General features: G+C 36.9%; 2 protein-coding genes across 3 annotated transcripts; one reads left to right on the plus strand and one right to left on the minus strand.

The window, feature by feature from the left end:
• Positions 1 to 1635: 1635 nt before the first annotated feature.
• On the minus strand, positions 1636 to 66643 carry ZNF592 (zinc finger protein 592). 2 transcript variants are annotated; one of them, XM_031955693.1, is made up of 9 exons: positions 66270 to 66643; positions 23450 to 25782; positions 19637 to 19815; positions 5207 to 5383; positions 4693 to 4852; positions 4293 to 4595; positions 3682 to 3794; positions 2733 to 2868; positions 1729 to 2223 (listed from the first exon to the last, which is right to left on the minus strand). In XM_031955693.1, the coding sequence occupies exons 2-9, from the start codon at positions 25760 to 25762 to the stop codon at positions 1729 to 1731; spliced, it is 3876 nt and encodes a 1291-aa protein (XP_031811553.1). In that variant the 5' UTR covers positions 25763 to 25782; positions 66270 to 66643. The 2 variants fall into 2 exon arrangements, with proteins under 2 accessions (XP_031811554.1, XP_031811553.1); XM_031955694.1 differs by lacking the exon at positions 66270 to 66643 and having other exon boundaries at positions 1636 to 2223; positions 23450 to 25762.
• An 8268-nt stretch (positions 66644 to 74911) lies between these two features.
• Positions 74912 to 111994, plus strand: SEC11A (SEC11 homolog A, signal peptidase complex subunit). The gene is made up of 6 exons (XM_012541642.3): positions 74912 to 75043; positions 86443 to 86552; positions 97514 to 97663; positions 106115 to 106234; positions 111128 to 111185; positions 111448 to 111994. Exons 1-6 carry the CDS (start codon positions 74993 to 74995, stop codon positions 111496 to 111498), a joined length of 540 nt encoding a protein of 179 aa, XP_012397096.2. The 5' UTR covers positions 74912 to 74992; the 3' UTR covers positions 111499 to 111994.
• The last annotated feature ends 12423 nt before the right edge of the window (positions 111995 to 124417 follow it).

Consider the following 124417-nt stretch of genomic DNA (forward strand, 5'->3'; position numbering starts at 1 on the left):
AGAGGGTTTTTAACCTGGGGTGTGTGAACTTAAAAAATTAAAAGAAAATATTTGTACTTTGACATCAGTGATTCCATTGCAATCCTTGCAATGCAAGGATTATTGCAATCGCAATAATTGTATTATTTAAATCCATTATTCTGAGAATGATACAAACAAAAAGGTTAAGAACCCTGAGGCCAAAGGATTTGATAAAATGTTAATCTCTGGAGCTTCTGCAGGAGCAATGAGATGGACTTCCTTTGTTTCTGAATAAGTACCTGGTTAACAAGTGCCCTACTGGGAGAAAGGGACTTGGTTGTACCTCCCACCAAGCCTTCTGAGTGGCAGAGTACCAAAAGTCTATTCCAAAGGTTACCAAAAAAACTTTCCCTGGTGAGGAGGGGCAGGAGAAACAGCCCACAAACACAGTGGTCAGAGCCCACATTAGGCCGCCTCCTGACCGGCTTTGGCTAAAGATGAGAGAGGCATGATGGGTGGGGAAGAGTTCTCCCCTGTTTACTAGGTGGCATGGAACTCCTCATTTGATTTCATGGCTCTTTCTATTTTCCTTACTGGACCCTAATTTGTCTTATATTTATCTGGGTACAGCTTTTATCCTCTCTACCACACTGTAACCTCTTGGATAGCAGGGACCCTGACTTTTTATATCTACTCATATCCTAGCAGGACAAATAAGTCAATCCCTCCAATATAGCAGGTGTTATATTGTAAGTTGTTGGTATATTGATAACAACAACTATACTGATAGTTGTTGAATGGATGAATAGAGTCTCAATGTGTTAGCTGACTTCTCCAGAGAATTTGTAGGGAAGCAGAGGAATGAGGGAAAAAATGAGAGGCAACAATATAATAAGAGTGACTGGGCAGAACTCTCAGGAAGTAAATCTCAGAGTTCCAATTTAACCCCACCACCCCTTTATCATTATAGCTCTGATTCATACTCTCTGGGTGGAAAAAGGAACTTCTTGCCTGAAGATTTGTTGCTTTTCTCCCCTCAGATGAGGTCTTAGACCTGGAAAGTCCTGCTGAAGTCCCATATTCAGAGATAAAGCAAACAGCAATCTGAAAGCTATCAGGCTGTAGGTTTCAAACATGCAATTTAGAAATGTTGGGAAGTCATATTATAATGCACATTTGTTTGAGAGTCTGCAAAAGGCACTTTTCTTACAACTCTGTAAGGAAAGTTCCACAAGTACATCATTTCTGATTTACAGCTGACGCCCCTGGGGTCATAAATTGGCTTGTTCAGTCACACAATAGTTAAGAGGCAGGCACTCACTGCTGCTGGAATTGAAACCCAAATTTTCCTAATTCCAGCCAGTATTCTCACCACACACCACTTCTCCAAACCACATGAACCGAGGGCAGGAGAAGATGAGGCAGAAAAGGCATCAGGACTAAGAGCATGACATCCTAGGTCTCAGAAGAACTCTCAGAGAGAGGAAGTGCAGCAGGGGAATTAACTGGGGGCCCGGCCCACGTGCAGCTCAGAGGAGTTACCTCTTAACTGCCATGGGGGTCTAAGGGACCCGTTCTCCAGATCAGAACAGAGCCTGCTTTGAAGGCCGGCATGTGCACACACGCACACACATACGTGTACACACACGTACTCACACACACACAAAAAAATGGGGCACAGCTTTTTTTTTTATTCCCTCTTCTCCACAAGGCAGATATTAGGGCAGCATGGCCCTCCTTTCCCCTCCCACATTTCAAAACCACTTGTTACAGCCAAGGAGATGTCATGTGGCTATTCTGGTCCTGAGTGGCCTGTAGATGGCCCGCTGTGTCCTGCTCACAGTCCTCCTTGGAGGTCTGGCCCGTCTTCCATTGGCTTTCCTCCAATCCAGCCAAGGCAGGCTCCCCATGATAGTCCTCACACCCATTCTCATTTGTCTCCAGAGGAGCTCCTTCCCCAAGACCTTCTCGATCCACCTCTTCTGCCTCCTCCGGGTCTCTCACTTTGTGAACAATGAAGAGGTGTCGGTTGAGGGAGCTCACTGAGGTGTAACACAAGCCACAGAGCAGACACTGGACCGTGGAGCTGTCTGCCTGGTGCTGAGGTATGTGGCTCTGAAACTCTGGCCCCGAGTCTGTGGCAAAGCTGCACTTCGCACACTGGAATAGGGCCTTGAGTCTTTTGGTGGTGGGGACAGCTGCTCCGTTGGTGGAGCCTGGGGCACCTTCAACTTCAGCAGCCAGTCTCTTCAGATCTTTCATCTAAAAAAGAGAGGAAGTCACTGTGACATAACCTGCTACCACTGATAGTCCTTCTGAGGACACAGAATGAATTCTTGCCTAAGCCAGGCCCACGTGATGACCTCCAGAATTAGAGAACGCTATACAACTCTCAAGGCCTTGCAGACTGTCCCTCCTACCTGTGCAGCCTCCTTCAGTAAACAAGGCCCCATATGTTTTGTGTGTGTGGTGGGGATAGCAGGAGAGGAGAAGAAGCAGTTGTGGTAGTCAATACAGACTAGGGGGCTATTGTGCCTAAAGAGAACCGAGGCACAAAACAAAATCTGGCTTCTCTTTATTCCTTGACTCTCTACGCCTCCCACCTCCACTTCCACAAGGTGGTAACACCGCGTGTGAAGCTCCTGTTCTGCCTCTGTGGCTTTAAAGGCTACTTACAACCCACAGCTCCCAACACTCTTCATTTGCCTCTACAGAAAAGGTCTGGGCACACACATTCCATCCAGGAAGCTGTCATCATAAGGGAAACTCACCTGGGGGGACTCTCCAGCAGGAGGTCTGGCTTTGGACGTCTGGCTCAAGTCTATATTTTTGATGCCATGCATAAGGCTGACATGGTTCTCCAGCAGGGAGAGCTGAGGGAAGCTGGGCCTGTCCTCTGTGCAATACCTTCAAAAACAAGGCCAGGAGAGAAGGAGAATCAGAGTCTCTAGAACCCAAAGGGAGCTGAAAAGGAGAGCCAATGGTATTCGTGTGTCATTTTAAATGGGCAAGGGATTTCATAAGAACTAGCATCCAATGGACGTGGCTCTCTTCAAAATGAGATGATCCAAATCAGTTCCAATTGTTCAGCAATGAAGAGAACCAGCTACAGCCAGCAAAAGAACTATAAAAAATGAGTGTGGACCACAACATAGCATTTCCACTTCTTTTGTTATTGTCTGCTTGCATTTTTATTTTCCTTCCCAGGTTATTTTTACCTTCTAAATTCGATTTTTCTTGCGCAGCAAGATAACTATGAATATATATACATATATTGTATTTAACATATACTTTAACATATTTAACATATATTGGACTGTCTGCCATCCAGGGGAGGGGTGGGGGGAAGGAGGGGAAAAGTTGAAGCAGAAGGCTTCTCAAGGGTCAGTGATGGAAAAATTACCCATGTATATGTTTTGAAAATTAAAAGCTATTAAAAAAAAAAAAAAAAAAAAAAAAGAACCAGCATCCAAGTCCCAGAAGCAGGTTTTAATGAAAATGCTTTATTTCTAAAGCTTAGGAGCTGTGGAGCAGACTGGGGAAAAGAACAGCAATGAACTACTATCTTCCACGGGTTGGTCAGTGGGTTTCTTCTTTTCCCTTTCTAAGGTGCCCTGAACCACTGAGATCTCTCCCATATGCCGCCAACATAATTGCTTTCAACTCCTAGAATCCTCTAACTGTGGCCTCTAGCCAGGAGCTACCTAAAAGGGAACTCACCAACAAGTATAAACCTTCTTGGTTGTATCATGGTTGTTTCGGCTATGTCGTCGAAGGTTAATGGCAGTATGGAAGGAGCACTCACACTGCCGACACGGAAAGCGCTTCACTATCTGAAGAGAGTCAACAGGACACAAAGTATCAGACCCCAGAGAGCTGAGAAAGATTGTTTTCAAAAGGAAGAGGGGAAGAGGAAGAGTATGTTTTTTTCTAGACCCAGTGGCCCCACTATTCTAAGACCTTGATATATCTGAGGATCTAACCCAACCCAGAAGAAGAGGATTCACTGATGGGACATGAAGTTGACACTCTGAAAAACTGGAAAAAGCTTTTACTAAACAAAAATGAAATGCTAAAATTCCAGACTGGGTGACCTGGTAATCAGGGCTTGAATCTGGGCATCAGTATCCCTTTGACTCTCCTGGGGACCTCATAGTACCAAAGGAGCTCAAGAACCAATAGGACAGAATGTTTGGCTCCCTTTAAAGGGGAGTTCTTTAAAGGAACTCAGGCCTGTCTGCTGCTATGCAGCTCAGTAGAGATGGGACCTGATCACATACCTCCCTCCCCGTACTTCCCAAGGTCCCCAAACCTCACTACACAACACTTACCCGGCCATGGCTCTTCTTCATATGAGACACATAGCTTTCACGATCAGGAAGCCACTCACGGCATTCTGGGCAGGTCCAGCCAGTGCTCCTCAATTTGGGCTTCGTCTCAGCCTTGTTCTGGGTTTCAGCACGGCGTTCCCCAGACCTATCCCAGCAGACTGAGGTCTGAACACTGCTTTGCCCAGCAGTACTAGTGGCTGATGGCTCAGCAGGGGTCCCAGGGCCTGGATGGCCAGAGCGGGTATCAGTTGTAGACCGCAGGCTGGGCAGTTCTTCCACATTTCGTGGGACACCATGGACACTCTAGGGATGGGAAGGGTGATTACTGACTGAGCAAGAAGATGGATGTGGGCTGGCACTGGTTCTCTAAAAACCTCCCCACCCAGGTCTCCCGACCCACCTTGACATGTTGCATCAGCAGCTGCTTCTGTATGAACACAAGCTGACACTCTGGGCACTTGAAAACTCCTACCATCAATTTGTTGGTGTTCTGATAAAAGTGCTGCTGCATCAGCTTCTTTTTGTTGAAGACAGTTTCACAAGAACACTTATAGATCAGTCTAGGGAAATGAGAACAGAACCAGGAGGATTATATATCTCCACATAAAGGATTGCAGCATCCTGAGAGGCCCTAGAGGCACAAAGCACAAACTACTTATTGCAAAGAAAGGATTGCACAACAGCTGCTAGGAGAATTTAGTATGAGGTATCTCAAGGCCAGATGAGAAGAATCTCTAGCACAATTGGGGATTAAAAAAGCCCTTCCCTCTTAAATTCTTTTTCATACCTGCAAATGCTCCTGGACCCTAAGTCAGTTCTCCCATGATCTCCCAAGGTTCTAGATATTTCCCACTAGACTGATCCCCTGGCCATCCTCTTTCTCCCCACTCCACCCACCAAGGAAAGGCACTTACTGAGAGGCTTTGTGTGGCTGGGTAGGGTGCTGGGCAGCACTGTGAGCAGCAGTGCCACTAGCGGATTTGAAGGCCATAGGGCAAAATGCACACTTGTGGAAAACCTGGCAGTGCCGCTCTTGGATGTGCCTCTTTAGCAAGGCTAAGGTCACAAAGACAACTCCACAGTGAATGCACCTAGACAGCAAAGACAATAGCAGTTGAAGTAGAGAAAAGAAGAGGTGCAGAACTTCACTGAATCCCTCTTCTTTTCCATCCCCCAAATAAAGCACCAAGTTTCCAGTTTCCAATCACTAGCCATATTTACAATAAAATTAGAATATCAAACATGGTCATCAGTAGGCCACAGTTTTTATTTCTTAGCTCTCTACACGTAATCCTGTGTTTTTTGCAGAAGCAACTTAGGAAGTGTCTCCACATGGGGAGTTGGGGAACAGGCATCTGGAAAATACTATAAGACAATGAGCTTGTGGTCTGCTCTGGTCTTGATTATTCTAGCTAGAAACTGTCTCTCTGGCTTTGTCTCCACTATGTTTTGTGTGCCTTCTGCACAAGTCATGCTTATAACATGACACCTCATACACAGTGATTTGTGTGAATAGCTTATCTCCTTTGCCAAACAAAAGAGCTGGGTCTCCAAAGCATATCATAATAATCACAAGCTTTGTAATAGTAGCTATTGTTGTAATTGTGTTATTGGTTGTAGTAATAGTGGCAGTCTTCGTATAGTAGTAGTAATTTTATGAATTATATATATATATATAAATGAATATATATGTGCATATCACTTTAAGGTTTGCAAATAGCTTAGCATTTTGTTTCCCAAAAACCCTGAGAGGTAAGTGTTATTATGATTCCCATTTTATTAGCAAGAGCCTAGAGCGGGATTTGATCACAGATCTTCCTAACTCATAGTTCAGCACTTTATCAAATGAAATGAATTGGAGTAGGCACTCTATAAGTATTTGTTGAGGAATATAGAGTCGAGAGTGATTAATTCCTTGATTATAGCAACACATAAGACCAAAAAATATATATTACCAGTTGTCTTGTGCATTATTGCAACACCAATAACAGAACAGTGGAAGAGCAGGAATACAGAATATTAAGAATCACATATTTTATATTATTGATGATAATTCTAAATGTGATGATTTTAAAGGTGTTGGTGAGTTGGTTTTATTACACGTTCAAAAGCCACAACAAAAATTTCATGAGACACTTGATAATTACAGTATCGTTTTAGAATTTATAAAAAAGACTTTCCTTCCTTCTGTTGCAGAAGTATAGATGTTCTTCAAAATACTTCATAAAGGCTCCAATTAAGTCAGCAATACACAAAAAAGCACTCTTTCCCCCCAAAAGTCAGATGATATGGTTCAGTATTAAGAAATAGATAAATTTGTTAAAAAGCACTGTAAGGTACCCAGTTAAGCCAGATCACTGAAAAGCAATTAATGACTCTATGAAAACAATAAATGAAACAGAAAATATTTTTTCAAGTTCTATATACTCAAACAACAAACATTTATTAAACACTTATTATATTGCCAGCATTGTGATCAGCATTAGATATTCAAAACCAAAAATTCAGCAGTTTTTTCAAATCATTTTCTCTAACCAAGACATATTTCAGATGGGTGGTACAATAGTGGATAGAATGCTAAACCTCGAGTCAGAAAGACTTGAATTCAACTCTGGCCTTAGATACTTCCTAGTTGTATGACCCTAAGCAAGTCACTTAACCCTGTAAAATAAGCTGGAGAAGGAATAGCAAACCACTCAAGTATCTTTGCCAAGAAAATCCCAAATTGTGTTATAAAGAGTCAGATACGGCCAAAAAACAACAACAATACTTTAGTCCTTGACTGGCTAACATGATTTGTAGACAAAGATTTGAAAGTGTCACGATTTTGAGAGTGTAAAGGATAAACTATAAATTATTTCAAAGAAGGAATAACAACCTGCTTTTTTTGGTGACAATTTAACATCAATAACTACTGAACTATGTACCTATTCTACTTTCCAATTTCTATATGACTTTTACAGAATAATCTTTATCCCATTTTTAAGGTATGAAGTAATTAGAAAAAAACCGGTAAGATTTTAAACACAACATGCTACAAAAGACATCTTTACACAGATCTCTTGTGTGTCTGACACAAGTGAATGAAATATGAAGAAAATACAAGATTTCACTGGGCTTACTGTTTGTTAACTATAAAAAACATTTGATTTGGTAGAGCAAAATGCTACCCTAAAGATTCTCCTTTAATAAAGTGTAAATGCATAAAGCAAAAGCAAACAAGATTTCATGAAGATGAACAAGCAACATTTGTGTGATGAATGATTACAAATAGCAAAGCTTAAAAAAGGAAGATGAAGGTAATTATTACAAGCAAAGGGTATCTGAAAAAAACAAACAAACAAACAGAAGAGTGATTCTCTATCAATACTGAAAACCTTCAGATGTTCCAGTTTGCAGATGGCACTGTACAACACTGCAAAATTTCCAAATGAGATTTGTAATAACTCAAAAAAAGGTCATTCTATCTAGCTTCATAAGAAAAATCAAGGAGGCAAATTAATGTTTATTGTCCAAACTATGACATACAATTGGGTGGGTGGTCGCCACCATAGAACTAAACCATTTGTATGTATAATTTAGGGATATATTGTATATGGGCAATGGATTCAAAATGGAAGAAGGGGAAAAATAGCCTGGGCTAGGGTAGGGAGGAGAGCATCTAGTTCCTCCTAGAATTTGTGATAAATGAGATTTCACTGAGACATCCAGATTCCTTCAGTACCTTCAAGAGAGAAATTCAGGAATAGGGTGGAATGACCTGAGATATGGGGAGAACAACTTTTTAGTATTCAGAGAAAGCAGAAGCAGTATCCTTTGAACTAAAATTCTACAGAGAAATAAGCCCAGGAGGAAAAAGAAGATCTCAAAAATGAAATTCTGAAGATGTAAAGAGAAATAATTCTAGAGGAAAGGAAAAAGGATAGTTGTTTATGTGGCCCAGAGCAATCACCAACCAATATTGTTGTATTACAGGAGCCATCCGTTGGTGGCTGCTGGGGATTTAATTCTGTTCATCAGAATAGATCCCTTCATGTGAGAGGATAATAATGATACAAGGAGACTGAGAGGCAGTTGTGTTCTCTGACTTCCCTCTTCCTTCCAATTTATTTCATTCCCAATTCACAAGCAACATCTTCATCAGTAAAGGCTGATTTGCAATTCCTTTAGGGGTGTTATGATTCACACCTGTGGGGGCTTTCTGGCAAACTGATCTGCCCCTTCACATTTAGGCATAGTCCTTAACACAATACGAGTTTTTAAAAGTCACATATAGAAGATGAAGGCAGGGATAGGTAATAGTAGATAAATAAAAATAACATATCATGTTCCTTTAAGAATCATGTCACAAATTCTGAAGCTTAGACTGAGCTAGCTAAACTAAAAAAAAAAAAAAAAAAAAAAAAAATGGAATTTAAAAACAAATTTCTTCTGAGAAGTGGAGGATCAACAAAGGAGTAAGGCAGGGGTCCTCAAACTTTTAAAATATGGGGCCAGTTCACTTTCCCTCAGGCTGCTGGAGGGTCGGACTATAGTAAAAACAAAAACTTTGTTTTGTGGACCTTTAAATAAAGAAACTTCATAGTCCTGGGTGAGGGGAATAATAGTCCTCAGCTGCCACATCTGGCCTGCGGGCCGTAGTTTGAGGACCCCTGGAGTAAGGCATCTGTACAGGGCAGATGGGATGATGATAAATGTTGATGGAGAAAAGGCAGAGCTGCTTATGTTGCTTCTGTTTTCTCAGGCAAAGATTATATTCTTCAGATTGGAAAGAACAGAAAAAAGGGTAGAAATAGTTGTAATTAAGAGCTAGTTAGTGGGAATGGTATAAAAAGCAAAATAAGGCTGGAAGAGGAGATTAGCTATTTACTGAGAGTGATGGATACATACAGACAACCTCAGTGTACCCATATGTACCCACATCTAATGTTGAGATCTAGAAGAAGGCTACCAGCATTATCAAAAGGCTACCATGGAGAAAATTTGGTAGGACCACAAAGAAGAGTTGCACAAAGAGTATAGTTAGATTGTAATTTGTATCTCTGGAGAAGATGCATAAATGGATGTGATCTATTTTGAAGTCTCAAAGTATGCAAGGGCAGTTTAGGACAATGGGCCTAAACCAGGTCTCAGAATTTGTGCCTCACATGCTGACATAATGAGCCCCTCCTGAGGCACATATCTTCCTTCAAAAGCTGTAAAAGGACTAAAGGTGTGAGAATTGGCATTCTGGATAGCCATTTCAGCAAAAAAAAAAAAAAAAGTAACCTACTCTTTTCTATGCAGAGCAGAAAATGATACATATTAAGCACACAGAACAATTAATACAATAACACAGTAACTGTAAAGGCAAAGGCAAGTTTGAAAGATCAACACAATGGAACCAATAGTTTTAAAGGACTCCTGAAGAAACAGGCTTCAGACAGAGAGGTAATGAACTCAAGAGTGCATACAGAAGGATACTGGGAATTTGGGGAGCAGTCACATTCCTAATCTAGGGTATTTGTTTTATTTGATTATACATACTTTTAATGGGGTTTAATTTTCTTTTCTAAGAGATGAAAGAGGAGTAAAGGAGAGAAAATAGAATTGAAAATAAATTGATTTTTTGAAAAAAAATCACTATGGATATCTATTTAGTTATCCAATTCCCTCAGTTAGAAAATGGGCTCTCTTAGAACTCTTTAAAGCATTTTAAACTTCTAAGTATATATCATGTTCTAACTTATTTTGTAGTTCTGTAGACATAATCTTTACTAATAAGTTGTTTGTTCCTTATAGGAACTATCTCATTTCTCTTTTTATCTCTCCTTGTGTCTATCATAATGTTTTACACATAGTAGATCTTCTGGTAAGTGTTTACTGAACTGAATTACCTATGTCATTCATTTGAAGCCAATTACATTGCTATCTTTTTATGTCTACCATATCTAGTTTTCCCAAATGACTCATAAGTTTCTTGAGATCAAGAGCTATTTATTCAAATTTTTTTTTCAGAATCTCCCAGAGAAGGTCAGCACTGAGGGCATGCAGAACCTAGGACCGTCCTAAGGCGACAGCCCCACCCCTATCCCCAACAAGGTCAGCCTTGAGCTGTGACTGTTGACAGAGGTATGGTAGAGTTTTTCTATTCCTGTTTTTGCTGGGGGAGAATACTGTGGGTTGTAAGTATAAGAACTACTTCCAAACTTTTATTTGACAGATAGAAATATTATTTTCTCTTAAAAAACTGTTCCTCCTAAGTCACTACTCGGACACTATTACAGAATGGGGATAGCTATATCAGCAGGTCACATGGTAATCTTGCCAATTTCCCACATACTAGACAAAAACATAGTTCTTATCACCAAAATAAAACATAGGGCTATAGAAAAAGTGGGTGCCCAATAAATATCTCTTGATTATTGTTTGTTGACTGATAACGTATGTACTGATGTCTTATTTATGAGCAAAGGAATGCATATAGAGATAATTATGCCCATACCATAACGTGATCTGGTTCCTACTTAGAACAGAAACACAAAGCTGAAGTTTAATAAAATGCTTATTGATTCAATTCACTCAATAAACCAACTGACATTCCATATAAATAAATGACACTGTGAAATTCCCTTTAACAGAAGGTATACTCAATAGCTGCTTATTGATAGCTAGCCCATGGGAATTTGAGATCTCTGAAGACATATGCCTTCAGACGCAGTATGTTATAGGAGCAAAGAGTATTAACTGAACCATATATTAGAATATCTGGGTTTAAGGCCTTTTTGGGCCACTAACTAGCTACATGACTTCTGCCAGATTATTTAATGACTTCCGGTCATGGTTTATTGTGAAATACAAATGAGATAATGGATGTGGAAATACTTTGTGAACTATAGAACTCTCCATCTTGACTGGGGACTGCCTACCTGGCTTGCAATTGGTCTTTCAGGAAAAGTCCCAGCCTAGCTCCACTTTACTCCCAACTAACTTTCTGGATTTCGTTTACTCCTCTTCGGTTGGCTGCCTTGACTCCTAGTGATAACCCTCTCCCAGTTCTTTCCCAACTCTCCTTTTAAGTACTGTTTTTTCATTTAGAATGTAAGCTTCTCTGGGGCAAGAACTTGCTTACTTGCTTGTGTTTTTATTTCTCGGTGCCAAGAGCACAAGAAAATGTTCTAGCTGGCTAATTATACAAATGTTTTCAAATTCCTAATTCCCTGGAGGGCTGAACAGGGAACTTGCTTCAATTATTTCAATTCAGGGGATTCTAGTCATAGTTTTGGTGGCCTAGGATAGGCTTTACCTAAAGAGTAGGTAAGCTATCACTCTTTGGATCATGGGCACTAACTCTCACGTGACTGTTGGGGTAGTCAACAATGGGACAATAATTAACTATTGTTTGTGTATATATGTGTGTATACACATCTTTATATTAGAATACAATATCAGATCAATTAAATTCCCATGCTTTTTGTCCTCAGCCTACAAACATAACTCAAATAATAATAATGATAGCTGAAATAGTAACTTTAAGATTTGTGAAATGCTTTATACATATTATCCTCATGAAAACCCTTGAAAGATAATTTTTTTCTTGGCAAGGAGGTTTGGGTGTGTAATTTTATCAGAGTGGGAAACTCCATGGTGTGCAAACTTCCTTCATCAAAGCAGATGGGTATGTTCTGTCTGGTAAGTCACAGTCATACCACTAGTACATGTCCAATGCTAAACATGCTTGTTGACTGATGAATTCCTTACTTCAAGGTGAATTCTCTTTCCAGTGTCACACTGCTTTCTCTGAGTAAACACATACCACAGGCATCATTATCACCTCCGTTTTACAGATAAAGAAATTAAAGCTCAAAGAGTAAAGGATACATCCATAATAAGTACTGGAAGTGGGGTTCCAACCCAGGCTTTTCTTATATCTAAATCTAGAGTTCTACTATATCATATTATCTGTCAACAAAACGTAATTTTACCTCCAGAGGAATGGACATTTTAAAGAGAGGGAATAGGTATTCAGCAAATTTTTCTTTCATTGTTTCCTCTGGTAATCTTTTGATCTAAGGACTAGGGAATGTTTCTGTCCTCCTGATTAGGCCAAAAAGGGTATAGTACACACTTTGGTGTTATTCAATCATGTCTGACTCTTAATGATCCTATGGACCACAGCCCACTAATACTGAATATGGGATTTTCTTGGCATACACACTGGAATAGTTTACCATTTCTTTCTCCAGGGGATTAGGGCCAACAGCAGTTAACTGTCTTGCCCAGGATCACAGAACTAGTAAGTATCTGAAGTCACATTTGAATTAAAATCTTTCTGACTTCAGGCCCAGAGCGCTCTCCATGATCATGCTAGTACAACTCAGGGCTGATAAATACATAAACGCAGATCACAATGTTCTCCATTTTTCAGGCTTATATTACTAAATGCCCTCTAAGGGGATCCATCCCAGGCTACTGGAAGTCTTGTCCACCATAACTAGCCTACTTCCGTTTCTCATTAAATAGATCTATGAAGGCTCATAAAACCCACAGAATATTAGCTGTGGCAGGGTACTTCCAGATGTGAAAGCTAAAGCCCTCAATGATATCTTTTAAACTACTTATCTAGGCAATATATATTCTTCTTAGCTCTTTGGGATACTTTTCAGTTTGATTCTTCCAAGATCCTATGTTTCGTGATTCAGCAATATGCTAAGAGAATAAATGGTATTAAAAAGAGGATTTTGCATCAATGAGCTATTTAAAAAGCAGTATAAAATTTCCCAAATGCCTGCTTTTCTCTTGATTTCCTACTAATTTTCAGGTCCAGTTCACTGTTCATCCATAATACTTGTCCAAAATTTTACATACAAATGAAAATGCATACTCTCTACTCTCTTTCTTCTCTTTAACAGGTTGCTCATCTAACTATATCATAGTCTGGGCAAAAGGCTTTTTTTTTAATCCATTTTTTTGGCAGCGCAGATGGCTAAAACAATCTTTTTTACATTATGACATGAAGGTATTATAGAGCTCCAGGGCAATGTATTGGCTGGCCCAATGTAAGAATACTGTCATTAACAGGAAATTTTACTTTGCTTGGATTTTGTGCAGTATCTACAGACACAAAAATACTTAGAGGAATCCAAGTTTTCCTTCCCTGCTTTACACTGGTTTTGATTTTAATATATGACAAATCAGTGAACAAAATTATTAAAAAGATACATCTGTCATAGTCTTGTATAAACTAAAGAAACATGAAAACTACCATATAAAGACTCCATTCTGTGTAAACTTTAAAAAGGCAAAACTTAAAAAAAAATCATAGACATTTCTCAGAAAATTATGTGAAACTAATAAGTAATCCCTCACATTTATGTGAAATTCTAAAGTTTGTAAAGGGCTGTCCTCACAAATGCCCATGTTACAGATAAACAACCTGAACCTTTCCAGGTTAAGCAACTTGATCAGAGAGTTGATTGATGCCTGAGATAAGATTTGAATACAACTCTGGGGATCACAGGATCAGAGATTAAGAGCTCTTAGTTAACTGAGAGGCCAACAAGTCTAATGTCTTCTTATTAAAATTAGGAAACAGAGGCTAAGAGAGGAACTCTGTTGGACAACATGTCCAGAAACATATTCTATGTTAACACTGAAACACTAATGATACCACTTGGGTTTTCTATTAACCAATTCAAAATTCAACTAACTGTACTACTGCATAGTTTACATCTCTACATCTTCTCCATAAGAAAAGCTTAAGGGAGCCTGACAAATGCTTTGCTAAAATCTAGATAAACTAAATTTAATGCATTTCTCTCATCTACTGATCTCTTCTATCCTGTCAAAAACAAAAATGAAATTAAAGATAACTTCCAAATGGATAAATACCAAACATAAAGGGAGGTATCATAAAGAAATTACTGTAGTGAAATGCAATTGCTTTTGAGATACATGAATAAAGGAAGAATTCATGACTAAACAAGTCAGAGAATCACAGAAAATAAAACAAAATTTTGATGCCAAAATTTAAATTTTTGCCCAAACAAAATCAATGTAGTTAAATTAAAATTAGAATAGAAACAGTTAACTGGGGGAATAGAGGGGAGGAGGGGAGGGAGAAGGGAGGGAGAAATGTATCACATTTCTCTGATAAAGGGCTCATTTACAAAAGAGATAACAAATTGATTTAAATTTATAAGAAGAAGAGGCATTCCCAATGAATAAATGATTAAAAGATGTGAACAGGCAGTTTTCTAAGAAAGATATCTAAGCTATCCACAGTCATGAAAAAGTGCTTCAAATCACCAATAATCTGACAAATGAAAATTAAAGCACCTTTGAGGGTCAACGTCAGACCCATCAAATTAGTAAAGTTGACAGAAGGAAGAAAATGACAAATGTTGGAGGAACTGAGGGGAAACAGGCACATTAATGCACTGTTGGTAGAGATATGTATTGGTCTAGTCTTTCTGGAAAGCAATTTGGAACTCTGTCCTCAAAATTGGTTGCTAATCAATCTATGATTCTTTTTAACTCAGCAATACTATAACTAGGTCTACACCCACCCACCCATTCCCCCCAAAAAAATCAAAGGAAAAAGAAACTGACAAGTGTGAACAAGAATACTTACAGTAGAGGATAATTCTAGGAAGATGGCAGAGTAGGTTGGTAAATTTCAAGCTCTCTAGATTTCCCCCACAAATAGAGCAAACTTGTGCCTCAGGATAAACACAGACTGGTGAAAAATCAAAATTTGGGGCAGAACAGAGGTATCCTCCTGATACAACCCAACAAGATCTGAAGAAAGACCTCAGATCAGGATTATCCCATATGAGGTTCCAACACTTCCAGGCTAACTTCACAGAAACATCAAGTGGGGACTCCTTGGGCTAGCTAGGTGTGGCTGGAGCCTCAGCAGAAACTACAGAGACTTTCACTTCCCAAACTGTTAGTGGATTTGGAATTTGAGTGCCAGAAGATTGAATGAAATTTGGCTGATTTGGAACCCAGCACCAGGTGAGTACAGAAGTAACAAGGCAGGGACACTACTGGTTACAGGTATGAGCAGGAGGGTGGAGGGCTTGGTTTGGGGTTTCTGCTCAGAAGGGAAAGCTGAAGGGAAGCTTGAGGCACCATCTCTCTCACTCCATGATTAGGTGCTTATACTAATACCTCTTATTAAAAAACAAATAAACAATGAACCAGAAAAGAAGAAAGAATCCCACCATAGAAACATATTCTGTGGACAGGGAAGACCAGGGTTAATCTTCAGAAGACAATGAAGTAAAAAAAAACTTCTACCTCAAAGAATAATGTGAAATAGCACCCTGCACAGAGAATTTATAGAACTCAAAAAAGAATTTAAAAACCAAATGAGGATATTAAGGAAAAACTTAAAAAAAAAAAAAAAAACAAGAGAAACAAGAAAATTATGGGGAAAAAGTTAACTAACTAGAAAAGAAGATAGAGAGTCTCAAAGATGAAAACAATTCTTTGAATATTAGAATCAGGCAAGGGGAAGCCAGTTAAGCTATGAGAAACCATGAAATAACAAAACATAATAAAGAATGAAAAAAATAAGACAAAATGTGAAATATCTTTAAAAGAAAAATGACAGATCTAGAGAACAGATCAAGAAGAGAAACTATAAGAATAATTGGATTGCCTAAAAGTTGTGACCAAAAAGAGAACCTTGATATAGTAATACAGGAAATAAAAAAATAAATAAATAAAAACTGTACTGGAGTGATAGAACATGAGTAGAAAGTAGAAAGGGAAAAAATCCACCCATTACCTCCTCAATGAGATTCTTTGTGGAAAACACACAGGAGTATTATTGCCAAGTTTTCAAAACCCCCAGATCAAAGAGAAAGTTTTGCAAGAAATAAGGAAAAAACAATTAAAATATGCTGGAGCTACAATTAGAATTGTACAGGATTTATCAGCAGCTACAGTAAAAGACCACAAGTCCTGGAATCAGATATGATGTCAGTAGATATACTGACAATCAAACTAGGTCTGCAGCCAAAAATATCATATCTAGCAAAATTATCTATAATATTGAATGAGAAAAAAATGGAGCTTCAACGAACTTGCAGATTTTTCAGGACCTTCTATCAACCAAATATGTAGTTAACAGAAAATTTAACATATAAGAGCCAATATCAAAGATCAATTTCAAAGACAATGTGTTTATGTTTTTTTACATGGGAAATGTATATTATATGTTTAAGATTCACAACAATAGGGTGGCTCAAAAGAAAGATTGGTAGAGTTATGGTAAAAACAGAAATTATGTTATACAAATGAAGTGCAGAGGAAGAATATACATACAGGCATTAGAGGAGGGAGGAGGGCTTGTAGTTGTGAAACTTACTCACACCAGAAATGAATTTAACAGGCAACACTGCATATATACCATGAAGGGTATAGAACCCTCCAAAATCTATAAAGAAATAAGGGGAGAGGGATGGTGGATGGGGAAGCAAAGGAAAGAAGAAAAAGATCTTTGGGTAGGGGGGAGGTTAGATAATAGCAAATTATAGTATTTTTTTCTTTAAAAAAAAAGGGGGGGGTATGAAAGGGGGAAAGAAGAATAAAATAAATAACATGCGTAACAGAAAACAAAAGAACAATTTACAAGGAAGTAAAGAAGAAATGGACATTTATGAACATAATTTCTTCTACTAATATATACTTTCTTGATTGATAATTTGTTGTTATGTATTTTGAATCCTCCCTGATGTTAAGGCTGGGAACCTGACAGTGTTCTCTTTTGTTTTCTTTTTCTGTTTTTTTCTTATTTTGTTTTTTCAAATAAAATAAGATTTTAAAAATACTTACTGTAATGGCAAAGAACTGAAAACCATGAGAATGTCTGTTAACTGGGAAATTGCTGAACAAATTATGGTATATGAATATAATGAAATACTACTGGATTCTAAAAAAAGGTGAAAGCCTTCAGGAAATTCTAAAAAGAATTATATGAACTGATGCAGACTGAAATTAGTAGAATCAGAAAAAATTATATAATAACAAAAATACTGTAGAGGCAATCAAATTTGAAAGACTTTAAGAACTCTATTCAATGTAATGACCAACCATGATTCCAAAAGACCAATGATGAAGCATGTTACCTACCTCCTGACAGAGAGATGATGCATTCAGGTAAGAATGACATTTTTTAAAGACATGGTCAAAGGAAGGAATGTGTTTTACAAAGCTAAGCATGTTTATTACAAGGGTTGTTTTTCTTTGTTTTCAGTGGAGTAGGAGGGAGATAGCAGGGGAGAAAGAAAAGAAAATGTTTTTGTTAATTGAAAAAATATTTTTTAAAAATAAAATTAGTCTGACAGGACCTCTTTTGTGATCATTGCTTCCTTTTCTAGATGTTCACTAGCCATCCCTTCAAATACTTTCTAAAACTATAAGAATAAAAGTCATATTCATAGGCATGTACTGTATTACAGACTCCATTTATTTCCTTTTTCTTTTTTGGAAAATCAAGGCAAGGGAAAGTAAAGGGAGAGACTAATAGGAGAACAAAAGTAGAAGGAGAGAGGGATAAGAAAGGAGTAAAGGACTGACAAAAGAGAAAACAGATTGAGGGAGGTGGTGGTCAGAAGCAAAATATTGGTGAGGAGGGACAAGGGAAAGAAGAGGACAAAAACACTTCTTTTTCTGATCCTGAGACAATTTTCCTATTCTCCATACAGAACTCTATATTTATTTTGAATACACTTACTCTCAGAAACTTTTAAAGGACAGAGACAATATCATGTTTGCCTTTGCATCTTCACCACATGGCACAGCACCTCACAGATACCTGTTGTTGATACTTCACAATCTTTCAAAGACTACTATGGTCTTTGGTTCAAAATGGTTCAAATCATTTCAATGGTTCAAAATCAAAACCAAAGGTTCTTTAATTACCTATTGTGAAGGTGACTTGGCCCTGTTGATCTGAACTCATTAAGAATATTAAAAGTATCAACAATGATGCAGCACTGCTATTGCACTTGACTGGAATACAAAATAAGCAGCCCATTTAAGATATGATATGGAATAGTACCTTCTAAATGTTGGTAGAGGAAAAATTAAAATCAGGCATTTGGTCTGGAATTCTACCAAGGACATTCCTTCTACTTAGAAGAGAAGTAGCAAAGTCTTTATACAACATTCTATGAAATTTCAATAATCTCAGATCACTCTATCTTCTGTATAAAGTAAAAAGAATTTGGCAATACATCAATGAAAAAATAAACATAAATCTTAATTCAGATCTGGCCTATGGATTCTAGCTTTATGGAATCCATAAGGATTATAAAAATATAGTATAAAAACACAGAAGAAATGCAAATAATTGATAGAGATGGAGAGTGATAAAACATAAGTTCTATATAATTACAGCTGTACTTAATATTTAGGTTTTTCCTACATTGGATTCTTGTCTGAAAACAATTTTTTGCATCTGCTTTATCTTATGGAAGACCAGTAACACTAACAGCACTTTAGAAAGCAATTAAAAAACAAGATAAGATATTTTGCTTTTATTAGAGAATGTGGATTTTCTTCTATTCAACATTCTGCTTACTTCTGATAAAGTAGCAAAAATTGACATAAGGCTCCTGCTTAAGAATTTTTTGTAATATTTAAAAGCAGGTTACATTAAAAGATTTATAATTACTGTCAAAATCATCATCACCATACAATGAATTATTACTATAAAATCATATCTAGAAATGCAAAACAATATACTGGAAGGAACAGTGGGTTTACAGTCAGAACACTTAGCAGAGCTGATAGATACTTAAAACCATTACATATCAAACATAATTTTATAAGCAAACTAAGTTGTACACAATGTATCAATGTAAAGTAACAATGACATTAGTTACATAAGAACAATTTTTAATGGACTACATGCATTTTTCAACAAATGTCCTTTTAACAAAAGACTAAACTATTTCCATACATAACCATCTCTCTTCTCTTTGTTTTTCCTCCTCCTCCTGATTAAACAAAAATGCCCAATCCAGAGAGAGATCCTTAAAAGCAGAGTCTTAGATAATTAAGTCAGTCATATGTAGAAACCTCATTCTCCAGTGTAAGTGGCTATGAAAGTGGCAGAACAAGTCCCTCACAATTACCCTCTCTTCCAAGAAACAGGTCTATCCCTGGCTCTACCCATCAGATGCCACTCATAAGCCAAATGTGAGAGCAGCCATAATTCAATGTCTCTAGAGTCAGATCCTAAAACATCTCTCAAATCCAGATTCCAGAAAGCAGCAAAGGGTGGCCCAGGCTTAGACAGAAGTTACAGCTGCAAAGAAAAGGAGATGTACAAGTCCAGCAACACTTACCGGAAACCCACTTTGCGGGCGTAGTGCAGACAGTTCTCCTTCACATGGGTCTGGAAATAGGCCAAGCGGCAGAGTGCTCCACATTCTGGGCAGCAGTAAGGAGACTTGTGTGCATGGATGCGCTGGTGGGCACAAAAGCTACACTGATTGGGTAGCATCATTTGACACACCTGGCAAGTCTGGGGGGGTAAAAAGAGAAAGAATCACAGCAGTGTGTCATCAGTAAAGAGTCTGTCTTCCACTCTGAACAAATGGGCTGTCTGAGGCAAAATAATAAATATTAAGTTGATCTGCTTGGATTTGCCCAGTTCAAAATTTCTTCTCTTATCTTTTAATTGTGCCTCTGACTTATTGATCAGGAATTTTTATTCCAGGTTGCACTTTCCTTAAGAATAAAGATAATGTAAAAACAAAAAATACCAATATAATTAATTTTTTCTACTTTAAAGAGTAGCTTAGCCTTTTGTAGAACAAGATTCTCTTCCCTCTTAGCCCAGGGAATATTATTCATTCCTAAATCTCTTCTTTTTCTGTTGGATTTCATAAAGATCTGTGCTGAACTTTAAGCCTATCTGGGTCACTTCAGATACACAATAAACTAGCATTTGATAAAACATCTTATGCTATTCTTGTGAGAAAGATGAAGATATGTGTTAAATGATGACAGTACAATTAGACATATTCTGAATTGCTTGAATGCCTGGATTCAGTCCAGTCATTAATGGCTCAATGTCAGTTTAAGAATAGATTAACAGGGGCAGCTAGGTGGCATAGTAGATAGTAGATAGAGCATCAGCCCTGAAATCAGGAGGATCTGATACTTAACACTTTCTAGCTGTGTGACCCTGGGCAAGTCACTTAACCCCAATTGCTTCAGCAAAAAAAAAAAAAAAAAAAAAAAAAGACTAGATTAACAATGTAGTGTCCCAGAAATCTGTGCATAGCCCTGTACTTTTTAGAAGCATTTTTTTAGCAGTGTTTTCAATGAAGGTGTGGACAGTAAATTTACCAAATACCTAACACACTGGATACAGAGTATCCAACTCTGACAGAGTAAGGATCCAAAAAGATTGGTTAGGACACTGGATTGAATCCAGGAGAAGAACTCCAATAGGATCAAATATAAGATTTCAAATTGATTTCAAAAGCATATCATGAGGAAGCCATTGATCAGAGAACAGTTCGTCAGAAAAAAGTTTTAAGAGTTTTAGTAGATAGTAAACTAGGCAGCTAGATACTATAGTGGAAATAACAATGAGCCTAGAGACAAGGAGACCTGAGTTCAATCACAGACTCTACCTCTGTGACCTGAGCAAGTCACTTAATCTGTCTGTCTCAGTTTCTTCTTCATCAAAGGGGAATAAGAATGATACTTTCTTCCTAGAATTGTAAAGATCAAACAAGAAAATATTTGTGAAGCCCTTAGCACAATGTCTCGCACATAGTAAGCACTATGCTAAAAGTTAATTATTATTATTATTATTATTATTCAGTAAGATAGCAGTAGACTGTGCTAAATCAAAAAGCTATTGTAAGATTTCAATGAAAGTCATGTCATCTAAGAAATAGAAAATGAAAGTCCCAGAGTATTCTGTCCAGGTCACATAGTATCTACAACAGATGGATCAAAATACAGGTCCACAACACTCCAAGTGGCCCTAACTAGGTTAAAATGTAATTGTAAAAAGTTTAACAAAATTAAAATACAATAGGCCACAGATAATGCTAATTTGTGGTTTTCTAAGTCAATATGTAGTCCTTGTTTCTATTCAAATTTGATACCATTTGAAGAACAGCACTGTTCAGTTCTGGACACTACCTTGAAAAGATAAAAGTATATATGGAAGAAAAAAGAAACTCAAGTCCCTATCACATAAAGAATAGATGAGAAAAAGGGGGAGATTTCATCTACAGGGAAAAAAAGATTCAGATCTAGAAAGAGGAAGAGGATGTACAAGAGAAAAGCAACTCCCCAGAACCAGGAGCAAAGAGGCAAATTTAGATCTGATGTCAGGAAAAAGCTTTCTAACAATTAGAACACTTCAAAATTGAACAGGCTATGGTTTGGAAGCTTTCAACAGAGACTCAGGACGATTTATTCAGTATGCTGTACTGGATGTTTTTGTTGTTGTTGTTTTTCCAGATCTGGGTTTGAATGAGATAGCTACTGTTCCTCCCGACTATGAAATTCTTTATCTCCCTACTTAAAGAGAAAAAAGTTCTTTAGACCTTAGTGCCTTCATGTTTCATCCCCCAAGCTCCTGGTTTGACCTTGAGACCAAATTCTGGACCACCATACTTTACACAGAGTAGATAATATATTTACTGTTTGCTTTTTGCCCTCACTTTAGATTTCTTTATTAGTCCCTTCTAAATCCAAGAGCCTTTCTAGTTTCCATTATTTGAGTAATATTCCTTCCCCTGAAGTTTCCCTGAATCTGATTTCCTCACACAAGCTGGAAGAAATAAAAGATCTAGAAGCTACCCAATTTCTAGACTAATCAACCACAAAAACCTATAGACAACTCACTGCTGGAGCCAGCATGATCATCCTGCTCTCTGTCCTTCTAAGTAGAAGAACTGTCATAGGTATGGCCTAACCAAAGAGCCACTGAAGAGAAATAGTAGTCAAAGCAGCCAAGAATCAACTATTACTACGTACAAGACAATTAGGGAAACTAATTTACAAGTGTTTTGAGTTTTAGGGAAAACATAAAAAACGGCAGAGATTATTTATGGATTTATAAGACTCCAGAATGGAAGAAAGAAGTACCAACCTATTCCTGCCTCTAATGCTGAGCCTGAATCCCTACCTAAGTACTCTGAGCCAACCCTAATTTGGAAATGAAACACTTTCTCATAAAATCCAAGGCTAATACATTCTCTCAGTTCCAGAGACAAATTCTTCTCTTCTTTTGAACAAAGAAAAGTCAATGATGGACAAAGGAGGGAGAGTGTGAACAATAAGTGCCAGGCTGGAGAAAGCCTCTAACAGAAATTTCCTGAGGGCATTCATTTAAACAATTCTCCACTGCTGGAATAAATACCTCAATGTCCATCTCTCCCTTCAGATTCAATTCAGGTGTCGCTTTTATAAGACCTTCCCAGATCTTCACAGTTTCTACTCTCATCCCTGTGTACACTATGTGTACACTATGCTGATCATATTTAGGCTATAACAATATCCAGCATATTGTAAACTCCTTATGTGCAGGAATTGTTTCATTTGTGATTCTGTAAACAATGTGCCTGGGACTAAAGAAATAGTAAATAAATAGTTGTTATAGTGAAAAACAAGAAACCAAGAAAAGAAATATTCTAAATATCTGGAAGAAGAAAAAAGTAGAAGAAATGAAATTTTTAGATATCAAATAGAGCTATCCACAACGAAGTGGAAAGACAAAAGAATGAGATTCTCACTATTGTAATGAAAGGTTGTTGCAATTATGAGTAGAGAGAGAAAAATGCAGTTGAGGTAAGGGAGGTGAGAACAAAAAAGCTCTAAGCTGGGTCATGGCCAGTGAGGCAGTGCCCAAGATACTGTCCCTGGAATATCAAAAACTATTCTGAAGTGGAATAGAACTACTAATCTTAACTAAGAGAGAAACAATCAACAACCTATACTTGTAAGTTACTTCAGATTTGCATTCACACAGAGGTGACTTTTCTCAATAAAAGCCAACTACATTAGGAGCCATCATTCTCCCCAAGGGTTCATAAACCAAGATTACATGCCCATTTGCTTGTCACTACAGCATTTATTCACACTTATTGCAGATGAACCAGGAAGTCTAATTTGCAGAGCTCACTTACCAACCCCTCAGTCTCCTCGGCTGTCCTCTGGTAATGAGAAGCCAGGGCTATATAATCCTGTACTTGCTTATTACATTCAAGACACTTGACCCCATAGCGAACAAGTCTTAGCGGGTCTGGGTAGAGCGGCATCGCAGGGGCAGCAGGGTTGATGCTCCCAGGAGCTGGATTGGCTTTAGGAGAGGAAGGGAGAGGCTGGGGTGCTGGTGCTGGGGAGTTTGCAGGGGGCTGTAAGAACATTTGGTCTGCAGAGATGGGTTTCATGAGCAGCTGGGAGCACTGCATAACAAGTCCCTTGCTCTTATGGTCACGGGCATGTTTTAACAGGCTGCACCTGTTGTAGAAGAGCAGGGTCTTAGAACACTGGGTACAGAGAACCTCAATGTGGACACTCCGCCGGCCATAGTGCTGGCTCAGGCTCTTCTCTAAGGCAAATGCATCCCCACATTCCAGGCAGGAATAACCACTGGATGGCAATCTAATCTTGCTGTCAACAGGGGGACTGAGGTTTGGGGAATATATGGGTACAGGATTGGCACCATGGAGAACTTTATTAAAGACCTCCACAACCAAAGGAGCAGCCTTTTTCACTTGGTGGACAAGAGACACTGACATCTGTGTTAGTTGGGACTGGCTCCGCCTCTGCACAGAAGATTTGGCGGTGACGGATGCAGCAACACTATGGGGGACCAGGTTCAGATTTGCCAAATGCACAGCTTTGGGGAGGAGATTGGCAGGAGCCAGAGGAGATGCCGGTACTGTCAGATTTTGCTGCTGCTGCTTTTTGCTGTGTGGAGGGACCACAGGTGTCACTTTTGAAATTCTGTTACTGGAGTTGAGACAAGATGATGAAGTTTCATTGGGCTTGTTCATGTTTTCATCTCCTTTCCCATCACCCAGAGGGCTCTTTGCATCCACAACAGACCCTGAAAAAAGGTCATCTGCAGTTTGGGTAGAGATATTACAGGTCTCACATTCTGGCAAGTCCCTCGGTGCCATCAGTGGAGAGAATCTAACACTGTTCTCCTCTGCAGTGGCACTGCCCGTGGGGGACCCAACTGGAGACTTACTAAGGTCATCTGGGTCTGGCAAGATGCTTGTGACAGTTCTCTTAATTTCCCCTGATGATGTCTTAATGGTTTTGATTCTCACTTTGGGAATTGCTGGTGGGGAGCTGGCTGCCACAGATGGGGATCCTTTGCTACTACTGTCACTGCAGATGCTCCGAGGGCTGTCTGGAGGCTTGATGCTCTTTTTTGTGGTCTCTGTTGGGCTTCGGGGACTCTTTGGTGATTTGGGCATTTTGGGACTACCCTTAGAGCCTTCTCTAATGGGTCCTAAATGCTCTTTTGTAATACTAGCCTTATCGTCCTTTGAAATACCAGCCACTTTTTTGGCCTGAAGGGCCACCAAAGCTGCAACACAAGAAGACAACTTAGAATGAGCTGGTTTAAGGCGCTGTCGTGGAGGAACTGATGAACACACATTCAGCTCAGAGACAAGACCTTTGGAGTCCCCAGTTTTACTGCCAGGGATATTATTGAATGTCAGAGCTTCCTCAAAGAACTCATCTTCTTCATCTACCAGTTCCTTCTTACATTCTATCACTTTCTCAATGGTTTGATCATGTTCCTTCTCACTAGCAACCAGATCACTTTCCTGGTGGTCCTGCAGTTCCATCTTTTCTTCTTTTTTGCAATAATGATCAAACATACTCAGTTCTGGAACAGGAAACTTCCCAAGCACCTCCAGGGCTGAAGTTCCTGTGGAGATGTATACAGATGGTGGGGGGAAGTAAGGGCTTTCAGAATGCTTCTGTTTCTCTCCATACCCATTGTCTTTGAGAGTATCATCCGGCTCTGGACTGGAGATTGGGCTGAACTGGCTAAATGTTGGTAAAGGCTCTGACTTCGGTGGATCCAACTTGTCAGAGTAACTCCTACTATTATCTCCATTCATAAAACTAGAATCAAATTTCCCATAATTGTGTCCCAAGCCATGGGGATCTGGGGGAAGTTCAGGTCCCCGGAAACCATTATGTAAAAGACTGGGGCTAACATGGCCCTTCTCTGCTTCAAATGATTCTTGGCGACTGGTGTTCTTAACAATGACACTCACAGCTGGGACATCAGGAGCTGACCCTGAATGAGTCAAGGACACACCTTCATCTATACACATTCCTGCTGGTTTCAGAGGACTTTCATTCTCCTCACTGGTGGCCTGGATTGCCTCTTTGGCATCAAGGCTAGTTGGGTCTGGGATGTCAAAAGCAGCCAAAAGGTCATCAAAATCTGGGGTTTTCATGTCCCCCATGACTGGAAACTGGATGCCAGCTATAACACAAACAAAGAATGAAATTAGTGTTTGCTTCAGTGATTAGGATCACTCTAGACACTGACACTAGACCATCTATCTAGAACAAACTAGCAAACAATCACTCATCAAGGTTTCATAATAAAAAGACAACAATTCCATTTTATGAGCTTCCTAGGGAAAGAGGAGATGGAGAAAAATATATTTATTTTTAAAACAGATCCTGAATCCAAAAGGGAGGTTGTTAAGCCTGAGACTGGACTAAAGGACATCCACACTACATTTTCTTGTTCTCTCATGAAGACTCAAATTCCAGTATGAAATAAATCATTCATTCCAAAAATGTACATGAATTTACCCTTAAGAAAATCTATTCAGTACCTTCTTTTCTTAGGAAAAAGTTTAATTCCTCTTTTAAGACCAACTATTATCATATGCTAATCTATTCTTATTAATTACATCACTAAAAGTGACATGACAGTGGATGAGAACTTGGCTTCAAGTTTGAATATTCTGGATTAAATACTGTTTCAAATAGACACAAACTGGAAGACTCAGACAAATAGACACAAACTGGAAGACTCAGACAAATTACTTCACTTTTACAGAACTACTAAGACTCTGTAACTGGAGTTGCAGATCTGCATTGGGAGAGACTAAATGATACCTTTCAATTCCAAATCTATGACTCTAGACTTGGACTTTAAAAAAATTGTTCAAGATCAATATTTAAGATCTCAAGATCAGTATTTAATAAACCCAAAGATTCCAGCTACAGTGACTAAGAATTCACTATTCAATAAAAATTCTTGAGAAAATTGTTAAGTGGTGTGGCAGAGACCAGGCATAGACTAACATCTCATATCTTATATCAAGATATATTATAAATGAATACATAACTTAAGATATAAAGGGTGACATCATAAACAAATTATGGGAACAAGGCAGAAATTTTATTTCAGAGATATAGATGAGGAAGAGTTTATGACTAAGCATATATAGAGAATGTCATAGAAAATAAAAGGGGAAATTATGATGGCATAAAAGTTAAGAGTTTTTGCGCAAATAAAATCAATATAGATAAGCTAAAACTAGAAGGGAAATAGTTAATTGGGGGGAGGGGGAACTCTGAAGCTAATTGTTCTGATAAAGTGCTCATTTCTAAGATATATAAAGAACTAATTCAAATATGTAATTCCTCAATGAATAAATATCAAAAGATATGAACAGGTATATTTCTTTTCTTTTCTTTTTTTAATTTTAGCTTTTTATTTATAAGACATATGCATGGGTAATTTTTCAGCACTGATCTTTTCAAAACCTTCTGTTCCAACTTTTCCCCTCTTTCCCCCCACTCCCCTACACGGCAGGTAGACCAATACATCTTAAATATGTTAAAGTATATGTTAAATACAATATATGTATACCTATTTATACAGTTATCTTGCTGCACAAGAAAAATCGGATTTAGAAATAAGATAAAAATAACCTGAGAAGGAAAACAAAAATGTAAGCAGACAATAACAGAAGGAGCGGAAATGCTATGTTGTCATCCACACTCTTTTCCCACAGTTCTTTCGCTTGGGTATAACTGGTTCTCTTCATTACTGAACAATTGGAACTGATCTGATTCATCTCATTTTTGAAGAGAGCCATGTATATCAGAATTGATCATCATATAGTATTGTTGTTGAAGTGTATAATGATCTCCTGGTTCAAACAGGTAGACTTCTAAGAAAGAAACCCAAGCTATTCATAATTATGCAAAAGAAAAAGTACTTCAAATCACCAATAATTAGAAAAATGAAAATTGAAGCAATTTTGAAAGTCCTTCTCACATCGTATTAGTAAAGTAGACAGGAGGAAAATGCCAAATGATGGAGGGGCTGAGGGAAAACAGACACATTAAAACATTGTTGGTAGAGTTGTGTGTTGGTCCAATGTTTCTGGAAAGCAATTTGGAACTCTGATCTAAAAGTTATTTTGCAATACATCATACCTAGCAGTACTTAGCAGTACTCAGCACTGGATCTATTCTCTAAAGAGAACAAAGGAAACAGAAACTCACATATGTGGTCAAAAACATTTATAGCGGTTCTTTTTGTAGTGGCAAAGAACTGAAAATCAAATGAGTGTCCATTACCTGAATATTAGCTGAGCAAATTATGGTATATAAATATAATAGAATACCATTGCACTCTTTAAAAAAATGGCAAAATAGTACAGAAATGGGAAGACTTATGTAACCTACTTTCTTTCTTTCTTTTTTTTTGCTGAGGCAATTGGGGTTAAGTAATTTGCCCAGGGTCACACAGCTAGGAGGAAGTGTCTGAGACCAGATTTGAACTCAAGTCCTTCTGACTTCAGGGCTGGTGGTAACCTACTTTCTAATATAGTAACAGTTAACATTCATATAATACCTACTATAAACCAGGCAGTGTGCTAAAAGCACATAATAAATACCTTATTTGAGCTTTATAACAGCCTTGGAGAGGTGTGTGCTGTTATTGTTCCCACTTTATAGATAAAGAAACTGAGATTAAGTGACTTGCTCAAGGTCATACTGCTAAGTTAGTTTCTAAAGTTAAACTTGAATTCAAGATTTTCTAAATCTTTCTAAACAGGCTCAGTCCTGTATTCACCAGGGCAAAATGTGCAGAACCAAAATAATTTTTAAGTGATAACACTGTAAAGACAAATAATTTTGAAACATTTAAGAACTCTCATCAAATCACTGACTAAGCATGATTTCTGAGGACAGATGATGAAGCATGCTACCCACCTGATAGAAATAATGGATTCAAGGTGCAGAATGACAAATCTTTGGACCTGTGTCAATGAGGGAATTTGTTTTGCTTGACTCTACATATGTTATAAGGGTTTAATTTTTCTCTTTTTTTAGTCAAGTTGAGAGTTAAAAGAGAAAGAAATAAAAAAATAATTTTTATTAAATGAAAAGAAATAGAATTAAGTTTAAAAAACCCTCCCATGTGAGAAACTGTGTGTTTTACATTAATTTAAAAAGAAAAGCTCTGAAAGAAGTGGAAACAAAGTGAATGTCTGACAAATTAGGCCGTGTGAATGGAACATTGTATTTTTGCACTATAAGAAAGTACAAAACTTGCCAAGACCTGTATGAACTGATATAGAACTAAAAGAACAATTTACACAATGACCACAACAAAGACAAAACAACACTGACAGACTTTAGAATAGATCAACACGGTAAGCAACAAATTCTTTAGTGCAACTCTTGACTCTTGACACCAAAATAGAAGAGGATACAGGAAGAGATTTTTCAGATATGACCCATGTGTTTGTTTTGCTTCATTAAACTTAATTTACTGCAGGGGAATGTCCTATTGGGCAAAGAGAGAGAAGTCAGTAAGAAGTAACAATGATATAAACAAAAAGAAAAGCATTAATAATAACATTAAAAATGAAAAAGGGAAGCTGTGGAACTGTTCATCTGGAAGGAACCTTTGTCCCAAGAGGACAAATGACTATAATCCACTTTCATACCAACCATGAGAGCCCAGGTGGCTCAAAACTGCAACAGTTTAAAAAAATATCTCATTACCTGTTTTATCCTTTTATTTCTGCATTCATTTCAGTTTCTTATGGGTTCATTTATTTTAAGACTAAATTTAAGATGAAAAATCTACTTAAATGAAGGAGAATGAAATGGGACAGGTGCTATGAAGAAAGTAAGGCTCAGAGAAGATTTACATGGTGCCAATCCCAGGGTACTGACAGTTTTTTTTTCCCTTCAAGTTTTAAAGAATATATAATTAAATTGTTCAGGAGATCTTATAAAATGTAGGAAAATTATCTTCCAATTGGAAAGTTCCATAAGTACAATATATAAAAATGTTGGGAAAAGATCATTTTGCCATATGCAAGTAAAGCATATACCTCCTATTGTTTCTCCCAATTTTCTCTAAGACACAAGAAAATGGAGGAATAGAAGAACAGAGCTGTATAGAAAAAGGTAGCATTCTTGCTGCAAAAATGATAAGAGACTTGAAGTTCTTAGGATAAACAGAGAACAATTAGAGATAATGATCGGTTGGTTGCTAAGGAAATTAAAGGGAAGAACAGGACAATCTTGGCTATTGAACAGTAAGCATTGTAAGGATTAATTGAAGAGCTGCTACCCATTTGCAGGGTATGAGCTTAAGCTGGACACAAATCCTGGATATGCTTCAAATTCTAAGAAATGGGTAAGAATGAGTGAAAATTTTATACTTAAGACACAGTAAGAAAAACCAGTTAAATTAAGTAGTGATTAATAACAGTTGGATTTAAGCAAGCTTAATGATAACTACATGTTTAAATTTTCTCTAAATTATGTATCATGTTGCTTAAAGGTAAAAACTAGAAATCAATATCTATGCTATTTTAAATAAAGTTGTATTTTTATTTTTATGAAAAATATATTTAAGTAGATCTGGGCTACATGCCTTTTTTCTTCCAGTTATGCATATCTATCTAAGATTAGCCTGCCTAACTATGCAAATATACTTCAAGTCACCCAAACTAATGGCAAATATTCAATCTGTATAAGACTGAATTTATAAATTTAAGCTTTAAAGACAAACAGTAGAGGAAAACAATTAAATTCTATATTTTGCCAGGACAAAAGAAAAAAAAAAAACCTCACCATATAAGCTGCTAAAGAAAGGGAGGAAAATTGAAGGGAAATACAAAACAACCAAAACAAAGAAAGCAAATAATATGCTTTGCACAAATTATTTGTATTTTAAAAGTAGCATAACAAGATGGAGTCCTTTATTTTTCTCAAGTATTTGTGAGCAGGCAATGTTGATCACAGAATGGCTTTTGACTCTGTGAGTTGAATAGACTAGTATGAGTGTTCCACAATCAACTTTTGTATCTTGTGTATTATTAGTCTCCTTTACAAATGCAGAAAGAGATGACCAGAAATCTTTTGTTACTTGCCTAAGATCACCTAGCTAGAAAGTGGTAAAGTCTTCATTTGAACCCAGGTCTTTTCACTATATTACAGATACCCTTAAATAAGTAAAATTAAACCTGGATTCTTAATCCCCATTTTTACCACTTAACTCTGTGATGTTGGGAAAATGGCATCTTCTCTGGCTCTTAGACTCATAATTCTATAACCTTTTAAATATATCAAATTTTAAAGAAGTCCAAAGAAAGGAAAGTAGAGAGAGGAACAAGAAGTCAGAGACTTCATTAAAAAAAAAAAACAAAAAAAAAAAACAAACAAACTTCAAGACAAAAAACGAAAAAATACCCTCTATATTCAAGAAGGGCCAAAAAGGAAAGAGTGGAGATTTAAAAATCATAAAATATATGAAACTTGTTCAGCAAATCCCAAACCATTAGAAAAGGAAGACATCCTTAGAAAATAAGTGGGTTTTTTAAAAATAAATAAAAGTGCAATTTCATGATCTTGGCAGCAAATATATGGAACTTACTGCCTCAAGAAGTGGTAAAGGGTAAAAATATAAATGTACAAAGGACCCACTAACTTGAAATTAGAAGTAAAATGGAAGTGAGGTAAATGAAAAAGAATTCTATAAAGAATAAAGGGGGGGGGGGGGAATCACAAAATCCAATTTTTTTCTTTAAATTTTAACTTGAGCTAAAGTCTATTAATTCTGAATTTTAGGTGAATCTTAGTTTACTGATTTAATAAGCTTGGATGATTATCTGGTCTGGGAACATTTAGCTGTTCCTAGTTAGAGCAAGAGTGAACTTGAAAGGACTCTGGGGTAAAGGGAAAACCAACACAATAATAGTGATAAATGGCAGTAAGAGGGAAAAAATTAAAATTTTGAATTTTTGAATTAGAAGAGCACAAGCTAAGCCCTTCAATACTTCCAATAGTCTAGAATTCCACCAGAACCAATAATTTATGTTCATTAATAATGATCTACATCAATATTTCATGCTTATTAAGGCAGGGAAATAAGTAATTAATTTAAAAATTCAAGCACTATACAGCATGGTATTGAGTAAAAAAAAACATTCACTGGACTAGTATTTGGGAGATGTGGACTCTAGCCTTGGCTCTGACACCAACTTGCTATGTGACTTTGGGCACACCATTTAACCACTGCAGACTGGTTTCTTCATCTGTAAAATCAGAATGTTATTTAGATTTTGATTACAGTCTCATCTAGTTCTAATGTCATATGCCTTCATGTTTTTTTCTAGCTCTAAACTGTAAGATTCTCAAGAAAAATAAATAATTAGAAATTGCTAGAAGGGTTGGACCAATATGCACAACTCCATCCAAAGTGCATTTGTGTGACTATTTTCCTATAATTCTGCCTATGTTCATAATAGTCAATTTTTATTACATTTTCTAACTTGCTAGATGTGAGGTAAAATTTCAGAATTGTTTTTTGCAATCTTCTTATTAATAACTACTAGTATTCCTTCACATTCTGTTAAAAAATTCTTAAATTATTTGTTAAAAGAGATACTTGATCCAAAGATTTTTTCCAGTTGAATTTTCCCCTTCCTATCTGAGTTGTATCAAGAGACAAAAGGCAAGATATGTTGGAAACACCAAGAAAAAGGCCTCGTCTTGGAAATGACCAGACACAGTAGATGGACAGATATATCCAGATAAAGATATAAAGTTTGTTTCCCAAACCAGACAAAGCTGAATTAGTTTCTATACCTATAATATCAGTAGTTAATTCCCTCCCTATATGGTCAGATCCCCAGTTAAAGATTTCCTTTGATTCATACACACACAGACATTTTGTATCACAACTTGTTTCATGAAACAGTTTACAAGATACAATTTGACATTTCATTTATTATAAGCCTCTGAAATCTACACCAAGTCTCCATTTTTCATGGGATACAGAAGCAGTACACATAGAAGCCAGTTTCACAACAGGCTATAAGCAAAATGCTAAGTCCAAAATGTTTGGCTACTTCCCATCAAACTGAACTTCTCTCTCCTCACCCAGGGTTTTTTCTCTAGTATCCAAAGTCCTTCTTTCTTCCTTTCATTACACAAAAGCCTCTGAAGTGCTTCACACTCCAAAATTACCTCTTTATACTATTTTTTCCTTCCTCCCAAATATTACTAATAAAAACTCCCATTCCAGAAGTTTTTAATTTTTGGACTTAATCACCTCCATGAATATATATGTAATTTTCAAACGTTTTCTGGTTTTTATTGATGCCTTTTAACATCACATTCATTTTCAAATATATGTCCTCTTCCTATCTCCTTTGTAATATACATTTTAAATGAAGTTTGCAAGCCCAATAAGTATCTAAAATAAGGAGAATATGTATAGGAAATATCAGGGTCTTTGAAAATTAATGCCCTGACATTCTATAAGTATTAACATTTTGGGGGGCCATAGAGATCTCCTCTTTCAGGCCTCATTTTCCAAAGGGAAGAATCATTTCAAAGAAATACCTTTTATAATTAATCAAAACAAAGCAAAAGTTGGATTGTGTTTAAATAACCTAAATATTGCATTATTATAGTAATCTAGGTGATATAAACTTAATTATGACTAGAACAGGAATTTTTACTATCCCTAGAAGGAAAAAGCACTACAGCAGGGATCACTAGAACACAGTGTCATCCAAATTCTACCAGTTCATCATCAGACAAGTGGATTCCCCAGGACTACTCTCTACGATAAATTGAAGGAACTGGACATTTCTTTACACATTAGGATTTTTGACTCTTCCAGCTTAAACATTCTACGACCAGAATCCTTCTCAGTAGGGAAATGGCACAGAGATTACAAGGTATCCTTCCATCTTTTGATACCTTTTCCTATCCTCATCCTTTCTCCTAAAACCCAGCAGAGATGCCCATGAATCACTGCCTGAGACCACACAGAACCAAATAAGTCCATAGACTCAGTGACTTGTTACACATTTTCAAGTGGCATCACAGTTTACAAGCATATCTTCCTGTAACTAATGAGTTTACAGCTTTTAATAGTTTTATATCATGCTACCTGGGATAAAGCAACCTTCAATAATATGTAGTCTGAGAAGATACTGCTATGTATTGTAGATGTGTGCTACTGAAGAGGAGAAGGAAATAAGCAAAAGGGGCACATTTCTAAGGCCAGAACTCCCAAGAGTTCTAGTACTTGCAACAAACAGAATCTAGACATCACATGCTCCTAAGCCTATACCACCATTTTACCAAGCAACCTTCCCAATTACCATAATCAAGAGAAAGAATACTAATTTGAATAGCTCACTGGTTTAACAAAATTTGGTATGATGTTATAATATTCTACCTATAATTTCTTCCTTATTCTTATTTCCCCCATCCTAATAGGACTTCACTTTCTTTCCATTACTTTAGTCAAGGCATAATCCTCCCAATTAGCGATTCTCTGTACCAGCTAGGACACAAAACACTTTTTTTCTCAGGTTGACCACCACCAAAGATAGCCCATAAGATATCATGGAAATTTTAGACATCTAGAAATATTACAGAATAAAGAGTTGGGAAATACTAGAGCAAAGGCCAGATGCAGGCAAAACAACAGAAGAATTCAACTGACAGGCTAGAAACAACCCTCTATACTCCCTGGGGATCTATAGTAACAAGAAAACTGGTAAGGCCCTGCCAGTACCACTTTAACTTATTTGCAACACTTGTCTATGCCAAGGTAAAGTTAGCGGAACAAGGATATGTAACCACTTTCTTAGTTAATCCTGAAAGTCAGAACCTAGGAATGTTTGGAGATATTAACAGATTGTCAAAGGGTGAGAAGAGATATCTTCCATTACAGTTTTGTATGATTTATTATATCATGGAGGTGCTCTTGAGTTGTTGAAATATATGCCAAGGGGGGCATAAGCTTTAGTAGGTACTAACAAGTTGTAATAGTTTCCTATAAGATAAATCTTCATTTATATCATCAGTTCTCTTTACTTCCAAAACCAAGGGAAACTAACCAAATTAATCAAAACCAGATTAATTAAGTCTAAAGAAGTTTATCAATAAAAGGATAATCAAAAAATTACTAATTTTTGGCCACAGCAACTTACAAAGATGTCTACAAAGCCATAAAACAGTAATGCTCTGCAATAGCAGGAAAAAAAACCTCATCTAAGAAATCATGAATTCCAAACCATTCTCCAACTGATAAATGATCAAAGGATATGAACAGACAATTTTCAGATGAAAAAATTGAAACTATTTGTAGTCATATGAAAAGGTGCTCTAAATCACTCTTAATCAGAGAAATGCAAATTCAGACAACTCTGAGATACCACTACACACACCTCTCAAATTGGCTAAGATGACAGAAAAAGATAATGAGGAATGTTGGAGGGGATGTGGGAAAACTGGGATACTGACATTGCTGGTGGAGTTGTGAATAGATCCAATCATTCGGGAGAGCAATTTGGAACTATACTCAAAAAATTATCAAATTGTGAAAACCTTTTGACCCAGTAATGTTTCTACTGGGATTATATCCTAAAGAGATCTTAAAGGAGGGAAAGGGAAGAAAAGGCAAGAAATTGGAAACTGAATGGATGACTATCAGTTGGAGAATGGCTGAATAAGTTATGGTATATGAATGTTATGTTATATTATTGTTCTGAAAGAAACGATCAGCAGGATGATTTCAGAGAGGTCTGGACTTACATGAACTGAACTAAATGAAGTGAACAGAACCAGGAGATCATTATATATGGCAACAACAAGACTATATGACGATCAATTCTGATGGACATAGCTCTCATCAACAATGAGATGATTCAAACCAAATCAAACTGAATAATTCCAATTGTTCAGTAATGAAGAGAGCCATCTACACCCAAAGAGAGGACCATGGGAACTGAGTGTGGACCACAACATAGCATTTTCATTCTTTCTGTTGCTGTTTGCTTGAATTTTATTTTCTTTCCCAGTTTTTTTCCCTTCTTGATCCGATTTTTCTTGTGCAGCAAGATAACTATATAAATATACATACATATATTGGATTTAACATATTTAACATGTATTATACTATCTGCCATCTAGGGGAGGTAAATAAAAAGCTTTAATTTAAAAAAAAAATCATGAATTCTAAAATTATCCATCAAGTCATAGTTATATAGCTTCCATCTTTTTGGAGATGGCATGTCTCTTCCAATTGGTTTTGGGAGAAAAGAGAAGGAAAAGAGGGAATAAGAATGACAGATATTTAATTCTCTCCCATGTAAACATGTATTAAATTAACAATCTTACCAATGTAAAAAACAAGGATATATAGTTAGTAGCTATACTCCCTGCAGAAAAATAATTGTATTTGCTTAAATCTATGAAAATTTTGTTAACACAAGTGATTCAAGAGAAGTTAGCTTAGACACCAAGGAGAAAGAAGAAGGGTGTGGGAGGGTATCCAGCCAGACAGAGTAGGAAGGAAGGAGGTCAGAATTATGACTGAAACTGGCATTAATGCTAGGCTAAAAAGGGATCAAGTCAGTATGGACCAGAAACTTACTTAGATATCCCAACACAGATCACACAGGATATGGAACTTAGATATGCACCAGCAGTTTTTAAATTACTTCCCTTCACTTCTCACCAATTATAAATAAGTTTGAGCACTAATTTCATTTAGCATGACATTAAGAGGTACAGTTAAGAAAGAGAAGATGTCTTCGTATACTTAGAGATCCACTATAAAAGGAGCATACAAGTTTTCTACTAGTCTTGGGCAATGGTATCCAAAGAACCTTTCCAAAGAAAGTCACATTCTTTTTACTTAGGAACTGCTAAACCATAAAGATATGATGAAATCTCCTTATTAGCAAGGGTTCTAGCTACACAAGCTTAAGTACAGATTGCTAAGGACACATTAGAAATCCAGTTTGGGATGCAAACAATAAATTATGTCAGCTGGAAGGGGAAGTGGCTTTATCCTTGACACATTCAGGGCCTTCTTCCTGCATGTTTTTGTTCCAATGTTTTCGGAAAATAAAGAAACTCAAAAAACAATAATTTCAGCAGCAATTTCAGGAGATCCCTAAAAGTCCTTAACACCAAGGCACACTGTGATTATGTGAATGTCTAGGATTCCTAGGCCTAACCCCATAAGATGCACATTTATACCTCTCCATAGTTTCCACACTGTAACTTCCTAACACCAATGTTATTAAGCACACACTATATGCTAAGTATTGTGCCAGGCACTGGAGGTTCAAAAGTTAAACAGTTCCTGCTTTTAAGGAATTTACATTCTACCAAGGAAGACAACCTATATACCAAAAGTCTATACAAAAAAAAAAAAAAAATACAAAATATAAACGCAATGTTGTGGGCAGAGTAACAGCAGGTGAGATCAGAAATGACTCCCTGGAGAAAGTACAAGATGGTTCTGAAGCTAAGTGGACATTTATTGAGGACAAATGGCATGGTCAGAACAGACCTACAATTCTGAAAAAAATCACTTGACAGCTATTTGGAAGATGAAGCATTCTCAAGGAAAGGAAAGAATATAAGGAAACTACTGCAATAGTCCAGGCTAATGATGATGATGAGAGCCTAGTATCTCTGTGATTGGAAAAAAAAATGGACAGATGAGAGAGAGGCTGTGGAGCTAGAAGTAACAAGATTTGTCAAAAGACAGGATATATTGAGATAAGAGAGAATGATTACTCAAGATAACACCCAAGCTGTGAATTTGGTTGAATGGAAGGATGCTAATGCCTTCAAAAGAAATAAGCAAGTTTAGAAGATGAGTGGGTTTCGAGGTAAAGATAATGAGAACTGTTTTAGACATGCTGCATTTAAGATGCCTCTGAAGCATCCAGTTTTGTCCACTAGGCAGCTGAATTAATGAGATGAGTTTCAGAGACCACCCTCTCTTCCTGAAACAAAGGTCAGTATTTTTAATATTAATTTCCTTCTAATAATGCTATGTGTTGTCAAGAGCAGCAACATTATCACCAGCCAAGAAATGTACAAGACAACAAGCATAAAGGAAATTGTCTGAGAAATATATGACCAAAAAGAAGATGAACCAATAGTATTTAAAGAGCAAGGTATAACCTGTGAGATCTGCAAGCTCCACTGGTATCCACTTAAGGTCAAGATAGCTAGAGGTAATACCTCAACACATTGGATGGAACATCTATGAAAGATTTATAGTAGGAAAAGGGCAAGAGATACCCAAAATGAGAAGTCACAAAGACATGATGTGTACTAATCTATTCTGAGGGACTAGCTACAAACCTGAGATTAGAGAGCTCTCTCTATAGTCAAAACAACTAATCCAGGAAAATCCTAGAAGAAAGCAAAAGAAGAAAGCTAAAAGAGGCAGGAAGAAAGACAGAGGAGTATGACAACAGGCAAGCAATTCATCTCAAAAAAGCTTGTAATCTGTAAGACAGTGGCAGAAGACAAATGCCCTCAAAGTAGTCTGAAAGCAGGCAATAGGCAGAGATCCAGGATGGCAAGCACTAAGGATTACAGAGATCTGGCAGCAAGAAGTGAGGACTTTGCCATAGGAACTATGGTTTAAGGCAGAGCTCCAATCCTTTGGAAGACTGGCAGAAACAAGCAAGATTCCAATCTGAAAAGACATGGGGTCCAAGGCAAAGTATTAAGATAGGGTCTTAGGCACAGAAAAAAAAATAGAGACTTAGTTACTGGTACTGAGATACAAAGCAAGAAGCTTGATCATATGGACAAAACTAGTAGTAACCCAATTCCTAGAATTCAAGTATTGAGGGTGGGAAAGGGTGAGGCTCCCAAAAGCTAGACAGGTATCATCACTAGATGTCTCAAAAGAATTTGCAGGCTTGAACCCATCTCCTAATCAAAGGGCAAAGTTTTATTGAAAATTATAGTACAGGACAGCTAGGTGGCACAGTGGATAGAGCACCAGCCCTGAAGTCAAGAGGACCTAAGTTCAAATCTTCTGACCTCAGACACTGAGCTTCCTAGCGGAGGAAGCGAGGGAGGAAGGGAAGGAGAGAGAGAGGAAGGGAGGAAGAGAGGGAAAGAAAGAAAATAATGGTATACCATTACAATTCTAAGGGATTCCAGCAAAGGAACAGAACCAAGGAGAGTCGTTTTATCCAGCTTCTACCATAGATATGCTAATTCTATGGCTCAACTAGGGAGTCTTAACATTGGCATGTTAATACTACAGCCCAAGGGTAGGGTTAAGAAGTCGTCTCCAGATTGAGGGGTGGTCTTCAAAATTTGATTATCACAGACCAGAGCATCAGTCAGCAATGAACTGAGAAATAGTCTACTCAGAATCAGACAGATTGGGTGTAGGAGTTTCCTGAGGCCCACTCCAAAACCAAAAGTTTTAGGGTTTCATATTATATTACAGGTATAGAAAACAGGACAATGATCATAGATGACTTAGTATCAAGACATCTGAGCTAGGGGTTACAGATCATAGCTACAAGTTTACAGGCCTGGGATACTCAGATAGAGGAGTAGAATGATCAAAAATGCCTTAGTGTATATAATACCTAAGCAACAGTTCAATCATGTTCTGCTTCTCTAAAACCCTTAATTAAAAGAAATATCCTTAGGATGCATTTATTTTTCAATTGTACTATTATAATTAGAAGTCAGGAAAGTAGTCTAATAGTCTTTGCTATATTAGAGAGAATAAGAAAAAAATTTACGAAAGATAATGAGTAAAAGAAACATGATTTTTGGCATTGTGATAAACATCACAAATGCAGATAAATTAGGTAGCCTAAAAGTCTGCACCAAAAAAAAAAAAGCTGCAGTTCCCAGGAAACCACAGAGATATGAAACAACACTAAAGGTAAGGAGATAATTCTGGGCTGTGACTATTTCCCAGTCTTTGGTATGTATATATCTGGTGACCTCACCTAGAATTAAGCTGGCCGTAATAATCACGCATATCCTTTATTTGCCACTCAGGACAAATTAAAACCAAAATGATTTCAATATTTAAGAAGTAACATAAGGGAAATGTTAATTGGTCTAAGATTTCTCTTGAGTCATCAGGAGTCACAGAGTTGTCTATCAGAGAATAAATTCTCTTACCAGAAATTTAAGTACTCTGTCATTGACCATAAGAAAATGGAGAATTTGTTCATTATCTTTCCCCCTAACCCTCCCACCCTACCCCACCTATCACCTTCAGTGTTAAGATGGGGTTTATTGTTTGTTGTTCAGGCAACACCATCCTCCCAATCCCTCAGGTTTGCAACCTATGAGTCATCCTTTCAGCATTATGAGCAAGTTCCAATTTTGCTTGCTAACTTCTCCCATCTATATGTATACAAGAGATTTATCCCAAAAAGTCATAAAATAGATCTCATATCTTTTTCTCCTGAGAGAACAGAACGATATAATCATACTTTAAACATCTTAATAACATAGATGAAAAAAGAAAACAGGTTCATTCTACCACAGAACTGAATTTCATGGTCAAATACCAGACTCTAGTTCTACAAAAAAAAGGTTCCCAGATAAATATAGAACCAGTTCATTCTAGAGTAAGTATCATACTTTAACAAGGTTCTTTTAAGAGAAAGGATTTAGTAGGCATAGCTGGAGATATGAAGCAACAAGCCAAGTAAAAACGTCTACCCAGGCACATTATCTACTGTATAAATACCTCCTAGAGAAAAGAAAAAAAAAAGAAAAGAAAAAATATATACTCTTAGCAAACCTGAAGGGGAAAGGTTAAGTGAGGCAAGATGGGGAGAAAGCAAATAAAAATGTACCAAGTATTACAGCCTGTCATGGAAAATTATCCTTAAAAACACAAAAAAACTAAAGCAGGCTGCCAGTGAACAAAGACATACAGATTTATAATATCTTCTATCCTTCTCCCTGTTGTTCTCTCCCATTAGACCACCAATTTCCAAAAAAGCCAAGACTTATTTAGGTATAGCTCTCTTGCTTGGTAGCTGACACACCAGTTTGCTGACTACTGAAGTATCTATTCTCTAATGAAAAAAATTACAGCAAAACACATGACAAAGAGAAAACCACAAAAAAACTTTAGTGACTGAAACTCTCAGCACAATCATATTTCATAACTTCTAATTTGGGAACTCCAAGCCCATAGGAATATAGTATGTAGAGAGCAATTGAAGAGAAGAAAGAAGATAGGGTGTCTGGGTCTAGAAAATGAATGGTCTTGAATGTCAAACTAAACACTTGCAACATACCTTTGTTCATACTGTTCCTTCTACCTTAAATATACTCAATGATTTCCAACACATCCCAACTGTATTTATCCTTGAAAGTCCAATTCAAACACTACTTTCATCATCTTCCCTGATTCTTCCCTCCTCAACAATTAGATGTGATCTCTCTAGCTTACAAATTGGCCTACAATTGTATACCTCTCCTGAGGTACTTCTGACATACTGCTTTGTATTATTTGTATACTTACCTTTTTCCCTCTTATAAACTCCTTGATGGAAGAAATGTCATATCTGATTCATTTACATTTCTCAAGTCTGACCTTTCCTCTCACACAGCTATGAGTTTAGAACAGGCATTCATCACCTCTCACCTAAATTATTGCAACAGTCTCCTAATTAGTGTCCCTGCCTCAAGTTCTTCCAGCTAGTACATTGCTGCCAAAGTAATTTTCCTTAAACACAGTTCTGATTATGAGTTTTCTATTCAGTTACCTCCAGTGACTTCGTAATGCCCTAGGATAAAATAGAAACTCCTCTATTTGGTTTTAAAAACTACACACACACACACACACACACACACACACACACACCTCTCTACCTCTATACAACAGGCCCTAACTTTCTAAATTCACTAATATTCACTCTTACCTGGCCATTCCCAGCAATGAGATGAACCAAATCATTTCCAATGGAGCAGTAATGAACTGAACCAGCTACGCCCAGCGAAAGAATTCTGGGTGATGACTAAAAACCATACATTGAATTCCCAATCCCTATATTTTTGCCCACCTGCATTTTTGATTTCCTTCACAGGCTAATTGTACAATATTTCAGAGTCCGATTTTTTTTGTAGCAAAATAACAGTTTGGTCATGTATACTTATTGTGTATCTAATTTGTATTTTAATATATTTAACATCTACTGGTCACCCTGCCATTTGGGGAGGGGCTGGGGGGAAGGAGGGGAAAAATTGGAACAAGAGGTTTGGCACTTGTCAATGCTGTAAAGTTACCCATACATATAACCTGTAAATAAAAGGCTATTAAAAAAAAATTATTCCTCTTCCCCCACAACTGAGTCAACCAAATCCGCCTCTCCCTTCTTTGCATTTGATCCAAGATCACGGAGCTTTTCCCAACTGCTAGTGTCCTCTCCCCCAAGGCATTTTGTATATATGTGTGTACATACATATTTCTGCGTGTGTATATACTTTTTACATGAACTCTTTGTCTTTTCCATTAAAAATGAATGGTCCCTGAGGTTAAGAATTGTTGGGTTAGGTTCTTAATATTTGATTCAATGGTCAATTTTTTCATACCTTTTCTCCTCACTATCTTGCATTTAAAAGGAACTTGAGAAACATTTGCTGAATTGAACTAAATTCAGCAACAGTGGCAAGTGGACAAGAGAACAACTAGGAAGCAAAGATAAATGTAATGTTCGGACTAGCTTTCTGGAGGTCTTCGGATGGGCCTTGATCTTAGTGGGATAAACATCATAAAAATAATCAAGAATAGAGTCTAGATTCTTTATTCTGGCTCAGTCTCGATCTTAGTGCAGGAGGAATGAGAGCCACCATGAGGATGGTCAAAAATAGAATATCTATCTTCCAGTCTTTCTTAGCCTTTATATATACCTTATTGTAATTACATCATTACAGCATACTGATTATGCATGAACTAGAGAACCATTATATCACCATACTAAGTATACATGTGAATTAGAGGATAATCTGAGTTAAAACCTTGTTTCAAGTATACTTCTCACTGGAAACTGAATGAATGCCCATCAGTTGGAGAATGGTTGAATAAATTGTGGTATATGAATATTATGGAATATTATTGTTCTGTAAGAAATGACCAACAGGATGATTTCAGAAAGGCCTGGAGAGACTTATATGAACTGATGCTGAGTGAAATAAGCAGGACCAGGAGATCATTATATACTTCAACAACAATACTATATGATGACCAGTCTGATGGACCTGGCCATCCTCAGCAACGAGATCAACCAAATCATTTCCAATGGAGCAGTAATGAATTGAACCAGCTACACCCAGAGAAAGAACTCTGGGTGATGACTAAAACCATTACATTGAACTCCCAATCCCTATATTTATGCCCACCTGCATTTTTGATTTCCTTCACAAGCTAATTGTACAATATTTCAGAGTCTGATTCTTTTGTACAGCAAAATAACGTTTGGTCATGTATACTTATTGTGTATCTAATTTATATTTTAATATATTTAACATCTACTGGTCATCCTGCCATCTGGGGGAGAGGGTGGGGGGTAAGAGGTGAAAAATTGGAACAAGAGGTTTGACAATTGTTAATGCTGTAAAGTTACCCATGTATATATCCTGTAAATAAAAGGCTATTAAATAAAAAAATAAAATAAAATAAAAAATCAAGTATACTTCTCCAAAGTTCCAGCCCTCTACATATAAAGAATTCAAATCAAGGAAGCCAACATGGTCAAGGGGTTTAAAAAAAAAAAAAAAAAAAAGCAGGGCAGCAAGTTCCCTTTCACTAAATGTTTCCAAACAAATCTAGAAAATGCACAGAACAATCATGACAGGAAAATTCAGAAAAAATAAGTTCTTTGTGTAACTCCACTTGGTATAAGGAGTCAGAAAAGAGGTCTGCAGATGGTGGAGGCAAGTCAGGCCAGAAATGCAGCATATGTAAAGGACTGCAGTGCTAAGAGAAGGCAAGAGAAGATCCCAGGCTCATACATAGTACTGCTAGACTCATATAGATGCATTGGAACAAGAATAGGTGCTAACCGGCAACTTTACCACCCATTACCCAGTTCTAGGCCACAGATCTAGGACAGAGTAGGAGATCTGACCAAGGGAGTGGTGTCCTCAGTTAGGGAACTCTTAGATTGTGCATACAGAAAGATGGAAGTTCAAAATGCAGCAGCAGCAGCAGCAGCAACAATAACAGTGTGGTGTAGTTCAGACCCCAAGCTCAGAGCAGGGTCTCGATTCCAGCATCTGGTTCAGCCTGCAAAGAAATAACCAGAATAGGAATTCCAGATTAAAGAGGGGCTACACTTCTGCCACTCTGAACCAAGAGTTTTCCAATTAGCAGAGTACAACTCTTGCTTAGACCAAACCCAGACCAGAAACCTAGGTAAATATAAGACCAGTTTATTTTAGGTCAATTGAGTGTTCTATTCTTCAGAGCCTAAACCAATAGCTAAGCAATCAGATTTTGCCCTGGATCAGACTACTATGAAAGCACTGAAAGCCTGAAGTCTTCCCTGAGATTATGAAATGACACTGCTTAATATCCCAAGACATTAGCATCCAGATCAGAGCTTCCCTCTAAAAATGCTGCAAAGTCCAGTCCTAACATCAAGCCTGAAGTCAAGAAATAGGATGTAAGAATGAACAAAAAAAGAAATCCACCATAGTAAGTTATTACAGTAGGAAGAAAAAATGATTACTCCAAACATAAATGATACTTCAAAGGAAAAACATAGCTTGGGCTTAAAAGACAAGAATTCCTGGAAGAAACTAAGAGAATTAAAAAAAAAATTTTTTTATTAATTTAATGAGAGTGCTTAAGGAAAAAATGAGAAAAGAAATAGGACTCTCCAACTGATAACTTGGTCAAAGGATATGAACAGACAATTTTCAAATGCCAAAATTAAACCCATCAATAGATATATTTAAAAATGCTCTAAATCACTATTGATTAAAGAAATGCAAATTAAAACAATTTTGAGGTACCACCCCACAGACAGGCTAAGATGACAGAAAAGATAATGATAAAAGTTGGAGAAGATTGGAAAAACTGAAACAATAATGCATTGTTGATGGGGTTGTGAAATGATATCCATTCTGGAGAGCAATCTAGAACTATGCCCAAAGGGCGTAGTGCCACTACTGGGTCTGTATGTGTACACACACACACAATACATACATATATTATACATAATACAAAATCATAAAAGAGGGAAAAGGAATCTCATGTGCAAAAATGTTTGTAGTAGCTCTTTGTGATAGCAAAGAATTGGAAAATAAGTAGATGCCCATCAATTGAGGAATGGTTGAATAAATTGTGGTATATGAAAGTAAGGGAATATTATTATTCTATAAAAAATGATGAACAAGTTGATTTTAGAAAAGCCTGGAAAGATTTACATGAACTGATGTTGAGCAAAACAAGCAGAACCAGAAATACATTATACATAGTAATAGCAAGATTATGTGATGATCAACTATGGAAGACTTGATTCTTTCTTCCTAGTGATTCAGTGATCCAAGGCAATTCCAATAAACTTTGGATAGAAAACACCAACTGCCATTCTCCAATTGATAAATGGTCAAAGGATATGAACAGACAATTCTCAGACAAAGAAATTAAAACTATTTCTAGCCATATGAAAAGATGTTCCAAGTCATTATTAATCAGAGAAATGCAAATTAAGACAACTCTGAGATACCACTACACACTTGTCAGATTGGCTAGAATGACAGGGAAAGATAACACGGAATGTTGGAGGGGATGTGGGAAAACTGGGACACTGATACATTGTTGGTGGAATTGTGAACACATCCAGCCATTCTGGAGAGCAATTTTGAACTATGCCCAAAAAGTTATCAAACTGTGCATACCCTTTGATCCAGCAGTGTTACTACTGGACTTCTACCCCAAAGAGATACTAAAGAAGGGAAAGGGACCTGTATGTGCCAAAATGTTGTGGCAGCCCTGTTTGTAGTGGCTAGAAGCTGGAAAATGAATGGATGCCCATCAATTGGAGAATGGTTGGGTAAATTGTGGTATATGAATGTTATAGAATATTACTGTTCTGCAAGAAATAACCAGCAGGATGAATACAGAGAGGATTGGCGAGACTTACATGAATTGATGTTGAGTGAAATAAGCAGAACCAGGATATCATTATATACCTCAACAATGATGCTGTATGAGGATGTATTCTGATGGAAGTGGATTTCTTCGACAAAGAGAAGATCTAACTCAATTTCAATTGATCAAGGATGGCCAGAAGCAGCTACACCAAAAGAAAAGAACACTAGGAAATGAATGTAAACTGCTTGCATTTTTGTTTTTCCTCCCGGTTTATTTATACTTTCTGAATCCAATTCTCCCTGAGGAACAAGAGAACTGTTCGGTTCTGCACACATATATTGTATCTAAGATATACTATAACCTCTTTAATATGTATAAGACTGCTTGCCATCTGGGGGAGGGGATGGGGGGAGGGAGGAGAAAAATCAGAACAGAAGTGAGTGCAAGGGATAATGTTGTAAAAAATTACCCTGGCATGGGTTCTGGCAATAAAAAGTAAATAAATTAATTAATTAATTAAAAACACCATAAAATAAAATAAATAAATAAGAAAACACCATCTGTATCCAGAAAGAGAACTATGGAGACTGAATATAAATTAACACATGCTATGTTCACTTTTTTTTTCTGGTTTTTCTTTTTTGTTCTGATTTTTCTCTCCCAGGGGAATGTATATTTTAAAAGTTAATACACATGTATAAAAAGAAAACAAAAGAAAACAACAAAGAAAAAAAAGAAAAGAAATGGAAAGTGAATTAACAGTTTGGCACAAAACATATAAAACCCTGCCCAAGACCAAACAGAAAGCAATGACTTCATGAGGTAACAATAAATATTGACAAATTCAAAGCCTAAAAAAACAAAGTAAAACAAAATGTAAGATATTGCATAGCAAAAACAACTGACCTAGAAAAGAGATGGAAAAGAAAAAATTTAGGAATAACTGGACTATATTCATGCCATGAACAAAGAAGAACCTAGGCATCATATTTCAAACATTTTCTTAAAAGAACACTGCCCAGATCTCTTTTTTCCCCCAGATTTTTTTTTATTATAGCTTTTTATTTACAAGATATATGCATTGGTAATTTTTCAGCATTGACCCTTGCAAAACCTTCTGTTCCAATTTTTCCCCTCCTTCCCCCCACCCCTCCCCTAGATGGCAGGTAGATTAATACATGTTAAATATGTTAAAGTATATGTTAAATACAATATATGTATATATGTCCATAGTTATTTTGATACACAAGAAAAATCGGACTTAAATAACCTGAGAAGGAAATCAAAAATGCAAGTGGACAAAAACAGAGGGAGTGAAAATGCTATGTTGTGGTTCATACTCATTTCCCATAGTTCTTTCGCTGGGTGTAGTTGATTCTCTTCATTACTGAACCAATGGAACTGATTTGGTTCATCTCAATGTTGAAGAGAGCCACATCCATCAGAATTGATCATTATATAGTATAATGATCTCCTGGTCCTGCTCATTTTACTCAGCATCAGTTCATGTAAGTCTCTCCAGACCTTTCTGAAATCATCTTGCTGGTCATTTCTTACAGAACAATAATATTCCATATCATCCATATACCACAGCTTATTCAGCCATTCTCCAATTGATGGGCATCCAATTCAATTTCCAATTTCTGGCCACTACAAAAAGCTGCCCAGATCTCATAAGATTCAGAAATAGAAAAATCTCCTGCTGAAAGAAGGACCAAAATTAAAATTCTCAAGAATATTACAGTCAAAATCCAGAACTTCTAGATTAAGAAAAATATTGTAAGCAACCAGAAAAAAAACAATTCAAAAATCAAGGAGCCACAGTCAGAAGCATACATGATTTAGCAACCATCACTATAAAAAAATCTGAGAATTCTGATTGTGATATTCTAGAAGGCAAAGGAGATAGGTTTAAATCCAAGAATATCTTACCCAGCAAAACAGGGTATTGTGCTTCAGAGGGGGTGGGGGGTAAAGGACCTTTAATAATATAGAGGACCTTCCAAGCAATCCTAATTAAAAACAAAACAAACAAAAAAAAAACTGAATTGTACAGAAACTTTGAAGTTTCAACACAGGAGTGAAGAGTACCAAAAAAAAGTAAACACAATGAACAATGATAAAACGCATTGAATATGAACTTCAGTTCAAATACAAAAATGACACACATTCCCTCTGAATTCTATCATCGTACTGAGTAGTTATGTCTTAATGACCTTAAGAAAATAATGGAAAGAGAGGAGAATACACTGAAAAGGAAAGAAAGGTTTAAAGAACATTACCTAAATAATTAGGATAAACAAAAAGACAAAGAAGAGAAAGGAACAGCTGATATTTAAACTTCACTTTCACCTGAACTGGTCAAAAGAAAAATACACATACAGCTGTGTACAGAAATTCATTTGACTCAACAGAGAAACAGGCAGGGAAGAAGGATGGAAATTAGATAAAGGATAGAATGAGGGAGGAATCAGTCCTAAGCAAAATAATTTTTTTTTAAATTAAAGCTTTTTATTCACAAAGCATATGCTGTGCTCCACTCTGTTCCCATGGTTCTCTCTCTGGGTGTAGATGGTTCTCTTCATCACTGCACAAGCGGAACTGGTTTGAATCATCTCAATGTTGGAGAGAGCCATGTCCATCAGAATTGATCATTGTATATAGTCTTGTTGCTGTGTATAATGACCTCCTGGTTCTGCTCATTTCACTTTGAATCAGTTCATACAGGTCTCTCCAAGTCTCTCTGAAATCATCCTGCTGGTCGTTTCTTACAGAACAATAGTATTCCATAGCATTCATATATCATAATTTATTCAGCCATTCTCCAATTGATGGGCATCCACTCAGTTTCCAGTTTCTTGCCACTACAAAAAGGGCTGCCACAAACATTTTAAGCAAAACAAATTCTAAGGATGTTTTAAAAATACTTCATACCTGTTATGAGGTGGCAAAATAGGAATCTAAAGGGGTGTCCCTAAATTTGGGGTTAGTTGAACAAGTTATGGCTTATAATGAGATGGAATATTATTGCTCTGAATCCTTACTATAATGACTAGCTAGGTATACAGGGGTCCTCAAACTTTTTAAATGCCAGTTCACTGTCCCTCAGACTGTTGGAGGGCCGGACTATAGTAAAAACAAAAACTTTGTTTTGTGGGCCTTTAAATAAAGAAACTTCATAGCCCTGGGTGAGGGGGATAATCGTCCTCAGCTGCCACATATGAGCTGCAGGCCATAATTTGAGGACCCCTGATGATCTCAGAACATAATGATAAAGCATACCTATCTCCAATAGAGGGAAAGGACTTAATACAAATTAAGAAAAATCTTTTTAGACATGGAAATTTGCTTTGATTAATTATACATTTTTATATAGTTTTTTTTTCTTGTGATACAAAGTAGAAGATTGGAAAGTGAAGGTTGGAAAAAAGATGGGAAAGTGAAAAGGCAAGATAAATAAAATATTCTAAAAAGAAAATAAAAAAGAATTCAAAACAATTAAGTTTAAGAGATCTAAGATATGGGAGGGGGGGAGTGGTTATATATAAGGTCATGCAAGAAAAAAGAAGAAATAGCAATTCTAAAGGGAAGTGAAGGAAGCAAAAAGTTAAGATGGAAGAATTGGCATTTTGGTCGACAGCCTATCAAATATATGGTCCCAAATAAGTTTGAATGATTTCCCCATTCTTCTGATAAAAAGAAAAAAGGGAGAAAAAAGAAAGAGGAATTGAAAGAAGGAAGAAGGAGGGGCAAAAGAGGGAAGAAAGAAACAGAAAAGGAATTGGAGGGAAGGAGAGGAAAAAAAGATAAATGAGAAAAAGAGATGAAGAAAAAACAAAAATAGTTCTTAGGGAAAAAATTTATATCTCTATACAAAAACTCTTTCCTCAACAGAAGAGAAAAAGAACAAATCAATGAACTAGACAAAAGACTTAAAAAAAACTTAAAACAAGAAATCCAAAGAAAATATTAACAAATATGAGAGCAAAAAAACACATTGAACTTAAATAAAATTAGGAGATGGATTCTGCTGTTGTTTAACTAAAAGTTAGTTCATCTGCTTCTTAAAAACAGGATTCTTATTCGCTAATCAAGACCTAACTATATTTATCTACTTATATAATTGGGTCAAAATAGTTTCTGAAAGTTTACTTTTTCTTAATTTTCATTTGTTTTGTAATTTCCTTTTTTTTTTTCATTTGTGGTATAAACAACTGGGTGTTAATAATATAAATCATAAAAATGATGTAATTAAACCAATACATGCTGAAAATTTTTAAATCTAACATCCATTTCTGTTAAAAAAAAAAAACTCTATAAAGTATATAAATTTTCCTTAATATAATAAATAATATTTATATAAAACCAAGAGCAATCATTATATGTAATGGAGAAACGTTAGAAGTCTGATTTCAGTAAGATCTCCAGTAAAGCAATGCTGTCCACTATCATTGTTATTATTTAACATAGTCCTAGAAATTACATAGCAATAATACAAGGCAGAAAAAAAAAAATCAAAAGAATAAGCAGAAGCAAAAAATTATGAAATTCTTGCTTTTTGTAGATGATAATGATTTACTGAGATTTGACTAAAATTTAACTAAAAACTGAAATAAGTTTAGCAGAATTCTAGCATAAAAATAAACCTATAGAAATCATCAATATTTTTCTGTATTACCAACAAAATTGAATAGGAAAAGCTAAAATTAGAAATTCTATTCAGAGCAGATACAGAAGCAATAAAATATCTGAATGTGTACCTATATATACACTCAGAAATGATATTAATTCAGTTATAAATGCACAAGTACAGACAAAAATAGTTGTGGAAATATTAACTACTAAGGTATGGGGCCAATATTTAAAAAATGACAAAACTAAGTTAGCTCAATATCCCTTTTCAAACTACAAAGATTGTTTTTATAGAACTAGGGGGAAAAAACAACTAAATTTATATAGAACAAAAAGCCAAGAATTGCAACAGTAATAATGAAAAAAGTTAAAAAAGAAAGGGATCTAGCTTTTTAGATAACATATATGAACATACCACATATTTAGGTAATATATCAAACAATACCACAAAGTAATAATCATTAAAATGATTTAACAGTTTTAAAAAAAGGTCAATCAGTAGAACAGATTAGGTACACAATATAAAGAAGCATGGTGTCTGATAAAGCCAAAGACTCCAATTACTAGGCAGAAACTGCTAGGAAAACTGGAAAGCAGTTTGGCAGAAGTTAAATATTGACCAATATTTCACAAAGCATATATCAAGATAAACTCCAAATAGATAAATGTGAGTGATATCATAAACAAATTAGGGGTACAAGAAATTATCTTTCATATCTATAAATAGGTGAAGAATTCATGACCAAATAAAAATAAACTGGGCAATTTTGATAATATAAAACTTAAAAAGTTTTTGCACAAATTTAATATAGTGAAAAACAGAAGATAAAACAATTAAATGGGAATAAAAATCAAGTTCTCTGACAAAAGTTTCATATCCAAAAGATACACAGAATTGATTTAAATTTATACGTCATTCCCCAATGGACAAATAGTCAATGGATCCGAGGAGGCAATTTTCTTTTCTTTTCTTTTCTTTTTTTTTTAATTTTTAATAGCTTTTTATTTACACGTTATATGCATGGGTAATTTTACAGCATTGACAATTGCCAAACCTTTTGTTCCAATTTTCCCCTCCTCCTCCTACTCCCAGATGGCAGGATAACCAATACATGTTAAATATATTAAAGTATAAATTAAACACAAAATAAGTATACATGTCCAAATCATTATTTTGCTGTATAAAAAGAATTGGATTCTGAAATATTGTACAATTAGCCTGTGAAGGAAATAAAAAATGCAGGCAGGCAAAAATATAGGGATTGGGAATTCAATGTAATGGTTCTTAGTCCTCTCCCAGAGTTCTTTCGCTGGATGTAGCTGGTTCAGTTCATTACTACTCCATTGGAACTAATTTGGTTCATCTCATTGCTGAACATGGCCAGGTCCATCAGAATTGATCATCGTATAGTATTGCTGTTGAAGTATATAATGATTTCCTGGTCCTGCTCATTTCACTCAGTATCAGTTCGTGTAAGTCTCGAGGAGGCAATTTTCAAAGGAAGAAATCCAAGCTATCAACAACTACATTAAAATGTTCCAAATCACAAATAATTACAGAAATGCATATTAAAGCAACTTGTTCATACCCATCAGATTTTCAAAGATAACAAAAGAAGAAAACATCTACTGCTGGGGGTGGAAGGATGGGGGTGGGGAAAGGCAAACAAGCCAGTGCCCTGTGGGTAGAACTGTAAATTGACCTGTCCATTCTGGAAAGGAATTTGAAGCTATTACCCCCAAATTTCCAAACTATTCACATCATTTTATAAAGCTACATATTGACTACTGGATCAAGTACAAGAAATCCTAAAGAGATCAAATAAAAAGGAAAAGGATTCGTATGTACAAAAATATTTATACCAGTCCTTTACACAGTAGCTAAAAATTAAGGGGAGTGTCCTCCATCTGGGAACTGGCTTAGCAAATTATAATACATGAATTAATGAAATATTATGTTAAAAAAATAGAGTTTCAGAGAAAACAGAAGATCTCTATGAACTGGTACCAAGTGAAATATGCAGAACTAAGCAAACAATTTAAACAATGTCATTATTGAAAAAAACAATTTTAAAAGGCTTTAGAACTCTGATCAATGATAATAAACTATAAGTCCAGAGGTTTAAAAATGAAGCCTGTGACCTACTTGTAGCCAGAGAGGCAACAAACCTAAAATACAGAATGTAACATACATTTTTGGACATGCCCACAGTAGAATTTTGAATTATAAGACTATGCATATTTGTTAGGGGGATTTTAATCTGCAGGGTTCATTCATTCATTCATTTATTTAGCATTCAAGAGATAAGAAACAAGGAATGCTGGATAATAAATATAAAAACTAAAATTAGCTTGAATAATACTATGACCACTGCTTAAATACTGCAAATCTGGAATATCACAAAAAAACAAATTTGTAATCATTTTTCACTATCCAGAAGACAGACTTGGGTAATCAGTCTTTTTTTTTTTAATTATACATAGATAATTTTCAACATTCACCCTTACAAAACCATGTGTTCTAATTTTTTTGTCTCCATTTCCTCCTACCCTCCCCTAGAAGGCAAGTGATCCAATATATATAAAACGCTTCTGTACATATTTCCACAAATATCATGCTGCACAAAAAAAAAAAAAAAAAATCAGACCAAATAGGAAAAAGAAGATGAGAAAAAAACAAAGTGCAAGCAAGCAAACTAAAACAAAAAGAGTGAAAATACTATGCTGTGTTCCACATTCCACTGAATTCTGTCTGAGTGCAGATGGCTTTCTTTGTCACAAGACCATAAGAACTGGCCTGAATCATCTCACTGTTTAAATGAGCCACATCCATCAGAATTGACCATCATATAAACTTGCTGTTGGCATGTATAATGGTCTCCTGGTTCTGCTCATTTCACTTAGAATCAGTTCATGTAAGTCCCTCCAGACCTCTCTAAAATCATCCTGCTGATCATTATCAGAATCTTTTAAATCTATGGAACAACACCATGAGATTTAAGATTTTTGATAGCTACAGCCACAGTTTAAGAAAAATCCTAGGTTTCAAAGCTATAAAAGGACAACAGACACATAACTAAAAGGGATTTCAGAGGTCACTTAGTCCAAATCTCTCAAATTACAGACAAGGCAACTGAGGCTCAAAGAAGTTAAGGGTCTTGAAGCAAATAGCAGGGTTGGGAATTGAGCGGCAACCCTTAATCCCAAATCCAAAGCACCCTTTCCAATGTATCCTTTACAGAATCTGATATCATCTACTCCAACCCTCTAGTTTTTACAGCAAAAGAGAAACCCAAGGCTCAGATAGGTTCATTGACTTGCCAAGCTTCTGATAAATTTATTTAAACTAGGAGTGGAATTAGCTATTCCCAGATTGCCAACTCAACCTTCTTAACTAACTCTCCCCACAAAATAACCCTTAACCCATAAAAGAATCTATTCACACAAGGTCCTTAGATGTGAACATTTGTCATACTTCTACTCCAGAGTTCAAATACATACTGATAGTCTTTCCCAGGCTTTATAAACCATGCCTGTTCGTATGCATACACATAACCTCTAAATATCCCATTAGTATTTAGTTCTTAGTATGTTTTTTAGTCTTTCACTCTCCCAACTAGGCTCCTTTTGGAAAATAACCAATGCTTCTTTGTTTTCCCTACAGAACATAGCACAAGTTACATATTATAATTATATTTACATATATATTTATTTGAGTGCTTTGTCTCCTATCTTTTTAATTCATAATAAATAAAATGGCTTAATTAAGAAAAGCATATGTCAAGCATGTGGACTACATAATATAAACTATAGCAGTCACCATATCCTCCTCAAGGTCAAGACAGGCTCTGGAGGATTAATGGAAGACATGGAGTATCAGCCAGGAGAGGTAGCATAAATGACAGCAGACACAACATTGCTCCCAAGATCAAGAAGACTCCTGAACCAGGAAGGGAAGTTTTTAACTTCTCTCTGACTGCAAATCACTATCTCCCTAATCTCCTGTTATGGAGACCAATCTCACTACATGCTTTCACTTCTGAACTGTTGAAAAAATTAGGCAGGTTAAAATATGCATAAACTTTATGTCTCTTAATGTAATCTGGAAGGGGAAATGTCTTAGTCACTCACAGCAGGGCAACGGCAGCAAAGAAACTTGGAATACTTTGCAGAAGTTTTGCTTTGCAGAAGCTATGCAGCGATTCTCCTGCGCATAGCTACCAAGCAAAGATGACATCAGGATTGACTATCCTCCATGGTCCCAGAAACCTTGGTTTCCCCAGACTTCTTGGGACAGAAAGAATATTTCTCTCCTTTCAACCAGTACACAAAAAAGTTCAAAGAGATACAAGCCAAAGCATCCTTAAAAAAAAAAAAAAAAAAAAAAAAAAAAAAAGTTGCTGACTATGTCAAAGACATATTCTGTCTTGGCAAAGTCTCCAAGTCTGTCTTGGCCAAAAACAACCCCCCCCCCCAAAAAAAGGGGGGGGGGAGGGAACACACATCACCTTTCAGAGTCAAGCTAATGAAACAGCAATTACTGAAAAAAAAATAAATCAAATTACAAATAGGTGTATGGCGCTAAAGAATGTTGATCTGTTATAGATAAAATGAAGGAAAAAGAAAAGGAATAAAATTCTATAAAGTGATCTTAAACAATAAATCTCAGTTATAAGTTTTGATATGTTTCTATTCAAAAGAATTCCAGAGAGTACTGACATTTATACTGAGTCACTCATATAGGGTAGGGAAAAAACTCACTGCAGGTCAAAAAGAAAGCATCCCTGATTCAAATGACTAATTATGGGATGTCACCTTGTTTGAAAGAGATCAGAATGTTATAATTTTTTGACATTTCGCTAAACAACATCAACAAACATTGCTTATATTCAAGTGGGTTACAAAGAAAACTACTTTAACTTTATGAAGCTCAAAAACAGGACAGTTCCAACCAGGCATGAAAAATAATTGAGGGAATATCATATCACTAAATTCTACTGATTTTCCTTCTGAATGTCTCAAAGTACCTTGTTGCTCACCCCCTATCAATAAAGAGCCTTTTTGCATTTGCAGCTAGTTCCACAATTTGGCAGAGATCAGCAACAAAAAAATATGTTTGAAATAAGATGGCACAACTAGGGTAGGTCCCAGACAAAATTTTTTTTTCTTTTTTTTTATTATAATAACTTTTTATTGACAGAACCCATGCCTGGATAATTTTTTACAACATTATCCTTTGTACTTACTTCTGTTCCGATTTTTCCCTTCTCTCCCTGCACCCCCACCCCTAGATGGCAAGCAGTCCTATATATGTTGAATATGTCTCAGTATATCCTAGATACAATATATGTGTGCAGAACCAAACGGTTCTCTTGTTGCACAGGAAGAATTGGATTCAGAAGGTAAAAATAACCTGGGAAGAAAAACAAAAATGCAAACAGTTTACATACACTTCCCAGTGTTCTTTCTTTGGGTGTAGCTGCTTCTGTCCATCATTATCAACTGAAACTGAATTAGGTCTCTTTGTCAAAAAAATCCACTTCCATCAGAATACATCTTCATACAATATTGTTGTTCAGGTATATAATGATCTCCTGGTTCTGCCCAGACAAAATTATTAATAGCAGAAGTTGTCTTTGATGCCTCCCAACCTCTCCTAATTAACTTTCTTCTTACCTGCCATTGGGCCTGCAATAACCAAAACCACCATAAAAAGGGCCCACATTGAATCCCAAGTGTGATCTTAGCTGGCTGTCAACTAATTCCTGGGATGAATTTCTGCCATGTCTATCTGAGAAAGCTACAAATCCCTTCTGGAGACTGGAGGGACTAGTAGGATCATGAAATTATGCCAAAGAAAGTAGGACAGGGCACAGAATCTAAAGAAACTGAATTCAAAATTTGAATTCAAATCTGGTTTCAGACACTTACCACTTCCTAGATATATGACCCTGGGCAAGTCACTTAACCCTAATTACCTCAGCCAAAAAAAAGAAAAGAAAAGAAAAGAAAAAATGAAACTGTTCCAAGCTTCAAAAGTTAAGGAGCGAATAAAAGGTTTTGGTAGAAGGGGGAATCTGGTATAAATTTGTGAATATGTATTATGACTACAATTCTACTCACTGAATATCACATATTACACACACACACACAGAAATGTAAAAAATTAATAAAACCCCAGTTTAGCATGTAATTGCTCTTGCTCTCTACTTTGTAAGAGTTAATGTTGTTTCCTCAAATAAGGCTCTTAAGGGCAAGATGCCTCATCCTATAAGCTTCTTTTTTCCAACATCTACCAGCACAAAGCTGGGCATCTATACATAGCAAGCACTCAATAAATAACTGATAAAGTGATTGATACAGTTCCAAGTAGTTATGCTATGAATGATCTTTGAAATAACTAAAACTTCTAATTAAAAACTATGATATTATTCATACATATTTTTAGAGATGGAAGATTTATAGCCTTAATGTTGTATTTAGGCAATGAAACAATTTTGATGTCCAAACAACTCAATTAAAAGTCTAGAAGGTATATATGGCAAAGTGAGAATGCAAAGTACCCTCTAATTCAGAGATAACTGCTGCCTGTTCTGCTAAAACTCTTAAGAGTTGAGATGTCTCAACATGAGCTGAAACACTTCATACTATTCCCATTTCCCTCTCTTCTTTAAAGATGCCCAAATCCTGTCCAGTAATGTTCTGATGACTTAGGATGCATCCCAGGAAGTTGGTTTGTAGCTGATGATGAACATCCACATTAAGTATCCCTGTCTTAAACCTTCAAACTGCTTTTTTTACAGCAATCAAGATCAATGAGAAGGGAGTACCTTCAGACATAGCAGAGAGCAGTTGGATATAGATTCTCTGTAGCTAACTATGAAGAGAAGGAAAGAGGATCCCAGATCCACTTAATTGGCTCAGAGAAAACTTTGACCTTGTATCCACACTCTAGTTGAAAGCCTTGTCTAATCCGAGAATATTCAGGTGCCAAAGGAAGGAAGGCAATATTATAAAGTGGTGACTCCTTCCTAAAGTAACCTAAAGTATCTTTCCTGATTAGTCACCAATCAAGGAAATCACAGAGAAAACTACATGATCTGTAAATGGAAACCCTTATTTCCCAAAGGCAAAAGTTCACCAAGTTAAAAACTCCAGCTAAAAAGAAACATCACAAAAAACAAAACAAAACAAGCAAACAAAAAAACACATTGCAAAGTCATGGGTTTCTATGGGCATTCCCAAATAATGCAACTAAATACTAAGAGTAAGAGTCAGTAAGTGTCAGGGAGCATCCTTATTCCCAAGATGTCTTAGGCAAATAAGATCTTATTTTATTTTTTAAATCCCAGGCAACTGACATACAACTAACAAATAAAGCTGCCTTCATCTTTACATGTAGGAGAATCATATTAAGCCAAAATGTGCTGAAGTATGCTCCTCTAACCTGACTATTAACTATGGTATTTTACTTAGTCCGTATTCACAGCAACTCTGAAATCTTTTTCCCCTTCCTCACCAACACTACTTCCTCATTCTCAGCGAAAGCCAGCACATGGTTGGGTGGTACCATTCAGTTCTGATGAAAATATTCCTTAAAAGACACTAGCTAAAATAAATCACAAAATATGTACTTATTACAAGCAGTAGGGCAATACAATGGACTAGATGCCCTCAAACAGAAATCCATGCAGAAAGAGACTTTCTCAAATGCTTTAATTTATATATCACACATAAAGAGAAACAAATTCATCTATAGCTAGGTTGGTCTGCTGTGCTTTTCCCTCTGCTATAAAAAGGCTCTTCTAAAGTGGTGTATGCAAAAAACCATTTAAAGTTACCCCAAATCACCTTATGAAATAGACAAATTTCCATACAGAGATGAGAAAGACCATGTCTGTCAAAAAGTAACACATGAAAACATGATCCCAAATACTTCTATTTAAGAACAAGGAGCCAGCACAAACAGACATTTTATAATTACAAGAGAGCATGTCCTAAGCAAACCATGATTGATTTTAGGTGGAGTAAAAATAAAAGCTAAATGCACAGAAAGCAAAATGATAAGAATGACAAGAAGGGAAAATACAGGGCACATACGAAATAAGACACACAGAGATCCTACACTGGCAGAAATGCTCGTGACAACCACAAAAACATGAATGATGGAGAACAAATAGTGATCTACAAGGTGCTACTTTTCAATACATTTAGTTTCATTCGTGATTTGTTTTTGTGGCCAAAGTGTTAGTTTTTGGGCTGGTGCAGTGAGTGGAGCACCTAACTTGAAGTCAAGGAAGGCCCGAGGTCAAATCTAACTTCAGATCCTTTCTAGTGGCATGGCCTTGGGCAAATCACTGAATCTGTCTGATTCAGTTTCCTCAGTTGTAAAATGAAGGATTCTAATATTACCTAACTTCCATCAGTGCCGTAAAAATAAAATTAGATTATAATTGTGAAACACTTGACAAACCTTAAAGTGCCATAAAAGTGCTAGCTATTCTCTGACAGAAAAAGGAGAATTAAATTCATTATTAGCTTTTTAAAGCTGCTCATATAATAAGATCTCATCAGTTAGTTGTATTTTGCAATACCATTGAATATTTTTCCACAAATGTATGGATTAATGTCCGAAAGCAGCAGTCATCAAAACCATGTAGTACTGGCTAAGAAACAGTGCTGGGTCAGTGGAATAGGTTAGATACACATCACACAATAATTAAAGACTATAGTAATTTAGTGTATGATAAACTCCAAAATGCTAGCTTCTGGGATAAGAACTCACTATTTCACAAAAATTTCTGGGAAAATTGGAAAATAGTGTGGCAGAAACTTAGCATAGACCTATATCTCACACACCATATCAAAAAAAGTATATGATTAGACATGAAGGGTGATACTATAAGCAAATTAAGAGGGCAAGGAATAGTTTACCTATCAGATCATTGCAGAAGGGAGGAATTTATGGCCAAAAAAGAACTACAGAACATCATGAAATACAAAATGGACAAATTTGATTAAAGTTTTTTGCACAAACAAAACCAACACAGCCAATATTAGAAGGGAAGCAGAAAGCTGAGGAAAAATTTTTACAGTCAGTGTTTTCAACAAAGGACTCTTTTCTAAAATATATAAAGAATTGATAAGAATACAAGTCACTTCCCAACTGATAGACAGAGGATTTTCAGATGACAAAATTAAAGCCATCTATAAATATGAAAAAATGTTCTACTATCACTATTGATTAGAGAAATGCAAATTAAAACAACTTTTAGGTACCACCTCACCCTTCTCAGTTTGGCTAAAATGATAGGAAAAAATAACGATAAATGTTGTAGGGAATATGAGAAAACTGGGACACTAAATGCACTGTTGTGGGGTTGTGAAACAATCCAATCATTCTGGAGAGTGATTTGGAACTATGCCCAAAAGGCTATAAAATTGTGTAAACTCTTTGATCCAGCAGTGTCACTACTGGGTCTGTATCCCAAAGAAACCATAAAAGAGGGGAAAAGATTCACTTGTGCAAAAATGTTTGTAACAGCTCTTTTTATGATGATAAAGAATTGGAAAATGGGTAGTTGTCCATCAATTAGAAAATAGCTGAATAATTTATGGTATATTAAAATAATGTAATATTATTGTTCTATAAAAAATGATGAACAGCTTATTTTAAAAAGGTCTGGAAAGATTTATATGAACTGATGCTAAGCAAAACAAACAGAATCAGGAAAACACTGTACACAGCAACAGCAAGAATATGTAACAATCAACTATGACAGACTTTTATAATTATGGCTCTTCTCAGAAGTTCAGTAATCCAAGGCAATCCCAATAAACTTTGGATGGAAAAAGCTACCCACATCCAGAGAGAGAACTTTCAACATGATTCATAAGGAAATATGTAAAAAATAAATGTACATGTATAACCTTCACCCCCCAAAAATGTTTTTACATGTAACTGAGGAAGATAAAAATTTAAATAAAAAAAAAAGAATGGATTGGTGTCAGCTATTAACTGAGACAGGCAGGTAGATTGGGGGGAAAAAAATCGATGTTGTTGTAGTCAGAGTTCCAGAAAACTGAAAAAAGGAATCAAGGAATCCTCTTACATGGCCTTAAGGCAGAGTCATGCTTTGTCTGTCAATCTCCATAAAATTCAAGTTAGCTTGGCCACCATAAGAATAATTAATATCTTGCTTTAGCAAAAGTTAAAGCTTCTTTTCAAATGCCCTTGATTCTGTAAGGAATAACAAAACAGTTATGACATATTTTATACTCAGGCTCTAGATTAAAAAGTGCTCCTCGGTTTGATCGGGGATTTTTAAAATAAATATCCTTTTCATTAACTCTCTTGAAGATCTAAAAAAAAAAAAAAGATAAAACACCAAACTTTATAAGACAAATGAGGCAAAGTGACTGCAACACAGAAGGCATTATTTTATTAAGAATAACATGAGGCTGTAAAGGCAGAAGAGAATAAAGCTCCAACACAAATAATTCCCAGAGTCAAAAGTTTTGAAAATTCACATTTTAAAAGGCCAGATACTGCCAGCCTACATGCAAAAGTGGACTCTACTCAACCAAAAAAGAAAATTTTGCTCTTAAACAAGATTCAGAAGTTCCTAAGAATAAGAGAGCTTTAAGAATAAGAGAGCTTTAGATCTGCAAAGGAACCTGAGAAATCACCTACACAAGAAGAAATAGACATAGAAAAGGAAACCAATTGGCTCAGAATTATGCAGCTATTCTGTGGCAGAGCTGAGAATAATATCTGAATCTTGGTCCAATGTTTTTTCTACTATACTACAGAAAGAAAGTTTAAGAAGAATAGTAGACACACCTAGGGGAAAAAAAAAAACAATTAAGGGGAAGGCAAGAGAAAGATCCAAAAAAAAAAAAAAAATCTCCAAATAATGAAAAATTCCATGATTCTAAAGTGATTATTTGCAATTTTATAGATGAATCTTATAAACTCATTATGAATTACCTGTGAATACTGAAAACAAGGGGAACTGGAATAACTTCATCTAAAGGTTACAAAGTTTCACTCACTTTAAGGAATATGGATTGTCATGGATACAAGTTTTAGAAGGGCTCATCTAGATGCTATGGCTTCTCAGGCCCCATTCAAACCTAAGTTATTTGTCTCCAATTCAGCTCCACGAGATTCTCTAGGTGCTATCACCCACAGAATCCCAATTCTTGCATCCTGGTTTCAAGTTCCATGTACCCTACTGGGGCCTTGCCTAGGGCAGCTGCCAAGAATAAGTAAAGATGTAGACTCATGTCATGGAGTAGATTCCTCCAGTATCTCCAGAAGGAAAATATTTTCTGCTTATTTATGCCTCCACTGTCTCATTCTAAGAACCTGGGTTCACTTTCACACCACAGTGAGAAATCAAACATCATGCCAGCAGAGAAAAAGCTGTGCCAGGTGTTACCAAACTGGAAAGGCTTAAATACAGACCTGATGAGGAACTTTCAACCAGGGAGGAATCTAGCTAAGGGAAGTAGCTTCCTAACAGATGTTTCCCTGCCTGGTAATTTATTCTGGCCAAAGCGACTCATTTCTGAATAGTAGTCTATAATGCACTAAGACATGGAAGAATGTTATTTCTGCCATTAGTAGATCAAAAAGTAGACCTTTTGAAGGATTTATTTACAAAAGCTATCCACTCCCTTTTTCTTTCTTCCAAGGTCTAGCTCTGAGATTCTCCAACAGGTCTCCAGGGTTTGAACAACCTTTTCTATAACATATGTGCTCACAATCACTTAACTATTCACTTATGTGGATAGATATCATGGGGTCCATGAAATCAGAAAGGAAAAAAATGCATCTTTATGTCAATAATTGGCTTATTTTTTAATCATATATTTTAAAACTTAATTCCAAAAGTTTTTCCAATCCAAAAGATTACAAAATAAGCCCCTTAATTCCAAAAGGGGGTCTACAGATTTCACTAGATTGCTGGAAGAGTTCATGATACAAAAAAGGTTCAGACATCAAGTTCAATATTTTAGAATTTTTCCAATCCTAAAATTTTTTTGATGTCAGTCAACAAACTGTTATTAGATAGCAACTAAGTGGTAGGCACTGTGCCAAGAGCTGGAGATACAAGACAAAAGACAGTCGACACCAAGCAGTTCAAAATCTAATAGGGAAGACAACCTGAAAATAAACAATGATATGTACCACAAAACTGGACATAATCACAGAGGGAAGGCACTAAGTCTAAGAGGATAAGGAAAGATTTCTTATAGAAAGTGAAGTTTTAGCTGAGAACTTAAGGGAAGCCAGGAGATGGAGATGAGGAGGGAGAGAATTCCAGGCACAGAGGACAATAAGTAAAAATGCATGGAAATAGCAGATGGAATATTTCAGAGGAGGAATAGCAAAGCCAGTATCATTGTATCAGACTACTGGAACATGGAAGAATGAGAGCAGATTAAGGTCTAAGATTACAACAACAAGAGGGAACGAAGTTATAAACACCCAAATGAAGGATTTTATATTATATAGATTCTGAAGGTGATAAGGAGTCAATGGAGTTGATTAAATAGGATGGTAACATGGTCAAACCTCTGCTTTAGTTAGTTCAATATTTAATGCCAGTACCTCTCCTATCCTATCTCCACTTTGGCCTGTATATTATCACATTTTATTGAGCTTTGCTTTGTTGCACTTCAGAGATATTGCTTTTTTTTTTTTTTAAACAAAATGAAGGTTTGTGACAACTCTCCACAAACAAGTCTTCCATCAGGATGTGTTAACACATTATCTCTAGGTCAGATTTTGATAATTCTCACAATATTTCAAACTTTTTCATTAATATTAAATCTGTTGTGGTGATCTGTGACCAGCAATCTTTCATGCTACTATTGAAACTATTTTGGAACACTACAAGTCATACCCATATAAGATGCAAACTTAAAAAATGTATGCTCTGACTTCTCCACCTACTGGCCATCCCCCTCTATCTGCTTCTCCTGGGGCCTCCCTTTTCCATGAAACACAATGATAATGATATTAAATCAATTAAAAACCTCACAATGGTTTCTAAGTGTTCAAATAAAAAGAATGAATCAATAAGGCAAATTCTATTGTTTCCTTAATTTAAGAAATAGTCACAATCACCCCAACTTTCAAGAACCACTACCCTGATCAATCAGCAGCCAATAACAGTGAGCAATGAAATCTCAGATAATGGTTAGCGTTTTTCAGGAATAAAAGTATTTTTAAATTAAGGTAGATACTTTTTTGAACATATTACTATTACATATTTAAACTACAATATAGTGTAAACACAGCTTTTATATTCATTAAAAAACAAAATATTTGTGTGATTTGCTTTATTGCTTTAGTCTAGAACTAAACCTAAGTGTGAGGTGATGAGGGCATGAACCAGAATGGCAGCAGTTAAGACAAGGGGGCATATAATAGATATCACAAAGGCAAAATCAACAGATTTGGGGGAACAGGAAGAAGGTGAGTGAGAGTGAGGATGACATTCAAGTTGTGATCCAGGTGATTGGTGGAAGAGTGGTGTCCTTGATGGTAATCGGGAAATTCAGAATATGTGGTATGGTAGGATATGGAAGAAAAGAGTTCCATTTTAGAAAAGTTAAAGTTTAAGATGTCTACAGGATATCCAGTTCCAAAAGCCTAACAAGATTCGAGTCTGGATGTAGGAAGAAGGTTAGGGATGGATATATAGATTTGAGAATCAAGAGCCCATGATGAAAACTGGATTCCCTGAAGCAAATGAGACCACCAAGTGAAATGATATAAAGGGAAATGAGAAGAGGTCCCAGGGTAGAGGCTTGGAGACAACTGCTGTGTGAGCAGATAAGACCTGGACAAAGATCCCCAAAAGGAAAGTGGTAAGGGTCACTAAGATAGGAAATAAACCAGAACAAAGTTTCACAGAAACCTATACAGAATTACAGAAAGGAGATACTGTTGCCAAAATGAATACATTAGTTAGAGGTCAACTCTCTACGAATAAACCTCTGCAAATTTAGGTTGGTCATTCAATTCTAGTACACTCCAAATCTAAAGATATTAACTATTTGCATCACTCTTATGGAGTCTGGCTTACAAAAACCTCTACATGAATTTTTTGTTGAATTTGTTTGAATAAAGTTCAATACTTTGTACATTAACATTAAGTACACCATCAAACCTTAGCAAATGTACTTATCTACCATTTCTTCACAGCCACTGGAGATTTGTTTCCCAACATGTACAAATCTTCCCATCCCCTCCCCCCCAAAAAAGCCAACAATAACAAAAACACCTCTACAAAATTAAAATTCCTTGTCTGTATAATGGAAAGACCCCTTAAATTCCAACTCAGCCACTGACCCAAGCTCTCCAAATTCTAACTACCTACTCTCAACACTGACCTGCACCTGTCCAATCCAATCCCAGCTAGAAGTCAATGGGTCTTGATTGTACATTAGCTCCTAGAAAGCAATTGTGGTAAGATTTCTAAACATAAGCTATGCTGCTACAAAATTACATATATATATATACATATATATATATATATATATATATATGTAATATATATCAAAAAGCCGCCTGAAGACATACACCCTAACAATACAGTGTGGATCCTAAGAGTTGGGTAAGGAAGCAAGTCCACAAGAGATGGGATAAAATTGTTGGTCAATTTATCTTACCCCTTGAGATCTAAGCTGTTATCATGAACCTGTAGTTTATACAGCTCACGGATTTTTATAGACACTGAAACAAGCTCATCACTCAAACTTCGACTTTCTGGTTAAAGATTGGTAATGGGTTGTGAGAAAACTTCAGCTAAGGGGACACCTATGGAAATGTGCTTAAGAGGACTTATACACGGATTAGGAAACAGTTCGGACCCATTAAGAACCTCAAATAGAAGTCAATGCAAATTGGGATAAAATCATACACCCCGCCTTTTACTTCAGGACCATGACCTTCGGGTCGGTCCTAAGGAGGCCAGTCAAATTCCCTTCTCTAAGTAGTTGGTGGAGGTTTCGGTTTTTTGTCCAGAATTCTGATGCCCCCTCTGGCCTACCCAAGAATTGTTCCAACCCCCAGAAGCAGCCCCAGAAATGGCCAAATCCGTGTGCGGAGACAGGAGCCTTCCTTAGCAGCGATGACCTCCGCGTCGGTCAGGCTGGGGCTGCAGCCAACGCTCCAAACTGAGACCCTCCCCCCCTCGAGACAGACGGTCAGATCTACAGACAGACAGGCTGAAGTGAACCGCCCCCTTCCTTCCCCTCCTCTCACTTGCCCACTGCTGGGCCCACCCGGATCCGGGCAGCACTGGCATCTGGAACTAGGATGTCATTTACCTGGCACAGCTTTGCCTTTCCCGAAATGACCCTAAGAGCAGCCTGTCTGTCGGTCTGTCCCACATCTGGCAGAAGAACCCCCAGAGGAGTTGACTTCCTGCCAGCCCAGCAGGCCTGATCCCCCTGAGTCGCCCCCCTCCCCCCCATGCCCGCTTGCCCCGGACGCATGCAGCCTGGCTGAGGCCCCCCGGGGTCCATGTGAGCAGGATCGATGTGCAGGCGCTCCATGCCGCCTCCGGGGCGCCCGTGGAGGGGGTGTGGGGACTAGAGGATGGGTTGGCCAGCGGGCATGCCCACGGCGGCAGCGCGCGGGCTCGGGGGCAGCGCTGGGCCACCCCGGCCGGGGTTGGAGGGTGGGGGAGAGGTCGGTGGGGCAGCCCGGCCCGCTGGCGGGGAAGGCGGCCGAGCGGGATCGGTTTTCCTGGCGGGGCGGGCCGCGGCGCAGCGCCGCGCCTCGGCGGGCTCCCTGGCGGGGCCAAGCCAGGGACGGCGGTGACCGCAGCTGCAAGCTCTTCTCTCCTTCCCCGCGCCCGGCCCCCCGGCCAGCGGCCACTTACCCGAGCGGCGGCGGCAGCGGCGGCGACGGCGGCGTCAGGCCCGAGGTCGGCCGCTCACTAAGTCCCCAGCGCCGGCAGCGGGAGCCACAACATGGCGACGGCGGTGGCGGGCGGGGCTGCGGCTCCGGGGGCGGAGCGGGGGCGGGAGCCGGACGGGCGGCGGGCCCTGGCTGGGGCGGCCCGGCGGGGAGGGACGTCGAGCGGGAGGAGGGAAGAGGAAGGGCAGCAGGGAGGCAGGCCGGCGGGCAGGCTGGCAGTCCACTCCCGATCGGGGGGCCCGGCCGCCCGGCGTCTGCTCAGCAGCTCGGGGGCCGCCCCCGGCCTGGACCCCGACCCCCCCATTCCGCGGCCTGATCCGGCCCGGCCCGGCCCGGCCCTGCCCGCTGGGGCCCGGCCGCGCCGCGCCGCGCCCTGCTCCGCCCGGCCCCGGCCCCGGCCCGCAGCCTCCGCCGCCGCCGGGGACGCTGGGGAGCTGGGCCCGGCTGCGCACACTCCGACGGCCGCGCGCGCTCCCTCCCGGGCCGCGAGCCAGCCCCCCGCCCCTCCGGACACAGACCCAGGCATTCGCGCACACGCGCACTCGCGCGCCCCCCGGGACCCTGCCCAGGCACCAACCTGCTGCTCCTCGGGACGCGGCCGGCGCGCTTCCCCTTAGGAACCTGGTACCCCCTTTCCTGTATTCTCTGGTTTCTCACCTCTGGGTCTCGTGGTGACTTTTGGAAGAGGGAGATATTGCCTCCTTGCAAGAGGCCCTAATGAGCTAAGCCTTACAAACTGCATGATGGAGAAGGCCAGAGCTGGGGCTCACAGAATGCAACCCGTCATTTGACAGCTGGGGAAACTGAGACCCAAATTCGTGACAGGCGTTAGTAGTAGAACCCCTGCCTCCCAGCTCTATATAGCGAAGCTGCAGAAGAATTTCTTTCATTCAGGAACCCAACTGCTATAAAGTATCTCGAAGGGATGTATTCTGAGAAGATACAATAACAATACTAAATTAGAATAGGTTCCTAACTTCTAGAGGCCTGAAACAGGCGGGAGGGACTAACAAACTATGCACAAGTAAATTGAATACACAATAAACGTTCAGGCGTTAGTGGGCAAATATGCATATTAAAACAAGCATGCATTAAAAGCGCCTCGGGGTAGCTTTGGTTCTCCAAAAACCGGCCAATCGGCTAGGTCCAGCGTCCACTAGGTCCTCTTCTTTCTAAGGGTTAGCGGGCAATTAGAGCTCTTCTACGTATCTCCGGTTGCACACCCCTCCCCTTTTCGGAAGGTTGTCGCAATGTGGGTGTGGCTCTGGAAAGCAAAAGCTATTCATTCTAATTACTGTGTTTAACTGTTAGGACAAAAGGGCCACCATCCTTGGAATCCTACCTATTTGTAGGATTTAGCTTAGGTAAGGGGCCCCTCACCACCTTCTGTTTGCTCTTTTTAAAGAATCTTTGAGAACCTGTTTTGCCATCATATAAATAAATATTTATTAAGCTATTCGTTTACTGGGACTATGGACACAAAGTGAATAACATATTGTACCTGCCCTCAAGGAGATTACAATCCATTTGGCAAACCTGGATGTAGGTAAAAAAAATAATAGCAAAATCAAATAGCACGGATACAAGGGAAAGAGAGTATTTCGACTGTGAGTAATTAAATAAACCTTCAAAAAGAAGATAACACCTGAACTGGGCCTAGGAAAATGGGATTTATAAGATAGCATCAGGAAGGGTCATTTCAAGTAGGGCTTTCACAAAGGTAAAGATGTGGAAATAAGAATGTGTATGGCATGTTTGGGAGACTGATCAAAATGTCAGCAAAATATTTTTAATTGCCTACTGTGTACATGGAGCTCCTAGTATGAACCTAGAGATTAGATTAGGTTAGAGAAAAACCCTCAGAGGAACACTTGAGGAATGCAAAGGGAACAATAGAAACAAACCTAGTGATTGCTGGGAGCTCAGGGAAGTCAGTACAAGGCGCAAAAAAGAATAGTAAAATGGACTAACCAGAGTTTTGAATCATTCCTCCCACCACCCAACACTTTAAAGAGTCCATGAATAAAAATCCTTAAATAAAACAACTTTAAAGCCAAATTTGTACTTACTAAATTTGTACAAACTAAATTTGTACTTACCAAATTTGTACAAACTAGTAGATTGAATAGTGGCTAGAGCTTTGGACTTGGAGAAGGGAACACAGGAGATTTATGAAGAGCTCAATTTTAATCCTATAAACTTCTCAAAAACTACCCTAAACAAGTCACTTAATAGTTCTCTGCCTCAGGTAGCTCCGGAGTGATAATAATAGCTTGTCTTTGGGCTGTTGTAAGAATGAAATAGGAATATATACAAAAAGCAATCTGCAAAACTTAAAGACTGTATAATTAATTGGGTGCAAGCAAGGACTGGGTGATGTTTGTTCAGTTTGTTTGACTTTGCTTGTATCCCCAGCTCTTAGCACAGTGCCAGTCACACAATAGTTGTTTAATAAATACTGGTTGGGTGACAAATTATTAACTGCTATTCTTGATCCCAACAGCAGTTCACCTTCTGTCCCTTTCCCTCAACCCCAGCCATCCATCCACATTACTGAGGTAAAGACCAATAGACCTTCCCATTCCTATCATACATAGTACTAAGAACCAATGATAAGTTCCCAGCAATAGCAAAACTCAGATCTCTGGAACATTTTGGAATCTAAAGTTAACCAGCAGAATCTGTTATCTGTTTTAGATAAGTGAAATTTGAGGTGACTATGGGACTTCATGATAAGACATGGAGGTCAAATAATTTACATGAGGTCAAACATGTGACTAACCTTGGAAAGGAACAAGACCTGGGCTGCAGGTTGAAAATCTTTTCATATGAATGAACAGAAAAAGATAATGAATCAAGGAGGACAAAAAAATTTCTATAACAGTACAGTAATGACAGGAAGAAAATTTTCTTGACAGTTTACAGTGAGATTATATCCTTAAAGCAGAGTTATTTAATCTGAGGTCAGTGAATTTGGATAGGAAAAAAATCCACTTCTTCATTTTCACTAACCTTTAGCTGAAACATGCTGTCCTTCCATCAAGAAAGTAGGCAACAAATATTCTGAGAAGTAGAATGTGAGCTCTTTGAGGTCAGAGACCATGTTTTTGCCTTTCTTTGTGTCTGTGTCCAATAATTAGGGAAAGGGAAGGAGGAGGCATGTAGAATAAACATTTACATGGTGCCTACAGTGTGCCAGGCACTATGCTAAACTCTTTATTGTTTATAATCCCCATTTTACAGTTGAAGAACCTGAAGCAGACGGATTAAGTGACTTGCCCGGAGTCACATAGGTAGGACAAGTCTGAGAGTAGATTTGAACTCAAATCTTCCTGACTTCAGATTAAGTGCTCAATTCACTAAGTAGCTGCCTCTAATATGGTCTTAACATATAGCAAGTACTTAATAAATGCTTATTGACTGACTGAGAAGGGGATCTGTGGTTTTTGCCAAAAGTTTTTTGTTTTGTTTTTCCAAGACACACACACACACACACACACACACACACACACACACACACACAAATGTTAAAATTTCCTGTTTTAAAGCCTCTTTCACATCTTTATTTCACATCTTTCAAAATCATTATTTGCATGCATGGTGGGGGAAGGGCCGGCCCATCCAGTGGCCTTTTGACTGCCATAAATGCATCTCCAAGTAGTTGAAGTTCAGCTCAAAGAAGCAGCAGATGAATAAATTTATCTGATGAAAGTTTGCTTTGTCAATAATAAGCATTTACTAAGTCCCCACTATGTGTTAAGTATTAGCAGCTAGGTGGCAAAATAGTTAAGAGTGCCAGGTCTGGGGTCAGGAAGATGAGTTTTTCTGAGTTGAAATCTGGCCTCAGACATTTAAAAGCTATGTGACCTGAGCAAGTCATTTAACCCTGTTTGCCTCAGTTTACATACCTGTAAAAATAAACTGAAGAAGGAATGGCAAAATAGTCCAAGACAATACCAACCAGAAGAGTTAGATACAACTCACCAACTACAGTGTGCTAGACACCTTGCTAAACACTGGAAGATACATATATAGTACCCACTCACAAGGGGGTTACAACCTAAAGGCACACAATTATGTACAAACAAGATCATGACAATGGATACAAGCAAGTCACAAATTAAAGAGGATCAAGAAAGGCTTTTGGGGACAACTAGGTGGTGCAGTGGATAGAGCATCAGCCCTGAAGTCAGGAGGACCTGAGTTCAAATTTGACCTCAAACACTTAACACTTCCTAGTAATGTGACCCCCTGGGCAAGTCATTTAAGCCCAATAGCCTCAGGAGAAAGAAACAAAGGAAGGAAGGAAGATTTCTAGTAGAAAGTGAGATTTTAGCTAGGACTTGAAGGAAGCAGAGAAAATCCACAAAAATGAGGAGGGAAAAAATTCTTGGCATAGGAAACAGCTAATGAAATTGCCCAGAGTTGGAAAATCTTGTTTGAGGAACAGCAAAGGAAGTAAACTAGTGTCACTGGAGTATGTAGTGGGGTGTTAGATATAAGAAGCCTGGAAAGAGGAGGTCAAGTAAATGCCCAAACAGAAGTTCTATTTGAGAGAAATGAAAAAGAAAAGGACTCTAAATTCCATCAATTTCACAATGAGGGGCTAATTCATTGGTTAACTTGGTACTGAAAAAGACCAAGAGCCTGCTCTAACCCAATGAGAAAACTCAATAATCCACAGCCTTCTGCCCTGGCTGCACAAATTTTGACTAAGATCAAATAATAAAATAGTAATAATTTTAGTTGTTCTAAACTTGCCTGGCTGAAGCCACAAAGACTGTCCCCTCATTCCAGCATTTAATAAACAATTTTCACCTTAATTATAATGTTCACAATTGAAGGCATTCATTATAATAAAAAGGATGATATTCTTTCTATTATACTGCCTGATGTAATGCCATATTGTATAACAGGATATTATATTTTATTATAGAATTATTATATATGTTATATTTTATTCAAGTATAATATATTCCTTAAATTCTTTATTTCACATAAGATTTCATGATTTTTTTTTCTTTCCATTTACAGAGAGCACTGAAGCTGGAAGAAATCTAGTTCAGTCCTCTCATTTTACAGGTTAACTGAGGTCCAGAGAGATTCATGATTTTCTCAAGATACAACTCATCAGTCTTGGGACAGAATGCCCATTTAATTGATTTCCAAAGCTCTTTGATTTAATACAGTCAACCCTTGATAACTAATTCTAAAGAAGAGGACTTTTTTCATAATTTACCTATCAATCTCACATATAATGATAACAGTTAATATTTATGTAGCCCTTACACTACTAAGCCAATTCTCATAGCAATCCAGAGAGATGGATGCAAGTATTATCCCCATTTCACAGATAATGAAACTGAGGCAAACACAAGTTAAGTGACTTGTATAGTGTCTGAAGTGTCTGAGACTGAATTTGAACTCAGATTTTTCTGATTCCAAGACAGGTGTTCCATCCACTGCATCTCCTAGCTGCTGGTACTTTTCTTATCCAAATATATTGGACAATTTCAAAATAGCCTCCACTAAATTTAAAGCATGTTACTTCAACCCTCTCAAGAATCCATAGTGATTCCCCAAAGACTGATATTCAAGGCTCTCCACAATCTAGACATTATTTTACCTTATCTATCTAAACTTAATTTTCTAATACTCCCCAATAATTTTTCTTGACTCCTTGTTTCTTCCTCCTTTCGGGATATCCATGCCTTACTTGTTTTTCAATTTACAACGAAACCCCACCTCCACCTCAACATAACCTTTCCCAATATTTTCCAGCAGCACTAATTGATTCAACAACTATTTATTAAGCATCTATTACCTATGAAGCAGCATGTAGATAAAAGGGGATCGGGGAATTCAGTCACCGGAGTGCTGGTAAATGTTTAACCCAACAACTGACCCATGTCCTAAGAGTACAGAAACAATGCTGTTTCCATTGTACCGAGCATGCCATACATTTTTTTTTTAATTTACTGACTTTTTCTTCGACAAAAGTAATTATAAACAACATAAAATAAACTTTCCAAAGTCCCAAAACAAATATCAACTTTTTTTAAAGTGACTGCAACTGAATCGTTCTGCCATTTATTACTGAATAAATCACGAAGATCATGCACATTAATTTTTGTGAAAGTAATACCAATGTTGTTCCTTGGATTTATTATTCCTTTCATTTCTGTTCGATGTTGGCTTCTTTAGACATAGTTTAAGTGAGTGTTATACCATAAATTTTGGCATTTCATTACATTGAGGCTGATAAGTAATCACATACCTGGCATGCAGGTCTCAGAATTTTGAACATGGAAGGAAGCTTGGAGTCTTAAGATCCAATGGTCTCCAATGTAACAGGGTGAAATAAATCCTGTAGTACCAGGATTAACCCCGCCCCCGGGAGGGGTGGGGGGAATCTGTAATCAACCAATGAGAAGGTAGGAAGATCATTCGAATCCCAGCCTCCACACCCTTGCTAGAAGATAAGGAACTAGACTCCACACAATCACTTCATTCCCTTAAATAATTTCCCACTCCACCCCCTCCAACTATAGACATTCCTGGTTTCTTGGGGCGTAGGCTCCTTGAGGCTGTTATAATCGATTGTAGAGATTGTGTTCGGGACAATCTAGTGAAGTCTATGGGCTTTTAGTTTTTAAATGCACAAAATAAAATAGCTTACAGAGAAAACCCAATTGTGTTGAAGTTGTTTATATATGTGTGTATGTATACATATACATATTTTCTAAAGAGGATAAGAATCCTTCAGATTTCAGTTCCTACCTTCTGCAAGTATGTTTCCCATGAATGTTAATATTAGTATCGTTCCTCTGTTGATTTTACCTCAATCAGTCTGTATCTTGTTTGTATATTGCTGTCTCCTCCATTTGTGAGATTCTTAAAAGCAGAGACCATCTTTTGTCTTTTTAGCATTTAATATGTACTAAGCACAAAACTAATAAATATTAGTTGACTGGTATTCTATGGACCTGCCATGGCAGACAAATTCCCTTGCTCCCTCCACTCCCACACTTTGCCCTTCACACTGGCATCTTAGGGCTGCAGCAGGCACCCTCAACGAGAGGACTCTTCCCTTCTGAGTGCTCACAATAAGGGAGCCTCTATTTTACTTTTTGAACTTTCACATGTCTTTCCAGGGCACTATCATCCTTATAATCACACAATCTTGTAGTTAATCTGGACTCTTCTTTCTCCCTCATCCCACATATACCATCAATGGCTCAAATGTCCTGCCCTTCTCTTCAGTTTAGCCCATCACCTCTCTCCCAAGGACCACTGGAATAGATTCTTACTTGTTCACCTTGATCAAGTCTCCCTTCTCCAACCTACTCATAGATGCCAAGGCAATTTTCCTAAGAGGCAGTTCTAAGCATTGTCATTCCCCTACTCTAGTGGTCCTTGAATCAAATGTTATTCCATCTTTACCATGTTCTTTTATAACATCCATTTTTGTTTTAAATATTCATATTTAATCGTTTTTTTTCAATTTATGTGATTCATAAATGACAGACATGCATATATTAGCAAGATGCTCAATTTTTAAAAATCATTAACAGGGTCAATTTAAAAAGTTAGAAGAGCCCTAGAACTCTATTCAGCCCTCTCCCCAATTTACAGATAAGAAAACTGAGACCCAGAGGAAACATATAAAACTTCATATTTTCACGGGGCTTGAAGGTTTACAAAGTGTTCTATACATTACACACATAAGTATAATTTATACATATTATTCATTATTATTGTCATGTATAATAATTTATTCTACATTCTATTCTATATGCATGTTATGTACAATTATTTAATTGTTACAGCATCCTAATAGTGATCCCTGGTTTATAGATGAGGAAACTGAGAAGCACACTGGGAAGCGGGTCATCCTGCTTCCCAGCCCCTCTCCCAGAGCTCGCTCCGCTAGGTCCGTAAAGCTGCAGAGGCCGCGGACACTGGTGATGGAAGCAACGCCGACGCGGAGCGTAGGGAGGCTCGCCCCCATCTGCCAGCGGGGACGAACTTTTCGGCCTCAGTTACCGAGGACACTGAGCGATCTGCACAGGCGGACAGGACTGCTCTTCGGGGAAACGAATGAGGCCCGCGAAGGAATGGCGCCGCCTACCCGAGCGGGCAGGGCAGCGGAGCCGAGTGAAACCTGGCCAAAGCGCCCTCCAGACCGAGCAGCCGCAACGCAGCCTCTGGCTCTCGTGGCGCACGTTTCCTCTCCCTACCCGGACTTTGGGCGTCCACTTTCGCCAGAACCTGACGGCGTTTTCTCGCGCCAGCCGGGAAGGCGAGGGACAGAAAATGTATGGCCCCCGGCGCGGGGCGTCCCGGCCCTCGGCCAATCTAAGAAGAGCCGAAGCCGAGAAGGAGTCCTTTTAATTGGCGGAATCTTAGGAGGCGGGGCAGACTTCCCGGCATCAACTTTTCTCAGGCTACTGTTTTGTAATGGAAGGCGGGGCTGTGGCCTAGGCCCGGGTGGGCGTGGCCTACGTAAGGCGAGGTCGCACGTTCTCTCCGTTTCCCTTTGTCTTCCTCCCCCGTCCGGCAGAGCGGGGTGAGCCCCGTAGCCCGGAAGCGGAAGTGTGGGACACGGGGGGGCGGGGCTGCTCAGAGTGTGTACCGCCTACTCGCCGGTCCGTCCGCTGCCCTCGCTTCCGTCCCGCCCGCGCCATGCTGTCCCTGGACTTCTTGGACGATGTGCGGCGGATGAACAAGCGGCAGGTGAGGCCAGCCGGGTCCCACCTCCCGGGGCTCGCCTTCCCCTTCTTCCTGCACCTCGTCTGCTCCGGCTGGGCCGTCTCTCCCCTCCCCGTTTTGTCCCCTCCCCTTGGGCCGCCCGAGGCCGGGCCGACCTTCGGCCTGGCCACCTGAGGGTGAGAGAAGCCTGGAGCACCCCCCCCCCAGACTGAAACAGGAACCGAGTCCCCCACACACACCCGGCCCAGCACTGCCGGGGGAGGGGGGAGTGGGGGAGGGAGTCCGCTCTGGCACACCTCCCCTCCCCCCCAGTTAAGAGGCACCTGTGAAGTGGAATAGCATCCTGGACGTGTCAGCTGAGGACCTGGGTTCAAATGTTAGTTTGGCTCCTGTGTGACCTTGAGCAAGTCGCTCCAAATCATAGTCTCAGTTTCCCCATGTGTAAAATGAAAGGGCTGAACCAGGGGACCTTTAAGGTACCTTGGATTCTAACATTATATATAGTCCTCTTGATTTCTGGGGTCAGTGTATCCTATCCCCACACCCAACTTTCTCTGCTTACAAAAAAAAAAAAAAAAAAAGTAAGGGTCTGGGGGTGGGTCGGGGTCAGTCCGACCTGTAAAGTTCGAGTTGAGGTGGGCTATCCCGGAGACTCCTCCGAGTGAGTGTTGAGTGACGGTATGTACCTGTCTGGACCTTCTCCAAATCCCCTCCCCCAGAAGGATCCCAGAGTCATTGGATTGACGGAGCTTCTAGGTATTTTGTCATCTAAAGGCCTTGGAACTGCTGGCCTCAAGCCCAACTGCTTTGCAACATCCCTTGTGCTGGGTTGTCAGCTGCGGATTTCAGGGGATGCCCTGTGTGTCATGGTTGCAGCAAAAGCTGTAAAATTGAACCCTTCCTCTGTGACTTAAGAGCATTGGATCCTGGTCCAGTGGATTTGTGCATGATCCAGTATTTGGAATGCTCATATGGTAATTTACACGTGTATCTCAATTGCTTTTAAGATTCAAAGTTGGAGCAGTTTCACAAACGCCACCTTGTATTCACTTAGAGATAGAAGGCACAGTCCTTTAGAGAGTCCTCAGGTACTGTTTTAGCCTCCAAGGAGCTTGCCGGTTGTTTTCCAAATTATAAGCTTAAATTAAACTCTTTGTTTTTGTCCAAATAATAAGACTATATTCAATATTAGTCTAGTAATTAGACCTATGCTTGATGCAGCTATCAAATATTAACACTAGTGTCTTAATCATCAGGTCATAATAGTGTGAACTTTTTTTGGTTTACTTCAAACCTATTTATATCGCTAGATAGTGTACTAGAACTCAACATTGAGGTACTTGTCACTATTAGTGAAATCATTTCTGCTTTCTTGTTTCTATCGGTACAATTTTTAAGAGTAGGAAAACACTATTTTTAATCTCCTTGGATTTAGGGAATGGGGTAAGAAGCTCATCTGGCTTCACAGATCTTTCTAAGAGATTCCAGTCCCATCTCCTGGTTTCACTGCCCTAAGACTTCCAGTTGCTAGGAATCCAAGGCCTATTTTCCGTCATCCCTTCTCCCCACTGATCCCATCCCATGATTAGGTTTCCTTTGCCTCCTGTCACACCATAATCACTATATATTTGCTTTCAGACAGGAGGTCCACAAATTCCTGCTTTAAAGTTTCATTTGCACCCAGGGACACTGCCAAGAGGTGGCTGACTGCTAATTACTAAAGGGATTCCTCAAAAGGGGAAGAATGTCATAGGGCAAGGAGCAAACAGGATATCTTGATTATCAGAATTGTATTCAGGACTTCTGTGAGTACCTGAAAAATGAGTTCAGAAGAAAATGTTAATATAGATACTTATTATAGGTATTGAAGAAATAACCAGGAAAAAACTAAAGAATTTTTTTGGTTGTATAAATTACATAAATTACATGAGCAGTTTAACTTTTGCCTAATTAATCTAAAATAGTTTTCATATCATGAATATAGGCACAAAACAAGTGATTTGTTTTTTATTTAATTACAACACTAACCTATTTTCTGGTCTCCTACTTTGCTTATTATAGTATGATTGCTAGCTTATTACTTTATTTTTTTTTTACTTTAAATACTTTTACTTCTTTTACTAATTTACTAAATACTTTTAAATACTAAATAAAAAGTAATACTTCATTACTTAAATTAAAATGAAATATGGTCATTAAGCTGGTTCTAATGCCAGTATACAAAGTAGGTTGATTGCCCCTATCACTTCAGAGAGTAAGGAGTCTAGTATTGGGGAGCCTTCTATAATGTCTATAATAATTTTCTAACTTTATCTCCTGTTAAATGAACCTCCTATCATAGATAAAACAGTGTACTTATTGTCAAGTTGTATCTTGTACCATCTCTGTTTTCTGCAGTTTCTGAGTAAAGGCTTTGTAAAGCCCTCTCTTTCCTCCTTCACATATTATTCAAAGACTTTATATGACTGTCTCAGCCCCAGATGATCTCTTCTAACATTATTGTTTATGAGACATAATATACCAGGTTATTTCATTTTTCTGTTATACTAGTTCCTTTAAAGATAGAGATCAGATCTATCTCTCTGAATTCAATGCATGGAAAAGAGTAGATGTTTAGTAAATCTTTATCAGTTGGTTTTCATAAATGAATCAGCTAAGATGATATGAGCAAAGAAATATTTTTCTCACTTCTTTTCCAGACTTTTTCCCCCTTTTTTCTATTTTATGTTCTCCAATATTCTGTATTATATTCTTTATATCTATTTCTATATTCTATATTTATCCTTAAGAAGCTAAGTAAATCCCAGATATTAATAATATTATGTACTTTCATAGTTTTATTTATTATATCATATATTATTATTATTATATCATTTAAGTTTCTTATAACTTTAAATACGGTCATCTCATTTGAAATTTTCCAGAAAACTGACCTGGAAATTCCCAGAAACTTGGATATTTTAAGTATATTCATAATTCCCTGGCCAATATTTTTTCCAACCTTCTTTAATCAGTGTAGATCACTTTTATAATGTATGAAAAGAAGCTGTACTATCAGATATACTCTATTTTCTGGATGTCTTTAAAGTTACATGGCCATCTCTCACATCTCCTTGTAGCCAATATTCATCTGGCAACAGGGAGTAAAGAGGGTGTGGCCATTTTCAACTAGTTATTTCCCAGTGTATCTCGATGCACTATGGTTGATTAGTGCTGCACAATGACAAAACTGTATTTCTTACAGAATTAAGCCTTCGTTGCCCTTGGCATCATACCACTAAAAACTTTAAATATCCTTAACTACGTTTTGAGTTATTTGCCATTGCCAAGTGGCTATTGAATTTCATCAATCCATAAAATGCGATTCCAAAGATGGTTTTAACTGGATTCTGTAATATATATATATATATATATATCAGTTGCTTTTTCTGTTTTCTAAGGATGAATTGAAATAGTGGTGATTTTTTCTGTATTAATGTATAAGTTTTTAAGGATAGTACCTGTGATTTTATCAGTTTAGAAGCTTTTTCATACAGATAAGTTCCTTATATAGTTTGAGAATTACCTGGGGTATTTGTTGGGGGATAGGGAAGTAATAATTTTTAAAGTAATAAGTTTTAATTTAGTTTTAAAAAGTTTTAAATTAGAATGCTTGAGTATAACCAATACTTGGAGTTGTTTCATATTTTCATAAATAATTTAGAAAAAACAAACTTCTGTTACTTATAAAGCACAACATTTCTGAGGACACATTCAAGTGCTTTTGGGTGAAGAGTTCAAATATTTCTAAATATTATATCTCTTGAGAGAGAAGAAAATTGGTGCTCCAGTAGAGGGGACCAAATCTAAATAAATAATTTCTTAGCCTTTGGACTCTGAATTATGAATTAATAGTTGCTGTTCTACATGCCTGGAGGAAGTTTCCAAACAGGGAATTAGTTGCTGTGCTGATGCAATAACCCCATACTCTGTCCCTTCAAAACAAGCCAGTGGCTGTGTCTCTTATGCAGCAAAATCTTAATGTTTATTTAAAAAAAAAAAAAAAGCTTCTGATCTTTACTAATGTAAACTTTTGTTGCATTTGTTTCTTTCCCCCTTTTCCTGAAGGATTCACCAAGGATTCCTTTAAAGTATAAATATCCTTCACATACATTAATTAAACATATTGTAATAAAATGAAGTTTAGTTGGAAAATATTGTAATGTTCTGATTTTTCTCGTGTTTCAGTAAGTGATATTTACTGCTTTAAGCACCAAAAGTTTGTATGTTTTTAAATGTTAAAACTCATAAAAAATAAAACTTGTTAATGAATAACTTATGGTAGGAATTTTTCAAAAATAATTTTATTGTTCATTAAATAAGATCTTTTTCTTGAAAATGCTGGCTCTCATCATTATAAGCATTTAATTATTACTTTGATGACTTTGGGACTTTCCAGACTGGTAAAGTAGTAGGCTGCTAAGCTAAATAGCTATAGACTTAACCACTGTGAGTTCATTTTTCTACTTTTTTAGCTTGTCTCTTTTGCTGTAATATCTTCTCTTTTTCTACTCCTAATACTTATAATCTGTGATGGACTGGGAAACCCGTTAATAATTTAAAATACTGTGTTAAGTAAAAGTAAAACTCTAAGTGAGGACCTCCTGGCAGCAAAGTTCATGGACCGGCTATTTTATTTTATTGATGTTAGAGGCCCTTCTTGATTCCCAGTGATGGTCACTTGAGGTTGTTACAAGGTTCCACATCTGGAAAATATATTTCAGGTATCACTTATGTATAGAAAATAGTTTTTTGTTCAGTCAGTCATCAAATATTTATTGGGCTTCTACTATATATCAGGCACTATACTGAATGATGAGGAGACAAAAAGAAGCAAAAAACAAGTCCTTGATCTCAGGGAGCTTACAGTCTAATGAGAGAGATGATAAGTGTGTACAAAGAAACTATATACAAGATAAGTACGAAATAATAAATAGGAAACATTAGAATTTAAGGCTAAGAAAGTCTTAAAGTAGGGGCAGCTATGTGGCGAAGTACTTAGAACATTGGCCTTGGAGTCAGAAGGACCCAAGTTCAAATTTGGCCTCAAACACTAGTTGTGTGATTTTGGACCAATCACTAAACCCCATCTGCCTCATTCAAAAAAAAAAAAGGGAGAGAGAGAATTTAAAAAAAAAAATAGATTCCTTTAGAAAATGGGAATTTATTTGGGAAACAAGGGTAGACAAGAGGCAAAATTAAGTAGGGAGAACGTTCCAAGCATGAGGGATTGCCAGAAAAAATGCTCAGAGCTTAGAGATGAAGGATCTTGTTCATGGAACACTAAAGAAGCTGGATTGAAGAATAGGTGGCAAGAAATCCTGGAAAGGCAGGAGTGTGCTGGCTTATCAAGGGCTTTGAACACAAATGATTTTTATATTTGATCCTGGAGCTAGTTGGGAGCCACTGAGTTTTGTTGGTTAGGGAAAGGGAGTGCCCTTTAAGAAAATCCTTTATATAGCAGAATGGAGGAAGAGATTTGAAGCAGGTAGACATATCAGTGGTCCAGGCACCAGTGTCATATTAAAGAAAGGGGTGCATTTGAGAAATGTTGCAAAGGTGAAATCAGCAGGACTCGTCAATGGATTGGATTGGGGCGGGGGGGTGGGGGGGTGGGGGAGGAAGGAGAAGTAAAAAAAATAGTTAGTTGATGATGATACCTAGGTTACGAGCCAGAGGGACTGCTGCCCTGTGCACTATTAGAGAAGTTGGAGGGCAAGAGGCAGTATTTGGAAAGAAAATAGGGTTTGACTGTTTGACTTATTTGATATGTTGAATTCAAGATGGATGAAAGATAATTGGAGATGCAAATCTGAGGGTCTGCTGAGAGGTTAGGGCAGGATAGGTTAGTATTTAAGAAACAGCAGCATAGAGATGGAAGAAAGAGAATATCAAGGAGTGATTAACAATCTCACAAGGTCAAGGAGAATGAGAATGGAGAAAAAGTCATTGATTTGGCTATTTAATAATCACAGTAGATGAAACTAGTAAAGTGATTTTTCCATGTTAGAGATCATTTTTATTGTAATTCTAAATTAGAATAAATTGTTTTAGTGCATATTGATGCAAGTTTGCATTATAAATATAGTAGATTTGTCACTTAGCAAATATGTGGAATATTCCATTCGGAATAATCTTTATTGTTCTATCCTGGGGGAAAAGGATATAAGGAGACTAAGAAAAATAATATACAGAAAATCCTGAAGTGTACATTCCAAAGGAGGCTTGTAGAAATTTATGTGGTAGTTTGTGACCATGCTTCTGTGTGTTGGTGCAACAAACATATTCTTTTCTGATTTCTGTGGGTGCTTAGGAATACTACTTAAGCTGAAAGCTCAGAGATACACAATAGAATGCTTCTCTTCAACAATATTATAATTTATATACTATTGCAGAGTTTATCCTTCACCAAATGTCCCTTCTCTTGATTTTATCAATTAGGAACTAATTTGTTTGGGGACCACCTAGCTACATTCAGAACTTTGAACACGTTGAAAGTTGGCTGTAGAATGTTTTGTGATCTGTGTGTGGAACACGTACCTTAACAAAATCAAATCAGATCCTTTCAGGATTTGCATATTTAACTTATAATTTCTTAGTGGTTTATGACTACAAAAAACAAAAACACCTTACCTCCACATTTGCATTTGATCCTCACAACAACATTAAGGAAGTAATGCAAGTATTATCTCCATTTTACTGATGAGAAAACTGAGGCTCATAGAAGGTAAGTGACTCATTCCAACTCAGAGTTAATTTCTAAGGAAATTGGATCATTAATTAGGCATCCTCTCTGCAGAGTGCTGTGTATTGCAGAGAAAGCTGATGATCTGTAGTGAAAAGAAGGCTGGCCTTGAAGTAAGGAGAGGTGTGTGAATCTCTCTTCTGATGATTTTTAGTTGTGTGATCACAGAAAGTCTAGAAGCCTGGGTTTAAAACTGACTGGGGATCTTAGAGGGTGTTAAGTTTAACCTTTCATGTCATAAATTCACTAACTGGACCCAAGGAACTAGATTGACCTGCCCTGGGCCAGAGCCCCAAAGGGGACAGATAAGACTGGAACACTGTTTACTTCCAGATCTACCATTTTCTACCCTCCCAAGCTGCTTCTTGACTCTCTTGATTACTGAGGTTCTCTGACCCTCAGTTTCCTCATATGTAAAATTGGGGTAGTGCTTTACTGACTGCCTCCTAGAGTGTATAGTGATATATAGTACAATGTAAATCAGTATGTAAATACATAAACTGTAAAATGATGTTAATTTCAGTTCTTGTTTCACCACACCATGCTGTTTCTCTCTCTTAAGTTCTCTGCTTCTATGAGCTGATAATACCAAATTAAACTTTTAACTGTTTGTGAAAGGCTATCCACCTACTACCCTGGCTTTTTTCCACTAACCCTAGGAACATTAAATAGAGCATCTCCCAGCATAATACAGATTGGTAAACATTGGTTGTGTTTGTTATGCAATGTGGCAACTGACCTGTCATACTGATCCAGCCAGGAAGTAAAGAAGGAAAGTGGCTCTATATCTTTTATGACAATTAATGAAGAGAGAAAAGGAAAGAACTAGAACCAGGAAACTAGGGTTCAAATGTCCCCTTTCTGGGCCTCAGTTTCCTTATTTATAAGGTAAGACCATTCTCATATTAGACTATTAAAAAAAAAAAAAGATTGACTCATTGAGTTAATATAATTTGTTCTAGTTTTTTTTTTTTTTTTTTTTTTTTTGTTCAGGCTGTGGTTTATATGCAACTGTTTCAGAACACTTGGCTGCACAAAAAAAAAAAATAATTGTAGAATATAGGGCTCCTGGACTCATCACTAATTATGAAGAGTTAAGGCAATATCCTAGAGATAGAGAAATGATCCTAGTCTCTACTTTAAATGATTATAAAGTACACTGTGTGGTAGATGGAATTTTTAACCTTTCTCTTTCCATCCTTCCCTTTCTCTTTTTCCCTCTCTCTGTTCTCTTTTTTCTTCCATACTCAATTTTTCTCTTTCTCTTTCCCTTCCTCCCCCCCCCCCTTTTTTTTTTGCATTCTATATTCCCTTGAGAAAAATGCCATCTCCCATGGACTCAACTTGAACTAATTATCTCAATGCTGATGACATATACTATATAGTGATACATATGTATTGTGTGTGTATATGTATATCTGCATACATATGTATATATATGCCCACTTATATTAAATGGATATTTGATTAATTCAGGAGGACTAGCACTTCTGCTCTGAGTTTTTTTAGGCCTGCTTATCCACCTTTGAGGTCTGTATTCACCCAATTCTCACCTATGGCTCCAAGAAGCTATAGTATGTGTAGCAGTCATACCCCAGTAAAACTGTCTCCAAAGATGGTCTAAACCAAGTTGAAGGTAACTCTCAGGCTTCGAAACCATCAGTGAATTAAAGGTGCTGTCTACTCAAACATGGGAGACTTACCTTGGCAGAATAGGCAGATGAGAACAATCTGTTCCAACAGTCCTGAAGGCAGCTAAAAGTAGGTGCTGTGGAACATTTAGACCTTAGTCTAATGTGGAAAATGCCATGATCATCATCCACTGCCATCACCAGATATTTTGATTTTTTTCCTGCTACTGGACTTCAATGACTCTGGAAGAAAGAGTGAGGTTGATGACTTTCTGTAACTCTGAATCACTTAAATCCAGTTCACAAGGAAGTCAAGACATCACCTTCTGATGTCACTGGTCCTCTTTGAAAACAAAGAATGAATAACAATATATACACATTTTCTCACCTAGAATCTATTCAATTGAATGTGACCTCCTTGACATGGATAAGAACTGTTTTTCTTTTGTTTTTATATCTCAAGCTCCTAGCATAATTATTGTCACATATTAGTCACTTAATAAATGCTGAGCAAATAAATGAACTTTGCCATTTTCCCATCTTTCTCCTTCACTTAAATTGGATTTGTCCCTTCTCTTTTCCATAGCCACCGCCTTTACCCAGGCCCTCATCTTTTCACCCTCTGCATTATTAGATTGCTTTTTACTTGGTTTTCTTGCCTCTAATACCTTTCTATTCAAATATATCTACCTATAATTGCCAGACTATTATAAAAAAAAAATCACTTTTGTTCTATTACCCGCTTATTCAGAAACTTTCAATGACTTCCTAATTCCTCTTAAAATAAAGTCCAGATTTAGCCAAATACTTGAGGTTTTCTGTGTATTATGATCCTATTAAGATAGGATACCAAAATAAAACCAAATCTGTTTGCCATTGTTATCCAGCATAAATTTCTATTCCAATAAGACTTGTCTTATTGTTCCTTCTCATTCTCACTCCAGTGTACTCATCTAGGAGCATGCTGAAATGCCCTCTATCTTTTTCTCTGCCAAAATACATCTCACAGAATCAACATTTTAGAGAATAAAGGGATCTGAAAAACTTCCTAGTTTAGGTTTTAGTTTAAATTCCAGCTTCCGCTCTGATTGCCCAGCCTATGATGATTAAACTCCCTTCTCCAGATCCACTTGTACTTAATGGCTGTACTATATAATTAGGCCTTTATAATGGTCTTTTCCCCCTAATTATTTCATGATATTGACCAGTCTCCCCAGTTATGACCAATATGACCAATCTATTCTCCTCTCCTTGTGGGCAGAGTGTCCCTTTCATGTATATTTTGTGTCTTTTACTATTATTGAATCAATTTGATAGACTACAGGTATAAGACCTGCAAGATGTTCTGAGAGTTCATAAGATGGATTGGCCTGAAAGGCAAATGAAGGTGATCTGGACTGAAAGGTGACTTAGTTTTGAATGATGATAATCATCTAGAAATTACCTAACCTTCTTGCCACTTCCAATTTTCATCCTTCATTAAGCAAGTCCCTTAACTTATGGGTCTCAGTTTCTCTACCTACAACACAAGGAGGTTAAACAAGATTATCCCAAAGATCTTTCCAGCTCCTAAACAGTAGAGTTCCAACAAGCCATGCTTGTGCTAGCCTGTAGCCTATAGCTAGTGCTATAGGAGTTGTAGAGAATGAAAATGCATAATCCCTGCCTGGCCCTGTGATCCATTTGAGATTAGACATATGCTTATGAAAAATTAAATGGCAATAAAAGACAGTCATGCAAGAGACTTTGTAAGGGGATTGTGATTTTACAAGAACTTGAGGGTTATTTTTCTTTTTTTTTTCCTGAAGCTGGGGTTAAGTGTCTTGCCCAGGGTCACATACCCAGGACCCTTTCATCAGAGCTGGTGCTCTTTCACACCAACTAGCTGCCCCTAAGAGCTTCTTTATAAGAATCCCAATCTTAACTAGCAGGATTTTTTTTAATTGGCAATATTATAAATTTATATGTTCCTTTCATTTATTCAGTACCTTTTTATGAAAATAGTTGTAAAAATTATGAAACTTAGCTGGTGTTTTCTAATAATTAGCATCCGTGGGAACACCAGTAATGTATATGTCATCCGTATTATAGAATTCATAATCATCATTATAACAGAGTATTTACTTCCTGAGGCTATATGATGCTTCCCTAGACCCTGTAACAAATCAGTCACATGTGATCCCTAAGGTTCCTTCCACCTCCTCAGTTCTAGGATTAAGTGCCAAAGACTTTGTAGACATTAAATGATCAAGGGAAGAAAAGTTGGTGCACTGGAAAGTTATGGAAATGTTTCTCAGAAGTAGCTGATTGCTGGGGACTCAAATGAAGATGCATCTGAATATAGAAACTATAAAGTATTGTGAAAATGTCAGTTTCATGGAAATATTCCAGCTTTAAAGGATAATTAGCTCAGTTTGAATATGGGTATCTTGGGGTATGCTTGAATCATAAGGGAATGCAGTAAAAATAATAGCTAGTATTTATAAAGCACTTCAAAGTTTTCATAACTTTACAAATTTTATCCTCACAGCTGTTAGGGTGTGCCATTCTAGGGTCAATGCCTTATCCAGGGAGCCACCTAGAAAGTTCATATAGAGTATTAAAAGGAGAGAGATGGTCTAAGTGATTAAATTCAGGTTTTGGAGGGTTGTGAATGCCAAACTTTTATGTTTTGTTCTGGAATCCAAAGAAAAAGGTTTTTGCAAATGATCTGATGAAAGTGTAATCTTACAGAAAAGATTTGGATTGAGGAAAGACTAGAAGCAGGGAGACTGAATCAGGAGGCTGCTCTTTTAAATGGATAATAAAAGAGGGAGGAAAGTGTAGTAGGACTAGGAAGAAAGAATCTTGTGAAAAACTATATAGGCCAAAAAAATGCCATTTTTAGGGAAATCTTTGAACTTCAGTAATCTATTGAAGGCAATTGCTCCAAAATTGTATTATAGATCTGGATAATCTTCTTTGAGAGGCAAAGCTATGATTAATCTCATTTCTTGTTTTTTTTTCAGCTATATTATCAAGTCTTAAACTTTGGCATGATTGTCTCCTCAGCCTTAATGATCTGGAAAGGATTAATGGTAGTAACTGGAAGTGAAAGTCCAATTGTAGTGGTGCTCAGGTAAGTTATTTTTCTTTCTTTTATAAGGTCTTGGAATTGTATTGGACTAATAATTTTACTGGGGTGGGGGAGGAGGAAGGGGGGGTTAAATAACCAACACATTTCACTCCTTTGGGAGCTTGCCTTTGTTTCCTGTAGCCAGCCTAGTTGAAAGTTAATAAAGAGCTAGTAATTGCTGTTGTAGTCTGATAGTTGTCATCTATGGAGTACCAAGGGTCCTGTGCCTTTCCATATGTCGGCTACTGCTGTGTTACATTTTAAAGTAATTCTTTAAGAAGAGCAGTCTCCAAGAGGGTATGTAGCAAAAGAGGATTCGGAAGTAGTTTACAGTTTCAAATTCGCTCCTCTCCATTTTTAATTCCTATCTCTTAAAACTACTATTTTTTATGGAATTCTTAATTAAAATATTAAATAATATTTTATTGTCAATAGACTATATCTTCTTCCTCTGTTCCTTATTTAAAAATTAATATTATTCCTCCCCCTGGCTCCCTTGAGCCCTCTTGTAGGTTAGATTAGGAAATCTTGTAATATTCTCTCGAAAATGTTCTAATGTTCTCTTGTTGGGGTTTTCTTGGGGTCTCTGGAGGCAGCCTTAGTTTCAGTTCAGTAATCACCACAAGTGCAGCCAGGAGTTAAAGTCCAAATCCCTTATTGTGTTCTTCAAAGTCTTATCTCCTTCACTTGGGGCTCAGCTAGTTTTTCTGGAGGTCTTCCTCTTTCCTTGGTTCCGAGAGCTTAAGCTCCTGCCTACCTTTTCTGGCTTATGAATCTCCCCGACTGAATCCTGGTTGAGGCTTGTAGAACTTGTAGAATCTTGTAGAACTATAGTAAGTACTAAGTACATGTATTGAACTAGAGAACTGTTAACCACCATGCTAAATTAGATAACTATTGTATCTATCAATTCCACTGACTTAGCATCTTGTGTCAAGTTCTGGCCATAACAAAATCTTATTTAAGTCTTTGTGAATTAATAATTTTTGGTTAATCCATTTCAATTTTTGGTAATAAAGATTTCAGTTATAATCTGTATTCTTTCTTAAACCCAACACTGCCTTGAAATGATTACTTAGGGATATAGGATGACAGATTTAGAATTGGAAGACACCTTAAAAATCAGTTAGTCCAAACCTCTTATTTTATAGATGAGAAAACTGAGATCCAATGAGGTAAAGAAGTATACCCAATACCACTTCATACTTCTCAGATTGGCTAACATGACAGGAAAAGATAATGATAAATATTGAAGGGGATGTGGGAAAACTGGGACACTAATATACGTTGTTGGTGGAGTTGTGAAATGACCCAGTCAATTTGGGGGGCAGTTTGGCATTATGCCCAAAGAGCTATGACACTGTGCATATGCTTTGATCCAGCAGTGTCTTTATTGGGTCTGTAGTCCAAAGAGATCTTAAAAAAGGGAAAGGTACCTATATGTGCAAAAATGTTTGTGGCAGCCCTTTTTGTAGTGGAAAGAAACTGGACACTTAGTGGATGTCCATCAGTTGGGGAATGGCTAAATAAGTTATGATATATGGGTATTATGGAATATTATGGTTCTATAAGAAGTGATCAGCAGGATGATTTTAGAGAGACCTGGAGAGATTTGCATGAACTGATGCTAAGCGAAATGAGTACAACCACGAAATCATTGTACACAACAACAACAAGATTATGTGATGATCAACGCTGATGGATGTGGCTCTTTTCAACAATGAGGTGATTCAGGCCAATTCCAGTAGACGTGATAGACAGAGTCATCTGCATCCAGAGAGAGGACTATGGGGACTGAATGCAGGTCACAACTTCATATTTTCACATTTTTATTGTTGTTTATTTGTTTTTTTTTCTATCATTTTTTTCCTTTTTAATCTGATTTTCTTGTGCAACATCATAAATGTGGAAATATGTGTAGAAGAGAAAAATGTATAACCTATATTGAATCACTTGCTATCTCCCTCGCCCAGTGGTGGAGAGGGAGGAAAATTGGGAACAAAAGGTTTTGCAAGAATGAATGTTGAAAACTGTCTTTGCATGTATTTTGAAAAGTAAAAAGCTATTATAAAATAAAAAGGAGAAAAAGTCTACCCAATCTTCTTGAGATCACACAAGTAGGAAGTACAGAGCCAAGATCTGTACTCCTTAGTACTCTTTGTTGCTGAATACAGACCCAAGTTTACTGTTTATTCAGAATTTTTCCTCTAGACTATCTCCTTCATGAATTTGAACACATACATCCTATGATTAGGCAATGTAAAAAGAAAAAAATATCATCAAATTTTTTATATGTTTATATAATATGTTACTGATATCTTTTTGTGTGGCTTAAATTTTTCCCATATGCCTCCTAATTCCTACTAGAGAGCCAATGCTTATGACAAAGAATTTTTTTTTTAAATGGGAAGAGGAGGAAAAAATTCAACAAAACCAATTATAATCTGATATCATATACTGTTATCTACTCTTGTGGATACCTCATCCTGCCAAGAAGGTGGGGGGAGAGGGTTGTCTTGGTTTATACTCTTATATCTCTTCTTTTTGTCAAAGTTTATTCTTTGTAATTTTGAAGTACTTATTTTTAAATTGTTTTGTGGTGATAGTTCTTTTCATATACGTTGTTGTATTCGTAGTATATACAGTATTGTTTTCTTAGTTCTGCCTACTTCACTTTACATAAATTTGTGAAGTATTAATATAAGCTTCTTCATATTCATCATATTTGTTGTTTCTTAAAGCACCGAATATCGAAATACATTCATGTCCCACATTTTGTTGAGCCATTCCCCAGTTAATAAGCTTCTGTTTCATTTCCATATAAAGTGATACTATAAATATTTTGCTGTACGTGGAGCTTTTGTCAGTGACTTTGTTAGGATATATGGGCAGTATGTTTTTTAAATGAAGTTTTTTATTTTATCCATGTAGCATACAAGTTTGGCCCTTATGGTTATGGAAGCAGACATTGCCAATAGATTCCTAGGTTCTTAGTTGTCCATTTGATTTCTGCCTATTGATTTGAAGTAAAGTTGGATAGAATGATTAAAAATTTAAGAATTTGAATGTAGATTTAACAATAGAGAAAGATAATTCAATAAAGCAGAAGAGTTAAGTTTATAAAATATATAAAGTTTATATACTTTGGAAATGAGAAGAAAATGGAGTGAAGGCAGATAACCCCAGATAATGTGGCATCTTGTATTATGTCAAGCATGGTCCCTGCTGTGAAACTCATATCTTCCTTTGTCTTTCCCTCTTTCCCAAGTGTATGTTGCCATGATATAATTCTTTTTGACTGACTTTGGACTAAATATTGTTTGTCAAGAGAGTTAGGGAATAAGCTATTTAGAAGGAACTAGAACACAAACAGAAATGAAAAAAAGGAAAGTTTGAGACATTAGGTTATTTTCTTTTTATTTGTATTCCTTTCAGATTCTATAGCAATGTTACTGTTGCTGTTATAATTTTGCCTTTGAATGTGTGAATCCTCCTAGAAGATTGCTTCAGCTACTTTCTTTCTTTTTTTGGAGCCAAGTCAGAAATGTATCAGTCAACTAAACCAGCAACTCTTAGGATGTTTCTAAAATACAATTCATCTTAACATATTCTCCTAGAATTATTCTGTCTTCTATCCCCTCTATGCTTATGTTGGGGGCATTTTCCCAGTCATTCAGGTGCTCAATCTCAATCATGTTTGACTCCTTCATAACTCTCACTCTTCATCCTACTTACCAAGTTTGTTGATTCTCTGTCCCTCCACAACATCTCAAGTATCTGCCCCACAGTACTATTCTGGTCCAGATTCTTATCACATCTTATCTGGATTATTATAATAACTTCTTAATTGGTCTCCTAGTGTAGTTTATTAAAATTATTCTCCTACTTTTACTCCACATTACAGCCAAACTAGTCCACTAGCTGTTCCCCAGCTCAAGATTCCTTCTTTCATCTCCATGATTTACCTCAGTCTAGCCCCTAGCCCTGCCTTGGCTGATCTCTTCTCTGCCTCTTAGAATCCTTGTCTTCTCGAGGCTCATTGAAAATTCTCTCTCTTCCATGAAGTCTTCCCTCTATTTATTAGTATTCTCTCCCTTTCTTAGACTACCTTGTATTTATTCATATTTAATATGATAGATCCTCTCAACAGAGTAGGAGTTTCTTGAACATAATGTAAATATCCATAGTACAGTTAATGTTTGTTGAATTGAAGTATAACAATGGTGAATTGAACTATATCTTTAATTTTGTGTTTTGAACTTAAAGTGGTCTGTTTGTTATTAATGTACAGGAAATGTAAAAATCTAATACCATACCTAGTTTTCTTCTATTGTTTTTAGAAATGATTTGAGTGAAACCTGTGATGATCCTATCCAATTTTTTTTTTTTTTCTAAACTAGGTATAAGCTAGTTTTGGAAAGATTCTTGCAAGTAACTTAACTTGGTCGATATCAGTAATGTATAACTGAAATAGAAAGGGAGGCTACTTATAGGGATCCCTGTGGGCCATATATTGACTTAGAAAACCATACATTGTTTATATAATTCTCTTTTTATTACTACATCAACACATTAAAGTGAGTTAGGAACTACATTTTAATCTGGTTCGTGACACACTTGGGAGTATTATAGGATGCATGCACCTATAGGCTGAATGTCTGACACCTTCAGTTCTACAAGATCCTGAGCAAATGGTTCTCCAGTCTCTGTTTAAATACCCCTGCTTACAGGCTTTAGCCACCTTATGAGGTAGTACATTTTGTTTTTGAACGATTCTTATTCTTAGGAAGTTCTTCCTTAGTTACTTGAGCTAAAATATGCTTCTGTAACTTCTCCTTCGTGGTTCCATATCTACCAGCTGGAACTACAAAGAATAATTTAATCTTTCTTCCATTTTATAATCCTTCAGATATGTTTTCCCATTAAATCATTCTTTCCTCAAATCAAACATCTTTGTTTCTTCCAACTTATCTTGCCCTTATATATATTTTGGTTTATTTACAATCTTGGTTATCCTCCATTAGACATGTTACATATAGTTTGTTAATATCCCTTATTTGGTACTCAACAACTGAACATGCTATCCAGATATCATCTAATCAGAATATAAATCTTTTTTGGACATTATAGTTCTACTAATATAGTCAGCCTAAGATTAAATTAGCTTTTGGGGGGCAGATCTAACTATTGACTCTAATTTATCATGGAGTCAGTAAGAACTACACCTTTTGCACATGAAACTGCTGTCTAGTCATATCTTTTTGCAAATGTTTTTTTTAAATTTTAAGTGCCAGACTTCACATTTATCCTTATTAAATGAGCTCTTGTTAGAAACAATTAAGTCAGCTGAGTCTTTTATCTCCTCAATTTTTTGTCCACCATATTAGCTGTCCCTTTCAGCTTTGTCATCTGTAACTTTGATCTGCATGCCAAATGGATCTTCCCAAGACACTGCCAAAAATGTCAGACAAATAGAACGGGGTCAGACAGCTCACTTGTCCATTCTTTGAGTCCATTAATTTAACCTGTTATGATTCCATCTAACAGCATTGCCAGCCAGTCAATGTTTCTCCCTTTTTCCTATAAGGAGATCATGAGAGATTTTGTTAAATTAACTTGTTGAAATTCAGAATCTTAACAGATTTCCTGTTCTACCAGTCTAGTAACCCTGTCAAAAGGAGGTTAGATTGACATATTTGTTCTTAATTAAATCATAGTGTTTTCTTTTGACTACTTCACTCTTAACAATTAAGGAATATTTTTGAGAATGAACATTGCAAAAAATCTAACTATTTTTGAAGATTGGGACATTTGCCTATCCCATGCTCTTTGTATCATTTGTTAAAGGTTGCTAGTGTTGGCACATGGATTATTTCTCTGTTTTGTTTAGCATCATTTATTGTAATTCATCTCTGTTGGCTCACCCATCTGAGCTTTATTTTAATTTTTGTTTGGGCAATTGGGGTTGTCACACAGTTGCTAAGTATTAAGGGTCTGAAGTCGGATTTAAACTCAGGTTCTTCTGACTCCAGGGCCATTACTCTATTCTTTGTGCCATCTAGCTGCTCCACTTTAATTTCTTTAAAAATCAGAAGATTATTCTCCTTGAAAGAATATATGAACAGGAGTAGAATAGTTCTTTCTCATTGTTGAATTGGATATAGGCTTTCCTTGGTATTTTTTTCCCCCTTTAAGCATTACTTTTACAAAGCTTTTTTTGTTCTTAACATTTTCTGCAAGTATTACTCATTCTTATCTTTTGTCTTCTTGACATGATTCAAGTGTCTTAGCTAGTATTGGGCATTTGTAATTGTCCTTAGTTATGTAAATTGCTTCCATAACTTGAGTACATCCTTTTAAAATTTGGGCTCTAAGAACAGTCCCTGTCTTGAGTAGTAAGAGCTTTACTACCTTCCTTCTTCACTGGAATTTTTTCATCAGCTTCATTCTTATCAGTCTCCTGTTCCTATTCTCTTGGAGCAGTTGTTTTTTCTTTTAGAATTGGAGTTCTTAACTTGAATGTATAAAATAAATATACATACACATACACATATGTGTGTGTGTGTGTGTGCATGTATATAAACATAAATATATATATTTAAATCTATTTCAATAAAATGGCTTTTCTTTGTAATCTTTTGCATTTTATTTTATGCATTTGAAAATGTTATTCTGAGAATTCTGAGAAAGAATCTATTGGTTTCATCAGACCACCAAAAGCATTCAGTGAACCCTGATTTTTAGAATCAAGCCATCATTCTGGACCTGTTTTTGCCCTGAACTTTTAAAAATAACTTTAAGATATAATTTGTATTATGTCTGAAGCTCCCTTCCTTGGTAATCACAATTCTAAATCAACAGGGTTATTTTCTCCTCAATTCCCATTAATCCCCCCCCAACCAATTAGTTCTTTCTTATAGGTGAGAGTTAGATTCAATCAGCAAATCTTCTCCTTGCAGTTTCTCTCTTTTGAAATATGAAATTGTCAATAGAGATGGTCATAGATAATTCAGTGATCTATGATTTAATAGTCAGTTTTTATTTAGGGAATGAAAGCTCTCAATAAGGCCTATATTTTGCATTCACCATAATTTTAAGATAATAATTGAGGACACATGATCCATTTCTCCTTTGTGATCATGAGATAGGTAATCGTATAATCCTGTAGCTCTCATTTTATCTACATTTAAATAAATTCTGCTGCTTCAGTTTCATAGATTTCCATCAAAGTCTATGTATCTATTTTTGACATAATCCTACATTCATTTTTTTTTTTTTTCTGTCAGATCTGTTTGTTTTGAATAAAGTACGCCCTTCCATTGCCATGTTCTGGTTGTTATCCCTCCTATCCCATTAAAACTCAGTTATACAAGATAATGTTTTTCTTTTTGTGTAATAGTTTCCTTTTCATTTTTAAAAATTATCCATCTGGAAAATATTCTCCACATCTAGAGAAAGAACTATAGAATCTGAGTGTAGATTAAAAGCATACTATTTTAATTTTTTGGTTGTGTTTTTCTCTCTAATGATTTTTCCCTTCCCCCCCCCCCATTCTACTTTTACAACATGACTAATATGGAAATATAATTAATATGATTGTACATGTATAACCTGTATTATTTGTCCTGTCTTGGGGAAAGGGAAGCAAAGGGAAAGAGGGAGCAAAATTTGGAACTCAAAGTCTTATAAAAATAAATGTTGAAAACTATTTAAGTGTAATTGAAAAAAATAAAATACTATGGAAGGAGGAGAATTATCCATCTAGTGTATTTTGGCATACAGATATCTAAGGCCTTAAAATTTGCAATGTGCTTTACGTTTATTATCTCATTTGATCTCATAAAAATTCTGTAAGACAAGTGCTGTTATTATTCCATTTTACCAACAAGAAACCTGAGGCTAACAGCTTTGTGATTTGCCCAGAGTCACACAGAGAGTAAGTTGTTAAGCTCAGATTTTCCTAATTCCAAGTTCAACACTTTATTCCAATTATCTTCTATAACTTACTGAGCATATTCTCTACTAGTACTCTTTTTTTCTTTGTTATATCTGTTGCCATCCAATAGTCATAATTATGTAGGAGCATTTGTCCTTTATATATAACAATTATAGTTCAATATTTATCTTTTTCTTTTCATCTTAAACGTTTCTTGAGGAGATCAGCAATTTGCTGTCGAATACAGGTTTCTTTGTTCTGGCCAAGATTCCATCATTCTTTTGGTGGAAAAAATAAAATCTTTTTCTTCTGTTTAATAGCTATTTATTTCCAAAATCCTTCTTTTTCTTTTCAAAGAGAAAAGATAATTAATGCTTCAACTCTGCCACATACACCCATGCCTATGCACCCTAGTTTTTACCAAGAATTTTCTGATCTCTAAAGATTCTAGCTTTCTGGTGCTCTTATTTCTCATCCAACATATACTGAAAAAGTGGTTGGCAGGTTTGATATATCTGAATTACATCTAGAAGAAGACATCTTTTTAGAAGATGACATCTCATCTGTTGTGCCATGTATGCATGTGGCTCTCTCTGTACCCTGTAGCAAACAAATCTTGCTCTTTCTTTGGGTTCCCTAAAACTTCCATTACTAATTTTCTTTGTGGTTTAATCCTGGGTTTGTATCCACTCAGTATTCCTTGCTGTTCATTGGAGCATGGGATGCCTTTTCCTCACTAGATCCAGGTCCATCTTCTTTGGGAAAAATCTCATGATTTGTTTTACAGTAGTACTCTCCAGGATTTCATCTTTTCTGGCATTCACATCTTTTCACTGTGACACATTCTTCTGTCATACAAGTAAATGACATAGGTTTAATTTCCTTCCACCTCCTATCTAGAAATATCTTTCTGGTTTTGTTTTGTTTTTTCCTTTTAGCCAGTCTAGAAATTCTTCATCTTTTCTATTAGGCAAGAATAAAAGGTTACTTTCCTCAAACTCTTTTGTTTTTTCCTTTAGCAAGCATTTAAAATATGCATAGAGGTGGTAATTACCTCCAGCAGGAATACACATAAAGCACAATTACAACAAATCACCTGAAATAACATCTGGGCCTGAACCAAGTTCTCTGTTGGACTATATATATATACATCCACATTCTCTATGCATCTTCTGAAGACTCCCACAATGGCCTTCCTCCCCGCCCCACTCCCCTATTCCCTCCCCCAAAAAATGTGCTTGCTGCTCCTAGATTGCTCTTCGGAGCCACCCTAATCAACCAGCCCTTCTCAGATGCATACATTATCTGCCTTCAATTCAGCTGCCACATCCTGTAACATACTAAATGCCAACGGTTTAATTTAGAAAAGTGTTTATGTTGTTCAAAGCATCCTATACTGTCTGTCTGTAAGGGGCTTGTCTTCTGTAGGAAAGATCCTCCCTCTGACAATCAAATCCCAAAATAATGTAGTGAAATATTTAAAGATATCTGTCCATTTGCTTCCTCCTGAATTACTAGCCATATGAGGATCCCTCACTTAAATGCATAACTTTTTAAAAGCTTTATTATCTAAAATATTTTCATTTTCTTACTTTTCTAATATTTTTCTTCTCAAGTCTTTTTAGCTTCGGGGTAAGAAATAAGAAGTGAAAGCCAATAAAGCAGAACTAAGACTCTCCAAGGTCTGATCTAAAGAATGGTGTAAAATGCACCTTGTCAGAAGTGTGATTAATGAGTCAAATAAGTTGTAACCAACACAGTTAAATAAACCATATTCCTTTAAATTAAAACAGAGTTTCTTCCGGGAAGTAAGTTAGTTTGTATAATATAAACACTTAATTGAGCTAGTTTTCTCAGGAAGTCACTGTAATGAAAGAAAAGGGGGGGGGGGGGGAGACACCAGATGGAAGAGAAAGAAGAAGTAAGGGTGTCACATTTTCAAGAAGCAAAACCATTTTTCCTTTACATGGTAGTGTGAAAAGTTATACACAGACTTCTGTTCGAGGGCATGTCAAACTTCCTCATGAATTTAGTTTCCTTTCTATCTACTTAATTTTCCCCCTATTGCCACTTCAATTTTGATCTTAAGATACTAGAGGGAAGACTTAGGAACTTAAACTTTTTTTTTTCTAAAAGGATAGGGTCTAAGAGTACTGAATCAGTACTGAAGAAAATTAAGGATATTAGAAATTTTATCTAGAAATCTAGATTAAGTGACTGGTAAAAAAAAAGCACTTCTTATGGAATTTAATTCTGTTAATGTCTAACATTGCCCTTTGAAGTACATTTGTAATGACTTGAAAATCTACAGAATTCATAAGCAAATTCATAGAATGTCTTGAATAACCCAACAAGAGTCCTTTTTACAGAGTAACTGAAAAAATCTGGTTCCTTCTCTTATTAATATGGGGTTTTCCACCTTCTTTATTCTTCAGCCTTTATTCATTTTTTCCTACTTTTGCTCCTCATTGCAAAACAGGGACAAAAAGATAATAAAAATGTGATTTTTTTAGGTGAGCTGTTCTTTTGCCTTGATGAGCACTTGAATTAAATCCAGAAGGTCATCTTAGCCATATCTTCCTAATTGGTAGTAAAAGATGATCCACTGCTCATTTGAATACCAGAATATATCTAGTGATTTTCAGATGTAATAAGGGCAATGTTTTTAAAGTTCATTCTTTCTTTTCCTGTGTTATTCATTTGAAATTTAGAAAGGTTAAGAAATTAGTAACATTATGCCATTTTCAAGATATAAGAAAGCTCCAAATAACAATGCTTGAAATGGCCTAGTTCGAATGAAGACTAATAATGTAACAGAAAGATTTGTTTTGTAAAACTTATTAGATGGGAGCCAGAGAAAACTATATTTTAATCCTACGCTTGTTTAATCAAATTATTGCAGTTGTAATTATAGAGGAGGAATATTCCAAAGGTATTCTGTTGAATTTTATTTCATTTAATTTTGAAATATGTTTAAGCTCAACTAAGTTTTTCTTTTTGCTAATGATATTGCTCTTTTTTTCCCTAGTGGAAGCATGGAACCTGCATTTCACAGAGGGGATCTTCTCTTTTTAACCAATCGAATTGAAGATCCCATAAGAGTAGGAGAGATTGTTGTCTTTAAGATAGAAGGAAGGGAAATTCCAATTGTTCATCGAGTCTTGAAAATTCATGAAAGGTATGTGTAAAACATGGGTGCTTGGGTTATTGAAGTATTTTCAGTGTCTTTTGTGCTATTGGTTTCTATTTTCCCAGAATCACAAAAATGGAAGGCCATCTCATTGAACTTGAGCAAGAATTTGCACCCCAACCCACTCTATCCACCTTTCTCTCAAGAGAAAGTCCTCAAGGACTTACAAGAAAGTAAAAGAAGGGAATCTACTTCCCATTCTCCTTTTGGATAGTGCTCATTGTTATGTTATTCCTCACATTGAGCATCATTCTGCCTTTCTGAAATTTCTGTTCATTGCCCTTAGTTTTGCTAAGAACAAAAATAAGTTACATCCTCTTTTCTGTCTGGTAGTCTTTTATGCCACCTTCCTCCACCTGTCCCAATCTACATGATCTATAAGTCAGCTTTTCACCATTCTAGGTGCCTCTCTCTCTTGATGACTTTCTCCCCCAGTTATCAAGGTGAAGTCCAGAGTTAATCATGGTACTCTAGATATGGCATGACTAGGACAAAATGGTTCTTATACCTTCCTGGACATTGTCTCTTACTGAAAGTTAAGCTCACGTTAGCTTTCTGATGGCCATATCATGTTATATACTCATTGATCTTGCACTTCACTAAATCTCTCCATCTTTTCACAGTATTATCTCTTCACCTCCCTGTTTGTTGATTTCCACAAGTGCACCGGAATCTAGCTAGATCAGGAATCAAATCTTTTCCAGTACCTAGTACATTGCTTTGCACATAATAAGTGCTTTTAAAATGTGTGTTAAAATTGAGAAGAGCCATATTTGGTAATGTTCCTATTCTATAGTTTTTTGAAGAGCAATGGCATAAATATGAATCATAAATATATTTGTATTTCAGGCTTGCCCTTTGAATTCTTTGGTTAACATGATTTTAATTTATTATATCATATTGGAAATGGAAAGCAGGGAATCCCAGCTCTGGGAGGATAAGAATGTAAATTAGCTGGGGGAGAGGTAAATGAACTATAATAATAGGCATGGTGAAGAGTTTCTAAAGGGGAAGGAAGAGGTGAAGTGACTAAGGAAAAGATTTTCAAATGGGAGATGATGGGGGAGAAGGGAGGCTGACCTTGAGCTCATTGGTCAGGTAAGGGGAAGATCCTGAGTTCACTTGCCTCCAAAGCTGCTCTTCATAGTTTGTGATGTGTTTGAGTATTATTAATAAGGTGAATCAGCACACAAATATAGACTCTTCATTAATTTTCGCTAAAAGAGCCTTGGTATGTACTTAGTTACTGACCCCTGAACCACACTGAAAAACTGGACTTGATTTGGAGGAGGGAAGGGAAGAGATAAAAGTTCTGCCAAGTGACATAAATTCTGGTTTCAAATAGAGCCTTCACATGTGGAATTAGGCTGTCCCTACCCCTTCATATAATTGAGGTGAAACTTTTTCCAACGGCCCTAGAAGGATTGGGTGGGGTGGATTCTCCACTCTCAGTGCAAGCTGCATATGAATTACTGTGTCATCAGACTCCCCATCCAAGGATTTTGGCACCCTCTCCCCAAGTTAGTCAACACACAGGTGGAGTACAAACAACACCCACCCACACAGCTGCAGCTGTGTCATTCCCTTCTTCCTGAAAGCTTAGAGGGGTCAATTCTTCCCTTACTGTTAATCTTATTCAGTCCAAAGGCAACAATTAAGGCCAGTCTTATTTGCTGCTGAATAGAAATTTCCCTCTCTTCTCCTTAAATACTCTGGCTAATTGCCACCTGTATACTTTGGAAATGGTGGCAGTTGCTCCAGAAGTAGCTTCTCTTATTGCCTGTCTGCTCCAGGGCACTAGATTTCCTGGAGCTGTAGCCCCAACACTAAAGCAATGTCTGGGGGAGTAATCTGTGTTGTGTAGGTCCTTTTGGTCCTCTCCCTACTTCTACATTTGCAACTCTCCATTATCCCTCTTAGATCGTCAAAGGAATAACTTTTAAATTAATGATAATTTCTTAGGTCTTCATATAATTTCTTTGAAGAGTGACATCTTTTGTTTTTACACTGCCTAAATTTCCCCCATATCCTTTCCTTGCTGCTTCTCTTTCTCTTCCCTCATAAAAAGCTATCCCTTATAACAGAATTTTTTTCAAGAGGAAGAAAAAAAAATTTAAATAAAACCAACCAGAACATCTAAAAAAATCTGATATCCTATGTAATGTTCCATATCCAAGGAAAGGGGTGTTCTCTTTTTGGGGGCTGGGCTTGTTGTTTGTAACATATTCATTTAGGATGATTGTGAGGCTGTTGTTCTTTCCATTTATATTATTATAATCATTGATTATATTGATTTCCAGGCTTTCATCATTTTGTATAAATTCAGAAACAGTTTCTAAAATCTAAATCAGTTTTACACATTTAATCTTCTACGTAGTCCTATCGTTTTGGTATTAACCTGTGTTTTATAAAACCATTAGAACTTTATGGGGAAAAATTTTTTTATTTAAAAATGAAGTTATAAATGAATAAAGTCTTTCTCATCACAGAAAAGATTGTTCTAAACATCTGAAAACCTGATTAGAATTTTTAAGACAGGACATATACTCATTTGGGCTAGATCAACATGTTTACCTCTATATCTCTAACTTTCCCATATCCTTTTCTTCTATGTTACCTATATTGTTTCCTTTTTTTCCAGCTCTTTCCTTCCCATTTTCTCTATTTCTCCAATTCCTGCCTTGACCATTAACTAAAATATAATATGTATTTAAGCCTATTTAAAATTTATTTTCAATCTGTTAGAATTTTGCTTTGTCTATTTTTAATTTTGAATAAGGATAAATTAAACTTGTGACTTTTTCACACCCAACTCTTGGCTTGCTAAGTGAGCATCAATTTCTTATCACTATACTTGAAAATTCTTTTAAAATTTTTTTAGCAATTTGGAACATTTCTTTCTCTACTAAAAAAAATAGCTTCTTTGCCTTTATTTCAAAAATAAATTTTAGATACTGGAAGTGAAAATTTATTCTTCCATAAAATTCTGAAGGATTTGAATATTAAGGGATAACTTAAAATTTTTATGAGTTGTCTTTGGAGCTATTACAGTCTGCAGTTTTTATAATATCCAAAAGGTCCCCTTGACATTCAAGAAGTTGCCAGTTTATCTTAACTTATCTGTAACCTGTATTCTCTGAGTTCCATTACAGTGGACAAAACAACATTAGTTTACATTATAAAATTGTCAGGGCCTTGATCTGGCCTGGCAGAAGTTTTGTATTTCCTCCTATCAGAGATATGTTTTCACAAACCTTTCAAAATATGATGAGCTTAAGAAGTTTATTTAAAAGACAATTCTTATATTAAGAGAACATCACAATTTATTTTTTTTAATAACCTTTTTCTTTTCTCATGGAATTCTGAAGTTTCACACTGACATATAGCAAAATCTTGGTCTTTTAGTGATTTACTTTATAATCTTGAGAGGTCCAACTTAAAGAGCTATGATTTTGGCTTTCTTAGTTTTAATAGTTTGACCATTTATTTCAATATGAATTATCTGCTTTAAGGAGTAGACTAGGCAGGATGAAAGGCAGATGAAGATTTGGGATTACTTGAAAGAAGAGTTCAGATTATCAGACTAGGAATAAGTACACAGGGGAACAAAGTGCTAAGGAAGGATTCTTCCCTTCTTGATTCCTCTTCCCTTTCATCAACTCTGTTACATTCTTCCCTTTCTCTTAATGTAAAATATCTTTTATATGCGCACATAATATAGTTTTATTCTTTTATATTATCCCATTTGTAAATTGACTATTACATTCATATCTTCTGTGTAAATGTTCCCCTCAGTGGTTTTAATGACAGCCTTTCCATATTTTCTCATCCATTAGGATTTTCATCTATATTCTTCCATAAATCCCATGTAGAGGATTATCTAGAATGTTAAAAAAGCCTTCTTCTAGGATAGGAATTTTTTAACCTTTTTTGGTGCCATGGGTCCAGCAGTGTGATGAAGTTTTTAGATCTCTTCCCATAGTAGTATTTTTAAATACATAAAACATAATATACAGGGTTACAGAGGAAATCAGTCATATTGGTACCAAAATATTTTTTAAAACCAAATTCAAGTCTACCTGTTCTGGAGAAAATTTGGGACTATGCCCAAAGGGATATAAAACTGAATACCCTTTGACTCAGTAATACTACTATTAGGCCTGTATTTTAAAGAGATCAAAAAATATATATATTTTTGGAAGCCTTTTTGTGGTAACTAAGAACTTGAAATCCAAGGGATGCCCATCAATTAAAGAATAGCTAGATAAAATATGGGATATGATTATGATTTGCGACTATAAGAAATGACAAAGGAGATGGTTTCAGAAAAACCTGAGAAGACTTTCATGAAGTGATACAAAGTGAAGTGAACAGAATATTGCACATTGGAGAAAGAACATTCAATACAATGATCCAAGACAGTCCCAATAGATTTAAGCATATTGTTTTCATTCATTTTATTCTTCTTAATTTTTATTTCAACATGACTAATATGGAAATGTGTTGCATGGTCTAACATGTATAATTGATACCATATTGCTTGCCTTCTCAGTGGGTGAAGAAGAAACTAGAAGGAGGGAGAGAATTTGGAACTCAAAACTTTCAAAAGTGAATGTTATGAATTAGAAAAAATAAAAAGATTAAAAAATGTTAAAACCAAGGTCCTGGACCCCAAGAAAAGAAACTTCTACTTAAGTCTTTTCGCATTCTGTGAGACTCTCTACATTTGAACTTTACAGGCTCGCCTTTTCCAATCTTCCAGGAAATATATGATGTCTTTTATGACCCTTAATGCGTACAAGTCATCATTGGAAACATGCCATAGCTTATTTGTGCTCATTATTCATTTTGCCATGGCAACCTATCATACAACCTCCATCTCTTAATTCCATTTCTAGTTTTTGGTCACTTGTAATGTTGCAAAGTTGTTGTGGTTAATAATTTTAAAAGCTATTTGAAGAAATACACAGCTCATCACCACATTGTCTTTGAGCCAAAAGAAAGAAATCATCAGCTCCTTTTAGTCATGGAATAGCATCCTTGTGTGCCTGCCCCAGTCAGGCAGTCTCGCAGCCTCTTCTATACATGAAATTGAGATTTGCACAAATAAGCTCCTGATTGGGCAACAGAAAAAAAGAGGAACCTGGTACTCTTATCTGCACATTACAGGCTTATCTCTGTTCTTGCATTACTGACCCAGAAGGAAGCTGGTAAACACGAAAAAGGAAAAGGCAAATTGGAAAGAGCTGGTTGGAAGATTTTTTTTAGAAGGATTAGATGTTGGAAAACTGGTAATTTGGTCTCCCAGGAAAACTAAAACATTAATCTAATATTGCTGGAGAAAATACTGAAATTGAATTGATTTCATTCCATTAAAATTTATATTTCCTAGCCTTCCCAGGACTTTCACTACTACTGAACCATCCTTTCATTCTTTTATCAAATCCCACTTTCATTCCCCAAAATAACTTTTTTTTCTCTCCGTAAGCCCCCAACTCTTATGTTCATCTTCAGAAAACCTTACCTTTCCTTTTTCACTAAGATTAAGACCATATATCAGGAGTTTTTTCAATTTCCCACCTCCACACACTGCAGTTCTTCATTTATTCTCCACTCTTTGTTGCTCTTAGTTCTCAGATGAAGAAGTGAGTGGTCCAGATTCTTGCCCACTCTTTTAGTCGTGCTCTTGATTCTAACCCCTATTTCCTGGGATCTTGACCAAGCCTTTTGTTCACCCCACTACAGTCAATTTTGCATTAAATTTGTAGAGTATTCTATATTTGTATTATCTATCTATGAGACTATTAGTTGTTTTTACTTGTTATGGTACTTTTTATGTAGTAGAGGCGGCAGTATTTTGTGAAGAATGTTTCCATCTTTCAGTCAAGTTAATTGACAAATCTATCTTAAGGGGTTTACTAAATGTCAACAGTTTTTACTATTAAGTTTTCTCTTTTTTTCTTACTAAGGCATAAGAGATATGTATTAATGTGTAAACTCTTGTGATTTGGTTTTCCTGTGAGGATTTTTGAACTTCTTTCTTTTGAGTGGTTGCAGATTTTATTGAGATGGTCCTATAATATTATGGGACTTGATCTTGTTGATACAATATCACTTATTGTCTGAATGGACCTTGTAATCCATCTTGCATTTGGAATCTGCGGCACATCCCCTATATCAGTGTACAGCATATCTTTGATGATCATGTAGCTCCCTGTTTTATGCTTTATTTAATATTGATAGACACTTGTTGAACAAAGCTTGCTCTCTGAAACAGAGAGGTTATTTCTCTCAAAGAATTCCTGGCTTCCTTTAATCCCACTCTTCTTCAAGGGACCTTTCCTAATCTTTCCTACCTTCAGCTGTTAGTACCATTCCCTTGATAAAGTTTTACTCTACTCATCCTATATTTATCTTGTTTTTTTTCTGATCTGTTTATATATTATCTCCCCCGTTAAAATGTAAGTTCCTTGAGGGTAGCCTTGAAGGGTTTTTTTGTTTGGTGTTTTTTTTTTTGGTTTTAACTGTTTTTGTTTTTCTTTGTATTCCCAGTGCTTTTGCTTAGCACAGCACTCAAAAATGCGTATGGATCGATGGATATGAAATTAACATCATCTTGTTGGAGGAGAGCCTGTAAGGCTACATTTTGCTATATAATTGCTTATTTATAGTCAGCAAACAGTGAGGTCTTGTATTCTCAATGCTTTTTAGTCTGTTTATAACTGAGGGTGTGTTCTGCTCTATCTTTTACAAAGGTTTTTGTTTTTTCTCCAATGGGGGTGAAGGGGGTTGGGTGGAATAAAAAAATAGATGCTTGTTGATTGAAAAAGAAATTAATTTAAAGATGTGTTCTGCCATAGCAAATTGTTTGTGAAATATATGCAGTATAATAAAGCCATTTAGATCTTCTCTCAGCTATATTCTCATTGGTAATCCCTTGACTCATTTTAGTATTTTCTGGCTTCTTTGTACTGAGTTTTTGAAGATACAACTTGGAGCACATTTTCCTATGTAGTTTTTAATCCAAAACAGAGGTTTCATTAAAAAGTAAGATTATAGGAGACATGATAGTCCAGTGATCATGCATTTTCAGTTCTAATTCAGGATATTCTGCTGCCTTAGACTCCTGATACCAGTTTAGTGCAGACGACTGAATCACTTAGCTTTTCTTTATTTTGTTTTCCCTAGTTTTACAGAGAATGACACTCTCTACCTTTACTCTGATCCACCATCACTGGAAAGTGAAGGGCTAATCATTAGTGCTTTGAGTTCCTCAGAATTTGATATTAAGTATTTTAGTAGTTATGTAAGTAAAAACTTGAATGAAGCTCTATGTAAATGTATCCTCGTCCATCAATAGTTGACCTACCATAAAGTGTGAAATGTTTGAGTAGGTTATAATAAGAGCTGGTGACCCTGAGAGAATACTCACTTCAGTTAGAAAAAGCTGTTTTTCAATGTCAGGCCAAAGAACAAAACTCCATAAATTTCTCCTCTTAGGTGAATACTGTTGTCCTGTGTGTTTCTATAAATGTTCTTTGTGAATTCTATACACTGCTCATACTAAGGAGAGCTCTGCTGTAAGAATAGTCGAGATTATTGTGTTTCCCCTTCCATTGCCTTCAATAAAAAAAACCCCAACACCTTTCCATCTCCTAGTTTTTGCCTTCCTGTAACTCACTTTGTTTTCTGCCGCTGGGGTTGGTGGCATTTTTATTTCTACAACAATCTCAGTCATCACTATTGGAGCCAGCTCTTTCTTGGCATCTGTCTGCTTCTCTCTCCTCCCCCTTTCCCCTCCACATATTTTCAGATTTTTTTTTTATCACCTCCTTTGAATAACCATCTCCGGATGATTTTTCTCTGTATTTATTTGCATTTTTATAAGTGGCATCACTTTTCCTTTCAATGCCTTTTGGCACTTTTCTGTCTTTAGTGTTTGCAACACCTTCTAGTTTTGTTTTGTCTGCAGTTTTAACTCCTCCCAGAAAGCTAGTTTTTGATATAGTAACTTTAAGGTGGGTAGTAGACTGTACAGGGATTTGAAGTCATCTTTCTTCTCTTTACTCACTTGAACAAAATTGAGTAAAACTTTAATAGAAGACAATAGAACCTTTTATTTTCTATTGAACTTTTAGAAACCTATCATGTTTTTAACAGGATTAAAGCATCATTTTTCACATTGTAAAATAACTGGTAGTGCTTCTGATTACTAATAAGCAGTCATCTTTGACTGAAAAACCCCTAAACACTTCACTGTAATATAGCTAAAATCTAGTTTTCATATTAGGAAATTATTTCAAAATATTTTCCAACTCTTAAAGTCCATAGGAACATTGACAAATAATAAAAAGTTTTTTGTTTTCAAATGATAAATTTTAGATTTTCAGTCATGCTTTTGCAACCTGATTATTTGAGATTTTCTTTTTTATTTATAAGGCAAGATGGACATGTCAAATTTTTGACCAAAGGAGACAATAATGCTGTTGATGATCGAGGGCTATATAAGCAAGGACAGCTCTGGCTAGAGAAGAAAGACGTAGTGGGACGAGCAAGAGGGTAAGTAACATTTTGGATTTGTTGGGTTACTTAAAATATTTTGTAAAGTGTAAAATATTATTGCACCAAGAGGAATTTCTTTCTTGCCCCACCACACACCACTTGGCGACTTTATAAAACTGTGCTCTTAGAGCACCCTAGAATTCTATCCCACTTTGTATATAAGGAAAGTAGAATTAAGAAAAAGATAACAAAAATTGCAGAACAAAGAACCCCAGATGTGGCAAAATATTCCTTGCACTCTCTTCAGAATATACTCACAGCAATTGAAGGGTTTAATCTTCTGATTACTGACTCATCATTTAAAAAGCATTTGTCTTATTATTCCTCCCAGACCATTTTAACCTTGCTTTTGACAAGTCAGTTAGTCTTATTCTGTAGAAAAAAGGAAAAGAGTGATGTGAGATGAAGCCAGTTTCTTAAATTACATCAGAAGAAGATACTGTACTGTAGAAAGACAGGCATTGTAAGCCATTCAAGTGGAATTATCACTTTCCTAACCCTAATCTAAACTTTTTAGTTATAAAGTTACTAGTATCACACACCTAAAAGAGTGTACCTTGCAGAACACAATCAGATGGAGTTACACAGCACTTTGCTTTTCAAGATTTCTGCTCCTAAAGGGAATGAATAAAATAGAGAATATGATCGTTTTAAGTTTTTATCATTTTTCTAACAGCAAATTTACTTTATATTTACTAATATTAATGTTAAAATCTCCCTAGATACCCCATAATAGTGGGAGATGCCTCGGATCTAAATCTCTAGGATGAAAAGGAAAGGTCAAGCTAGCATTAAAATTCTCACCACTGATACCACTTTTTGGATACTTTGGTTATTTTACCACATTGATGTGGCAGTCCTTTCAGTGGTTAAGCTCATAGTCCTTCTAATCTTATTGGTATGATTCTTCTCATTGGTTCCCATTCATCTGCCACAGGAAGCATCCCTCCAATGTGCTAAAGGGGTCTTCTGCTAATTCTTCTAATGCTTCTGTCTACTAGACAGCTATTGGTGGGTTATCTCTTGCTCTTGTGACATGACCAGCTTCCCTTCTTTCAGCAAATCTCAGGTGGCATGCTTATCTTATTTCATTTATGCAATTTTTTATTAGTCATGGGTTATTGCCTCCTCACAGCTGCCTCTTGATGAATTGATTAGCCATAGCAACCCAAAAAAGCTAGAGAGGATGATAGCATCTTTATTTATAGGCCTTCATTTTTGTAGATCTTTAGGCAGAAGGGTCAAAGTCTCTCTCCGGATTCTTTTAGGTAACCACTAGGATATTATTAGTGAAAGAGTCTAAGGGACAATCTAATGTCATCCTTCTTACTGAAGATGTTGTGGTTCTTATTCTCCATGATGCGCTGAAGAGTTTAATATCAAGCTGAAATCTTTCCTATTCCCAAATTAGAGGGTTCTCTCAAAGCTGTTGCCTTTATGTGGGTGTTGAAATGAAATAGAAGTGCAACAATAAGATGCTAGCAGTGTAATTGAATTATTACAAAGAGTAAGTGTTAAAAATACAGGAGCCCTTCTCCTCCTCAGAGACATGAATTTAGAACATACCCAGAGAGGAGCTATGCCAGCCAACTCTCTCCCCAAATATCACTCTGTTTGAGTCCCTAAAACCCTTTTGCACAAGGTGGGCGTTAAAGGAAAACAGATGATGTGTTGCTAAAATGCTTGTTCCTTGCATTTTACTTACTAGTGGAGTGATTAAGTAAAGAAGAAAAATTGAAGGTTGGAGCTGAAATTGGTTGAAGCTTCACTATCCTCAAAAAATCTCTGATTCACACATTTTAGCAGTTAAAATTATTTATGCTATTAAACTTTTCCTTTAAAAGTGTAGATATCCTATTAAGAATTAAACCTCTCAATTTGGAACTCAAAACATTTTTTAATTTCAAAATTTGTTTTGCATGTAATTAGGGAAAAATAAAATATTATATATTTTAAAATAATTAAATATATTATTATTTCACAAGTTATTGTAGATTAATCAGATAAATACTTTACCAAGACTTCTGCCTCTTGCAATAAGATTTTCTTTTGGACAGGGGTGGGGAGAGCAGCCAAATGTGATGTTGAGAAATCTGTAACATGAGGACATTAGTGATACAAAGATGACTGGAGATAGACCTGGTGGCAGGTAGTGTATGATAGATAATTATAGATATTATAAATAAGGTCTTTGGTACCTTCTTTAGGATCCCTGAGTTAATACATCAGGATTAGTTTGGAAAATTGAAGACCTCCAGTTCCCCAGATTCAACCCATTATCCCCATTCCTGTAGCGGCCTCAAAGCCAAGACCACCTGGATTCAAATCTTACTTCTGACATATACTGGTTGTGTGATCCTGGACAGGATACCAAATTCCTAGTAGTATTGTCTAGTATTGTCAAACTGAGACAGAAAGGGATCCACTAAAGATAGAGTCTTAAATTAGGAAATGACATATTCTATTGTCTTTTTACTTATTTTGTCAAACATTTCCCAATTACATTTTAATCTGGTTCCATTGAGAGTGTATGAAAACTCTGTTTTAGGCAACTCTCTAAGGCTACATGTTGCAGGTAGACTAATGTGCCCTTGGAATTAGGGAGTTTCCTAATTCATTACTAGCCCAGTTCCCTATTCTAGTGGCATTCTAGATTTAGTTCCTGTCTGTATCCCCATTCCTGACCCATCTCACCAGTTTTGCTCAATATCTCCCTCATCTGCCCTTGCCTTGGAGGGGAGGAGAAAAGGAGGAAAAACTCATTTGTCAAGTAATGAGATTGGGATATAATCATTAAGGTATCTTAGTTTTTAAAGTTTATTTAATGTTTCATAACACAAAGTTTGTTGTTAATTTCATTCTTTGTTTATTATGAAATTACTACTCTATTTTATCCCCTGGCTTCAAATAAGATAGCAAAGTACATTTTGAACCCAAAGTTTTCCTCTTTTTAAATCTAGTAAAGAAGGATCTTTCTTTTCCCTTATTAACTTGTGGCTTTCATATAGAAAGTATTTCCCTGTTATTTCTGCTGTGATTTTAAACCCTCTCTCCTTTTCTATCTTTAGTTGCACATATTTTTTTCAGATAAAAGCATAAAGCATAGTAGAGATGTTTAGAAGTGAAAGCAGTGGAGATCAGCTGGTCTGCTGGAAATAATTCACAATCTTCTTTTCAACCCCACCTTTGTTTTGTAGGCCAGACTGAAATAATTTTCTTGTACACTTAGGATTTCTTTCTTTTACTATTGTCATCACCCTAGTCCAAGTTTGTCATAACTGACTCTGCTTAAGACTGAAAGGCCATTAATCTCCTAAGTGCTCTTTCTGTTTCTCCCTTTCACTCCATCCTGCATACCATGGTTTGATTAATCATTCTAAAATGGTGCTTTGTACAGTGAATCAAAAATCAAATCAACAAGTACCTACTATGTGCTAGGTGCTGGTGATAAAATGCAAAAAGGAGTTTACATCTTCATGAGGAAGACAAATATATGTATCCATGTACACAAAAGTGTGTATGTTAAGAGAGGAACTCTGAGGTAAAGTGAAGGAGGGAACACAATTCAGCCACATGTGGATAGGAATACCTATTCTCAGACTAGAAGTACAAAGGCACAAAGATATGATAGAACAGAGAAAAGGTTCATTTAGCTAGATTGCAGAATACAGGAAGGAGGTGGCAGGTAACTCCCAAAGAGGCTGGAAAGGTGGTTTGGATCAGTTCTGTAGGGCTTTAAAAATTAAATGAGGGTTTTATATAAGAGATAATACAGAGGTAGAAAGGGCAGTATTTGGTAACTGGTTGTATGAGATAAGGGAGAGTAAGGAATCCAGGATAATGCTAAATTAATAAAACTTAGCCACTGGAAGCATAGTGCTTCCTGGAATTGAAATAGAGAATTTTGAAAAAGGGGAGATTTTAAAGGTAAAGATAAGTTCACTTTTAGAACCTGAGTTCTGAGAAGTCCATTTTGAAATGTTCAAAAAGCAATCAGTTGTGTGAGACTGAAGCTCAGGGAAGAGAATGCAGTTCAGTAGTTTTGGAAGTCATGGCATAGATATAATCATTAAAAACCCATGCTCCAATTGATAAAATGTTGAATAATCAATATTGAAGGAGTTGTAAGAAGTGGATTTATTAGTGTAATTATTGGAGTTGTGAATTGGAACAAGCATTCTGGAAAAAAAATTTAGGAATTATGCAAGAAGAGTTACTAAATAGTTTATATCTTTTGACCCTATTGCCCCATTGTAGGCATATACCACAAAAGAATCAAATATAAAGAAAGATTATATTTACTCAACTATTTGTAATTAAACTTTTTGTAATAGGGGGGGAAAAAGCTGTAAACAAAGTACATACTCATTGAGTGATAAATGGATAAATAAATTATGGTATATGACCATAATGGAATATTATTTACCATAAAAAATTCAGAGAAACATGAGACTAATGTGGATTGATGCAGAGTGAAACCAGCAGAACTAGGATGGCAGTGTATGTAAATGACAAAGTGCTAAACTGAAAGCAATTATAGGGAACAGTGTTGGTCTCAGAGATACCCTCCCCTACTATTGATAGAGAACTGAGGATTGTAACAGCAGGATACAGCATACACTCTAAGATATTGGTTTATTTCTCAGGTGAGTTTGCATAACTTTTTCTTAGTAACAAAAGGAGCTTTTCAAGCCTATAGTTCATTTGAATTTCAACATATATCTTCTTGCCTCTTGTAACTCTGTATTATGTCCTGTTAGTACATCTAAATTTGAAAGCCTCTTAAGTCCTGGATGTGTATTCTTAGTTCCTTACACAGGGATGCTTAGTGAATATTTTCGTTGATTGTTTTATATGGGATGTGTTGTAACAAAATATGTTTTCTCTTAGATTTGTTCCTTATATTGGAATTGTGACAATTCTTATGAATGACTATCCTAAATTTAAGGTAAGAAAGAGCTTTACTGTTTCCTTAGAAAATTAATATCTTGGTCTAGTTTGGGGAGACACACACACACACACACACACACACACACACACACATACACACTACAAATAAGAAAGAAAAGTAATTGGTTAATTGAATTTACTGCATGTGAACAAAAATTGATCCCTTTTGATTAGTTTAAGTTTCGTGGTGGGGGTGGGAGAAAGAGACTAAATGTGGATTTGCAAACAGTCTGATTTTTGTTCCTTTGTTTGTTTTCCAGTATGCAGTTCTCTTTTTACTGGGTTTATTTGTCCTAGTTCATCGGGAATAAGATGTCTGCCTTATAGCTCCTGAGGAAGATACTATGCTTTTTGTTACAAAATGTTTGGAATAGATCCTGATCTGTGAAAAAAGGAAGCGAAAAATGCAGATCTCAGTGCTTCTTGGTTGCATCGATTTGGATTAGTTTATAAGTTTCCACTGCAAAGTGTGGGTGACTGTGTGGGTGGGTGCATGTGTGCCTGTGTGCACACACACAGGGAATTTCAGCCACAGGTTTTCATATGTTCTCATGTCACATTTTAGCGTTTTTTGTACATCAATGAATTTTTTTATATTAAAAGGTTGAGCCAAAGCCCTCAGTGTTTGTATTTTGAAGCTAAGCTTCACTTCTAAAGTGCCTACAGAACTCTGTAAATAATGCTTTAGCTCTGGATGAGTTTGAAACTGCCATTCCTTTTGATAATGGGAATGGTATATATTGAGGTCATCATAAGTCTTAACTTTTCAAAACTTTGAATAAAAGACTTTGCACATTGAACCCCTTATCCCTGACTTGTGTTTGTCGGGAAGAGCTGTTAGAGTTTTCATTCTTGTGCTGTTTTATAAAATCTTCTAAAGATTGAAAGCTTGGTTGAAGAGTCCTTTGGTTAAAGCATTTTCCCCAAAGTTTAGCAGCAACATTTTCTCCTGCTGTCCTTTGTGAAGCAAAAAGACTCTCTTAGCTTTTGAATACATTATACAAATAAAATTCTTGTTCACTAACTCATCTTCCAATGTACATATAATAGGCTTCCCTGAAAGGCTCAGAATCACCCTCTAGCTTACACGTATTTGTATTAGCTCTTTTGATTTTCATCAAAGCATTAGAGGCCTTAAGGCAGGTAGTTGCTGCTAGGTAGGTGCCTGCTCTTACCTATTTCAGACTACTATCCTTTGTCTTCTTCAGTCCAGTCTGCAAGATGGTAAGATATCTGGGAGTGTATCCAGAGCAGAGGCTTTTTAATATGTTGTGACAGATGGAAGGATTAGGAGGAAACTTGAGAAAATACAAGATCACAGACTTTGGAGTTGAAAGGGATTTTAGAGATCATCTGATCTTATGCCCTTATTTTATAGATAAGGAAACTGAGCTCCAGAGAAGTGAAATTTGCCCAAGGTTATGTACCATAGTTAATAGTACCATTATTTAAATTCAGATCATTTGAATCATGATTCTTGGGCAAAACATCGATTTATCCTACTTTATGAGAAATTTGAAAGCGGTGGCCCAGTATTATATATCTCAGCTCAAAAATACTTTGTCCAAGAAGTTCAGTACTGGCAGGGAAAAGGCTGTTTCTCTATAACTACAATGGAGTGAGTTGGGAGGGGAGAACTAATCTATCCTCTTGAAGTACTGCAATTACAGGGTACCACACCACTGGAAGTCTACTAACAAAAGTCTGCACTTCCAACTCTTGGGCTTAGGCTCTTAATGGGAGCAACAGAGATTAGAAGTCATACTTAGCAAATGATTGCCAACAAATGTATTTTTTAATTTAACTGTGAATCTTATACAAATATAAGACACAATCTTCCATGAGCCCATGGCGTCAGCTGTTACAACTGGAGAACCCATCTTTCCCTAAGTATAACTTCTTGCTCCTTCCTGTGGATCAAAGCTACTTAGAATCTCATATAACAGGTGCTTTGGTTTGTGCTTTGGTGCCATGAATATGGAAGGTTCTGGTCTCATTGACTCTGGATAAAACATTTAAAGTCTCTGCATTTTTTTCTTTACTTATAAAATGAGGAAAATGAAGTCCATATTTCATGTCACAAGGATAAAATTTCTATACTACTGGCTATTATTTCCATCCCTTGTATCTCACTCCACTATCAGTCTCATTTTTATGGAGGAAATCTCTTTTCTCCATCTGTTTTCTTCCCTTGGTCTAGTTAGAAGCAACAGAGCCAGTCTAAAGGCCTAGTCAGGGCAGGCAGAGAGGCACAATGACCCAGTTTGCTAATGATAAAGAATTTTTAAGAAGAGGAGGAAAATTGGGTTGTAGGCAAAAACAGCAACCAAGAGAATGTCCAGAACCAAGAGATAGAATATCTTATTCATAAAAGAGACCAGTGTCATTGGATTGAAGAACAGGTGGCAGGTAGTCAGGTTAAATATGAAGACTGAAAAGGCAAGAGTATGCTGGGTTATTCAGGATTTGAACACAGATGATTTTGTATTTGATCCTGGAGGCAATAGGGAGCCCCTGGGTTTTGATGAGTAGGGAAAAAGGACAGCATAGTTGGGACCTGCCCTTTAGGAAAATCCCTTTGGTGGCTGAATGAAGATGTTTTAGAATGGGAAGATGTAGCAATGGTCCAGGCACCAGAGTAGTGGCCTGGTCATCGGAGAGAAGGGAGTATATTTGACAGATGGTGCAAAGGTGACTTCAAACGCCTTGGCAGCAGATTTGCTATAAAGGGTGAGAAGTAGTAAATTGGTGATTACACCTAGGGTGCAAGCTTGAGGGATCAGCAAAATGACGATGTCCTCTGCAGTATTAGGGAAGTGAAGGGAGTGGAGGGTTTGCAATATTTGGAAGGAAAATAGTTTAATTTTGACTTATTGAATTCAAGATCCAGTATGAAAGGTAATTGGAGATGCAAGTCAGATCTGTTGAGAGATTAGGGCAGGATAGGTAGTGTTGAGAATCAGAAGCATAGAGATGGTAATTAAATCCATGGGAGTTTATGTACCAAGAGAAGTAGTACAGAGAGAGGACAGAAAAGGGCACAAGACAGAATTCTGAGGTGCACTGACTGTTAAGAGGATGAGGATCCTGCAAAGGGGACAGAGAAAGAACAGTCTGAAAATTAGAAGAACCAGGAGGGAGGGATATCTTAAAAACCTGGAAGATAATATCAAAGAGAATGATGACCAGTATCACAGACTGCAGAGAGATCAAGGAGAATGAGAGTGGAGAAAAAGCCATTGGATTTGGCAATTAAGTGATTGCTGGTAACTTGAGAGAGCAGTTTCAGCATTTGTACATCCCTTGGGTGTTCATGGGTGTGAATCTGAAAGGGAGGGAGGTTTAAGGCCATCTAGTCCATGAAGACACCCAAATTTCCATCTGCAGTCCTTGCCTGTGCTCATTTTGAGCCCTACTTTTCTGTTTGCCTCTTAGCACCACTTCAAGCTCAGAATATCTAAAACAAAAAATTCCATCACCATCACACGCCTCCACACCCAGGAATTCCCATTTATGCCAAGAGTGCCATAATACACTAACCAGAGTTTAAAACGAGGACTTCTGGATTGTTTGCTCTGCTGTGCCTCCCATCCCCAGGGTAAAGGCCTTAGTTTAGCATTTAAGACCATCCATTTTCTGGGTCCTCCCTACTTCTCCAAACTTACCTTCCATTGTTTCCCAGAATGAGCCCTTCCCCACTCCTGTTCTATTGAATGTATTAGGCATATTTCTGTCCATGTTTCTCATCTTAGAATGCCTTCTTCCTTTCCTTCCTCTTCATCTTTGTTTGTCTAACCCTACACCATCCTTCTAGGTTCATTTCAAGTCCCCATTCCTCCAGCTAAGCAGTCCTTATGATATTCCTTCCTCAGGATTCACCTTTATTGTATATACTATAATTTGCCTTCTATTGTCAACTTTTCATTTATGTATGTCCTATTTTCACTCTTAGATTGTAAGTGCTTTTGCATCATAGGCTATAACATAGTCCTCCCACATAAGTGTTTGTTAGGGATGAGGATCATTAAAAACTTATGTTACAATTAGCAAATCCAGAACCGATCATTGCAGGTATTCAAAATTATCTTCTTATCTATGTTTTCATCGTGGCATAGCCATGACCGTGGCCTCTCAAAAGCTATGTCAGAACCTGCCAGGCCAAGGCCCAAACCCAGGCCCAAATTTAAAGATGGGCCTGTATCAATAAGATTATGTCACCTGAACATAAGCATTACTAAGAATTATTTTTTAGCCATAGCAACTCATGATAAAATTGTCTACTAAGGCACGTGTCTGCATTGGTGGAAGGAATAGCTGCACCAGTGAAGTCATGAATATTCTGAAGCATTCAAGTATTATGTTCACCCATCCTTCACAATCTAAACTTGAATTGTATATGGATTTGGGTATATTTGTTTTCTGGTTCCATTTATATAGCCCACTCTAGATGCTGTCCTTTACGTTTCCTGATACTAAACGCCAGTTTCCTTCCTTTCAGTCTTATTTAAGCCTACTACTTTTATTTGCTGTTCCTTGATTTAAAAAAAAAAAAAAAAACTGCCTACTAATTTGGTCCCTTTTTAAAGGTTAGTTATATAATCCTTTTAGGTGTTGCTTGAGTGTCATGAATATCTCTCTTCCTCTTCTTTTGCCCTTGATAACATTTTCCAGTAAAGAGCCATAAAATATCTCTCTCTTTTTTTTAAATAGCCTTTTATTTACAGGTTATATGCATGGGTAATTTTACAGCATTAACAATTGCCAAACCTCTTGTTGCAATTTTTCACCTCTTACCCCCCACCCCCTCCCCCAGATGGCAGGATGACCAGTAGATATTAAACATATTAAAATATAAATTAGATACACAATAAGTATACATGACCAAACTGTTATTTTGCTGTACAAAAAGAATCAGACTCAAATATTGTACAATTAGCTCGTGAAGGAAATCAAAAATGCAGGTGGGCATAAATATAGGGATTGGGAATTCAATGTAATGGTTTTTAGTCATCTCCCAGAGTTCTTTCTCTGGGCGTAGCTGGTTCAGTTCATTACTGCTCCATTGGAACTGATTTGGTTCATCTCATTGCTGAGGATGGCCAGGTCCACTAGAACTGGTCATCATCTAGTATTGTTGTTGAAGTATATAATGACATAAAATATCTCATTGTTGGGCGACAGGAAACAAAATGGGAAGCACTTAATCCTCTCCCTGTATAAAATTTCCACATATCTCTAGGCATCAGTATGCTGAGTGCAAGTCTGGTTACCACAATTCTTTTTTTTTTTTTTAACATCTTATTTTTCCAAATACATGCAAAGGTAGTTTTAAATATACACCTTTGCAAAACCTTGTGTTCCAAATTTTTCTCTCTTCTCTCCTACTTTGCCCTCCCAGTTCTCTCCTTCCCCCAAGACAGCAAGCAATCTGATATAGGTTAAACATGTGCAGTTCTTCTAAACATATTCATCATGAAGTTAGGTGAAGTAAAGAATGTGTATATGAAAAAAGAGAGGGAAGAGGATCTCTTAAATAAGAAAATGGCAGAATAATGGAAGAAAAACTATGAGAAGAGGAAATGGGAATGACTACCAAGAACCATTAATTTACTCAATGGATTTAATAGAGTAGTAGATCTATTTGGTCTAATGTAGACTGGGACTATTTATTTTCTAGTTTTGTATTTAAACAGAAAGAAGTAAATAATATTCACTGTTAAACATTCATCTTGATGCACAAGAAAAATCAGATCAAATGGGGAAAAAAACCAAGCAAATAAAAAATAAAAAAGATGAAAATACTATGTTTTGAACCATGTTCAGTCCCTATAGCCCTCTCTCTGGAGCAGAGGGCTCTTGCCATCACACGTCTACTGGAATCACTTCATTGTTGAAAAGAGCCACGTCCATCAGAATTGATCATTGCATAATCTTGCTGCTGTTGTGTACAATGTTCTCTTGGTTCTGTTCATTTCACTTAGCATCAATTCATGTAAGTCTGTCCAGATCTTTTTGAAATCGTCTTGCTGATTGTTTCTTATAGAACAATAATATTCCATAAATTTCATATATCATCACTTATTCAACCATTCTCCAACTGATGGGCATCCACTCAGTTTCCAGAAGAATTCACTACTCAAAACAGCCCAGTTATGGACAATTCTAAGTATTAAAACATCTTAATTTTACACTGACCTGAAGTCTGCCTTTTGACATTTCTTTTTCATTCATTATACCTATTTCTGCCCTCCGGAACAAACATAACATTTATTTCATTTCTTCTCTGAGACTATCCTGTCTCAGCTAGAGACATAACTCAGTTATATGTTCCCATCATCCCCCCTTTCCCAACAGGCAGAGTAGGGACTCAAATTCAGACTTGACTGAAAGTCCAGGACGATTTCTGTAACATCCTACTAAACACAGTGTATGGGAAACATTGAGAGGCCTGAGAGCCCCAAGAGCTGAGACAATAGATCCTAAAATACCATGGATAACAGCTAAAATCTTTTGGGGGGAGAGTTTGAAGGCTGAGACTGGTTCTCCCTATGCAGTAGGGCACCTTGTAGGTAGCTGGTGGCTTCTTTAATCCCCAGTTCACCATATTTGAGCCAGATTTAGTATGGACATCTGATCAGCTTTAGCCATTCTTCATCAGAACCCTTATTTCAAGTAATTTACTGGCCTTAACCTCTCCTCCAGTAGGAGGAAGTATACACATGCATTGCCATACCTGGCCACAATTGGTTATTAAAGGAAACTAAGATGCTTAAGAATATGTCCCTAAAATAAATTTGAGGTATATTTGAAGGGCAGAAATATCCTTGATGCTACTCTCAGAGACTGAATAATGCCTGGGCAGGAAGAACTTCTTATCTTAGTATATCCATTTTTGTGTGCTTGGGAAAACTGAAAGTACTATATTTAAATATCCCGAATCAAAATCCAAAACCCAGAAAAATTAGCACTTGTTCACATTGTCTTTTAGACTTCATTCTCCTGCTGGAGATGATGTACGGGTGAATATTAGATGTTCCTAAATCCTTCATCATTTCAAGGAGCCACAGGAAATTCACCTCTTCGTTTCTCACACAAATGCTCTCCTGGTTTTTATGATCTCCAGAAACTCATTATTCTGCAAGATAAAACCCACTCAAACTCAGACCTCCTCATTGAAGAAGATGAGAAACTCTAACCAGGAAGAGGATGATAAAAGCAACTAGTGGGGCCCTCAAAAGAGGATAAGTTGTTGCAAGATGGTAGAGACACAGTAGAGAGGAGAGCAAATATGCCCCGGTCCTCCACCAGAGAGTCATGGGAAATGGAGAAACTGGCAGCTTTCATGAGCAAGCGTTGCCAGGAAAGTGGTACCAGGGAGGGGAAAAGAGAGGTGGAGAAAGGAGAGGCAGTGAAAAAAACGGAAGGAAAGCTGGTGCACAACAGGGCATCTTTTAAAGGGCACAGTGGAAGGGGCTACTAGCTAGGCAGGTTGTAGGGCTTAAGGATTAAAATGGAGAGATGGGACTAAGGAGAGGGAGCTAGGCAGAGGGAGTATGTTGAAGGTGTGGATTGTAGATAACATGAAAAAAGAGGATTTGGGGAAAGGGAGAAATGAGAAAGATCTGAGTTAGGGGAATGAGAATTGGTAATGGTTCATTATTTCTAACCTCACACCCATCATGGGGTTTAGAGTCATGTTCCTGCCACGTTAGAGCTCAAATGCCTCTTTTTTTTTTCTTTAATTAAAGCTTTTTATTTTCATGCATGGATAATTTTTTAATATTAACCCTTACAAGACCTTGTGTTCCAATTTCCCCCCCTTCTCCCACCCTCTCCCCTAGATAGCAAGTGATCCAATATATATTAAACATGGTAGAAATATATGTTAAATTCAATATATGCAAACAAATTTAAACAATCTTCTTGCTGCACAAGAAAAAAATCAAATCAAACAGGAAAAAAATGAGAAAGAAAATAAAATGCAAGCAAACAACAAAAAGAGGGAAAATGCTACATTGTAGTTCACACTCAGTTCCTCTCTCTGGGTGTAAGTGGCTCTCTTCATCATAAGATCTTTGAAACTGTCCTTAATCATTGTTGAAAAGAGCCATGTCCATCACAATTGATCATCATGTAATCTTGTTGTTGTGTATAATGATCTCCTGGTTTTACTCATTTCACTCAGCATCAAGTCATATAAGTCTCTCCAGGCCTTTCTGAAATCTTCCTGCTGGTCGTTTCTTACAGAACAATAATATTCCATAGCATTCATATACCATAATTTATTAAGCCATTCTCCAATTAATGGGCATCCACTCAGTTTCTAGTTCCTTGCCACTACAAAAAGGGCTGTCACAAACACTTTTGCACATGTGGGTCCTTCTCCCTACTTTAAGATCTCTTTGGGATACAAGCCCAGCTTTTCTTCCTTGTTTCAAAGTTAAATTTCATTTTGACAGAGGTGTATCTTTTCTCCTTCCTCTTCTCACTGCCTCTCAATTGAGAAACTCTTTTACAAACATGTATATTAAAGCAAATTAAAATCCTGTATTGACCACATTCAAAAATATTATGTCTTAGTTTGCATTTTTGAGTTCATCATTTATTTCTCTTGTAGGAGTAGACAGTGTGTTTGATCATGTGGTGTCTGGAATTCGTAGCTAGTCACTGACACACTTCTTTGTATCTCTATGGGAATAATAATGAAATCAACACTTCCATTTCTAGAAAGGAGAACTCAAGCAATTGCCCAATAACCCAACTCACCTTTCCTATAACTTTACAGACCAAACTACTACTCCCTAGCTACCACCTTCCTGGATATGCTGTCTTCCTCAATTAGAATTAATTTCCTGGAAAGCAGGGACTACTTTGGTTTTGTATTTGTATCTTCCACAATTGACCCAATTCTTGGCCTATAGTAAGCATTTAAATGTGTTTTCATATATTCATTCATTTCTGTGTCATTAGTGATTAAAAGTTTGTCAAATAAATCAGCCCTAAATGGAATGGTGATATTTTCTGTGTCACTAGGCCTTGCTGCCCCATCAACTTGGGGGGGGGGAGGGTCAGGGAGGCAGAGAGAAAGACAGAGAGAGAGAGAGAGAGAGAGAGAGAGAGAGAGAGAGAGAGAGAGAGAGAGACTAGTCTCTTGATAGTCCACAGTGTGCACATTTATCAGCCATTTTCAGATACTTTATTTTGTTGAAGTTTTGGGGGATTACATGCTAGAGGTTTAATATAATGTTCTCCCTAGGGATCATTTCATATCTGCCTACTAACAAGACTCTTTTGAGACTTCAGGGGTCACACTCACATGGTAGGGTCCACACAACCCACCTAATGCGAAATTCTGCTCCATAACAACAACAGCAACAATACAACAATACACTGAAGTTAGTTTAAAAAATTCTCATAGGCCATTGTAGGTTTTGCCTGAGGGTGTATTCTGTCCATAGAACCAGGTAAAGATTACCTGTGTCAAATCTGCCTTAGAATTCATTAGAAAGATGAAAAGTGCCAGGATTTAGCAGATGCATCTACATGACTTTAAAAAAACAAAAAAGAACCACTGGACCAATCTCTTAGGATCTGTTCAGCCTGCCTCTCTAGAGGATGCATTGTAAATTAGCCAATTTACCCAACCTGGGAAGCTCAGTGCTAAGGAACTATTAGAGGATGTTTTGTCGAAAATGAAAGAATTGTGTTAGGCAAGCAAACTAGCAAGCTTCAAACTTTTGTCAAAACCCAATTTCATTCCTCTTTTCTCATGTATCATCAGTTAATGAGAAAGGGATATTATTAGGTGATTTCAGAAAATTTTTGAAAGTTTTTCTTTAGAATTCTAGGGATAGCAAGACAATTCCCAAGGATTCATGATGAAAAATGTCATCCACTTCCAGTAAAAGGACCGATAAAAGTCTGAAAGCAAATAAAAACATATTTTTTCTTTTCTGTGCTTTTTTTTGATCTGTGTCTTCTTTCACAATATAACTAATATGGAAATGTGTTTTGCATGATTGCACATGTATATCCTATATCAAATTGCTTACCAAATCGAACAGAGGAAAGGAGAGGGAGAAAAGGAGAAAAGAATTTGAAACTCAAAATTTAAAAGGAATGTTAAAAGTTATTTGTATGTGTAATTGGGGAAATATTATTTAAAAAAAACAATTTTAGGGGTGATTAGAGTCAGAGGGTCTGATCAGCTCTTAAACAATCTTATCAACTTTACTTTGGGTTCACATTTGTTTTCTGGATATTCTTTTTATGCCATGAAGAATTTCAGTTCTAAAATGGTAGTCAGTTTTACTGAAGTCTACACAAGTGACTCTACAACCCATTTTCTCATCCTGAGAAAGGCAAATTTATTATTTTTTATTAAAGCTTTTTATTTACAAAACTTATACAAAACAACTTTTCAACATCTTGCAAAATTTTGTGTTCCAAATTTTCCCCTCCTTTTCCCCAACCTCTCCGCTAGAGATGGCAGATAATCCAATACATGTTAAATATGTTAAAATATATGTTAAATCTAATATATGTATACTTATTTATACAGTTATCTTGCTGTACAAGAAAAATCAGATCAAGAAGGGAAAAAACTGAGAAAGAAAACAAAATGTAAGCAAACAACAACAGAAAGAGTGAAAATACCATGCTGTGAACCACATTCAGTTCCCACAGTCCTCTCTCTGGATGTAGATGTCTCTCTTCATCACAAGACCATTGGAAACAGCCTTAATCATCTCATTGTTGAAGAGAGTCATTTCCATCAGACTTGTTGTCATGTATAATGATCTCCTGGTTCTGCTCGTTTCACTTAGCATCAGTTCATATAAGTCTCTCCAGGCCTTTCTAAAATTATCCTGCTGATCGTTTCTTACAGAACAATTATTTTCCATATATAACAGTCATATACCATAACTTATTCAGCCATTCTCCAATTGATGGGCATCTAGTCAGTTTCCAGTTTCTGGCCACTACAAAGAGGGCTGTTACAAACATTTTTGCACATGTGGGTCCCTTTCCTTTCTTTAAAATCTCTTTGGGGTATAAGCCCGGTAGAAACACTGCTAGATCAAAGGGTATGCACTGTTTGATAACTTTTTGAGCACAGTTCCAAATTGCTCTCCAGAATGGCCTGGATCTATCTATTCACAATTCTACCAACAATGTATTAGCGTCCCAGTTTTTCCACATCCTTTCCAACAATAGTCATTATTTTTTCCTGTCATCTTAGCCAATCTAGTATCTCAGGGTTGTTTTAATTTTCATTTCTCTGATCAATGGTGATTTAGAGCATCTAACTCTAGCATATGGTTTTAATTTCTTCATCTGAAAATTGTCTTTTCATATCCTTTGACCATTTATCAATTGAAGAATGGCTTGAATTCTTATAAATTTGAATCAATTTTCTACATAGGCGAAAGGAATTACTATGTGTAATATTCTCTCTAAAATATAATGTTCTCTGTTGAGAGTCTCTGGAACAGCCTTCGTTTCAGTTCAGTAATCACAAGTGCAGGCAGCCGTTAAAGTCCAAATCCTTTATTGTCTCTTTCAAAGTCCTATCTCCTTCACTTGGGGCTTGGCTAGTTTTCTGGAGGTCTTCCAGAGTCTTGGTTTCAGTGGAAAAACGAAGGAGGAGAGTCTGCCACCAAGGTGGTGTGAGATGGGATGAATCTGTCCGAGTCCAAGGACTTGTGCTCCATCCTTCAGCCTCCAGCCTCCAGCCTCCAACCTTCTGTCCCCTGTCTCTCAATCTCCCTGGCTGAGGTTCCTAGCTTATATGATCCACACTGAGTACAAACCTATCATTATATCACTAGGAAACCATTATTTGCTGTAGGATTAAATCAATGCTAAACCAGATTTCACCATTGTCTCCTCAATTCCACTTAGTACCTTGTTTCAAGTTCTGATCCATAACATCTCCTTGTAGTATTAAATCAATCATACTGAACCATGCTAAATTAGATAACTATTGTCTCTATCTATTCCACTGAGTTGTACCTTGTACCATGTACCTTGTAAGAATTCTTTGTTTCAAGTTCAGAGTTCTGGCCCATAACGACTATGTAAGATGAACATTATGTGACTTTCCCCAGATAGGATTGGATTAAAAACACTATCCTAAGAACCAGAAGACCTGGGTGTTAGTCCTAACTGGATGTGCCATGAACTAAATCTATGACTTTGGGCGCATCACTTAATCTCTATGAACCCTAGTTTCCTCAAATCAAATCGCCAAGCATTTATTAAGCACATGCTAGACAATGTGCTAAGTTCTGGGAATACAAAGAAAAGCAAAATTTTCCCTCCTTTCAAGGAATTCACTATCTAATAGAAGAGCGAATATGCACGCTACTATGGACAAGCAAAATATATACAAGATAAATTGGATGTTGTCACATTAGGGAAGTATCTTCATATATAAAATGAGGAGAATGGCTCTAAGATCAACTTCTAATTCTAAAATTTCATAATTCACTGAAAATGATAGCTTTTTCTGGCTATATAAATGTGCTTGCTGCCTTAATTCTGTGTATTCCCCTGTGAGTTAGGAGTACCGGGTACATGTATTTTTATAAATCTAAAATAAATGTTTAGGTCCATTATTTAATGAGAGGATAAATTAATCCTTCTAGTGATTGATAAAGTTCCTTGAAATTCTTGTGAACATTAAAAATGTCCTTATTGGACTTTCCTTTGGGGAGCAGCAAAGGTCATGGTGACTTCTGTTTTAAGAAGATGGGTAGCACCCCTGGACACAGAGCCTCTACTCCTTAGACCAGTGGCCAAAGAGTGAATTTTGCAGATGGAATAGATGCTAGAAGGATCAATGAAGCAGAAGGCCTGTCTCTGAGATATTAAGGAAGAACTGAACCCATTCCATTGAGCAAATTATTTATCCTACTTAAGCTTACCCTGTCTCAGTAATAATCTCCACATTTTTGTGGTCTTTGCAGTTTCCAAAGTGTCTTCATATCCATAGTAAGTAGGCAGAGGTCACATTACTAATAATAGTAGAGCTAGAATCCAGATCTTCTGACTTCTGGGCCAGTATTTATTCTGGATCTCTAACTGTCTGACGCTCACCTAGGAAACAGTGGAAAGAATACTACTGGGCTCCTAGCCAAGTCACTCTCTCTAGGCCTCAGTTTCCTAATCTGTAAAGTGAGGAAGTTGGACTAGATGATTTACAATGTCCTTTTCAACCATGCTCTC

Source organism: Sarcophilus harrisii, chromosome 2 (genome assembly GCF_902635505.1).
Source record: "Sarcophilus harrisii chromosome 2, mSarHar1.11, whole genome shotgun sequence".
Lineage (NCBI taxonomy): Eukaryota > Metazoa > Chordata > Mammalia > Dasyuromorphia > Dasyuridae > Sarcophilus > Sarcophilus harrisii.

Coding starts and splice junctions, on each gene's coding strand:
- ZNF592 (XM_031955694.1), bottom strand. CDS start 25,762: ATGGGGGACATGAAAACCCCAGATTTTGATGACCTTTTGGCTGCTTTT. Junction 4,853..5,206: donor CAGCCACACAAAGCCTCTCA/GTAAGTGCCTTT, acceptor TCATTTCCCTAG/ACTGATCTATAAGTGTTCTT. Junction 2,869..3,681: donor AAGAAGGTTTATACTTGTTG/GTGAGTTCCCTT, acceptor TTGTTTTTGAAG/GTATTGCACAGAGGACAGGC.
- SEC11A (XM_012541642.3), top strand. CDS start 74,993: ATGCTGTCCCTGGACTTCTTGGACGATGTGCGGCGGATGAACAAGCGG. Junction 75,044..86,442: donor GGCGGATGAACAAGCGGCAG/GTGAGGCCAGCC, acceptor TTTTTTTTTCAG/CTATATTATCAAGTCTTAAA. Junction 86,553..97,513: donor CCAATTGTAGTGGTGCTCAG/GTAAGTTATTTT, acceptor TTTTTTCCCTAG/TGGAAGCATGGAACCTGCAT.